This window comes from Bufo bufo, chromosome 4, assembly GCF_905171765.1.
Source record: "Bufo bufo chromosome 4, aBufBuf1.1, whole genome shotgun sequence".
NCBI classification, from domain to species: Eukaryota; Metazoa; Chordata; class Amphibia; order Anura; family Bufonidae; genus Bufo; species Bufo bufo.
Window position 1 is genome coordinate 435519912 of NC_053392.1, and position 144179 is coordinate 435664090.

General features: G+C 43.9%; 1 protein-coding gene across 2 annotated transcripts; it reads left to right on the forward strand.

Moving 5' to 3' along the window:
- Window positions 1–7898: 7898 nt before the first annotated feature.
- On the forward strand, window positions 7899–104919 carry TMEM242 (transmembrane protein 242). 2 transcript variants are annotated; one of them, XM_040429369.1, is made up of 4 exons: window positions 7899–8048; window positions 41579–41679; window positions 65136–65273; window positions 102975–104919. In XM_040429369.1, exons 1-4 carry the CDS (start codon window positions 7952–7954, stop codon window positions 103086–103088), a joined length of 450 nt encoding a protein of 149 aa, XP_040285303.1. In that variant the 5' UTR covers window positions 7899–7951; the 3' UTR covers window positions 103089–104919. The 2 variants fall into 2 exon arrangements, with proteins under 2 accessions (XP_040285303.1, XP_040285305.1); XM_040429371.1 differs by lacking the exon at window positions 65136–65273.
- Window positions 104920–144179: the final 39260 nt, after the last annotated feature.

The window sequence follows — 144179 nt, forward strand, 5'->3', positions numbered from 1 at the left end:
ACTTGGTGGTAGCTTGTGCTGGCGCACCACAAGCCACAAAATGGCCGCCGATCACCCCAGAAAAAAGTGATATAAAAACGCTCTGGGCAGCCTAAAAAAAGTGAGCAATTCGATATTAGCACTTCAATGATCCACAGCTGGAGATCGATCACTGAATTAAGTCTTTTGGAGGAGTTAATCTGCCTAATCTCGCCCTAACGTCGCAGCAGCAACCTCTCCCTATGCTTGAATCAGCAGAGTGACGTGCAGCGCTACGTGACCCAAGCTTATATAGAGGCTGGGTCACATGCTGCACTGGCCAATCACAGCCATGCCAATAGTAGGCAAGGCTGTGATGGCCTCTTGGGGCAAGTAGTATGACGCTTGTTGATTGGCTGCTTTGCAGCCTTTCAAAAAGCGCCAAGAAAGCACCGAACACCGAACCCGAACCCGGACTTTTACGAAAATGTTCGGGTTCGGGTCCGTGTCACAGACACCCCAAAATTCGGTACGAACCCGAACTATACAGTTCGGGTTCGCTCATCCCTACATGCGATATATGTTGAAATCTGCGTGGCAGGTCAATTTCTGTACGGAAAAATTTGCAAAGTGTACATGAGATTTGTGTAATCTCATACACTTTGCTGGTACTGTAATACATTGTGTTTTTTTTACACAGGAATGCACGTGGAAAAAACGCAGCTATTCCGCAACGTGTGCAGGTGGTCTATAGAAAAAAAAATTATTCATAATTATTTATTGCACTTAAAATTTACTTTGTTAAACATGTGGCACAAATAGCATGTTACAGTACAATTATAGCGATACCAAATATGTCGAGTTTTGTTCAGCATATTTTTGCACAATAACAGCACATCTCGTGAAGAAAAAAATGTATTTTTTCGCAATAAATATTCTCCATGGGGAGCAGAACTTTTAATGCACTTCATCGAATTTCACAATTTAAGCAAATTTAGGCAAACACACGGGGAAATTTATCATTCACCTACGGTGTGTTTTTGACAGACAAAAAGTTGCAAAACCTGGTTCTGCAGCTTTTTAACCCCTTAGTTACCACCCATACACCTTTTTATGGAGGGCACTAAAAGGCCTTAGGGTCCATTCACACGTCCGCAAATGGGTCCACATCCGTTCCGCAATTTTGCGGAACGGGTGCGGACCCATTCATTTTCTATGGGGACGGAATGGATGATGAGAGCACACAGTGTGCTGTCCGCGATCCGCAACACACCACGGACGTGTGAATGGAGCCTTAGGCTGGGCCGCCGCCTTTTCACGTGCAGCAGAGAGCTGGGGCTCAGCTCTCACCTAAGAGCCGTGCTCCTGCTCTAACAGCATGGGCAACGGCGCCCGCCGCATGTAAACGGTGAAAGAGGGAGTGGACTCCCTGTGTTTCCCATTGGCACCCCAGAAATGCGATCGTGGGGTGCCAATGTGTGTATAGGCTGGCTGGGACCTGGTGTAGGCCCCAAGCCTGCCTCTCTGGCGCGGTCTGCTGGTAAATTTTTTGTATAGCACTGACATTAAAATGCAATGCTCGATAGCAAGGATCAGCAACCTTCGGCACTCCAGCTGCTGTGAAACTACAACTCCCAGCATGCAAACATGGAGCAGTCTGGGAGTTGTAGTTTAATAACGCCTGGCGTGCCGCAGGTTGCTGATCTATGGACTATACCAGGGATGCTCAACCTGCGGCCCCCCAGCTGCTGCAAAACTACAACTCCGAGCATGTCTGGACAGCCTACAGCCGTTAGGGCACAGTGGGAGTTGTAGTTTTGTAACAGCTGGAGGGCCGCAGGTTGAGCATCCCTGCACTATACTATAGGGACAGCGCATTGTATTTTAAAAGTAATCAAAAGACTGCCTGTTATAGTCCCCTTTAGGGGATGAAACATCCGAAGTCAATTCGCATAAAACTTTGTTTCAATACTGTACGGAGGATTAGAATGTATTGGCTCAGATGAGCAGAAGTTATTACTTCGCAAAGTCTTGCGAGACTTTGGGTAATAACTTAAAAAATTAATTTCTACTGTTAACCGCCTCTGGACCACCTAACTCAGGATCGCGTTCCGGAGGCGGCAGCTGCAGGCACAGTCACGCATATATGCGTCATCTCGCGAGACGACGCGCTTAGCCGGCCTGCGCATGCGCATCGCGGGCCGGCAAAAGTTAGAGGGGGGCCACGTCATCAGCTTGCCAGCCAATGATCGTGGCTGGCCCCGTGTCGCTAGACCACAGGTTGCGCAGGATCCGCTTCAAGGGCAGCAGAGTGGGGCTGGCACTGTCGGATCACGTGGTGAGGCATACACCAGCAGCGCAGCCCTCCCTGGACCTAGTACCGGCACTGTCGTACAACATGGTGAAGTGGCGAGCACCAGAAGGGCAGTTGAAGCTGGTACGCTGGCACGTGCAATAGTTACCCCGTCGCAGCCACCGCACAGACAGGCCCGTAGACCCCCTAGAGTCCCTGAGGTGCTGGCAAATCCTGATTGGCAGCCCCCAACTTCAGCCGCACTATTAGTTCCCCTTTCACCGCCCAGTCTGGAGTTCGGGTTGAGACAGCTCAGATCGGTTCGGCCCTGGGATTTTTTGAGCTGTTCTTGACTGCGGAGCTCTTGGACTTAGTCGTGGCAGAAACAAATCGGTATGCCACTCAATTTATATCCGCCAACCCGGGAAGCTTTTATGCCCAGCCTTTCCGGTGGAAACCAGTCCAAGTTTCCGAATTAAAAAAATTTCTGGGCCTTCTCCTCAACATGGGTCTAACCAAAAAGCATGAATTGCGGTCATATTGGTCCACGAACCCGATTCATCACATGCCCATGTTCTCTGCTGCTATGTCCAGGGCACGATTTGAGGCCATCCTGCGTTTCCTGCACTTTAGCGACAACACCACCTCCCGTCCCAGAGGCCACCCAGCTTTTGACCAGCTCCACAAAATTCGGCCCCTCATAGACCACTTCAACCAGAAATTTGCAGGTTTGTATACCCCTGAGCAAAATATCTGCGTAGACGAGTCCCTAATACATTTTACCGGGCGCCTTGGCTTCAAACAATACATCCCAAGTAAGCGCGCCCGGTATGGGGTCAAATTGTATAAGCTCTGTGAAAGGGCCACAGGCTATACCCACAAATTTCGGATCTATGAGGGAAAAGATCAGACCCTGGAGCCGGTCGGTTGCCCTGACTACCTGGGGAGCAGTGGGAAGACAGTCTGGGACTTGGTGTCACCCTTATTTGGCAAGGGGTACCATCTTTATGTGGACAATTTCTACACAAGTGTGGCCCTCTTCAGGCATTTGTTCCTAGAACAGATTGGCTGCTGTGGCACCGCGCAAACTAGTCGCGTGGGCTTCCCCCAAAGGCTCGTTACCACCCGTCTTGCAAGGGGGGAGAGGGCTGCCTTGTGTAACGAAGAACTGCTCGCGGTGAAATGGAGAGACAAGCGTGACGTTTACATGCTCTCCTCCATTCACGCAGACACGACAATACAAATTGAGCGAGCAACCAGTGTCATTGAAAAGCCCCTCTGTGTCCACCACTATAATTTGCTCATGGGAGGGGTGGACTTCAATGACCAGATGTTGTCTCCGTATTTAGTTTCCCGACGCACCAGACTCTGGTATAAGAAGGTGTCTGTATATTTAATTCAATTGGCTGCATATAATAGTTTTGTTCTCTACAGTAAGGCTGGGAGAACACGATCCTTCCTCAAATTTCAGGAAGAGATCATCGAGAACCTCCTGTATCCAGGAGCTTCCGTGGCCCCATCCACCAGAAATCGGGTTTGCCAGGGCATACGGGCTAAGTGGGTATGGATGTTGGGCGGAGCTCCTATGTCCTGGCAGACGCCTTTCCCCTCCTTTTTTTTTTTGGGCAGAGATTTTTTCATCCACATTGATCGATGCAAATGAAGAAATCTGTGCCGTTCATTTTTTCTTTCAGCCCAGAGGCTGAACGAAAAAAAATAATCTCATTACCTGTATGCTCAATATAAGGAGAATAGCAGAAACTCCTAATGCTGGCCATACATGTAATGATTGCGGAGACCCTCAAATGCCAGGGCAGTACAAACACCCCACAAATGACCCCATTTTGGAAAGAAGACACCCCAAGGTATTCGCTGAGGGGCATATTGAGTCCATGAAAGATTTAAATTTTTGTCTCAAGTTAGCGGAAAGGGAGACTTTGTGAGAAAAAAATAAAATAATCAATTTCCGCTTACTTGTGGCAAAAGTTTTTTTTCTATGAACTCCGCATGCCCCTCATTGAATACCTTGGGGTGTCTTCTTTCCAAAATGGGGTCACATGTGGGGTATTTATACTGCCCTGGCTTTTTAGGGGCCCTAAAGCGTGAGAAGAAGTCTGGGACCCAAATGTCTAAAAATGCCCTCCTAAAAGGAATTTGGGCACCTTTGCGCATCTAGGCTGCAAAAAAGTGTCACACATGTGGTATCGCCGTACTCAGGAGAAGTTGGGGAATGTGTTTTGGGGTGTCATTTTACATATACCCATGCTGGGTAAGATAAATATCTTGGTCAAATGCCAACTTTGTATAAAAAAAATGGGAAAAGTTGTCTTTTGCCAAGATATTTCTCTCACCCAGCATGGGTATGTGTAAAATGACACCCCAAAACACATTCCCCAACTTCTCCTGAGTACGGCAATACCAGATGTGTGACACTTTTTTGCAGCCTAGGTGGGCAAATGGGCCCACATTCCAAAGAGCACCTTTAGGATTTCACCGGCCATTTTTTACAGATTTTGATTTCAAACTACTTACCACACATTAGGACCCCTAGAATGCCAGGGCAGTATAACTACCCCACAAGTGACCCCATTTTGGAAAGAAGACACCCCAAGGTATTCCGTGAGGGGCATGGCGAGTTCCTAGAATTTTTTATTTTTTGTCACAAGTTAGCGGAAAATGATGATTTTTTTTTTCTTACAAAGTCTCATATTCCACTAACTTGTGACAAAAAATAAAAACTTCCATGAACTCACTATGCCCATCACGAAATACCTTGGGATGTCTTCTTTCCAAAATGGGGTCACTTGTGGGGTAGTTATACTGCCCTGGCATACTAGGGGCCCTAATGTGTGGTAAGTAGTTTGAAATCAAAATCTGTAAAAAATGGCCGGTGAAATCCTAAAGGTGCTCTTTGGAATGTGGGCCCATTTGCCCACCTAGGCTGCAAAAAAGTGTCACACATCTGGTATTGCCATACTCAGGAGAAGTTGGGCAATGTGTTTTGGGGTGTCTTTTTACATATACCCATGCTGGGTGAGAGAAATATCTTGGCAAAAGACAACTTTTCCCATTTTTTTATACAAAGTTGGCATTTGACTGAGATATTTCTCTCACCCAGCATGGGTATATGTAAAATGACACCCCAAAACACATTGCCCAACTTCTCCTGAGTACGGCAATACCAGATGTGTGACACTTTTTTGCAGCCTAGGTGGGCAAAGGGGCCCACATTCCAAAGAGCACCTTTCGGATTTCCCCGGCCATTTTTTACAGATTTTGATTTCAAACTACTTCTCACGCATTCGGGCCCCTAAAATGCCAGGGCAGTATAACTACCCCACAAGTGACCCCATTTTGGAAAGAAGACAGCCCCAGGTATTTCGTGATGGGCATAGTGAGTTCATGGAACTTTTTATTTTTTGTCACAAGTTAGTGGAATATGAGACTTTGTAAGGAAAAAAAATAAAAAATCATCATTTTCCGCTAACTTGTGACAAAAAATAAAAAGTTCTATGAACTCACTATGCCCATCAGCGAATACCTTAGGGTGTCTACTTTCCGAAATGGGGTCATTTGTGGTGTTTTTCTACTGTCTGGGCATTGTAGAACCTCAGGAAACATGACAGGTGCTCAGAAAGTCAGAGCTGCTTCAAAAAGCAGAAATTCACATTTTTGTACCATAGTTTGTAAACGCTATAACTTTTACCCAAACATTTTTTTTTTATCAAAGACATGTAGAACAATAAATTTAGAGAAAAATTTATATATGGATGTCGTTTTTTTTAAAAAAAATTTACAACTGAAAGTGAAAAATGTCATTTTTAAAACAAAAAAATCGGTAAATTTCGATTAATAACAAAAAAAGTAAAAATGTCAGCAGCAGTGAAATACCACCAAATGAAAGCTCTATTAGTGAGAAGAAAAGGAGGTAAAATTCATTTGGGTGGTAAGTTGCATGACCGAGCAATAAACGGTGAAAGTAGTGTAGGTCAGAAGTGTAAAAAGTGGCCTGGTCATTAAGGGTGTTTAAGCAAAGGGGGCTGAGGTGGTTAAAAACCTTTTCCTGAACTCGGGTTCGGTTCCAAGGAATCACTTGGAACCGAACCTGAGTTCATGAAAAGGTTTTAAACAGTAGAAATTAATTTTTGAAGTTATTATACGAAGTCTTGCGAGACTTTGCGAAGTAATAACTTCTGCTCATCTGAGCCAATACATTCTAATACTGTACGGAGCTCCGTACACTATTCAAACTAAGTTTTATGCGAATCGACTTCGGATGTTTCATCCGAAGTCGATTCGCTCATCCCTAGCGTCGACAATAAAAAAAAGGAAGAAACAATTTTGGTCAGTAAGGCCCAAAACAGGCTGGTCACTCAGGGGTTAAACACCATTGCGACTAAATGTCGCCAGTTTCTGAAACTGCGGATTGTCGGCTGGGTCATAAGCCCTTTAGGCTGGTTTCACACGGGAACACGCGCGATTTTTCCGCACGAGTGCAAAACATTGTAATGCGTTTTGCACTCGCGTGAGAAAAATCACGCATGTTTGGTACCCAAACCCGAACTTCTTCACAGAAGTTCGGGCTTGGGATCAGTGTTCTGTAGATTGTATTATTTCCCCTTATAACATGGTTATAAGGGAAAATAATAGCATTCTGAATACAGAATGCATAGTACAATAGCGCTGGAGGGGTTAAAAAAATAATAATAATAATTAAACTCACCTTAGTCCACTTGATCGCTGAGCCGGCATCTCTTTCTGTCTTCATCTTAGCTGTGTGGAGGAACAGGACCTGTGGTGACGTCACTCCGGTCATCACATGATCTTTTACCATGGTAAAAGATCATGTGACGGACCATGTGATGACCGGAGTGACGTCACCTCAGGTCCTGTTGCTCCACACAGCTAAGATGAAGACAGAAGGAGATCCCGGCTCCGCGATCAAGTGGATTAAGGTGAGTTAAATTATATTTTTTTAACCCCTCCAGCGCTATTTTACTATGCATTCTGTATTAAGAATGCTATTATTTTCCCTTATAACCATGTTATAAGGGAAAATAATAATGATCGGGTCTCCATCCCGATCGTCTCCTAGCAACCGTGCGTGAAAATCGCACCGCATCCGCACTTGCTTGCGGATGCTTGCGATTTTCACGCAACCCCATACACATTTATGGGGCCTGCATTGCGTGAAAAACGCAGAATATAGAGCATGCTGCGATTTTCACGCAACGCACAAGTGATGCGTGAAAATCACCGCTCATGTGAACAGCCCCATAGAAATGAATGGGTCGGTATTCAGTGCGGGTGCAATGCGTTCACCTCACGCATCCCATCCGCGCGGAATACTCGCCAGTGTGAAAGGGGCCTTACACTTTTATCATTTACACCAGACCCTGGAGCAGTTCTCAGTGTGGTTAATGGACTGCCATGGGAGCCATTTTATGTACCACAAAGTGTGCCTCTCCTTATCAATTACATGCCTGTTCACTAGCTGCAGGCCCCATCAAAACTAGTATGAGGCACTATGGTGGCACCGAGGCCCGGTCTTTACATCTTCCCCAGTTCATAACATTGCATATGACAGGACACCCGCCGTACTGCGTCTCACGCTTCATGCTGTGGGGCGGGGTGCTCTCAGGAAGAGGAGGCGAAACAAGGCTGAATGTGTGCAGCACATAATACGGTCCTCCGGTTATAATGGAGGCGCCGGGAGCTGTGCTGAAAGAGAACGAGGAAGGCTCTGAGCGCCGGGCAGAGGAGGTGACGAGGGAAGAGAAGCTGCTGCTCCTGAAAGGTGCACTGTCCGGGCTCCCTGTGTATGTGGTGTGATGGGACATTGCTTCTGCAGTGGTGTGAGGGGACATTGCTCCTGCAGTCGTGTAAGGTCACAGGTGACATTGCTCCTGCAGTCGTGTAAGGTCACAGGTGACATTGCTCCTGCAGTCGTGTAAGGTCACAGGTGACATTGCTCCTGCAGTCGTGTAAGGTCACAGGTGACATTGCTCCTGCAGTCGTGTGAGGGGACATTTGCCCCTGCAGTCGTGTGAGGGAACATTTGCCCCTGCAGTCGTGTGAGGGAACATTTGCCCCTGCAGTCGTGTGAGGGGACATTTGCCCCTGCAGTCGTGTGAGGGGACATTTGCCCCTGCAGTCGTGTGAGGGGACATTTGCCCCTGCAGTCGTGTGAGGGGACATTTGCCCCTGCAGTCGTGTGAGGGGACATTTGCCCCTGCAGTCGTGTGAGGGGACATTTGCCCCTGCAGTCGTGTGAGGGGACATTTGCCCCTGCAGTCGTGTGAGGGGACATTTGCCCCTGCAGTCGTGTGAGGGGACATTTGCCGGAGATCCGTCTGCAGCATGGAAAATGTGCTGAGAGGTGGCCGTACAAATTCCGTGCAGTATTAGTGAATGGGGCCTGGCAATACGGATACTGAAGGCTGTTCCCCTGCCGTAACAGCCGGCTACTTTCACACTTGCAGTGTTAATTCCAGCATTGATATCCAGCATGCAAAAAAAAAAAAACACACACACCATGTCAGTCTTATGGCTCATGCATACAAACGTAAGGGCTCTGTGGCGTTCTGTGGACCGCAATGCATGGGCACCGGCCCATTGACTCGAATCTGTCCGCAATCCGAAAGATCACAATTCCACCAAGGTGTTTTGGGGTTTGATATGAAGGCACCCACTGTGCACTAAAATTGACATAACATACTTATGCTGTGTGTGAATACGACTATGGCTATGCCAAATTTTTACTCAACCCCTTAAGGACTCAGCCCTATTTCACCTTAAAGGGAGTCTGTCACCAGCTTTTGACCTTATAGACCGCTTACATAGCGCTCTAGCATAGCAGTCTATGATTCTAATGGTACCTTTGATGTTTTCTTGTGAAGTTCCCCCAAGGCAAAAACGGACTTTTATTCATATGTAAATTAGGGCTCACAAGTGCCCAGGGCGGCATTCACCTCGTTGGTGCCCAGGCTGTTCTGCCTCTTTTCGTCATATCCCCGCCCCAGCCTCTTCCTCTGCCCACCCCCGCTCTTCCTATGCGTCCTCCTTCTCTGCAGCGAGATCCCGCGCCTGCACTATCCATTGCTTGGCCGGGGCATGCGCACTGCGATGCCCATAGTGGGCACGGCATCGCAGTAGCTACTGCGCATGCGCCGGCCAACGGTGAGAAACAGCAAAAAAAAAACTGTGTCGAAACAAGCTATTTTTGTCACCTTGCATCACAAAAGGTGCAACACCAAGTGATCAAAAACGCGTATGTCCCACAAAATAGTACCAATAAAACCGTCACCTCATCCCGCAAAAAATGAGCCCCTACATAAGAAAATCTCTCAAAAAATAAAAAAACTATAGCTCTTAGAACATGGAGACACTAAAACTAGGGATCGACCGATATTGATTTTTTAGGGCCGATACCGATAATTTGTCAACTTTCAGGCCGATAGCCGATAATTTATACCGATATTCTGGGTATTTTTATTTTTGAGGAAAAAAAAAATTTCCTACACAAATCTGCTGAAAATTAATGTTTATTGTTAATGTGTATTATTATTTTATTTTTTTTGTAAATCTTTTTTATTTATACTTTAATATTTTTTTTTTATTTTTTTTTTTTTACTAACTTTTAGCCCCCTTAGGGACTAGAACTCTTGTCCCATTCACCCTGATAGATCTCTATCAGGGTGAATAGGAGCTCACACTGTCCCTGCTGCCCTGTGTTCTGTGCACACAGCAGCATGGAGCTGACTATGGCAGCCAGGGCTTCAATAGCGTCCTGGCTGCCATGGTAACCGATCGGAGCCCCAGGCTTACACTGCTGGGGCTCCGATCGGAGGAGCAGGGGAGAGGGGATCCTGTGGCCACTGCCACCAATGATTAGAACTGGGGGGGGGGCGCACTGCGCCACCAATGTTTTTACTATTGGGATGGGGGTGGGGGGCGCACTGCGCCACCAATGATTAATACTAGGGGGCTTGGGGGGGGGGGGGGGGCGCACTGCGCCACCAATGAAGATACCTCTCTTTCACATACAGGAGGCGGGAGCTGGCTGCAGAATCACATAGCCGGCTCCCGACCTCTATGAGCGGTAGCTGCGATCCGCGGCACCTAAGAGGTTAACTACCGCGGACCGCAGCTGCTGTTCATAGAGGTCGGGAGCTGGCTATGTGATTCTGCAGCCAGCTCCCGCCTCCTGTATTTGAATTAATGAAAGACTCATCTTCATTGGTGGCGCAGCGGCCACAGCCCCTCCCCTCCTCTTGTCTTCCGTCCTGTCATTGGAGGCAGCGGCAGCAGCATCACAGGGGGAGGAGACACTGCTTCCTTCTCCCCTGTGCTGCGGAGGGAACACAGAACGCGCTGAGAGCAGCGCGTTCTGTGTTCCCAATACGTTATCGGTATATCGGCAAAATAGATGCCGATACCGATAACGTTCAAAATCCTCAATATCGGCCGATAATATCGGCCAAACCGATAATCGGTCGATCCCTAACTAAAACATCATTTTTTTGGTTTCAAAAATGCTATTATTGTGTTAAAGTGAAACAAATAAAAAAAAGTATACATATTAGGTATTGCCGCGTCCGTAAAAACCAGCTCTATAAAAATATCACATGACCTAACCCCTCGGGGGAACACCGTAAAAAAAAAAAAAAACTGTGTCAAAACAAGCAATTTTTGTCACCTTGCATCACAAAAGGTGCAACACTAAGTGATCAAAAACGCGTATGTCCTACAAAATAGTACCAATAAAACCGTCACCTCATCCCACAAAAAATGAGCCCCTACATAAGAAAATCTCTCAAAAAATAAAAAAACTATAGCTCTCAGAACATGGACACATTAAAACATAATTTTTTTGTTTCAAAAATGCTATTATTGTGTAAAACTTTAATAAATGAGAAAAAGTATACATATTAGGTATCGCCACGTCCGTAACAATCTGCTCTATAAAAATGTCACTTGACTGAACCCCTCAGGTGAACGCTGTAAAAATAAATAAATAGAAACTGTGCTAAAACAACCAATTTTTTTGGTCACCTTGCCCCATAAAGTGTTATAATGAATGATCAAAAAATCATATGTACCCAAAAATAGTACTAATAAAACTGGCACCTTATCCCCTAGTTTTTACTGTAAGGGTGCATCAGGGGGCTTCAAATGGGACATGGCATCTAAAAACCATGTGGAGTTCCTTTTCTTCTGCGCCCTGCCGTGTGCCCATACAGCAGTTTATGACCACATGTGGGGTGTTTCTGTAAACTGCAGAATCTGGGTAATAAATATTGAGTTTTGTTTGGCTGTTAACCATCGATGTGTTAAAGAAAAAAATTGATTAAAATGGAAAATCTGCCAAAAAAGTGAAATTTAAAAATTTGATCTCCATTTTCCTTTAATTCTTGTGGAACGCCTAAAGGGTTAACAAAGTTTGTAAAATCGGTTTTGAATACCTTGAGGGGTGTAGTTTCTACAATGGGGTCTTTATGGGGGTATCCACTATGTAGGCCCCACAAAGTGACTTCAGACCTGAACTGGTCCTTAAAAAGTGGGTTTTGGCAATTTTCTTAAAAATTTGAAGAATTGCTTCTAAACTTCTAAGCCTTCTAACGTCCTAAAAAAATAAAATGACATTTCAAAAATGATGCCAACATAAAGTAGACATATGGGGAATGTTAAATGTTACAATGTGTCACGAGAAAACAATCTCTGAATGACTTGGATAAATAAAGGCGTTCCAAAGTTATTACCACATACAGTGAGATATGTCAGTTTTGCAAAATTTGGCCTGGTCAGGAAGGGGGCAAATGGCCCAGATGGCAGGTGGTTAAGGACACATGACGTACCGGTACGTCATGTGTTGTTCCGATCACTGCCGCCCGGCCGGCGGTGATCGGAACATGGTGCCTGCTGAAATCATTGAGCAGGCACCTAGGCTAAATGTGCGGGGGGGGGGGGGGGGGTCCCGTGACCCCCGTGACCCCCGTGACCCCCGTGACCCCCCCATGTCGGCGATCGTATCAAACCGCAGGTCAATTCAGACCTGCGGTTTGATGCGCTTTTTGCAGTTTCTGATCCCCGCGGTCCCTGACTGTGGGGATCAGAAACTTTATAATGCCCAAAATATATATGTTTCACCCCCCCCTGCACCCCTGAATAATTTTATGACGGCGGGAGGTGCAGGGGAAGGGTTGCGGGCGGTGCGGCAGGCGGCCCACCTCCCCTTGAATAATCGTTGGTGGTTAGTGGGTATACCAGGGTGTCAGCACATTGCTGACACCCTGGTATAAACGGCTGACATCGGTGATGCGATGTCAGCCGTTTAACCCTTTCCATACCGCGGTCCGTACGGACCTCTGTATGAAAAAGGTTAACAGCTCAGGGAGCTCCCTCCCTCTCCGATCAGGGGGCTGCTGTGCCTTTGCAGCCCCCCGATGGAAGAGGGAGAGAGCTCCCAGACAGACCCCTGACAGCCCCGTCCTTACCCTTCCTCGTCTGCGCAGTTGTGGCCACAACTGAGCAGACGGGGAAGGTTCCCATGGCAACAGGACGCCGCCTCAGGCATCCTGCTGTCCATGGTGCTGAACAGATCTGTTCAGACAAAGTGTAAGTAAAATACAGTACAATACCCTATATAGTGTATTGTACTGTATTATACAGACATCAGACCCACTGGATCTTCAAGAACCAAGTGGGTCTGGGTAAAAAAAAAAGTGAAAAAAAAAGTAAAAATCAAAAAACACATTTATCACTGATTAATTCCCTACACATGTTTGGTATCGCCGCGTCCGTAACGACCTGATCTATAAAACGGTCATGTTACTTTACCTGAACGGTGAACACCATAAAAATAAAAAATAAAAAACTATAATGAAATTGAAATTTTGATCACCTTACTTCCCAAAAAAAGGTAATAAAAGTGATCAAAAAAGTTGCATGTACGCCAAAATTGTAACAATCAAACCGTCATCTCATCCCGCAAAAATCATACCCAAAATAAAAATAAAAACTGTGTAAAAAAGCAATTTTTTGTCATCTTACGTCACAAAAAGTTTAATAGCAAGCGATCAAAAAGTCATATGCACCCCAAACCGTCATCTCATCCCGCAAAAAATGAGACCCTACTTAAGATAATCGCCCAAAAACTGAAAAAAACTATGGCTCTTAGACTATGGAGACACTAAAACATTTTTTTTGTTTACAAAATGAAATCATTGTGTAAAACTTATATAAATAAAAAAAAAAAGCATACATATTAGGTATCGCTGCGTCCGTGACAACCTGCTCTATAAAATGACCACATGATCTAACCTGTCAGATGAATGTTGTAAATAACAAAAAAAACGGTGCCAAAAAAACTATTTTTTGTTACCTTGCCTCACAAAAAGTGTAATATAGAGCAACCAAAACTAGTACCAACAATACTGCCACCCTATCCCGTAGTTTCTAAAATGGGGTCACTTTTTTGGAGTTTCTAATCTAGGGGTGCATCAGGGGGGCTTCAAATGGGACATGGTGTAAAAAAAAAAACAGTCCAGCAAAATCTTTCCTTCTGCGCCCTGCCGTGTGCCCGTACAGCAGTTTACAACCACATATGGGGTGTTTCTGTAAACTACAGAATCAGGGCCATAAATAATGAGTTTTGTTTGGCTGTTAACCCTTGCTTTGTAACTGGAAAAAAAAAATCGAAAAAGTGAAATTTTGAAATTGTATCTCTATTTTCCATTAAATCTTGTGCAACACCTAAAGGGTTAACAAAGTTTGTAAAATCAGTTTTGAATACCTTGAGGGGTGTAGTTTCTTAGATGGGGTCACTTTTATGGAGTTTATACTCTAGGGTTGCATCAGGGGGGCTTCAAATGGGACATGGTGTAAATAAACCAGTCCAGCAAAATCTGTCTTCCAAAAACCAAACGGCGCACCTTTCACTCTACGCCCCGCTGTGTGGCCATACAGTAGTTTACGGACACATATGGCGGACACATATGGGGTGTTTCTGTAAACGGCAGAGTCAGGGCAATAAAGATACAGTCTTGTTTGGCTGTTAACCCTTGCTTTGTTAGTGGAAAAAATGGGTTAAAATGGAAAATTAGGCAAAAAAATGAAATTCTCAAATTTCATCCCTATTTGCCAATAACTCTTGTGCAACACCTAAAGGGTTAACAAAGTTTGTAAAATCAGTTTTGAATACCTTAAGGGGTGTAGTTTATAGAATGGGGTCATTTTTGGGTGGTTTCTAATGGGATCCACCGATTATCGGTTTGGCCGATATTATCGGCCGATATTGAGGATTTTGAACGTTATCGGCATCTATTTTGCCGATATACCGATAACGCATTGGGAACACAGAACGCGCTGCTCTCAGCGCTCTCTGTGTTCCCTCCGCAGCACAGGGGAGAAGGAAGCAGTGTCTCCCTCCCACTGTGCTGCTGCTGCCGCCAATGAGAGGAGGGGAGGGGCTGTGGCCACCGCTCCACCAATAAAGATAAGTCTTTCATTAATTCATATACAGGAGGCGGGAGCTGGCTGCAGAATCACATAGCCGGCTCCCGACCTCTATGAGCTGTAGCTGCGGTCCGCGGTAGTTAACCCCTCAGGTGCCGCGGATCGCAGCTACCGCTCATAGAGGTCGGGAGTCGGCTATATGATTCTGCAGCCAGCTCCCGCCTCCTGTATATGAATGATTGATAGATATATCTTCATTGGTGGCGCAGTGCGCCCCCCCCCCCAAGCCCCCAAGTATTAATCATTGGTGGCGCAGTGCGCCCCCCACCCCCAAGCCCCCTAGTATTAATCATTGGTTGCGCAATGCGCCCCCCACCCCAATCCCGTTAGTAAAAACATTGGTGGCGCAGTGCCCCCCCCCCCCCCAGTATTAATCATTGGTGGCAGTGGCCACAGGATCCCCTCTCCCCTCCTCCTCCGATCGGAGCCCCAGCAGTGTAATCCTGGGGCTCCGATCGGTTACCATGGCAGCCAGGAGGCTATTGAAGCCCTGGCTGCCATGTTCAGCTCCATGCTGCTGTGTGCACAAAGCACAGAGCAGCAGGGACAGTGTGAGCTCCTATTCACCCTGATAGAGATCTATCAGGGTGAATGGGACAAGGGTTCTAGTCCCTAAGGGGGCTAAAAGTTAGTAAAAAAAACCCACAAAAATATTAAGTATAAATGAAAAAGATTTACAAAAAAAAATAAAAAATACACATTAACAATAAACATATTAATTTTCAGCAGATTTGTGTAGGAATTTTTTTTTTTCTCTCAAAAATGAAAATTCCCAGAATATCGGTATAAATTATCGGCTATCGGCCTGAAAGTTCACAAATTATCGGTATCGGCCCTAAAAAAATCAATATTGGTCGATCCCTAGTTTCTATTATGTAAGCCTTGTAAAGTGACTTCAGACCTGTAGTGGTCCCTAAAAATTGGATTTCTGAAAAATTTCAAGATTTGCTTCTAAACTTCTAAGCCTTGTAACATCCCCAAAAAATTAAATATCATTCCCAAAATAATTCAAACATGAAGTAGACATATGGGGAATGTAAAGTCATCACAATTTTTGGGGGTATTACTATGTAATACAGAAGTAGAGAAACTGAAACTTTGAAATTTGGTAATTTTTCCAAATTTTTTGTAAATTAGGTATTTTTTTATGCAAAAAATAAAATAAAATTTGACTTCATTTTTTAAGTGTCATGAAGTACAATATGTGACGAAAAAACTATCTCAAAACGGCCTGGATAAGTCAAAGCATTTTAAAGTTATCACCACTTAAAGGGTTTCTGTCACCCCACAAAACTCATTATTTTTTTTTTGGATAGTTAGATTCCTCATAGCGCGATATAGGAGAATATAATGGTCTTACTTACTTTCATGCGGCCGATTCTTTATAAAACGAAGTTTTATAATATGTAAATGAGGGCTCTACCAGCAAGTAGGGCGTCTACTTGCTGGTAGCCGCAGCAGAAAACCGCCCCCTCGCCGTGTTGATTGACAGGGCCAGCCGTGATCTCCTCCTCCGGCCGGCCCTGTCAGTAATTCAAAAATCGCGCGCCTCTGGTCATTCGGCGCAGGCGCTCTGAGATGAGGAGGCTCGTCTCCTCAGCACTCCCTCAGTGCGCCTGCGCCGATGATGTCTTCTCTTTCGATGATGTCATCGGCGCAGGCGCACTGAGGGAGTGCTGAGGAGACGAGCCTCCTCATCTCAGAGCGCCTGCGCCGAATGACCAGAGGCGCGCGATTTTTGAATTACTGACAGGGCCGGCCGGAGGAGGAGATCACGGCTGGCCCTGTCAATCAACACGGCGAGGGGGCGGTTTTCTGCTGCGGCTACCAGCAAGTAGACGCCCTACTTGCTGGTAGAGCCCTCATTTACATATTATAAAACTTCGTTTTATAAAGAATCGGCCGCATGAAAGTAAGTAAGACTATTATATTCTCCTATATCGCGCTATGAGGAATCTAACTATCAAAAAAAAAAATAATGAGTTTTGTGGGGTGACAGAAACCCTTTAAAGAGACACTGCTGATAATATTACACTTTTTGTGAGGCAAGGTAACAAGAAATAGCTGTTTTGGCACCGTTTTTATTTTTTGTTATTTACAACAATTATCTGACAGGTTAGATCATGTGATATTTTTATAGACCAGGTTGTCACGGACGCTGCGATACCTAATATGTACACTTTTTTTTTTTATTTATGTAAGTTTTACACAATGATTTCATTTTTGAAGCAAAAACAATCATGTTTTAGTGTTTCCATAATCTGAGAGCCATAATTTTTTCAGTTTTTGGGCGATTACCTTGGGTAGGGTATGATTTTTGCAGGATGAGATGACTGTTTCATTGGCACTATTTTGGGGTGCGTGTGACTTTTTGATCCCTTGCTATTACACTTTTTGTGATGTAAGGTGACAAAAAAATTGTTTATTTAGCACAGTTTATTATTTTTTTTTTTTTACGGTGTTCATCTGAGGGGTTAGGTCATGTGATATGTTTATAGAGCCTGTCGATACGGACACGGCAATACCTAATATGTATACTCTCCCCCCCCCCCCCCCCCCCTATTTTTTACAATTTTTTTTAAACTTCTGTATTGGAATGCATTGGCTGTATGAGTAATACAGTGTGTATTACTCATACAGCTCCCGGCCTGTGAGATCCAGGGGGCTGGATCTCACAGGCACGTCACAGGAAGGCAGCGGTGATGCCTCCGGAAGGCATCGCGCTGCCTTCCATTCCATCGGGTCCCCCCTACAGCCGCATGGGGACCCGATGGCTGATCGCCGATACGGGGGGACGACGACATTTCAGCGGACATCCTGTTCCTATTAACCCCCGCCGCGCCGCAAGCTAGTTTTAAAGTTATGATGTACCGGTACGTCATGGATCCTTGAGGACTCGGGAAACATGCCATACCGGTACGTCATAAGTCCTTAAGGGGTTAAAAGAATAAAAATAAAAACCTTTGAAAAAATAAATACTAGACAAATTTGGCAATGTCAAATTTGTATAGTTATGTTTTACTTTAAAAAAGGTTTGTTTGTTTTTTGCCATTTTGGGATATGTATGACTTTTCGATTCAAATTTTTTTTTTTCGGACATGGTAACCAAAAAATAGCGAAGCGTGGCATTCACCACACTGGAAAAATATTTTTTGATTTCCTTCTAACATTTTCAGATTTTTTTATTTTTTTTTTGTTTATTTTTTTATCTGTAAAATTGGGAAAGGGGGTGATATAAAATGTTAAATGTGCGTGTTTTTTTTAATTTTTTTACTGTAATCTTTAGTCCTCTTATGGGACTTGAACATGCAATCTTCTGATTTGTTTGTCCCATAAACTGAAATAGAATACTATTGTTGTCTGTGGTATTCTGACAGCCTGCCTTTTAATAGGCTCCGGGAAGGCATGGCAACCAATTGGAGCCCTGAGATTTCATCATGGGGGCTTCAATCACAGGGCATTATGCGTTAAAGGGTTAAAAGTATACACTACAGAAGTATTGCAATGCTTTGTAAAGTCCCAGAGTGGGCCAAAAAAATTAAGTTAAAGATGTAAAAAAAAAAATTGTTTAAAAATAAATAATTAAGTTTTAAGTAAAAAAAACACAAAGCGTCCTTTACCCAAATAGGGAAAAAGAGAAAAGTATACATATTACTTATCGACGCGTCCGTATCAACCGTCTCTATAAAAATATCACGTTATCCACCAGGTGAACGCTGTAACAAAAATAAAAACAGTTTCAAAACAGCCATTTTTTTTTTTTTCCCGGCACCTCCGCAGCAGCACTCACAGGAGGGTGTCCCCGCCCCCAGGACAGGAAACGACGCAGAAGCACATGATTTAAAAAGGCCTCTTCCCCTTACCTATCCAGTCATTGTTTCCTGTCCTTGTTGATACGTGGAAGCCTCTCCTGGAGTGCCAGGAATGATTTCTTGTCGTCCAGCTTTGATTCCTTTCCCCACACTTTGTGGGAGGGCTGGAGCAGAACGGGAACCCCGGGGACACACTGCCTCCCTTAACCATTCCTAGGTGTAAGCCCTGTGTACAGGCTGCTCCGGGCTTGCGATACTCCTTGGTAAGGGGAGATCGCGTGGGCTCTGATGTGCTGACATCACCAGGCGAGATTCTCCTTGCGCAAGAGAATCTCGCGCTCTAGCACCCACTTCAGGGTCCCACGGCCGGCGGGAAGTTTAAAAGGCGTGAGGAACAGTCTGTTGTATCCATCCATCACCGCCAGCAGCATGCTTGCCCGTTGGACACGGACTCAGCAAGGAAGCCTGGAGATCCTGCTACTTCTGCCCTCAGCCCGGTAAGCCTCCTCCCCAGTGGAGGTTTTGTTCTATATGCCTAATGATTTTGCACTGCGGTTGGCTTCTTCATTTCATGGTGGCAGTGGTGTATTCCCAGTATTTCACCCCTGGTGTAGGTCATGGTCCTTTTAAATTCCTGGCCCTACAGTCCCTTTTATTTTTTATTAGGGCCCAGAGACCATGGCACCTAAACCAGCTTGGGGAGATTCGGGACGCAAGAAGTGCGCCATCTGCAGGAAGACTTTTTCCTCTAAAATGAAAAAGTCTTTATGTCCGAAATGCACCGAGAAGGTGGTCACAGAAGAGTCACCATCTTTCCTTGATTCCATGAGAGCTATAATTAAGGAAGAAGTAAATGCGGCGGTGGAATCAAAGATGAAACCTTAATTCCCACACCCATCCACGTCTCATAGATCCTTTACTTCTGACTTGGGCTTGAGCTAGGTGAAGGGGGGCTTGTATCTGATCCAGACTCTGCTTCCTCAGATGACTGCTCAGGAAAACCCTTGTTTCTCCCTGAAGAGACTGTCTTAAAACCATAAGAGCCATGGACATTGAGAAGGTGAAAGAAACTCACTCCGTACAGGATCAAATGTTCCAGAGCTGGGGGAAAGAAGAAAAAGGTTCTTCCCCATCCATAACAACATAAAATCCCTGATATCCAAAGAATGGAGAGATCCTGAGAGAAGAACAACTGTGGCAAATTCTTTTAAAAGGAAATATCCCTTTGTGGACACCAAATCTAATCTGTGGGACAAAGTGCCAAAGATCGATGCCCCGGTTAAGCGCATTTAAAAAAAAAAGACCTCTTTGCTAGGGATCGACCAATTATCGGGTTTACCGATATTATCGGCCGATATTCAGTATTTTGACCGTTATCGGTATCGGCATATATATATATATATATATATATATATATATATATATATATATATATATATCTCTCTATCTTTCTTTCATCTGAACTTAATATTTTTTTTTTTTTTTTTTTTTTACTAACTGTTAGCCCCCTTAGGGACTAGAACCCTTGTCCTATTCACCCTGATAGATCTCTATCAGGGTAAATAGGAGCTCACACTGTCCCTGCTGCTCTGTGCTTTGTGCACACAGCAGCATGGAGCTTACCATGGCAGCCAGGGCTTCAATAGCCTCCTGGCTGCCATGCCATGGTAACCGATCGGAGCCCCAGGATTACACTGCTGGGGCTCCGATCGGAGGAGCAGGGGAGAGGGGATCCTGTGGCCACTGCCACCAATGATTAATACTGGGGGGGGCACACTGCGCCACCAATGTTTTTAATACTGGGATGGGGGTGGCGGTGGGGGGCGCACTGCGCCACCAATGATTAATACTTGGGGGGGCGCACTGCGCCACCAATGAAGAGAAATCTCTCATTAATTCATATGCAGGAGGCGGGAGCTGGCTGCAGAATCACATAGCCGGCTCCCGACCTCTATGAGCAATAGCTGCGATCTGCGGTAGTTAACCCCTCAGGTGCCGCGGATCGCAGCTAACGCTCATAGAGGTCGGGAGCCGGCTATGTGATTCTGCAGCCAGCTCCCGCCTCCTGCATATGAATTAATGAGAGATTTCTCTTCATTGGTGGCGCAGTGCGCCCCCCCAAGTATTAATCATTGGTGGCGCAGTGCGCCCCCCAATGCCACCCCCATCCCAGTATTAAAAACATTGGTGGCGCAGTGTGCCCCCCCCAGTATTAATCATTGGTGGCAGTGGCCACAGGATCCCCTCTCCCCTGCTCCTCCGATCGGAGCCCCAGCAGTGTAATCCTGGGGCTCCGATCGGTTACCATGCATGCTGAACCCACCATATACTTCTTGGAGTCATTGCACACCTGACCAGTTAATCTGTCCTTGAGGCTGGTTTTAAAGTCAGTATAAAACTGAGTCTGCTTGTATAGAACCTACCATTAGCCATCTGGCTCCAGGAGAAGTATATGGTGGGTTCAGCATGCATGTTGGTACTTGCATCCCTGGATCCGATGAAAGCTGTAATGGCACCGGACGGGGTTACAAGCAAAGTGTACTTGGCTTGCATGCTGACCTGCATTCCCTGGATTTTATGTGGCTGTCATGGCCCATGAACAGGTAGGAACAAGAGTTAGGGACCACTCATGAGACAACCTTGACGCGGTGAGTGGCTTACTATGCTTTGGCCAAAATATAAACCAATGTCTCATCCAGCATGGAGGGCAGAGTGCTGGATGTAGTGTGCGATCACATTTGCATTTTCCGTTTGTATATGTATTTCGCCATAGTGATGTGCACCTGCAGGCAGGTTGTGCTGACCCAACCCCTTATTTTTTTCTTTGTAATATATATATATATATATATATATATATATATATATATATATTATAAATACACGTTAACAATAAACATAATAATTTTCAGCAGATTTGTGTACGATTTTTTATTTTTTTTTCAAAAATAAAAATTACCAGAATATCAGTATAAATTATCGGCTATTGGCCTTAAAATAATCTATATCGGTCGATCCTTACTCTTTGCCGTTCGAGGACATGGGTCTCTTGCGAGATGCCATGGACAAGAAGTCTGAAAGTTTATTGAAGAAGGCCTGGGAAACAAATACTGCTATGCTGCGTCCCAGTATTGCTTCTACCTGACCCCTAAATCAGTTAGAAGACCACTTAGCAGCTGGTACCCCGGGGGAGGAAATCTTCCCCGCTTGTATTTTTTTTTTTTAGGCTGCGTTCACACGGGTGAGATTTCCGCGCGGGTGCAATGCGGTAGGTGAACGCATTGCACCCGCACTGAATCTGGACCCATTCATTTCAATGGGGCTGTTCAGATGAGCGATGATTTTCACGCATCACTTATGCGTTGCGTGAAAATCGCAGCATGCTCTATATTCTGCGTTTTTCACGCAACGCAGGCCCCATAGAAGTGAATGGGGTTGCGTGAAAATCGCATGCATCCGCAAGCAAGTGCGGATGCGGTGCGATTTTCACGCACGGTTGCTAGGTGACTGTCTATACACTGTATTATTTTCCCTTATAACATGGTTATAAGGGAAAATAATAGCATTCTGAATACAGAATGTTTAGTAGGTGATCAATTGAGGGTTAAAAAATAAAAAAAATTAACTCACCTTGTCCTCTTGTTCGCGTAGTTCTCCCGGTCTTTAGTTCTTTAAAAAGATGAACTATGGGCTAAAGGACCTTTGGTGACGTCAGATCACATGCTCCAATCACAGGGTCCATCACCGCGGTGATGTACCATGTGATTGGAGCATGTGATCTGACGTCACCAAAGGTCCTTTAGCCCATAGTTCATCTTTTTAAAGAACTAAAGACCGGGAGAACTACGCGAACAAGAGGACAAGGTGAGTTAATTTTTTTCATTTTTTAACCCTCGATTGATCACCTACTAAGCATTCTGTATTCAGAATGCTATTATTTTCCCTTATAACCATGTTATAAGGGAAAATAATAACATCTACACAACACCGAACCCAAACCTGAACTTCAGTGAAGAAGTTCGGGTCTGGGTACCACAGTCGTTTTTTTATCACGCGCGTGCAAAACACATTGCACCCGCGCGATAAAAACTGAACATCGGAACGCAATCGCAGTCAAAACTGACTGCAATTGCATTCCTACTCGCGCGGGTTTGCCGCAACACACCGGGACACATCCGGAACTAATCCGGACACGCTCGTGTGAACGCAGCCTTAAAGTCCCCTTTTTTAGCAGATGCGTCTGCAGACCTAGTTAGATTTTCTGTCAGGTCAACTGCTCTATCTAATGCGGCTCGTAGAGCAATCTGGCTTTGTACATGGTCAGGTGAAGCCGGGTCAAAAAACCGCCTTTGCTCGATCCCCTGTGAAGGAGATAGATTATTTGGCTCGGGATTAGATGATATTCTTGAAAGGGCCTCCGATAAGAAAAAAGGATTTCCCCTTGAACTGTTGCTTTCATCAAAGACCATCCTTTCAAAACAAGCATAAATCGAGGCTGGATCAGAAAAAGAAAGAAGGGTCAAGGAGGTGGCAGCCTTCTAGGGGCAGAGGAAAAGGATTCCTATTCAATCCTGAAAACTCCTCCTGTCCCACACAATGACGCCATGTCGGGGGAAGGTTAACTTTCTTCACCTTGGCCTAGGAAAAAAAAAATGGGAGCCTCCCCGTGGGTAGTATCTACTTTAAAAGATGGCTTAAAACTAGCGTTTTCTTCCCCCTTCCCCAGATCGAGTTATCATAATCAAGAAGCTACCTCAAAAAGAAAATTTGAAATCTCTTCTCTTGTAAACAAGAAGGTACTCCTTCCGATTCCGGTAGATCAGTATGGCAAAGGTTTCTATTCTCCAATATTTATGGTACAAAAGCCAAACGTAACCTTCCGTTTAACCCTTTAACGACCCATGATGTAGCTGTACGTCATGGGTCCGATCCCTAGCCGCAGGGTTTCTGCTATTTTAAATAGCAGAGACCCGCGGCACATGTATGCGATTAGCCATAAGTCGTACGCTTCTGGTCTGTTAACAGCTTTTCCCGGCTGAGATCGGGGAACCTGTTACCTTGCGCTAATTGACCGAAGCCTTAAGCAGGCTTCAGAGTCAATTAGATGTACAGTCGTGGCCAAAAGTTTTGAGATTACATAAATATTGGAAATTGGAAAAGTTGCTGCTTAAGTTTTTATAATGGCAATTTGCATATACTCCAGAATGTTATGAAGAGTGATCAGATGAATTGCATAGTCCTTCTTTGACATGAAAATTAACCACCTCAGCTCCCCTAGCTTAAACCCCCTTAACCACCTCAGCTCCCCTAGCTTAAACACCCTTAATGACCAGACCACTTTTTACAATTCTGCACTACACTACTTTCACCATTTATTGCTCGGTCATGCAACTTACCACCCAAATTAATTTTACCTCCTTTTCTTCTCACTAATAGAGCTTTCATTTGGCGATATTTCATTGCTGCTGACATTTTTACTTTTTTTGTTTATTCATCGAAATTTAACAGAGTTTTTGCAAAAAAATGACATTTTTCACTTTCAGTTGTAAAATTTTTCAAAAACAACGACATCCATGTATAAATTTTTCTCTAAATGTATTGTTCTACATGTCTTTGATTAAAAAAGAAAATGTTTGGGTAAAAAAAAATGGTTTGGGTAAAAGTTATAGAGTTTACAATCTATGGTACAAAAATGTGAATTTCCGCTTTTTGAAGCAGCTCTGACTTTCTGAGCACCTGTCATGTTTTCCTGAGGTTCTACAATGTCCAGACAGTAGAAAAACCCCACAAATAACCCTATTTCGGAAAGTAGACACCCTAAGGTATTCGCTGATGGGCATAGTGAGTTCATAGAACTTTTTATTTTTTGTCACAAGTTAGCGTTCACTAACTTGTGACAAAATATAAAAACTTCCATGAACTCACTATGCCCATCACGAAATACCTTGGGGTGTCTTCTTTCCAAAATAGGGTCACTTGTGGGGTAGTTATACTGCCCTGGCATTTTAGGGGCCCTAATGAGTGAGAAGTAGTTTGAAATCAAAATGTGTAAAAAATGCCCTGTGAAATCCTAAAGGTGCTCTTTGGAAGGAATACGATTATTCCGAAACGCGTCGGAGGTATTGTGGACCAGAGAAGCTTCCGTAGCTTTAGGTGTGACGTCACACGTTAGGTTTCCAGGACAACTACCAAACATTGCTTCCGAGAGTGCGCGTGAGTTACCGGCCGGGGCTACGCGCGTGCCACGAGGAAAGCAGAAGACACCGCCAGCAGAGATACTGAAAGAATTTAACAAACCGCAGAAGAAGTACTTTATGAAACGGAATGAATCCAGCTGTACGAATATATGTACCAACAAGCACGTTCACCAGTAAGTAACTAACTGCTGGCTTTTTTTTATATCTGCTCCTCACTTATTGGATCTTACTTTCCACATATTTCTAGGAGACACTCATACACTCATACATCGGGACTTTTACATCATATGACAATTTCAGTCAGTGCATATCTCCAACTCACGTGTGCCGATACATTTTATGCACCGCGGTGTTGGAGTTTGACACTTAGTCAGCGCGGGTTCAATTCTGTTCTTTTAATAGTTTGTTCTATCAATCGGGGTTTTCGGCAATTATCCCCACATCAGAACCCAGCAGCGACGCGTCTTACTGTAACTCATTTATAGTACAGCTGATTTTCTCCCCCCTCCCATTTAGACGGCAGCGCTAGGATCTGTACCATTATCACTTTTCTCTATATTTATTGTTCTACATGTAGTAATAGGAAAATGAGCGAGCACTCATACACTTGGCAACCAGATTGACATGTGCAGAAAATATTTATTAAATCCCCATAAAATACAAGTAATAAAATTTATAAGAACAATGTAGCAATAATATACAACATTACAGTCACATATATTGTGGTAGATATGATCGACACTATATTCATATGACTCAATAGTGTCGATAAATTCAATAATATATATCTCGCCAAAAAATTTCAAATATTGTCCAGATCTTATATATGCTGTTATCCTCTAGCGCTCTATCCCAATTTGGGAAACTGAATGTCACTGAAAATGTTGTAGGTGTATTCACTGGGAGCGCAATATGTTAATAAAGTGTCCACAGGAATCCTGATAATGTGAAAAGTCTCTTATAGCATATCCTTTTAAGGTCGATATGAGCTTTGAATTGAAGACAACTTTAAATCGATATTTGGCTTACCGTCTAGCGTCTGCTGTCTCCCTATTGCTTCAATGGAGCTTTAAATATTTGCCGACTTATTCAGTCGCTCCATACAGCAAGTTGGTTTAAATTTCGCGGGAGTTCCAAAGATCGCAGGAGTTGCCACTCTGTTCCGCAATTTCCTTTGGTGCAGCTTTCGACGATAAGAATCGTTAATCCTTTACTGTAGAAATTTTCTTCTGTATGGCCATACAGGATTATTGGAGGCTTTTCAATGCAGGTACATCACTTGTTTCACCATACGCGTTACGGGTAGATTCACTCTCCCTTCCTCAGTGGTCAAGTGTCCGCCTGCTCTGCCTCCATTTTTATCCATTCCTTTAATTGCTTCCCAAATCTCGGACACCTGTTGGCCAGGGAATCCTCCCACATAATCAGGGGATAATTCTATACAGCCTTAAAAAAAATATATATTTTTTTTTTTCTTCTTGCAGTTTCCATGCGTTTTTTGGGGGGGACACATGCGTTTTTTGGCCCAGATGTCCCAATTGGTGTGATTGTTCTACATGTCTTTGATAAAAAAAAATGCAATAAGTGTATATTTATTGGTTTGCGCAAAAGTTATAGCGTTTACAATCTATGGTACAAAAATGTGAATTTCCGCATTTTGAAGCAGCTCTGACTTTCTGAGCACCTGTCATGTTTCCTGAGGTTCTACAATGCCCAGACAGTAGAAACATCCCACAATTGACCCCATTTCGGAAAGTAGACACCCTAAGGTATTCGCTGATGGGCATAGTGAGTTCATGCAAGTTTTTATTTTTTGTCACACGTTAGCGGAAAATGATTTTTTTTATTTTATTTTTTTCTTACAAAGTCTCATATTCCACTAACTTGTGACAAAAAATAAAAACTTCCATGAACTAACTATGCCCATCACGAAATACCTTGGGGTGTCTTCTTTCTAAAATGGGGTCACTTGTGGGGTATTTATACTGCCCTGGCATTTTAGGGGACCTAAAGCGTGAGAAGAAGTCTGGAATCCAAAGCGTAAAAAAATGCCCTGTGAAATCCTAAAGGTGCTCTTTAGAATTTGGGCCCCTTTGCGCACCTAGGCTGCAAAATAGTGTCACACATGTGGTATCGCCGTACTCAGGAGAAGTAGGGCAATGTGTTTTGGGGTGTCTTTTTACATATACCCATGCTGGGTGAGAGAAATATCTCTCTAAAAGTCAACATTTATTTTATACAAAGTTTTTATTTTAGAGAGATATTTCTCTCACCCAGCATGGGTATATGTAAAAAGACACCCCAAAACACATTGCCCAACTTCTCCTGAGTACGGCGATACCACATGTGTGACACTTTTATGCAGCCTAGGTGCGCAAAGTGGCCCAAATTCCAATGAGTACCTTTTAGGAGGGCATTTTTAGACATTTGGATTCCAGACTTCTTCTCACGCTTTAGGGCCCCTAAAATGCCAGGGCAGTATAAATACCCCACATGTGACCCCATTTTGGAAAGAAGACACCCCAAGGTATTCCGTGAGGGGCATGGCGAGTTCATAGAAGGTTTTTTTTTTTTTGGCACAAGTTAGCGGAAATTGATTTAGATTTATTTTTTTTCTCACAAAATCTCCCTTTCCGCTAACTTGGGACAAAAAGTTCAATCTTTCATGGACTGAATATGCCCCTCGGCGAATACCTTGGGGTGTCTTCTTTCCAAAATGGGGTCATTTGTGGGGTGTTTGTACTGCCCTGGCATTTTGAGGGTCTCCGCAATCATTACATGTATGGCCAGCATTAGGAGTTTCTGCTATTCTCCTTATATTGAGCATACGGGTAATGAGATTTTTTTTTCTGGGCTGAAAGAACAAATGAACGGCACAGATTTCTTCATTCGCATTGATCAATGTGGATGAAAAAATCTCTGCCAAAAAATGTGCAAAAAAAAAAAGGAGGGGAAAGGCGTCTGCCAGGACATAAGAGCTCCGCCCAACATCCAAACCCACTCAGCCCGTATGCCCTGGCAAACCCGATTTCTCCATTCACATCAATCGATGTGGATGAATAAATCATTGCCGGAATTTTTTTTATAAAAAATGTTTGCCAAAGCATATGAACACCGCCCCTCAGCTCATAAGCCTCGGCAAACGTATCTTTTTTTTACTGCAGAGGAGAAATCTCGTCTTGCAGCGCCGCATACACAGACTTTTGTGTAATCTGACAGCAGCGCAATGCTACTGTCAGAATGCACATCAGTGCTGCAGCTGGTTCATCGGTTGGTTCATCGGTTGGTCCACCTAGAAGGTAAAAAGAACAAAACAAACCTCTCCTTCCGCATGGGACAATGTGCAAAGCGCAAATCGCCCAGAGATGTGGCGAAGTACATTATGCACTTTGTCCCAGGTGAAAGGAGAGGTTTGTGGCAGCTATGTGTGAAAGGGCCCTAAGACCCCTGTGTGCCTGTCCTGTGTCACACAATCCCCATACTAATAGTGTACCTGTGTGTGGTACTTCCGGAAACACTCCCCTAAGCATAGGGCAGGATGGTCAGGGCAGTCAGGACAAAAATAGCGGGTGTCACGCCTTATTCCACTCCTGCTACAGACACGACATTTTTTTCGGGGTTTGAGGTACCAGCAACGACATTGGGGAAATGTCGCTCGTGTAGACGGCTCACTACACTGGTGGTTGGGGCCACGGAACCTCCTGGATACAGGAGGTTCTCGATGATCTCTTCCTGAAATTTGAGGAAGGATCTTTTTCTCCCAGCCTTACTGTAAAGAACAAAACTATTGTACATGGCCAATTGAATTAGGTATACAGACACCTTCTTATACCAGCATCTGGTCCTGCGGGAAAGTAAATAAGGAGCCAACATCTGATCATTGAAGTCCACCCCTCCCATGAGCGAATTATAGTTGTGGACACGGAGGGGCTTTTCAATGACTCCAGTTGCTCGTTCAATTTCGATTGTCGTGTCTGCGTGAATGGAGGAGAGCATGTAAACGTCACACTTGTCTCTCCATTTCACTGCGAGCAGTTCTTCGTTACACAAGGCAGCCCTCTCCCCCCTTGCAAGACGGGTGGTAACGAGCCTTTGGGGGAAGCCCCGGCGACTAGGTCGCGCGGTGCCACAGCAGCCAATCTGTTCTAGAAACAAATGCCTGAAGAGGGGCACACTTGTGTAGAAATTGTCCACATAAAGATGGTACCCCTTGCCAAATAAGGGTGACACCAAGTCCCAGACTGTTTTCCCACTGCTCCCCAGGTAGTCAGGGCAACCGACCGGCTCCAGGGTCTGATCTTTACCCTCATAGACTCGAAATTTGTGCGTATAGCCTGTGGCGCTTTCACAGAGCTTATACAATTTGACACCATACCGGGCGTGCTTGCTTGGGATGTATTGTTTGAAACCAAGGCGCCCGGTAAAATGTATCAGGGACTCGTCTATGCTCAGGGGTATACAAATCTGCAAATTTGGTGTTAAGGTGGTCTATGAGGGGCTGAATTTTCTGGAGCCGGTCAAAAGCTGGGTGGCCTCTGGGACGAGAGGTGCTGTTGTCACTAAAGTGCAGGAAACGCAGGATGGTCTCAAATCGTGTCCTGGACATGGCAGCAGAGAACATGGGCATGTGATGAATTGGGTTCGTGGACCAATATGACTGCAATTCATGCATTTTTTTGTCAGGCCCATGTAGAGGAGAAGGCCCAGAAAAGTTTTAAATTCGGAAACTTGGACGGGTTTCCACCGGAAAGACTGGGCATAAAAGCTTCCCGGGTTGGCGGCTATAAATTGAGTGGCATACTGGTTTGTTTCTGCCACGACTAAGTCCAAGAGCTCCGCAGTCCAGACAGGCTAAAAAAAAACAGTGCCGATCCGATCTGAGCTGTCTCAACCCGAACTCCAGACTGGGCGGTGAAAGGGGGAACTACTGTTGCGGCTGAAGTTGGGGGCTGCCAATCAGGGTTTGCCAGCACCTCAGGGACTCTAGGGGCTCTACAGGCCTGTCTGTGCGGTGGCTGCGACGGGGGAACTAATGCACGTGCCACCGTACCAGCTTCAACTGCCCTGGTGCTCGCCACTTCACCATATTTTACGGCAGTGCTGGTACTAGGTCCAGGATGGGCTGCGCTGCTGGTGTATGCCTCACCACGTAACTCTACAGCGCCAGCCCCACTCTGCTGCCCTTGAAGCGGATCCTGCGCAACCTGTGGTCTAGCAACACGAGGCCGGCTACGCCTGGTGGTATCGGGGACCTCAACCTCATCGTCCGAACTTTGGTTCAGACTGCCACTGCTTTCTACAGGTTCGTATTCTGATCCGCTGGATTCGTCAGATGAGGGTTCCCATTCCTTATCTGACTGGATCAGAAGCCTGTAGGCCTCTTCAGAAGAATACCCCTTACTTGCCATTTGGTCAACTAAATTTAGGGGGTATTCACTGAGACTACCCAAGAAAAAAAGCAAGCCTGTCACAAATGGGAGGCTAGCGAAGTACAGGAAGCCGCTGCGATTGATAAAAAAATATCAAAACTGTTTTGTTTTTTTATCGCCGCAGCGCTTGTGAAGTGATTCTGCAGTGCTAAAAATTTTTTTTAATTATATTGTCACTGCGGCGGGGCGGGCGTGGGTGAACGCACGTGTGGGCGACCGATCAGGCCTGATCGGGCAAACAATGCGTTTTGGGTGGAGGGCGAGCTAAGGTGACACTAATACTATTATAGATCTGACTGTGATCAGTTCTGATCACTTACAGATACTATAAAAGTACCAATGCTGATTAGCGATACGCTAATCAGCGAATCAGTGACTGCGGTGCGGTGGGCTGGGCGCTAACCGACGCTAACTACCTACCAAAGGGGCCTAAACTAACCTAAAACCTAACAGTCAATACTGGTGGGAAAAAAATGTGACAGTTTACACTGATCACTTTTTTCCCTTTCACTAGTGATTGACAGGGGTGATCAAGGGGTTAATTGGGGGGATGGGGGGGGGGGTGATCTGAGGCTAAATGTGTTGTGTTTTGTGTACTTACAGTGATGTGTGATCTCTGCTGGAACCAACCGACGAAAAGGAAACAGCAGAGAGCACAGAAGCCATTTAACACATTATATTTATAAATATAATGTGTTATATGGCTTCTGATTCGATTTTTTTAAGTCACCAGCCTGCCAGCGATGATCATTGGCTGGCAGGCTGGTGACAAACTTCTCCTGCGCCTTTTCCCGGCCCTCACTGCGCATGTGCGGGCCGGCTATGCTCGAAGTCTCGCGAGAGGACGCATCGGTGCGTCCAGGAGGAATAACCCTGGCGCCGCCAGGACACAATCCTGCGTTCGGCGGTCCTGAGGTGGTTAACTTAATCCCAAAAAAAACTTTCCACTGCATTTCATTGCTGTCATTAAAGGACCTGCTGAGATCATTTCAGTAATCGTCTTGTTACCTCAGGTGAGAATGTTGACGAGCACAAGGCTGGAGATCATTGTCAGGCTGATTGGGTTAAAATGGCAGACTTGACATGTTAAAAGGAGGGTGATGCTTGAAATCATTGTTCTTCCATATTTAACGATGGTGACCTCCAAAGAAACGCGTGCAGCCATCATTGCGTTGCATAAAAATGGCTTCACAGGCAAGGATAGTGTGGCTACTAAGATTGCACCTCAATCAACAATTTATAGGATCATCAAGAACTTCAAGGAAAGAGGTTCAATTCTTGTTAAGAAGGCTTCAGGGTGTCCAAGAAAGTCCAGCAAGCGCCAGGATCGTCTCCTAAAGAGGATTCAGCTGCGGGATCGGAGTGCCACCAGTGCAGAGCTTGTTCAAGAATGGCAGCAGGCAGGTGTGAGCGCATCTGCACGCACAGTGAGGCAAAGACTTTTGGAAGATGGCCTGGTGTCAAGAAGGGCAGCAAAGAAGCCACTTCTCTCCAAAAAAAACATCAGGGACAGATTGATCTTCTGCAGAAAGTATGGTGAATGGACTGCTGAGGACTGGGGCAAAGTCATATTCTCCGATGAAGCCTCTTTCCGATTGTTTGGGGCATCTGGAAAAAGGCTTGTCCGGAGAAGAAAAGGTGAGCGCTACCATCAGTCCTGTGTCATGCCAACAGTAAAGCATCCTGAGACCATTCATGTGTGGGGTTGCTTCTCATCCAAGGGAGTGGGCTCACTCACAATTTTGCCCAAAAACACAGCCATGAATAAAGAATGGTACTAAAACACCCTCCAACAGCAACTTCTTCCAACAATCCAACAACAGTTTGGTGAAGAACAATGCATTTTCCAGCACGATGGAGCACCGTGCCATAAGGCAAGTGATAACTAAGTGGCTCGGGGACCAAAACGTTTACATTTTGGGTCCATGGCCTGGAATCTCCCCAGATCTTAATCCCATTGAGAACTTGTGGTCAATCCTCAAGAGGCGGGTGGACAAACAAAAACCCACTAATTCTGACAAACTCCAAGAAGTGATTATGAAAAAATGGGTTGCTATCAGTCAGGAATTGGCCCAAAAGTTGATTGAGAGCATGCCCAGTCGAATTGCAGAGGTCCTGAAAAAGAAGGGCCAACACTGCAAATACTGACTCTTTGCATAAATGTCATGTAATATGTCGATAAAAGCCTTTGAAACGTATGAAGTGCGTGTAATTATATTTCACTACATCACAGAAACATCTGAAACAAAGATCTAAAAGCAGTTTAGCAGCAAACTTTGTGAAAACTAATATTTGTGTCATTCTCAAAACTTTTGGCCACGACTGTATATATCTATACAGGCCACTAGTTGGCAGCCTTGTATTGATATAGTGCAAATGAAGTCTTCAGTGATGGCCATCACTGAATTCTATGGGCAATCGAATGATTGCCAGTTATTGTCACCCAAGGTGACTTAAAAAAAAGTTAAAACATTTTTTACAAATAAAAACAATAAAGAAACCTAAGTTGAAATCACCCCCCTTTTCTAAAAATAAAAATTCTTAACCAATAACAATATTAATGGCATACGGCAAATGGCGTAGCGGGGGAAAAAAATATAAAACAGCCAATTTGCCATTTTTGGTCACTTCAACTACCTAATAATTGTTTAATAAAAAGTGATCAAAAAGTTGCACACACTTAAACCTGATATCACTGAAAAGAACAGATTGTGGGCTTATTTTTTGCAGAACACACAGCGCCGTGCACATAGCTACAAAAAAGTTATAGGGGTCAGAATATGGTTATGAAAAAAAAAAAATTTTTTCCTCAAAGATTTTTAAAAAAATTTCAGTATTAAAACGCAAGAAAAATAAACAAGTGTGGTATTGTTGGAACCGTACTGACGTGAAGGATGAAGATAACAGTGTATAGTGTAAAAAAAAAATTTTTTTTTTATAAAAACTTTTGTCAGAATTGCGTTTTTTCTTCCCCCAATTCCCACTTGGAATTTTTTTTTCTGCTCCTTACTAAATAGTAAGCAACTGTAAATGGTGCCATTAGAAAGTACAACTTGTCCTGCAAAAAATAAGCCCTTATAAGGCTATGTGAATGAAAAAATAAAAAAAGTTAGGACTATGGGAAGGCGGGGAGTGAAAAACGAAAATGCAAAAAATGGAAAATCCCAGGGTCCTCAAGGGGTTAATAATTTAAGATCCATCATATACAAAAAATACAAGATGGAAATTATAAGATCCACCATCAATTTACTCCCTCGGGACTGTTTCATGGCGACCATGGACCTCCAGGACGCTTACTATCATGTCCCTATATGTCAGACTGATCAAAAGTATTTAAGAATTTCTGTCTTCATGGGGGACCAACTACTCCCTTTTCAGTTCGGAGCCCTCCCATTCGGAGTCTCCTCTGCTCCAAGGATTTTTTCGAAGATCATGTCAGAAGTCATGAAGTACCTACATCTAAGGCCTCATGCACACGACCGTATTTTATTTCCGTGTCCGATCCGTTTTTTTTGCGGATAGGATGCGGACCCATTCATTTCAATGGGTCCGCAAAAAATGGGGCGTGTGCTGTCCACATCAGTATGTCCGCAAAAAAAATAGTGCATGTCCTATTTTTTTCTAGTTCGCGGACAAGGATAGGCAATTTGCGGACCGCAAAACGCATACGGTCGTGTGCACGTAGCCTAAAGCAGATTCTGATTGTACCATATCTGGACGACTTCCTGATTGCTTCACCCTGAGAGGAAGTTCTACGTACCCACCTCTTTCAAGTGAAGAAGTGCTTTACCACCCTGGGGTGGATTATAAACTTAAAAAAATCAGACCTATCTCCAGACCGAAAGAAGATTTTCTTGGGAGTACTCTTAGATTCTCATCTTCTGATGTCCTTTTTACCGCTAGAAAAAAGGAACAATCTACTTCAGAAAGTCTCTCAGTTCTGCAGCCAGAGGACTTCCTCCATCAGGAACATCATGACCATCCTAGGCCTTCTGATGGCTACAATCCCGTCAGTCAGATGGGCTCAAAGTCATACGAGGATTCTTCTGGCCTTCCTCTTATCCTCCTGTGACGGAACAAATTCAGCCCTAGAAAAATGCCTTCTCATCCCAAATTCCATAAAAAGATCCTTGATGTGGTGGAGAGTGGAAAAGAACTTGCAGACAGGTGTTTATTGGCGGCAGGGAAAAATGATGGTTGTAACCACAGACGCAAGCAGTTCGGGATGGGGTGGCCATTCAGAAGGGAGATTAATTTAGTGCTGTTGGGGAAAAGATATGTTACAATCTTCCTCCAATCTAAGAGAGCTCACAGCCATCTACAAAGTCATCATCTCTCTTCACACTCCCTCGTCTCCAAAACGCATAAAGGGGTTATCAGACAACACCACAGCAGTTGCCAACCTGAACAAGCAGGGAGGGAGCAGAAGCCATTCCCTAGCCTTGGGGCAGTGTCTTAGGACTTTTTTTTTTTTTTTTTTGGGTGGGGGCAGATACCGATAATTTGGGAACTTTCAGGCCGATAGCCGATAATTTATACCGATATTCAGTGAAATTTCATTTTTGAAAAAAATATAAAATCCTACACAAATCTGCTGAAAATTTATATTTTTTATTGTTAATGTGTATTTTTATTTATTTTTTTGTAAATCTTTCTTTCTTTTTTATTTATACTTTTAATATTTTGGTGTTTTTTGTTTTTTTACTAACTTTTAGCCCCCTTAGGGACTAGAACCCTTGTCCTATTCACCCTGATAGATCTCTATCAGGGTGAATAGGATCTCACACTGTCCATGCTGCTCTGCGCTTTGTGCACACAGCATCATGGAGCTTACCATGGCAGCCAGGGCTTCAATAGCTTCCTGGCTGCCATGGTAACTGATCGGAGCCCCAGGCTTACACTGCTGGGGCTCCAATCGGAGGAGCAGGGGAGAGGGGATCCTGTGGCCACTGCCACCAATGATTAAAACTGGGGGGCTTGGGTGGGGGGGCGCACTGCGCCACCAATGTTTTTAATGTGGGGCTTGGGGGGGCACACTGCGCCACCAATGAAGATAAATCTCTAATTTATTCATATACAGGAGGCGGGAGCTGGCTGCAAAATTACATAGCCGTCTCCCGAGCTCTATGAGCGGTAGCTGCGATCCGCGGCACCTGAGGGGTTAACTACCGCAGATCGCAGCTACCGCTCATAGAGGTCGGGAGCCGGCTATGTGATTCTGCAGCCAGCTCCTGCCTCCTGTTCAATTTGAATGAATGAGTAAGTTAACATCATTGGTGGCGCAGTGGCCAAAGCCCCTCCCCTCCTCTTCCCATCTGTCTCTTCATTGGCGGCAGCAGCATCACAGGGGGGGAGGGAGGGACTGCTTCCTTCTCCCCTGTGCTGCAGAGGGAACACAGAGCGCTGAGAGCAGCGCGGTCTGTGTTCCCCATACGTTATCGGAATATCGGCAAAATAGATGCCGATACCGATAACTGTCAAAATCCTGAATATCGGCCGATAATATCGGTATAATCGGTCGATCCCTAATCCCAACTATGGCCGAAAGCTCTTTGTTTTCCCTCCCTTCAGTTTGATTCAAAGAACTCTAATGAAGGTAGAGGAGGAAGGAGCCCAGGTAATATTCACTGCTCCATTGTGGCCAAGGAGGTCTTGGTTCCCCCTGCTGCTCAGGCTGTCTGCCGGAGTATTCTGGACCCTTCCAGCTACCCCGGACCTTCTTCACCAAGGACCAGTATTTCATCCCAGGATAAATCAGCTCAACTTGGCGGCTGAATGCCTTGAAGAAAAAATGGTTGACTGATGCGGTAATCTCTACAATGATGTTGAGCCCATAACATCAAAAATTGTATTTAAGAACCTGTAAAGTCTTTATTTTATTTTTCTTTCTCAAATAATCACCTTTCTTCAGACATTCCTCAAATTCTAAATTTCTTGCAGGCGGGATTAGATAAGGGTCTCTGGCCTGCAATGCCCAAGGTGCAGGTTTCAGTTTTAAGTGCCTTTCTGGATAAAAGACTGGCAGACTCCCCACTCATCAAGCGTTTCTTAAAGGCGGCACAAGAAGTTTACCTACCTGCCGTTCCATCATTCCCCCCTGGGACCTGAGCTTGGTCCTCTCGGTTCTAACGGAATCTCCGTTTGAACCAGTTGAACGGATTTCTTTAAAGAGGACCTTTCACTACTCTAGAAACGAAAAACTAACTATATCAGTGGGCAGAGTGGCGCCCAGGGGTCCCCCTGCACTTACTAGTATGTCTGGGCGCCGCTCCGTTCGCCCGGTATAGGCTCCGGTGTCTGCGCTCCCTCTGCTGTACTGGAGTGATTTTTTTTGTATGAGGCGTGTCCCTTGCTGCAGCGCTGGCCAATCGCAGCGCACAGCTCATAGCCTGGCTATGAGCTGTGCGCTGCGATTGGCCAGCGCTGCAGCAAGGGACACGCCTCATACAAGAAATCGGTCCAGTACAGCAGAGGGAGCGCAGACACCGGAGCCTATACCGGGCGAACGGAGCGGCGCCCAGACATACTAGTAAGTGCAGGGGGACCCCTGGGCGCCGCTCTGCCCACTGATATAGTTAGTTTTTCGTTTCTAGAGTAGTGAAAGGTCCTCTTTAAGGATGCTTACCTACAAAACAGTTTTTCCTGTAGCAATAACAACTGCTAGGAGAATTGGAGAAATTCAGGCGTTCTCTCACAAGCCTCCGTATCTTACGGTGCTGGACGACCGCATAATTCTCAGACATTGCCCTGCTTTTCTTCCCAAGGTGGTTTCCAGGTTTCATTGTGAACAGGAAGTTTCGTTGCCTTCCTTCTGCCAGTCTCCAACTATGGAAAGTGATAGGAAATTCCACAACCTGGATGTGAGAAGGGCCGTGTTATCCTACCTGCATACCACCAGTAACTTCAGGCAGTCAAACCATCTCTTTCTCTAATACCAGGGTCCAAATAAGGGACAGGTGGCCTGCTTATGTCCAAAAGAATCTTCATCCCCCTCCTGGGATAAAAGCCCATTCTACCAGAGCAGTGTAATCTTCCTGGGCGGAGTCTACTTCAGTCTCATTAGACAAGATCTGCAGGGCAGCCACGTGGGTAAGCCCTATGACTTTTTTTTCAATCATTATAAATAGACATTCTTAAGAACAAAGGACCAGATTTATCATTATTCTGACAGCTCACTCCACTTTCACATATGGCTAAAGTCAGTTTTAGACAACCAAAAATATTTTTAGCTAGCAAATAGATAATGTGTGTTGATTACATAGAAAACCCATAAGTCTCACACATATATTATAACTCAATCTTTATTAGTTAAAAAGAGAATACATAAATAGTACAAAGATGTGATTACATATAGTGGTAGTGATGCAGGAGGATAATGTGACAAGTACAAAAAAGAGCCACCATCAGTCCTCAAACTGTAAAAACAGATGGTAAAACTGGGCTGAGTGAAGAAGTTGCATATCTATACTCATGTGATATGATAGTAACAATACATGTATATACCCACACAGGGGATAAGCAACTGTGTAACAAACCACATGTCAAAATACAATCGCATTCATTGCGATAATGTTGCAGGGAGGTCAGCACAGTGTGCCGGAGCACACCCCTGTGACAGAATACTGACCCACATGCAACAAACAAGTGAAGGAGACAGTGGAGCAGCCCATTTCACTCCAGCAGAGGAAATGGAGATGATGGCTCCTAGCCCGACGCGCGTTTTGCCCCCTGAAGAAGCGAGGCGAAACGCGCGTCGGGCTAGGAGCCATCATCTCCATTTCCTCTCCTGGTTAGTATGGGCTGCTCCACTGTCTCCTTCACTTGTTTGTTGCATGTGGGTCAGTATTCTGTCACAGGGGTGTGCTCCGGCACACTGTGCTGACCTCCCTGCAACATTATCGCAATGAATGCGATTGTATTGTGACAGGTGGTTTGTTACACAGTTGCTTATCCCCTGTGTGGGTATATACATGTATTGTTACTATCATATCGCATCAGTATAGATATGCAACTTCTTCACTCAACCCAGTTTTACCATCTGTTTTTACAGTTTGAGGACTGATGGTGGCTCTTTTTTGTACTTGTCACATTATCCTCCTGCATCACTACCACTATATGTAATCGCATCTTTGTACTATTTATGTATTCTCTTTTTAACTAATAAAGATTGAGTTATAATATATGTGTGAGACTTATGGGTTTTCTAAAGTCAGTTTTAGCCAAGTCAGATTTATGATCGGCCCTTTAAGACTGTAATAAATGTGGTTTGACGGTAGCAGTTTATCCGTCAGTAAGCAGCTTTACAAAAGTCGCACGTCTTTACGAAAAAGTCGCATGTTCTATTAAAAAGTCTCATAAGGTAAGCATGGTCCTCACTGGAGTGAAATTGCGCATTTTTTTTTGTGACTTTTGCGACTTTTTAAATAGTCGCAATAGTAAATCTGTCTAGAGATTAATTTACATAAGAAAACACGCCCACTTTCAGAAAACTGGCGAGCATAGTGCAGAGCAGAAAAAAGTCTAAAATTTTTGCACAGTTTTAGCGATTGAGCAAAAATTCGCAACTTTTTCACCCCATTATTCTGACTTGAGCTAATGATAAATCTGGCCCAAAGACTTGTCCTTTGGCCACAGAATCCTTTCTGCCATGGTCCCTCCCTAATATATATTACTTTGTTAATCCTCCTGTGAGTGCCGTTGTGGAGCGCCGGGAAAAGGGTTAATTACGCTTATTGGTAATTAGTTTTTCCAATAGCCCTCCACCACGGCACTGGGATTTCCCTCCTTTTTTTTTTCTTTTTGTCTCTTTGCAAATTATGTAATTTGTTAATGGTTAATACATATTTTGTTTTTTGCATCCCTTCCGTGTCCTCTCTTATTGACTGAATAGGTAAGGGGAGGAGGCCTTTTTAAATCATGTGCTTTTGCGTTGTTTCCTGTCCTGGGGGCGGGGACACCCTACTGTACGTGCCGTTGTGGAGCCTATTGGAAAAACCAATTACCGGTAAGAGTAATTAACCCTTTTGTCACCTTGCCTCACAAAAAGGGTAACACCAAGCGATCAAAATGTCTTATGTACCCTAAAATGGTACCCATCAAACAGTCATCTCATCCCGCCAAAAATGAGCCCCAACCTAAGACAATCTCCCAAAAAATTCAAATAAGTCTACTTTCACACGGATCAGTTTGCATTCTAATGCATTCTGAATGGAAAAGGATCCGCTCAGAATGCATTATTTCAGTCTCCATTCCGCTCTGGAGGCGGACACCAAAACGCTGCTTGCAGCGTTTTGGTGTCCGTCTGATGAAACTGAGCCAAACAGATCCTTTCTGACGCACAATGTAAGTCAATGGGGATGGATCCGTTTTTACTGACGCAATCTGGCACTATAGAAAATGGGTCTGTCCTCCATTGACTTTCAATAGTGTTCAAGACCAGATCCGTCTTGGCTATGTTAAAGATAATACAAATGGATCCGTTCTGAACGGATGCAGACAGCTGTATTATCTGAACGGATCCGTCCATGATGGATCCGCACAAAACGCGAGTGTGAAAGTAGCCTAATTGGGCTCTCAGAAAATGGCAACAGAAAAACAAGATTTTATTCTGTTCACAAAATGCTTTCACTGTGTAAAACGTAATAAAAATGATAGACATATTGGGTATTGCTGCGTCTGTAACAACCTGCTCTATAACAATATCGCATTATATGCCCCCTCAGGTGAATGAAAAAAAAATTATAATAATAATTTAAAAAAACTATGCCAAAACAGCCATTTTTTTTTTTCACCTTGCCTCCCAAAAAGTGTAATGCCAAGCAATCAAAAAGTCTTATGTACCCCAAAATAGTACCAATGAAAACGTCGCCTCATCCCGCAAAAAATGAGCCCCCACATAAGACAATCACTCAAAAAACCAATGGCACCCGTAAACCAATCCATCAAAATCTGCGCTGCAAAAGCCATATGGCGCTCCTTCCGTTCTGAATCCTGCCATGTGCCCTTACAGCAGTTTACCACCACATATGGGGTGTTGCCGTATTCAGGAGAAAATGGGTAACAAATTATGGGGTGCTTTTTTTCCTGTTACCCCTTGTGAAAAAGAAAAATTTGGGGCTAAAGCAACATTTAATTGGAAGAAATGAAACTACATTTTCACAGCCAAGTGTTTCCAAATTCCGTAAAATGCTTAGGGGGTCAAAGTGGTCAGTACCCCCTTAATATATACTTCAAGGGGTGTAGTTTCCAAAATGGGGTCACTTTTTGAGGGTTTCCACTGTAGGGGTACGTTAGGGTCTCTTCAAATACAAGATTGTGCCTAAAAACCATTCTAGCAAAATCTGCTTCCAAAATCCATATGGCGCTCCTTTCCTTCTGACACTGCCATGTGCCCATAGAGCAGTTTACCGCCACATATGGGGTATTTCTGTAAACTGCGGAATCGAAGTAATGCATATTGAGGTTTAGTTTGCTGTTAACCCTTGCTGTGTTGCAAAAAAAGAATTGATTTAACATACAAAATCTACCAAAAAAGTTAAATTTTACCGGTTATTCTTGAGGAACACCTCAAGGGTTAACAAAATTTGTAACCTCAGTTTTGAATAATGTGAGGGGTGCAGTTTCTAAAATGGGGTCATTTATGGGTGGTTTCCATTATGTAAGCCCCTCAAAATCATTTTGAAACTGAATTGGTGCTCAGAAAAATGGTTTTGGAAATTTTCTTGAAAATTTTAAAATGGATTTTAAACTTCTTCTAAGTCCTCTAACGTCCTAAAAAAAATAAAATGACATTTACAAAATGATGCCAACATAAAGCAGACATATGGGGAATGTTACCTGATAAAATATTTATTACTTATCACTTTCTGTTTTAAAAGCAGAGAAATAGAAATTTTAAAAATTGCTAATTTTTCTAAATGTTTGGTAAATGTAATTTTTTTTTTCATAAATAAAGATGAAATATATTGACTCAAATTTATGACTATCTTGAAGTACAATGTGTCACGAGAAAACAACCTTAGTATGGCTTGGATGAGTAAAAGCGTTCCAAAGTTATTACCACATAAAATGACACACGTCTGGGATTTAGGGTGAAAAGTGGCTTGGTACTGAAGGGGTTAAACACTGGTCACACAGACAAACGCAACTTTTTCTGGTGCTTAACACAAGCCAGAAAAAGGAGGGGGGGGGGGGGTGCTGGGGCTGACAGCAAGAGACTGGACACATTTGTTAATTCATGCATATTAGTAAATGGACTTTCTTCTATTTTAAACACCCATACAGCCATTCTTCTGGCTGAGCAACCCCTTATCGCTTCTTAGGGGGGTTATTATTTGAAAATTCAGATTCCAATCTATATATTTTTTTATCCATCAGGTGGCATTTTTCTTGGGACAGTTGCAACTGCAGGAATGCTTTCTGGTTTCGGAACGACATTGTCCCTTGCAAAGAAAAGGAGTCCTAACTGGTTTAATAAGGTGTGTGTGCTTCTACCTTTCCATATCCTCCTGTATGGACTAAAGAAAGCAGATGCAACAGTAATGCAATACAGTCGTGGGCAGGAACTCTGAGACTGACACAGGTTTTCATAAAGTTTGCTGCGCCTTTGTCGGATGTTTCTGTGATATACTTAAAGGGGTTTTCTCATCTCAAACAATGGGGGCATTTTGCTAGGATATGCCCCCATTGTCTTATAGGTGCAGGTCCCGCACCTATATCGAGAATGGAGCCCCGAAAGTGAAGGAGAGCGCACTGCGCATGCGCAGCCGCCCTCCATTAATTTCTATGGGGCCGCCAAAAAATAGCGCTGGCTCGGCTATTGCTGTCTGCCCCATAGAAATGAATTGGAGCATTGGCCTCGCACGTGCGGCACGCTCCTATTCACTTCTATGGGAGAGGCGGGGATTAGTGCTTGGTGGTGGATGTACCCCGGAAAATCTGGGGTCATCCAGCCACAGCGCTCCCCGCTCTGTTCTTGATATAGGTGTGGGACCCGCACCTATCAAACAATGGGGGCATATCCTAGCTTCTGGAGCAAATCCCGGTTGATGGCAAATTATTCTTTCCTAATCAATGCTTGGCGTTTTATTACTTTGTGATTTTGTTTGCCCACTCGCTTTTTGAGGATTGACCACAGGTTCTCAATAGGATTGAGATCTGGTGAGTTTCCTGGCTATGAAGATCTAAAACGTCAATGTTTTGTTCGCCAAGCCAGTTAATTATCGCTTTTGCAATGTCTCATAAAGGGGGGGGGGGGGGGGGGGGGGGAAGCACTGTTCATCACCAAATTGCTCCTGTATCTTTGGGAGAAGTTGCTGTTGGAGGAGGTTTTCATACCATTCTTTACCCATAGCAGTGTTTTTAGTTAAAATTGTAAGTTAGCCCACTCCCTGAGAATCAACCCCACACATGAATGGTCTCAGGATGCTTTACTGTTGGCATGATGCATGACTCTCTGCTCGCCAAGCACAGTGCCGTACACTGTATAGTGGCTGTGCTTGGTATTGCAGCTCAGACCCATTTACGGTACTTTAGTGGGGCTGAGCTGCGTCTAAGCCACGTGACCGATGAACGTGACGTCACTTGCCCTAGACAAAGCTGTGAGAAGGCTGCAGTGCTACTGTGAGCACCAAATTTGTGTCAAACTCAAAGAAAGGCCACAACTGTACCATTAAATATGTGCCGTTTTTCTTACTGGGGTCTTACCAGAACGTCATGAGTTCTGGACCTTACCATCAGTGACGAAGACTCCTAAACCCTAATAACATTTGAATAATCACAAAAAGACTCAAATATGGTTCTAAGGCTACGTTCACATTTGCATTTACAAATCGCACAGGCTGTTCTGGCAGTGGAACAGGCTGCCGGAGTTCCTCGGCTCGGACCTGTCCTAGCTAGGGCTGCACGATATATTGCAAAAATAATCGAATCGCGATAATCGGCAAATGCGATATGGCGATTCGGCCGACCTGAAAATGCTGCGATTATATATGAAGGGGCCCCTATTGATAAAATGTCCTCTGTCCTATTGATAAAATGGCCAGCCTCTGTACTTACTTTCACGATAAATGCACTGCAGCCAGCGAGGCGGCCGGCCGGCGCGTGGCTGACGTCACTTAGTCACGCTCCTGCTTCCTGAATTAAGTGGGAGGAGCGTGACAGTGACGTCAGTCACGCGCCGGCTGGCTCGCTCTCTGCAGTGCATTCATAGTGAAAGTACAGAGGCTGGCCATTTTATGAATAGGAGAGTTATGTGCGCAGTTTTGGACACATGAGGGGACACATAGGGCCATGAGGGGGACCAGCATAAGATGCTATATGTGTGTCTTATGCTGGCCCCCCTCATGGCCCCATGTGTCATAGCACACATCCCCTATAACAGTGCCATCCACAGGTCCCCTATAACAGTGTCCTCCACAGATCCCCTATAACAGTGTCCTCCACAGATCCCCTATAACAGTGTCCTCCACAGATCCCCCACATAACAGCGTCCTCCACAGATCCCCCACATAACAACAGCGTCCTCCACAGATCCCCACATAACAACAGCGTCCTCCACAGATCCCCCACATAACAACAGCGTCCTCCACAGATCTCCCACATAACAGCGTCCTCCACAGATCCCCCACATAACAGCGTCCTCCACAGATCCTCCACATAACAGCGTCCTCCACAGATCCCCCACATAACAGCATCCTCCACAGATCCCCCACATAACAGCGTCCTCCACAGATCCCCCACATAACAGCGTCCTCCACAGATCCCCCACATAACAGCGTCCTCCACAGATCCCCCACATAACAGCGTCCTCCACAGATCCCCCACATAACAGCGTCCTCCACAGATCCCCCACATAACAGCGTCCTCCACAGATCCCCCACATAACAGCGTCCTCCACAGATCCCCCACATAACAGCGTCCTCCACAGATCCCCCACATAACAGCGTCCTCCACAGATCCCCCACATAACAGCGTCCTCCACAGATCCCCCACATAACAGCGTCCTCCACAGATCCCCCACATAACAGCGTCCTCCACAGATCCCCCACATAACAGCGCCATCCACAGATCCCCCACATAACAGCGCCATCCACAGATCCCCCACATAACTATGTCATACCCAGCCGCGTCAGCGGCTCATATGGGAAAATCCAAGCAAATAGACCTCTAGCACAATTCCCTTAAAATATCGCATCGCATATCGTTATCGCAATTTTTAGGGCCCTAATCGCAATCGCACAAAATTCCCATATCGTGCAGCCCTAGTCCTAGCCATATAATGCTGTGCAAAGCCAGATCCCCATTGACTATAATGCAATTTGCCCGCTTATTTATTTATTTATTTATTTATTTTTATACTGCATGCAGTTTTTATGGTGGCTGTTTCTGGCAAAACAAATGTGTATATATGGAGTTTGTTCAGTTCTTTTACTTTCCTATAGAGAAGGGGATAAAAAAACAAAACACCTTTCTAAAATGCCAAGAGCTTCAATTAGAAAAACCCCACTAGGCAAAAAAACGCCTTTCTACCCTGCTTTTCATATTGGCCATAGACTTTCAACATCTGGAGCTGGCTTTTTTTGCCACTAAAACCACAGAACTGCAGAAAAGGCCACAAAATCCGTTTTATTTTTTTTAAAATTCAGGCTACCCAGCAATTACAGCAGCTAGAAAAAGCCCTGTATGATATATGAACACTGTTACAGATGCTTCCCCCGCTAAGCCTCACTGGCTGTATCTGTTACTTTACATTATTGAATAGTGTGACAGGTGGTGCTTTTCACTATTGGGGGGGGGGGGGGGGGGGGGAACAGTCAATGGAGAGATTTATCAAAATTGGAAACATTGAGGCGTTGGCCATAGCAACAAATCAGATTGCATTTTCCTTATTTTTTATTTTTTTTACTTTTTAAAACTCTGATGCTATATCAGTGTTCCAGATCAAAGAAAATAAACAGGAGCCATTGGCTCCTAAACTGAAGAATTTAGTAACCAAATTAAATTTTTTGCCGCCAAATTGAAAATATGACCTCTCCTGTCAAGTAGATCTTCTCTTTCCTCTTCTCCATTTGACCCAGACCTCCATGACAAAGTCTTTCAGCTGCATCTCGTCTCTACAGAGTTTGTTACAGACACGTTACATTTTTTTATTTTTCCATCAAACCAACCCCCCCCCCCCCCCATATCCTGGTGTCCCAACAATGTCATCCTGCTGCGATTCCTAATACTGTGCCCGTGCTGCTCCCCAATGCCCCAGGTACTATACTGCTGAAAAAATAGTGACCCCCACTAGAAATAATGTCCCTATAGTGTCTACAGCAATTATAAATGCCACCTAGAGAGCCCCCAGTAATAATAATAATAAAACCTTAGATTAATCCCCCCCCACACTACCCTCTCATAGTAATTCCCCCCCCCCCACGGTCTACACATAGTAATGTCTCCCCACACAGTAGTAACTTCCCCCTCACGTAATCATTTTTTCCCCACACTGTCCCATATAGTAATTTCCGCACACATAGTAATTACTCCCCCACTGCCCCCACAGTAGAAATATGCTCCACAGTAGTAATCCCCCCCCCCCCCATACTGTCCTCTAGTGCCCCCCTTATGGCTAGTAATGTCTCCCAGTGCCCCCTTTCCAGAAGTAATGTCCCCCCCCACTGCCCCCCTTACGACCAGTAATGTTAGCAATTGAAACAAAAAAAGCTAAAATCTTAAACTCACCTGTGTCCTTTCGCTGGCACTCACTAGCTGCTGGTATAGCCCTGGATGGTGCGACAGACGCGCACACCTCAAAAAAGTCTTGTCGCCATCTGCAAATTTTAAGGCGCATTGGTGACCATTTTGGTCACCATCTGGAGTGCTGTATAAGCAATTGCTCCACATTTTTGTTACTTAAAGGGGTATTCCGGATATATAATGTTATCCCCTATCCACAGGTTAGGGGATAACTATTAGATCAGTGGGGGTCCTACATCTGTGACCCCCACTGATCACAGGAACAGGGGCCTCATACCCTGTGGCGCCCGTGAAATAAACGGAGCAGTAAGCAAGCGTGACTGCTCCATCCATTTCTATGGGAATTCCAAAGATAGCCGAGTGCTGTACTCTGCAGGGTCACAGTAATACTGGATGGCATGTCCCCTTACAGACTGGCACATACAGATGCTGGATATCCTTGTGTGGTTTGTCATTCCAAGCTCTTAATATTGGACATCTTTCAGACAAGGTGGTTGTCGGCTGTTGTGCACCGTTGCTCCATCCAGACCTAGATGTTTAAAGGGTTTTCCGGTGTTTCTATGGTTCTTAACAATATGCTAAAGTAGTTGCTTACCTCATGTACATCTTCCCCATGCTTTTTTAATTTGGAGTCTCATGACCCATTTTCACCGTGTAAAGAAATCACTCTGGTTTGTTTGAATCCTGTATGTAGCACTCCCTGTATCCAACCAAACCCATGATCCACTTCTCCTTTCTCTGCCACCATTCCAGCACTGCCCCTAACAACGCCCACTAGTTTATAGCTTCTCCCACCTAGCTGGTTACATACACTCCCCTATTACTGCCTCGCCCATGGACAGAACATCACAGGAAATAAGAAAGAGCTGCCTGGACATGGTCATGTGACCACAGCCCAGAACAGAAGATAGAAGCAATAAAGATAAAACTAATACATTAAAATAATAATGTATGAAGGGCCCTTTCATTTTGTAAAGGATTTTAGCGCGAACTGGAAAAGCTCCTTTAAAGCTACATTTCCTGTGGCTGGCCATTGCTTCTCCCTGCAATAACGACTGATGCCAGGGTTGTAGAGAACCTAGTCTTTATTTAACCACCTCAGCCCCCCTAGCTTAAACACCCTTAATGACCAGGCCACTTTTTACACTTCTGACCTACCCTACTTTCACCGTTTATTGCTCGGTCATGCAACTTACCACCCAAATGAATTTTACCTCCTTTTCTTCTCACTAATAGAGCTTTCATTTGGTGGTATTTCATTGCTGCTGACATTTTTACTTTTTTTATTAATCAAAATTTACCAAAATTTTTGCCAAAAAATGACATTTTTCACTTTCAGTTGTAAAATTTTGCAAAAAAAACGACATCCATATATAAATTTTTCTCAAAATTTATTGTTCTACATGTCTTTGATAAAAAAAAAAATTGGGGTAAAAAAAAAAATGGTTTGGGTAAAAGTTATAGCGTTTACAAACTATGGTACAAAAATGTGAATTTCCGCTTTTTGAAGCAGCTCTGACTTTCTGAGCACCTGTCATGTTTCCTGAGGTTCTACAATGGCCAGACAGTACAAACACCCCACAAATGACCCCATTTCGGAAAGTAGACACCCTAAGGTATTCGCTGATGGGCATAGTGAGTTCATAGAACTTTTTTTATTTTTTGTCACAAGTTAGTGGAAAATTATGATTTTTTTAATTTTTATTACAAAGTCTCATATTCCACTAACTTGTGACAAAAAATAAAAACTTCTATGAACTCACTATGCCCATCAGCGAATACCTTGGGGTGTCTTCTTTCCAAAATGGGGTCACTTGTGGGGTAGTTATACTGCCCTGGCATTCTAGGGGCCCTAATGCGTGGTAAGTAGTTTGAAATCAGAATCTGTAAAAAATGGCCGGTTAAATCCTAAAGGTGCTCTTTGGAATGTGGCCCCCTTTGCCCACCTAGGCTGCAAAAAAGTGTCACACATGTGGTATCTCCGTACTCAGGAGAAGTTGGGCAATGTGTTTTGGGGTGTCATTTTACATATACCCATGCCATGCTGGGTGAGAGAAATATCTTGGCAAAAGACAAGTTTTCCAATTTTTTTTTTTATACAAAGTTGGCATTTGACCAAGATATTTATCTCACCCAGCATGGGTATATGTAAAATGACACCCCAAAACACATTGCCCAACTTATCCTGAGTACGGCGATACCACATGTGTGACACTTTTTTGCAGCCTAGATGCGCAAAGGTGCCCAAATTCCTTTTAGGAGGGCATTTTTAGACATTTGGATCCCAGACTTCTTCTCACGCTTTAGGGCCCCTAAAAAGTCAGGGCAGTATAAATACCCCACATGTGACCCCATTTTGGAAAGAAGACACCCCAAGGTATTCAATGAGGGGCATGGCGAGTTCATAAAAAAAAAATTTTGGGCCACAAGGTAGCGGAAATTGATTTTTTTGGGGTTTTTTTTCTCACAAAGTCTCCCTTTCCGCTAACTTGTGACAAAAATTTCAATCTTTCATGGACTCAATATACCCCTCAGCGAATACCTTGGGGTGTCTTCTTTCCAAAATGGTGTTATTTGTGGGGTGTTTGTACTGCCCTGGCATTTGAGGGTCTCCGCAATCATTACATGTATGCCCAGCATTAGGAGTTTCTGCTATTCTCCTTATATTGAGCATACGGGTAATGAGATTTTATATTTTTTTTTTCGTTCAGCCTCTGGGCTGAAAGAAAAAATGAACGGCACAGATTTCTTCATTCGCATCGATCCATGTGGATGAAAAAATCTCTGCCAAAAAAAAAAAAAAGGAGGGGAAAGGCGTCTGCCAGGACATAGGAGCTCCGCCCAACATCCATACCCACTTAGCCCGTATGCCCTGGCAAACCAGATTTATCCATTCACATCAATCGATGGATGAATAAATCATTGCCGGGATTATTTTTTTTTTTTATATATATACAAAGTGTTTGCCAAAGCATATGAACACCGCCGCCTCCTCAGCTCATATGCCTCGGCAAACGTATCTTTTACTGCAGAGGAGAAATCTCGTCTTGCAGTGCCGCATACACCGACTTGTGTGTAATCTGACAGCAGCGCAATGCTTCTGTCAGAATGCACATCAGTGCTGCAGCTAGTCGATCGGTTGGTCCACCTGGAAGGTAAAAAAAACAAAACAAAAAAGAAAAAACCAGGCCGCAACGCAATTAATTTTATTAACTTTATAATAACTTTTGAACAGAACATATAAACTTTTTTTTTACTTTTTGAACTGAACTTTTTTGCTTACTGTTTTTTTTTTTTTTTTACCTTTTATAGGACAAACCTCTCCTTCCCCATGGGACAATGTGCAAAGCGCAAATCGCCCAAAGATGTGGCGAAGTACATTATGCACTTTATCCCAGGTGAAAGGAGAGGTTTGCAGTAGCTGTGAGTGTAAGGGCCCTAATAGCCCTGTGTGCCTGTCCTGTGAGATGCAATCCCTATGCTAAGTGTACCTGTGTGTGGTACTTCTGGAAACACTCTCCAAAGCATAGGGCAGGGTGGTCAGGACAGAAATAGCGGGTGTCACGCCTTATTCCACTCCTGCTACAGACACGACATCTTTTTCGGGGTGACGGTTGGGTTGAGGTACCAGGAACGACACTGGGGAAATGTCGCTCGTGTAGATGGCTAACTACACTGGTGGATGGGGCCACGGAACCTCCTGGATACAGGAGGTTCGCGATGATCTCTTCCTGAAATTTGAGGAAGGATCCTGTTCTCCCAGCCTTACTGTAGAGAACAAAACTATTGTACATCGCCAATTGAATCAAATATACAGACACCTTATACCAGCGTCTGGTGCGTCGGGAAACTAAATAGGGAGCCAACATCTGGTCATTGAAGTCCACTCCTCCCATGAGGACTGAGAGGGGCTTTTCAATGACACGGGTTGCCCTTTCAATTTGTATTGTCGTGTCTGCGTGAATGGAGGAGAGCATGTAAACGTCATGCTTGTCTCTTCATTTCACCGCGAGCAGTTCCTCGTTACACAAGGCAGCCCTCTCCCCCCTTGCAAGACGGGTGGTAACGAGCCGTTAGGGGAAGCCCACGCGGCTAGGTCGCACAGTGCCACAGCAGCCAATCTGTTCTAGGAACAAATGCCTGAAGAGTGGCACACTTGTGTAAAAATTGTCCACATAAAGATGATACCCCTTGCCAAATAAGGGTGACACCGAGTCCCAGACTGTCTTCCTACTGCTCCCCAGGTAGTCAGGGCAACCGACCGGCTCCAGGGTCTGATCTTTTCCCTCATGGATCCGAAATTTGTGGGTATAGCCTGTGGCCCTTTCACAGAGCTTATACAATTTGACCCCATACCGGGCACGCTTGCTTGGGATGTATTGTTTGAAGCCAAGGCGCCCGGTAAAATGTATTAGGGACTCGTCTACGCAGATGTTTTGCTCGGGGGTATACAAATCTGCAAATTTCTGGTTGAAGTGGTCTATGAGGGGCCGAATTTTGTGGAGCCGGTCAAAAGCTGGGTTTCATCTGGGACGAGAGGTGCTGTTGTCGCTAAAGTGCAGGAAACGCAGGATGGTCTCAAAACGTGCCCTGGACATAGCAGCAGAGAACATGGGCATGTGATGAATCGGGTTCGTGGACCAATATGACTGCAATTCATGCTTTTTGGTTAGACCCATGTTCAGGAGAAGGCCCATAAAAATTTTAATTTTGGAAACTTGGACTGGTTTCCACCGGAAAGGCTGGGTATAATAGCTTCCCGGGTTGGCGGATATAAATTGTGTGGCATACCGATTTTGTTTCTGCCACGACTAAGTCCAAGAGCTCCGCAGTCAAGAACAGCTCAAAAAATCCCAGGGCCGAACCGATCTGAGCTGTCTCAACCCGAACTCCAGACTGGGCGGTGAAAGGGGGAACTACAGGTGCGGCTGAATTTGGTGCACCTCAGGGACTCTAGGGGCTCTACGGGCTTGTCTTTGCGGTGGCTGCGACGGGGTAACTATTGCACGTGCCACCGTACCAGCTTCAACTGCCCTTCTGGACCTCGCCACTTCACCATGTTGTACGGCAGTGCTGGTACTAGGTCCAGGGAGGGCTGCGCTGCTGGTGTATGAAAAAGGGGTGGGTTTTATCTCACACGGAGGCGCCACTCTTTACTTAATCGATGGTATTGATAAAATTCACGATTGATTATATTGAAGTATCTTAAAATATTTTTTTAAATAAAATAAAAGTTTTAAAAGTATTTTACCAGAGTCACTATATCTGACGGGCTGGAAATTGATAGTTCAGCGGATTAAAACCACATAATGATGATGAATCAGTATATTTCCAACAGAGTCATATAGAACCACATCAGTGTAGTGAAACTTGGTTTGTACTTACTTCACCCAGGAGGAGAGATGGGGGATAAACTCAATACACCCCCAAACCCTTCCTCCTGCGCCTGGTTCGCTTCTAGAATGTCAGGAAAGAACAGCAGTCCTGTGGCTGGAGCTTCTTGTCAATTCCTTTATTTGGACAGTCAGGGTGGGGTGAGAAGGAGGCCCAACGCGTTTCGGGGATATATAAATCCCCTTCATCAGGAGCATATACAATAGGCGACAAACTGGCTTCTTTAAATCAAATTTGGCGCCAAAAGCAGATTGTGAGGCGTCACTTCCGGTCCGCGTGTACCCATTCGTTCCAGCATGGAACGCAAACCGGAAGTGGAGGCCGACAGATGGATAAAGTACAAAACAAACAAATTCATGCAATAGTTACAATGATTGGCTACATTGAAATACTTAACATTGTGCCCGGATTCATGCCGTATGACTACTAAAGTCCCATATCATCTCGGCCGGCTAAGAGAGCGTACCCGGAAGTGAAATCACTTCCGGTATATAACATTCACAATCTTAGGGCTAAATCATAAAAAAATGGATAAATAAATATGTAAGCACAGTCTAACCCTAGGGAAGAAAGGGAGCTCTACAAAGACATAGATCGAGCTTCTAATCTGAAGGGGGTCTGTATGTGACGACGGAGGGGTGACGTCAAGCCCTGGTCTCCGCCCACTTCCGGTCAGTGGAACGCAAGCGGCAGGACTATAAATATTCAATCTATGTATGTATTGATATGCGCTTGGGAAAAGGGGAACAAGATTAATCTATAAAGTATTGGTATGGAAATAGATTATATAGCGATATATTAATATATTGAAATATTAGAAAAACATTAAAGGAAAATAAATATAATATATTAAAATATATAAATAAATGTTAGGTACAGATCTGGATAATGTAGACGTATGGCGTTGTGCTTAACGATATATGTTTTTTCTTTTAGGGTGTTCTATTCCCAAAAACTAACATCATGTACATATATAAAGATGTGCAAACCTATATGAAGCATATGTGGTATAGAGTAGTGACATAGTTGAATGTATATATTGGCCAAGCTTGACCTTCCTCTCGCTTCAGCGGAACAAATATATAGAAGCAAATCTATAGGAATATCCCGTCAGATATAGTGACTCTGGTAAAATACTTTTAAAACTTTTATTTTATTTAAAAAAATATTTTAAGATACTTCAATATAATCAATCGTGAATTTTATCAATACCATCGATTAAGTAAAGAGTGGCGCCTCCGTGTGAGATAAAACCCACCCCTTTTTCATTCTCTTGTTCTTATTCTAGCCTAGGTATATTTTCCTAGCTAGGTTTATCCCACTGGCAGCCTTCTTATGTTCTTATCCTTTTTACTTGTACCAACTAATCTAAATATTGTAAAAATATATTTTTAGATAGAAAGAAACTATCTAACTGTCAGATCCACACCTTTGGCGCCCTGCGAGTTAGGTATCCTGACCTTCATATTGAGAGCCAGGCGACTAACCCCCTTTCTTTTTTTCTCTCTTGTCCCTGATCTATTGTTCGACCGATGGGAGACCAACGGTCGACCAGGGGAGCAGTGGCTGACTTAGGTTGGACCTATCTCAAGACTGATATACCAAGCTTGTTTAAAAGAGTTTGGAAAGAAGTACAGAGATTACCAAATTTTCCAGAGTTTCCGATACCCAATGGAATAATAACAGACCTGCAACCAAGCAACATGAATCTGCCATCGACTATGGATGAGAGCAATCCCATAAATGGAGACACTGGAGTACTTCCTGGTAACATCTCTGAACTAATCAAGAACTTTGTTCGCAATGAAATTGATTGGTTCTTTCTGTCTATATACAAAACCATGGGGTTGGTTCCCCGCGGATTGAGACTATCTTTGAAACCAACTTTTAATAATGATATATCCTTCACTACAGATTGGTTTAGAATTAGCGACTTATGTTCTCTCCACCTGCTTGATCTCTTAATTTTAAAACGTAAAGAACTATGCAAACATATAGGTACACAGCTAGGAAAATGGTTGAAGCTGCCTTTCTCCCAGGGAGAGTCGGGTTATCCATTTCTTAATTTTTTCAGATCCTTCGAATATAACGAAGTCACAAGAAAATGCAAAAAACTGTTACGTGATTTACATGACTACAATTCCAATAAAATTCGACCTTGGGACAGAAAACGGGATATACCATACGCCGAACCATTTCATAATAGACCCAATACCAGATCGAGAATCACCAACCCCACACTTTTTTCAACTCAGTCAAAATCCTTTCAAGGCAAGACCTTTTACAATAGCAACATGGCCAAAACCAGTCACTATCCCACAACCACCAAACAGGTCCCCAGATCATCTCAGGAACCACCCCCCCGGATTAAAACTAAGCGTCTAGGTCCACCACTTCCATCCTCGGTACCCAAAGGAGGGCACCTATCATTAATGAATCAGTCTGACTTCCTGACACCAACGTCTGGGAGACCAAATCAGTCTTCCCAGAGGTCTACTATTAATCTCATTATACCTAATCCCTTACCCATTAGTACCGAAAACTCTGAACAACCTCACATTTCTCAAGACAACATTAGTTCACTTAATTTCTCCACCCACTCAGTTTCAAGCACTAATTCCGAGACTTTTTTAGCCTTACCGTCCAACCTTTCAGAAGGGTCCCCTTTATTAGGGAGTCTTTCTCCGGTCATCCACGATATTCACAATGTACCTCCCATCAGGAAAATTCTGTCCAGCACCCAACCTCTCAACACATTCTTCACCCCAGTGGGTCAACAGACACCAACACCATCCAAAAATCCCCTCACACCAAAAATTACGAATTTTTTCACCCCTTTAGGGACTTCTCGCAAAAGACCAAAAAACGAGTTAGAGGATGTAGAGGGGGAATACGGAGACACACCAAAAAACAAAAAAATAAAAACACCATTTCAACCACCACTATAACCAATAAACAAGGATGTAGTGAAGGTAACATGAACAGAACTCACACTAAAGAGGAGGAAGAAAAACTGAAGGGAATCTTTAATTTATCTAGCCACAAACTGACCTCAGATGAGATAAACTTGTTAAGCAAAGGATTATCCTTTTGCCCCTCCAATAGCCCGGACCAATTTGAATTGTTTGTAGATCTGAACCAGTTTATCAGAAGACTCACACTGAAAAGACATTTTACAATGAAACAACTACCTCTTGGTAACCACCATCCTTTGGTTCCGATAGTTGAGAACAATATCAATATCACACAAACAGACACACTTTTAGGAGGACAAGTACCTGAAACTATTACCCCTATACCCTCTGGACTGAAAATACGGTCTTCTTTTTACCCGATTGAGAGTAGAGGTCCACATCTGGAAAGTTATTTTAATATGGTTTTGGATGACCTTAAAAATCTGTCCAAAAACAAAAATTTAAATAATCCCCATAACCTAAAACCCTCAGAAAGAAAAGCTTTAAACGATATAAGAAGAAATAAGGATATTGTAATCCAAAAATGCGGACAAGGGAGGGGGGGTAGTTATAATGGACCAAAAATATTATTTGAAAGAATCACTCAAAATTTTATCTAATCGAGATTATTATAAAACGCTAGATAGTGATCCGACACCTGTTTTTAAAAAAACTCTACAGAAATTAATAGATTTCGGTTCCCAAACAGACATTTTAGATAAAAAAGAAAGACTCTTTTTATGTAACAATCATCCTACTTTAGCACGGTTTTACTTTTTACCAAAAATTCACAAAAATCTGACAAACCCGCCGGGGAGACCCATTATCTCCGGAATAGACTCACTCACATCTAATCTCTCCGCATACGTCGATAGATTTCTTCAGGGCTATGTAAAACAGCTTCCTTCTTATCTCCGCGATTCGGCGGATCTGATCAACTCTCTCAACACAGTCAGTTGGAGAGATGAGTACTACTGGGTCACCCTAGATGTTGCATCCCTTTATAGCAATATTCGTCACGATCTAGGCTTGAATTCGGTACAATTTTTTTCTCACCCAAGACCCATTACTCCCTGCTACACAAAAAGAATTTTTAATGAAGTCTATTGATTTTATTCTTAACCACAATTATTTTCTTTTTAACGACCAATTTTTTATACAGACAAAGGGTACAGCAATGGGCACAAAATTTGCCCCTGCGTACGCAAATCTGTTTGTAGGACTTTTTGAAACCCACCAGGGTCTTCTATCCCATCCCAGAATCATTTTTTACCGCAGGTATATAGATGATATTATCCTGATCTGGGATGGGGGAAAAGACGAACTTCTAGAATTTGCCAAAAACCTAAATCTTAATGATTGGGGATTAGAATTTAGCCTAGAATACGACCAAACTGAAGCTGTCTTTCTGGACCTGAAATTAGAAATCATTGCAAATACCATACACACAAGTACCCATTTCAAACAGGTAGACGCAAATAGCTACTTGGATTTCTCCAGCTGCCACCTCTCCAAATGGAAACGTAATATTCCATTTAGTCAAATGAAAAGGGTTAGAAGAAATTGCTCAGATAATGAAGTACTAAAGAAACAACTAAAGGTCCTTAAGACCCGATTTACGGAAAAAGGCTATCCCAAACGCTTAATCAAATCATCTGCTGAAAGAACACTCACTTTAGACCAAGAATCAGCCCTGAAGCCAACCTCTAAAACAATAAATAACTGTGAAAAAAACCCGTACCAATATAATTTAATCACAAGATACAACACTCAACACAATGAAATTAGAAAAATCATGAATAAACACTGGGGGATCCTTCTTAAAGATCCCATCCTTAAAGACGTGTTACCAACAAACACGTCCATCACCTTTAGGAGAGCACAGACTTTAAAAAATATGGTAGCCCCTTCATGCCCAAAACTGACCAACACCGGCATGAGTATCCTAAATTTAAGGCATAAAGAATCCAGACAAGGGATCTATAGATGCGGGATCACTAGATGTAAATGCTGCAATATGATGAACCATGGGATCACCGAACTCACAATCGCGCCAAACGATGTATGGAAGTATAGACAAGAGATCAGTTGCAACACCAGAAATGTGGTCTATTTGTTAACCTGTCCATGCAACATAAGGTATGTAGGGAGAACTACTCAAGCAGTGAGGGACAGGATGACGGAACACCGGTCGAATATCAAGCGAGGAGTCACTACACATAGTGTATCTAGACACTTCCTGGAAAAACACAATAGCAACTCTGCTTTACTAAGAGTAACCCCGTTAGAACATGTCACACATTCCTATCAATCATTGTGCAGAAAAGAAATGCATTGGATTTTTCGCCTGAACACATTATTCCCTCATGGGCTAAACGAAACACTGGAATATACCAACTATTGATAAAAAACACAAAATCATACATCTAGCAAACAACATGGTTAGATACATATATACCTGGTATCGTTACCTAGACCGAAGTATTACTACAATAAATATACACCATCTAATCGTACATGAACGAATTAGATATAAAATTGATTCACATATATCAATTAGGATCCCGTCAATAGGGAGAAGATAAAGATATTCCTATAGATTTGCTTCTATATATTTGTTCCGCTGAAGCGAGAGGAAGGTCAAGCTTGGCCAATATATACATTCAACTATGTCACTACTCTATACCACATATGCTTCATATAGGTTTGCACATCTTTATATATGTACATGATGTTAGTTTTTGGGAATAGAACACCCTAAAAGAAAAAACATATATCGTTAAGCACAACGCCATACGTCTACATTATCCAGATCTGTACCTAACATTTATTTATATATTTTAATATATTATATTTATTTTCCTTTAATGTTTTTCTAATATTTCAATATATTAATATATCGCTATATAATCTATTTCCATACCAATACTTTATAGATTAATCTTGTTCCCCTTTTCCCAAGCGCATATCAATACATACATAGATTGAATATTTATAGTCCTGCCGCTTGCGTTCCACTGACCGGAAGTGGGCGGAGACCAGGGCTTGACGTCACCCCTCCGTCGTCACATACAGACCCCCTTCAGATTAGAAGCTCGATCTATGTCTTTGTAGAGCTCCCTTTCTTCCCTAGGGTTAGACTGTGCTTACATATTTATTTATCCATTTTTTTATGATTTAGCCCTAAGATTGTGAATGTTATATACCGGAAGTGATTTCACTTCCGGGTACGCTCTCTTAGCCGGCCGAGATGATATGGGACTTTAGTAGTCATACGGCATGAATCCGGGCACAATGTTAAGTATTTCAATGTAGCCAATCATTGTAACTATTGCATGAATTTGTTTGTTTTGTACTTTATCCATCTGTCGGCCTCCACTTCCGGTTTGCGTTCCATGCTGGAACGCATGGGTACACGCGGACCGGAAGTGACGCCTCACAATCTGCTTTTGGCGCCAAATTTGATTTAAAGAAGCCAGTTTGTCGCCTATTGTATATGCTCCTGATGAAGGGGATTTATATATCCCCGAAACGCGTTGGGCCTCCTTCTCACCCCACCCTGACTTTGTCCAAATAAAGGAATTGACAAGAAGCTCCAGCCACAGGACTGCTGTTCTTTCCTGACATTCTAGAAGCGAACCAGGCGCAGGAGGAAGGGTTTGGGGGTGTATTGAGTTTATCCCCCATCTCTCCTCCTGGGTGAAGTAAGTACAAACCAAGTTTCACTACACTGATGTGGTTCTATATGACTCTGTTGGAAATATACTGATTCATCATCATTATGTGGTTTTAATCCGCTGAACTATCAATTTCCAGCCCGTCAGATATAGTGACTCTGGTAAAATACTTTTAAAACTTTTATTTTATTTAAAAAAATATTTTAAGATACTTCAATATAATCAATCGTGAATTTTATCAATACCATCGATTAAGTAAAGAGTGGCGCCTCCGTGTGAGATAAAACCCACCCCTTTTTCATTCTCTTGTTCTTATTCTAGCCTAGGTATATTTTCCTAGCTAGGTTTATCCCACTGGCAGCCTTCTTATGTTCTTATCCTTTTTACTTGTACCAACTAATCTAAATATTGTAAAAATATATTTTTAGATAGAAAGAAACTATCTTTCTTCCGTGTCAGATCCACACCTTTGGCGCCCTGCGAGTTAGGTATCCTGACCTTCATATTGAGAGCCAGGCGACTAACCCCCTTTCTTTTTTTCTCTCTTGTCCCTGCTGGTGTATGCCTCACCACGTGATCCGACAGCGCCAGCCCCACTCTGCTGCCCTTGAAACGGATCCTGCACAACCTGTGGTCTAGCGACACGGGGCCGGGTACGTCTGGTGCTATCAGGGACCTCAACCTCCTCGTCCGAACTTTGGGTCAGACTGCCACTGCTCTCTACAGGTTCATATTCTGACCCGCTAGATTCGTCAGATGAGGGTTCCCATTCCTCATCCGACTGGGTCAGAATCCTGTAGGCCTCTTCAGAAGAATACCCCCTGTTTGACATTTGGACTACTAAATTTAGGGGTATTCCCTGAGACTACCCAAGAAAAAAAGCAAGCCTGTCTTACAAAGGGGAGGCTAGCGAAGTACCGGGGGCCGCTGCGATTGATAAAAATATCAAAACTGATTTTTTGATCGCCGCAGCGCTTGGAAAGTGATTGTGCAGTGATCAAAAAATATAATATTTTTTGTCACTGCGGCGGGGCGGGCGTGGGTGAACGCACGTGTGGGCGACCGATCAGGCCTGATCGGGCAAACACTGCGTTTTGGGTGGAGGGCGAGCTAAGGTGACACTAATACAATTATAGATCTCACTGTGATCAGTTTTGATCACTTACAGATACTATAAAAGTACAAATGCTGATTAGCGATACGCTAATCAGCGAATCAGTGTGTGCGGTGGGCTGGGCGCTAACTGACGCTAAACTACCTAACCAAGGGGCCTAAACTATCCTAAAACCTATCAGTCAATACCAGTGAAAAAAAAGTGACAGTTTACACTGATCACTTTTTTCCTTTCACTAGGTGATTGACAGGGGCGATCAAGGGGTTAATTCGGGTGATGGGGGTGATCTGGGGCTAAGGTGTAGTGTTTGGTGCTACTCACTGTGATGTCTGCTCCTCTGCTGGAACCAACCGACGAAAAGGACCAGCAGAGGAGCAGACAAGCCATTTAACACATCATATTTACAAATATAATGTGTTATCTGGCTTTTTATTTGATTTTTTTTAAAAATCATCAGCTTGCCAGCGACGATCATTGGCTGGCAAGCTGATGACCCGACCCCCCTCTAACTTTTGCCGGCCCGTGATGCGCATGCGCGGGCCGGCTTTGAGCGAAATCTCGCGAGATGATGCGTATATGCGTGACTCTGCGCAGGGCTGCCGCCTCCGGAACGCGATCCTGCGTTAGGCGGTCCGGAGGCGGTTAAAGGGGTTCTGCACTTTGTTTAAACGACACCCGGGAGCCCCGCCGATCAGCTGTTTGAGAAGGCAGTTTTACAACAGCTGGAGGGCCGCAGGTTGAGCTTCCCTGCTCTAGTGCATTTCCAGCCAAATGCCAAAGTTAGTACCAGATCAGAAATGTTTCTGTTCAGTTGCAGCAGCCATTTTTACAAATGTGATAACAGGAAATGCAGCCATATTCATTTTCATCTGGCGTCTCAGGAACTGTCTGTAAATGGTCATTCTGCCAGCTTCCTCTTTAAAGGGGTTCTCCGGGCTTTGCATATTGATGACTTATACTCAGGAATAGGATAGGGCATCCATATCAGATCAGCAGGGGTCTGACACTCTGCATCCCTGCCGATCAGCTGTATGAAGGGAAGGCGCGCTTGGTGTCTCCCTTCTTTCATCTTGCTCACTGCTGCTATGTATATGGTGAGAAGGAAGAGAAAAGGGAGATGGCACCTGTGCGCGCCTTCCCTTCATACAGCTGATCTGCGGGGGTTCTGCCCCGCCGATCTGATATTGAAGACCTATCCTGAGGATAAGTCATCCATATTAAAAGCCTGGAGAACCCCTTTAAATAAAAATATTATCAAATACTGTATACCTTTCCTTTCTGAGAAGTGGATCCAAAGGCAGCAACCAATATGGTTGAGGTTTCTGTGAGCAAAAAGGTTTTGATGCAACAAAATATCTCTGAACAAATAAAGTGTAGTATGTGAGTACTCTGGTTTACTAATGTACTGCCTTTTGTTTTTGTGTTCAAATAGTTGTTTGTTATATCCTACAGACTTGTGTAAAGTCACTTAGATTTGCCATGCAGCAGCTTTTATTGCTTAGATTCTCAAAATTCATGTATTACCTCAAGGGTTTTTATTTTGGTCTAAGACCTGATGTCATAGTTTCTAATAGTTTCATGTGCAGCTTTCCTCAAAAACTTAATTGTTAAATTGTTGGACCAACTTTTGACTGCCGTGCTGTGTATCAGCTGCCTGTACCGTAGTTTCCAGTATATTATCAATGACCTCTTTCTCTGGAAATGTTTTGGATAAGTCCCCTTTGACATTATGCTTGACCCGATAGGTCCAGTATACTGATCATATGATAAAGCAGTATGCCGGATTTGAACAGAATGCCTTTTATGCTCTATGGCTTTTTTTTATTATTATTGTAGATTAGAAACTAGAATTCCAAATATTCAGCTATCCCTTTAACGTTAGTGTGTCACCATGAAACTCACTGTTAAATTAGGCACAATGCTTTTTAGGCCTCTTTCACACCAATGATATGGATTGTGTCAGGGTGCGTTCAGTGAAACTCGCACCATTTCGCAAGCAAGTTCAGTCAGTTTTGTCTACAGTTGCCTTTAGTTTGTTTTTTCCACGCGGGTGCGATCAGTTTTGATGCGTTTTTCACACGTGTGAAAAAAAACTGAAGACTTATTTACAAACAACATCTCCTAGCAACCATCAGTGAAAAACACATTGCTTCCGAATGCAATGCGTTTTTCACTGAAGCCCTATTCACTGCTATGGGGTCAGGGCTGCATGAAAAAAACACAGAATTTAGAACATGCATCTAATACAATGCAGAAAAGAGGCGTGAAAAATAATGCTCATGTGCACAGATTCAGGATTCGGTGGGGGTGCTATGCATTCACTTCACACATTGCACCCACGTGGAAAAGTTGCTTGTGTAAAAGAGTCCTTCGCGCTAGCTCAGCTGAAAGCAATGATACCTGTGTAAAAAGAAATAGATTCCCTTTAAAATTTATCACCAGAAGTTTTACTGCGCCCCCATAGAGTAGCTCAGCTGAATGCAAAATCTTTCACTTAGAGATCTACTGCTTTAGGCCTCATGCACATGACCGTTCCATTTTTTGCGGTACACAAATTGCGGATCCGCCAAACACGGAAGCCGCCCATGTGACTTCCGCAATTTGCGGAATGGAACAGGTAGCCCATTGTAGAAATGCCTATTTTTGTCTGCAAAACGGACAAGAATAGGACATGTATGTATGATAGATATATAGAGATAGATAGATAGATATAGATATATATATATTTTTTTTTTTGCAGGGCTACGTAACGGATGCGGACAGCACACGGAGTGCTGTCCGTATCTTTTGCGGCCATATTGAAGTGAATGCGGACCAGAACAACTGTCGTGTGCATGAGGCCTTATTCTGGAGAAAACATACTTTTTGAATTCACATGCAAATGAGCATAAAAGTGCACTGATGGTGGCCCAAGCCATTCTGTGCACCCTTTACTTCCTGCTTTCTCTGCAAGCCCCTCCCTGGCCTTCCTGATTGATATGGAGGGCAATGTAATTATGCAGGAATATGACTCAATCAAGATGTAGAGGCAGGGGCTGGCAGAGGAAGCAGGAACTGCAAGTGGCTTGGGCACACCCTCAGTGCTTTTTGCTCACCATTTGCATGTGGATTAAAAGTGCTTTTTCTCCGGAATGAATTACGGCCCATTCACATGCCTTTTTTTTTTTAAATCCACATCTGTTCCATAAGATTCGTATTATGGGCGAATACTAATGAGCGCTTTGATTATGGAAGCGCTTAATAATACCGGAGGACCAGGAAGCGGTGAATGCTCTGTACTCACCGCTTACTGGTCCCCGGCTGTCGGCTGTGAAGGCTGCGCACAGCGTGAGGGCGCTCTGTGACCTCACCCTGTGTGCGCCAGTTCACAGCACAGCCGATGAAGGAGAAGGAAGAAGATCAAGGGCGGTGAGGAGCGGCGGCGTCCAGGAGCAGCATGGGTAAATGCTTTATTTATTTTGTGATCTGAGGCTGGGGGCTGATATGAAGGACTAATATGAGGCATGGGGGTCTCATCTGAGATCTGGGGGTCTTCTTTTATATTTGGCTCTGATCTGAGGTCTTATTAACATTGGGGATCTGATCGGGGCTGTGAGCTGAGGTTTGATTAATATTGGGTGTCTGATTGGTGGTCTGACCTGAGGTGTAATGAAAAATATTTTTTTCTTATTTTCCTCCTCTAAAACCTAGGTGCGTCTTATGGGCCGGTGCAACTTATGGGGCGAAAAATACGGTAAAAAGAAAGTGAAATTAAGTTTTTAAAAATATATAAACATTCCATACATCCCTTCCCTAGAGTAAAAAAAAACAAAACATTATGGGTATTGCCATGTGTTACAGTTGTTACAGTTATACTCTGGCTGATACTTTGTTGCAACCATGTATTTCGGTTATTTAAGACATGAAAGCCGGGTCATTTGGTACTTTCCCGATTTGAACAGTGATACCCCAGATTGCTATGCCATGGAGCCCATTCGAAAAAACGAAAGACTATGTGAAAGTAAAGACTTTGGCTCCATGGCGATTCTACTGTATTCGTGTAGTCTGAGTGCCATTTACCTAATAATATGCACTCAGACCGGAGCTATCTGGGGATGTGTTACATGTCTATGTTTACTGTAATGGTTGTGACATTGTATGTTGGAGTAGTGATTTCTGTCCTATTGTCTCCACGTGTGTATTGGCAATCTCCCTTTGTCCTTAGAGATAATTGAATTACTCCTCGGTTGTCTCCGGGGCAGAGAGGAGAAAATCAGAATGCATTGTGGGGATGTATTGTGTCTGTGTGTCCTGAACTGTTGTTTATCTGTCCTGTGTCACAGTCTTCCATCTGGTCCCCTAGGGGAGTGTCCACCAGATGGGGACCTGCAGAAATACGGGTGGGTAGCCCTCAATAAAGAGAGATTCTTCTTCTTACCCTCAATTCGTGCTTTGACTCGTTTTGTAGAGCATCACTAATCACTAGCCCTTGTAAGAGCTCTCTGGATTTCATCTACACCTACAGGAGCATGGATGACTGCTAAAAGGAACCTAACCGCTCTCTAGAATTCTGGGACAAGGACATCTAAGCGGTCCAACCCTCAGCCAGCCTGAGGCAACCGTAACACTGTGTCCAAAAACAGCCATACTATTAAAATATAAAAATATCCCATACGTCGAATGACTAAATGGAAAAAAATCTCAAAATGGCTGCTTTGCTGTTTTTTCGTCACTGCACCTCCCCAAAGAAATGGAAAAAAGTGATCAGAAAGTCATACACTCTTCACAATGGTATCCTTTAAAGTACAGATCGCCCGCAAAAAAACAAGCCCTCGCACAGCTCCGTAGACGTTAAAAATAGAAAGTCATAGGGTTTAGAATATCGAAAAGAAAATGAGAAAAGTTTTTTTAAACTTTCACCCCATTTGGATTTTTTATCTTCCCAATAATTTTCATGCAAAAATAAATGGTGCCCTTAGAAAGTACAACTTAACACGCAAGAAACAAGCCCTCGTGCGGCTATGTGAATGAAAAGCTCTGGGAAGGCTGGGAGTAAAAAAACCGAATGAAGAATCCTGTTATTGAAGGGGTTAACTGCAGTCATAATCATCTGTACTGCAATCACCATCTGAAGTTTTAAAAAGATATTTCGGTAACAAAGTTATCCTTATTCACTTCCTGGGGCCCATGTTCCCAGTCTGAATGGACTGATGGTAGAACAGGAACACCGCTCCATGCAAAGTCTATGGGACTGCAAAGATAGCCAAGTGCAGCGCTCAGCTCCTGCAATCCCATAGAGCTTGAGCAACACTGTGTATGCTGCATTCACAGCATCCTGGTTTCTATCACTTATTATCTTCTCCTGTACTGAACATATTGCTGTCATTCTGGTATTTTCTGAAAGCTTGGAATGTCAGCTTTCAAACAAGACCAGTTGCATGTAGCAGCATCTAAAGCAGCCCTCCCCTTCCAGTTAGCTACTTTTCCCACTGCTGGAGCTGGACTGGGGCAAAACAGTTAGGGGGTTAAAGGGGTTGGTCAGTTTGTAAAAGATGTCAATCTCTGCGTCCATAGTGTGCAAGATGGCAGAAGAGATGTGATTAACCCGTCTCACTGCATCCTGTGCTGCACCTGGATGGAGCCTCTTACGTGTTTCCGCTGGACAGTTAATTTACCCCTATTAGCCCAAGTACCGTTAATATTGTGCCCATCACTAAATGGAGCTCAGCCGATGCAGCATAGCCCTGGTTTTAGACCTTCAGATATACAGCAGCCTGTCAGTATCCGCTGTTCACTCCTACTAGAATAAAAGCTTGGTCTACTGGCCAAATCATAACTTCCAGATTATACTATCAGAAAACAGGTTAGGCTTTAGCCTAATAACCATGCTTCACATATTGCTCTTTCACCATGTCTGCTCTTGGCTATATACTATTTTTTTCATATAATAAGTACTGCGATTTATTTATTTTTACAAAATCTAGTACAGAAATTCGAAAATTATTTAGTTTAGTGCACACTACATGAAAAAAATCTTGTCTGGCATTCAACTGACAAAATGTATTTTTCTTTAGGGGGCTACTGCAACAGCTGCTCTGCCAGAAAGTGGTTCATCATTTGCACTGAGGGCTTTAGGATGGGGCTCGCTGTACGCCTGGTGTGGAGTTGGGTTAATCAGTTTTGCGGTATGGAAAGCACTAGGAGTACACAGTGTGAGTATTGGGAGCTTGAAGGTTCGTTTTGATTTCATGAAATGAAATATGTAACTATAGATATTAAACAGAGCCTGTCAGCTGTGATATAGAGTATGTGTATTCCCTCTGAATAACAGCACTGAATCTTATTTTACAACTCTGCACTGTCATTTATCTGTTATTCCTGCTGGAAATGTATGCATAACTTTACAACTAATTCCTTAAAGGGGTTGTGTCACTTCTGCAAATAGCATTTATCACGTAGAGAAAGTTAATATAAGGCACTTAGTAATGTATTGTGACTGTCCATCTTGCCTCCTTTGCTGGCTGGATTCGTTTTTTCATCACATTATACACTTCTTGTTTCCATGGTTAGGACCACCCTGCAATCCAACAGCAGTGGTCATGCTTGCACCAGTCTGTGTGTGCTCCCATGGCCCCAGCCACCAGAGAAGCTGGCTCTTTTCCCTATAGTGTGCATGCACGACCACCACTGCTGGTTACAGGGTGGTTGTAACTATGGAAATGAGTAGTATATAACGTGAGGGAAAAATGAATAAAGCCGGCAAAGGAAGCAATATGGACAATCACAATACATTAGTAAGTGCCTTGTATTAATTCTGTCTACATGATTAATGCCATTTTCTGGAGTGAGACCCCCCCTTTAACCTCTTCCGGACAATGATCGGAACAAGGTGCCTGCTCAAATCGCCGCAAACCGCAGGTCAATTCAGACCTGCGGTTTGCGGCTTTTCAATGTTGCGGCTGGCGGCGGTGCCATTGGGTCCCCGTGGGGCTCTAGGGGGGACCCGATGGCATGGAAGGCAGTAGACATATTTGGTATCGCCGCGTCCGTATCGACCGGCTCTATAAACATATCACATGACCTAACCCCTCAAATGAACACCGTAAAAAATAAAAACTGTGCAAAATAAACCCTTTTTATGCCACCTTACATCACAAAAAGTACAACAGCAAGCGATCAAAAAGGCGTATGCCCACCAAAATAGTACCAATCAAATCGTCACCTCATCCCCCGAAAAATCAGCCTCTAAGGCTACTTTCACACTAGCGTTCGGGGCTCCGCTTGTGAGCTCCGTTTGAAGGGGCTCACAAGCGGCCCCGAACGCATCCGTACTGCCCTAATGCATTCTGAGTGGATGCGAATCCACTCAGAATGCATCAGTCTGGCAGCTTTCAGCCTCCGCTCAGCAAGCGGACACCTGAACGCTGCTTGCAGCGTTCGGGTGTCCGCCTGCCCGTGCGGAGGCAAACGGATCCGTCCAGACTTACAATGTAAGTCAATGGGGACGGATCCGTTTGAATTTGACACTATATGGCTCAATTTTCAAACGGATCTGTCCCCCATTGACTTTCAATGTAAAGTCTGGACGGATCCGTCTGAAGCTACAGTCGTGGCCAAAAGTTTTGAGAATTACATAAATTGTGGAAATTGGAAAAGTTGCTTCTTAAGTTTTTATAATAGCAATTTGCTTATACTCCAGAATGTTATGAAGAGTGATCAGATGAATTGCATAGTCCTTCTTTGCCATGAAAATTAACTTAATCCCAAAAAAACTTTCCACTGCATTTCATTGCTGTCATTAAAAAACCTGCTGAGATCATTTCAGTAATCGTCTTGTTAACTCAGGTGAGAATGTTGACGAGCACAAGGCTGGTGATCATTATGTCAGGCTGATTGGGTTAAAATGGCAGACTTGACATGTTAAAAGGAGGGTGATGCTTGAAATCATTGTTCTTCCATTGTTAACCATGGTGACCTGCAAAGAAACATGTGCAGCCATCATTGCGTTGCATAAAAATGGCTTCACAGGCAAGGATATTGTGGCTACTAAGATTGAACCTCAATCAACAATTTATAGGATCATCAAGAACTTCAAGGAAAGAGGTTCAATTCTTGTTAAGAAGGCTTCAGGGCGTCCAAGAAAGTCCAGCAAGCGCCAGGATCGTCTCCTAAAGAGGATTTGGCTGCGGGATCGGAGTGCCACCAGTGCAGAGCTTGCTCAGGAATGGCAGCAGGCAGGTGTGAGCGCATCTGCACGCACAGTGAGACGAAGACTTTTGGAAGATGGCCAGGTGTCAAAAAGGGCAGCAAAGAAGCCACTTCTCTCCAAAAAAAACATCAGGGACAGATTGATCTTCTGCAGAAAGTATGGGGAATGGACTGCTGAGGACTGGGGCAAAGTCATATTCTCCAATGAAGCCTCTTTCCGATTGTTTGGGGCATCTGGAAAAAGGCTTGTCCGGAGAAGAAAAGGTGAGCGCTACCATCAGTCCTGTGTCATGCCAACAGTAAAGCATCCTGAGACCATTCATGTTTGGGTTGCTTCTCATCCAAGGGAGTGGGCTCACTCACAATTTTGCCCAAAAACACAGCCATGATTAAAGAATGGTACTAAAACACCCTCCAACAGCAACTTCTTCCAACAATCCAACAACAGTTTGGTGAAGAACAATGCATTTTCCAGCACGATGGAGCACCGTGCCATAAGGCAAAAATGATAACTAAGTGGCTCGGGGACCAAAACATTGACATTTTGGGTCCATGGCCTGGAAACTCCCCAGATCTTAATCCCATTGAGAACTTGTGGTCAATCCTCAAGAGGCGGGTGGACAAACAAAAACCCACTAATTCTGACAAACTCCAAGAAGTGCTTATGAAAGAATGGGTTGCTATCAGTCAGTAATTGGCCCAGAAGTTGATTGAGAGCATGCCCAGTCGAATTGCAGAGGTCCTGAAAAAGAAGGGCCAACACTGCAAATACTGACTCTTTGCATAAATGTCATGTAATTGTCGATTTAAAGCCTTTAAAACGTATGAAGTGCGTGTAATTATATTTCACTACATCACAGAAACAACTGAAACAAAGATCTAAAAGCAGTTTAGCAGCAAACTTTGTGAAAACTAATATTTGTGTCATTCTCAAAACTTTTGGCCACGACTGTACTTTCACACTTAGAATTTTTTCTACAATATAATGCAGATGGATCCGTTCTGAACGGATCCCAAGTCTGCATTATATGAGCGGATCCGTCTGGGCAGACCCCAGACGGATCCGCTCTGAACGCTATTGTGAAAGTAGCCTAACTAAGACAATCGGTCAAAAAATAAAAAAGCTATCACAATGGAAACACTAAAATATGATTATTTTTTGCTTTAAAACTGCTATTAAGTATACATATTGGGTATTGCGACGTCCGTAACTATCTGCTCTATAAAAGTCACATGACCTAATCCCGCAGGTAAACGCTGTAAAAATAAATAAAAACTGCGCTTAAACAACCAATTTTTTTGTTACCTTGCCCCATAAAGTGTAATAAAAACGTAATCTAGAGCAATTAAAAATCATATGTACCAATAAAACTGGCACCTTATCCTCTAGTTTCCAAAATGGGGTCACTTTTTTGAGTTATTACCAGGGTGGATTTGATTTAAATTATTAGTCAGTAAGGCTTGATTTAAATCATAGTTTTCTACATAAAGACTAATTCTTGCTGGTATAACTTATAATATGCAAGTAGATGAAGTTTTTTAGAATAACAACTTTTCATATTAGTTTGATTAGGTTGATTCTGCATTCATAGGTTTGTAGAAGTTTAGGATTAAGGTACGGTATTTTTCTCCACTCTGTTCATGTTATAACATTTTTGCTGTGAAGAAGAGGCATGTGATCTCTGCTGAGTCAAATTCAGTTTTGAGAACTGCAAAAGTAAACCAAGCATCTGTGATAATATCTTGTAGGCAGAGAAACTGCCCAATAATCTTACAAAAACCTCTGGAAGAGCATGACATTGTGAATGGATTAATGGAATTTATTTACCCCAAAAATTAAACCTATACAGCCTTATTCTACATAATTAAAAAAACGAATCTTTATTTCATGATGGAATAACCTTTTGGATGGTAATATATTTTCCTCAAAAAGCATTTTCTATAAAAAAAAAAATCCGATTTTAAATCTTTTTTATTTAAAAAAATCATTGATTTTTATCCACCCTGGTTTCTACTGTAGGGGGGCTTCAAATGGACATGGCATCTAAAAACCAGTTCAGCTAAATCTGCCTTCCAAAAACCATACGCGCTCCTTTCCTTCTGCACCCTGCCGTGTGCCCGTACAGCAGTTTAAGACCACATATGGGGTGTTTCTGTAAACTACAGAATCAGGGTAATAAATATTGAGTTTTGTTTGGCTGTTAACCCTTGCTTTGTTACTGGAAAAAATGGATTAAAATGTAAAATCTGCCAAAAAATGGAAATCTGAAATTTAATCTCCATTTTCCATTAATTCTTGTGGAACACCTAAAGGGTTAAAGCTTTTAAAATCAGTTTTGAATACCTTGAGGGGTGTTGTTTCTAAAATAGGGTAATTTTTGGGTGGTTTCTATTATGTAAGCCTCACAAAGTGACATCACACCTGAACTGGTTCTGGAAATTTTCTGAAAAATTTCAAGATTTGCTTCTAAACTTCTAAGCCTTCTAACATCCCCAAAAAATAAAATGATCCAGACGTGAGGTAGACATCTGGGAAATGTAAAGTAATAAATATTATATGAGGTATCACTATCTATTATAAATGTAGGGGAAATTTAAATTTGAATTTATTTAATTTTTTTCAAAATGTTTGGTAAATTTGGGATTTTTCCATAAATAAAGATGAAATATATTGATTCAAATTTGACTATCATGCAGTACAATGTGTCACGAGAAAACAATCTCAGAATGGCCTGGATAAGTAAAAGTGTTCCAAAGTTATTACCACATAAACTGACACATGTCAGATTTGCAAAAAATGGCCTGGGCAGAAGAGCGAAAACTGGCCCGGGGTAGAAGTGGTTAATGTGAGGCACCTAGAGGTCCAAATTGATTAAACCATGTGCCTCACATTAATAGTAAGTAATCCCATCATGTACCTCACATTAACCCCATGTTATCCAGTATGCGAGAGCACGCAAAACACAAAAAATACACATTAAAAAGGGCCTTTCATCAGTTTGTACTTTTAAAAACTGTAGGCCAAGATTAGGAGATGTGGTATCGCTATTTTGTTTTTCTCATATGTTGTGCCCCACTTTTTTTGCTGCCCTGTATGCTAATCAATAGCATCAGTACAGTGAGGAGAAGACAGCTGCATTTCTCAGGTGGCGTCTCCTTCTCCCTGGCAGTGCTGCGGTTCAATCGCAGCAGACTGCATCACAGCCATTGAGAAAAAACAGCTCACCTTCTTCCTGGCTGTGACGTGGTACATTGTATAGTGGCTGTGCTTGGCCTTGGAGCTCAGCCCCCTTCATTTGAATGGGACTGAGCTCTGCCTAGGCCACATGACTGATGTATGGTGACGTTGATGGCCTAGGAAGAGGCCTATGCACTAACTGAGAGCTGGTGCCTCTTTGTACAGCTAATTGTCGGAGCCACACCATTCTGGCATTGATGACCTATCTTAACCCCTTAGGGATCCATGACGTATCAGTACGGCATGGTTCCCGAGTCCTTAAGGACCCATGACGTACCGGTACGTCATGTGTTGTTCCGATCACCGGCGGGCGGTGATCGGAACAAGGTGCCATCGGGTCCCCATGGGGCTGTGGGGGGGGAACCCGATGGCATGGAAGGCAGCGCGATGTCTAAGGAAGGCATCGCGCTGCCTTCCGGTGAAGAGCCTGTGAGATCCAGCCCCCTGGATCTCAGAGGCCGGAAGCTGTATGAGTAATACTCACTGTATTACTCATACAGCCAATGCATTCCAATACAGAAGTATTGGAATGCATTGTAAAGGAATATACCCCCCAAAGTTCAAGTCCCAATGTGGGACAAAAAAAAAGTGAAAAAAAAAGTTGAAAAAATTACGTTTTTTTCCCCCCAAAAAAAGTTTCAAGTAAAAATAAACAAAACGTAATTTTCCCCAAATAAAGTTAAAAAAAATTGTGGGGGGGGGGGGGGGGGGGGAAAGTATACATTGGGTATCGCCGCGTCCGTATCGACCGGCTCTATAAACATATCACATGACCTAACCCCTCAGATGAACACCAATAAAAAATAAAAACTGTGCTAAATAAACAATTTTTTTGTTACCTTACATCACAAAAAGTACAACAGCAAGAGATCAAAAAGGCATTTGCCCACCAACATAGTACCAATCTAACAGTCACCTCATCCCACAAAAAATGAGCCCCTACCTGAGACAATCGCCCAAAAAATAAAAAAAACTATGGCTCAGAATATGGAGACACTAAAACATCTTTTTTTTTTTGTTTTAAAAAAGCTGTTATTGTGTAAAACTTCCATAAATAAAAAAAAAAAGTATACATATTTGGTATCGCCGCATTCGTATCGACCGGCTCTATAACAATATCACATGACCTAACCCCTCAGATAAACACTGTAAATTTTTTTTATTAAAAACTGTGCTAAATAAACAATTTTTTGTCACCTTACATCACAAAAAGTGTAATAGCAAGCGATCAAAAAGTCACACGCACCCAAAAATAGTGCCAATAAAACCGTGATCTCATCCCGCAAAAATCATACCCTACCCAAGGTAATCGCCCAATAAATGAAAAAATTATGGCTCTCAGACTATGGAAACACTAAAACATGATTTTTTTTGCTTCAAAAATGAAATCATTGTGTAAAACTTACATAAATAAAAGAAAAGTATACATATTAGGTATCGCCGCATCCGTGACAACCTGGTCTATAAAAATTTCACATGATCTAAGATGAATGTTGTAAATAACAAAAAATAAAAACGGTGCCAAAACAGCTATTTCTTGTTACCTTGCCTCACAAAAAGTGTAATATAGAGCAACCAAAAATCATATGTACCTTAAACTAGTACCAACAAAACTGCCACCCTATCCCGTAGTTTCTAAAATGTGGTCCCTTTTTTGGAGTTTCTACTCTAGGGGTGCATCAGGGGGGCTTCAAATGGGACATGGTGTAAAAAAAAACAGTCCAGCAAAACCTGCCTTCCAAAAACCGTATGGCATTCCTTTCCTTCTGCGCCCTGCCGTGTGCCCGTACAGCGGTTTACGACCACATATGGGGAGTTTCTGTAAACTACAGAATCAGGGCCATAAATATAGTTTTACTTGGCTGTTAACCCTTGATTTGTTACTGGGAAAAATAAATTAAAATGGAAAATTTGACAAAAAATAGAAATTCTGAAATTTCATCTCTATTTTCCATTAATTCTTGTGGAACACCTAAAGGGTTAACGACGTTTGTAAAATCAGTTTTGAATACCTTGAGGGGTGTAGTTTATAGAATGGGGTCATTTTTGGGTGGTTTCTATTATGTAAGCCTCGCAAAGTGACTTCAGACCTGAACTGGTCCCTAAAAATTGGGTTTTTGAAAATTTCTGAAAAATTTCAAGATTTGCTTCTAAACTTCTAAGCCTTGTAACATCCCCAAAATTTTTTATACGATTCCCAAAATGATCCAAACATGAAGTAGACATATGGGAAATGTAAAGTAATAACTATTTTTGGAGGTATTACTATGTATTATAGAAGTAGAGAAATTGAAACTTGGAAATAATATTTTACAAATTTTGGGTATTTTTTTTTTTTTTTTTTTATAAATAAAAATGAATTTTTTACCAGTGTCATGAAGTACAATATGTGACGAAAAAAACAATCTCAGAATGGCCTGGATAAGTCAATCAGCACTTAAAGTGACACTGGTCAGATTTGCAAAAATTTGCCAAGTCCTTAAGGTGAAATAGGGCTTAAAGGGTTAAGGTTAGGTCCTCAATATCAAATTCCTGGATAACCCCTTTAATTATCTAAGTATTTTGTGAGCTGGGACTAGGTCTTAAAAGCAGAGAAATTCAAATGTTAGAAATAAAAAACAAATCTATTGACTGAAGTTTATGGTCAACATAAAGTACAATGTGTCACGAGAAACCAGTCTCAGAATTGCTTGGATAAGTAAAAACATTCCAAAGTTATTACCACATAAAGTGACACATTAGATTTGAAAAATGGGGCTTCATCCTTTAAGGTCAAATTAGGCTTTGTCCTTAAGTGGTTAATAACAATGAAGAATAAAAGGTTTCCACGTCTTAAAAAATGCGATGTACAGTTATCTTTATTAAGGTCATATCCAGGCTCTCAGTGTTAGGCTAAGTTCACACGAACGTGCGTGACCCGTGGCCGTATTGCGGCCCGCAAATCGCGGCCCGCAAATTGCGGCCCGCAGTTCCGTGTGAATTCCGCATCACGGATGCGGACCCATTCACTTCAATGGGTCCGCTAATCCGGAATCGCGGAACGGCCGCACGGGACGGGACCCCTCGGAAGCACTACGGAGTGCCTCCTGGGGTTACGTCCCGTTGTTCCGTTCCGCTAAAAGATAGGACTTGTTCTATCTTTTCGCGGAACGGCCGGATCGCGGACCCATTAAAGTGAATGGGTCCGCGATCCGATGCGGCTGACCTACGGCCGGCGAACAAGCATTGCGGCCCGCTATTTGCGGGCCGCTTCACAGGCACGGGTCACACACGTTCGTGTGAACCCGGCCTTAGAGGTTTTTTAAGTGATCATTTGTTAGGAATAGAGTTCAGCAACGATTGCTACTAGGCAGATGGAATGAAACAAAGGCAAACCTTCTCTCCATCCTGCGCCCCCCACCCCCCAATGCCAATAATGAAAAATATATGGCATGGGAATAGAGAATTTCCATAATGATATAATCATTTAGCTAATCTGAGACCTGAATATCTGGACTTCTTTACAGCTGCATAAACCATGATATGTCAGTCCTATATTCCCGGCACAAAGTTCAGTTTCGTCAGGTTTCAGAGGGGAAGGGGGTAAACTAAAAGAACGGTTGCCCTAGGCATAATAACAAAATAGCTATCCCTACACACCTCAATAATGATACTACTCCTGACCACCCGCTATCCAATAAAGATCTTACCTTCAGCTTCCTAGTCACGCAGCTGCTTGGAGCAAGCCAAGAAGAGGGGTTAGGTGGCATAACATCCCTCATTTTATTATGAATCTCTGAAATACATGTGTTTCCAAATACAGCTTTATCTAGTTTGTTTGCTACAGATTAATTTCACAACTCTGCTATGACATGATAGACTTCCTGATCTGGGCATATTGAACGCTTCGAAAAGGTCTCAAATTATATTTTGCCACAGTCTACTCTTTAGGCCTCAATCACACAACTGTATGTATTTTGTGGTTCCCAAAATACTAATGCCAGCTGCGTGCATTTTCTGAATAGAAGTGCCTATTCTTGTCTGCAAAATGTGCACGAATAGGACATGTTCTGTAATTTGCAGAATGTCCACATGGATGCGGACAGCACACAAATGACATCCATGTGTTGTACGCTTTTTTGCGGAGACATAGAAATAAATGGGTTCTCATACTCTGGATTCCTAGAGATCCTGAGTCGCCCTGGTAATCCCTCACCAAGGAGCCAGAAAGAGACGACCTGTTCATCCCAGTCATGGAGGAACAGGAGTCTCTATCTGAGGCCAGACTGCAAGGAGAGGGGAACACATAAAGCATATGGAGTTGGCAGGTAAGCGAAACCCATAACACACTTACCTGCCACAGACACACTGACTGGAACCCGTGCACAAGTGCTGCTGTCCACACCAACATTAAAGGACACAGCACAAACCACAACCACACAGGAACCCAGGACACCCATAGCTGCAATAAACGTGAGATAGAGGAATGTCTAGCAAACATGCTGGCAACCAAACATCACCAGCCATGTAACGCAACACAAGACATACAACACCCTGAACATAACCCACGCAAACCAAAATATAAGAAGGGAAAGAGACACCATAATAACATCAATGACCACAAGGGTGGCCCTCACTGGACAGATGGTAAAAGCCAGGAACAGTGAACCACCAGCATACACCAAGGCTGGAGGAACCACCAGCTTCAGGCATCCAGCAGAGGCTAAATAGCCCAAGCAGCCACACCCACACACATAAACCCAGTGTTCACAAAACACTAGGAAGGGAGTTAACCCTTCCAACACCAGACAGAGGAAGGAAGCCACTTAAAGGGGAAGTGCGCACACAAGCATACCAAACCACACGTTGCCACCGGCAACAGCATGCGTGGCAACCATGTCACTGCAATCACCCAGAAGGCCGAGAGACTGCCACCGCATGCTCTCACAGCAACACGTTGCTGCGGGCAACCGCAAGTGTGGCAACAGTGTCACAGCGCAAACCAAAGGCTGTGACACCATGCCTCTCATCAGCCCCCCATGCCTCTCATCAGCCCCCATATCATCCCCTATGCCTCTCATCAGCGCCCATATCAGTCCTTATGGCTCTTATTAGCACCCATTTCAGCCTTATGCCTCTCATCATCCCCATTGCCTCAGCCCCAAGCAGCCTCATGTTTTATAAAATAAAAAAAACACTTACTTCTCCTGCTCCTGGATGCCGCCGCTCCTCACCGCCTGCGATCTGCTTCCTCCTGCTGTCGGCTGTGCTGTGAACTGGCGTAAGCAGCGTGAGGTCACAGAGCGCCCTCACGCTGTGTGCAGCCACTACCCAGCCGAGGACCAGGAAGCGGTGAGTACAGAGCTTTCACCGCTTCCTGGTCCTCCGGTACTAATGAGTGCTTTAATAATGGAAGCACTTATTAGTATTCGACCTATAAGACGCAGGGGCATTTTTTCCCACACTTTTGCGTCTTGTGGGGCGAAAAATACGGTATTTTATCCAGCAGAGAAGGATAATTAAGTCAGTACAGTGATTCAGGAGAGCAACCCATTTTAATGCCAAGATATTTATCCTCATAGCTTTGAGGATACCCCACAATGTGAGCTTTTTGGGCTATAGACCTTAGTCGCCAGAAATAATATTTTACACTTAGACAAATTCAAACTAAAATTAGAAAAACATCCAAAATCACACATCAAAACTGTACCTCAGGCTGCCCCTCTCAGGTTCATTCATAAAAAAGTATATCAGCCGCAAAAGGTGATAAATGTAGTTGATGCCAAACAGTCTGTATCCCCCCCCACCCCCCCACCCCCCCAAAAGGAAATCCCTGAATCAAGCTGTCTGGACACCCCTGTTCAGTGCACTTTTGTAGACAAAATGGTGCAGAAAGAAAACGGGTATGTATGCAAACCTGCTGATTAGCATTCATGGATTTCATGTTATTGAATGCGTTTACAGCATTGATTGATCATGACAAGAACAGGCCTAAAGCCAAAATAGTCCTTTTTAACTTGCTGATGGCCAAGCAGAGTGCCTCTTACAAAGCCTACCTGGGAGGGAGAAATGAGAAGAGGCATCATTGCATGTGACATGTCGCATGCATGTGACTTTTTTTTTTGGGCAGGCAGTGTACATGGGCTTACTTAGTGGCCGATTGTTGGGAAGGAAGCGTGATTTATAGTCCTTAATTATTCCACCAAAGGCGGGTCTCCCACTATGTCCAGAGATGAGGGGGTATGGAGAGTTCGGAGGGACAAGGAGGCAGTAGTCTCCACTCATACAGCGTTGGAACCAGACCTTTTATTTTTTGGAAAGTGATAAAACATAACAAAAGCTATGTAATTTTGATATTACTATAATCGTACTGAATAAGGTTAGTGCCATTCTTACCACTCTTAATGCTGTAAATACCACCCCCCCCCTCTCCATTCCACACTTTTTAAATGTCTGCCATTAAAAATACAACTCATCTTGCATAAATGAAGCCCTCAAAATGTTGGTGAAAAATATAAAAAGTTTAAAATGCATCGTGGAACGTGGGGGTGAAAAAATTGCCCATTCAATAATTTAAAAATGACTACACATCAGATAAATGTGTGTGTGTGTGTGTGGGGGGGGGGGGGGGGCATTTATATGAAAATTAGCTCTGTAACAGTAGGCAAAATGGGATCAGATGCAGAGACAGTGATAGTTTTGTTGTACAAAATAAAGGTATAGCCTTTACATTGAGGCCCAAAAACACCACTTAAACAAAATTACAAAATAATATGTTTTACCTTACAACATGATCAAATGTCTACTTTGAAGCTAGCAGTCTCAGTAACCGTCTCTCCCCATATACCGTAGTTCTCTGGACTGTGCTGGACTGTGTTGCAAAGAAAACTTGTACAATGATGAGGCCCACCAACAACTTGCCCATCATTCTATAAAAATCCAGACCCCAAAAACAGGACTTGGTAAAGCCCTTGGCAAACTACGCTGTTCTAGGCACGAAGCCAGCGCTGCAGCTAACAGTGCATTTCTCAGAAACTACATTACGTATAAATATAAGTGTGATGCTGGAATCGGCATGCCTATCACTAGCTGACCTCAGAGAAAAGCATTAAGATGGTGACATATTCACTTTACTCTTAGTAATAATCGAAAGAACACATTTCTTTAGTGGTATAATGATCAGTCCATACTGAAGAATACAGTTTACAATATCACAAGGTGAGAATCTCGGCCTTCAGAACACAAATTATCTAGTAAATGGCCGGCATGTACAGTGTTCATGTGAGCTACATCTGGAGGCCAGAGAACATCTTTTATGCTGCAGCAGAGAGTGTTTGCCACTGCTTAGAATAACATTAAGGCTGTTCCCTCCCTGTGTCCTATTTAGCTTGGGTGTATGATATTGCAGCTGAAAATATCTCATTACAGAGTACTTGAGACATTAACACAAATGTCCTGAGAGAACTGTGTTTATGAAAGATCCCAGGCACAAGTGTTTATCTCCATGTCATAGTGACTTCTAGGAACAGAAGGAGAATAAATTACACTTTGTGAGTTATTGATCAATAAAAACACGAAACACTGGTTGCCCCGTGCTAACAATATTATACAAGATGTCTACGTAGATTCTAGGTACATAATGCACACTAAAATTGGTTACCGATCTCATCTGTGACCAAAGTTTTTCTTTAAAGAAACACATTCAGACTGGATTCACACATAAAGTAAATGAGGAGCTTGTGCTTTCCATTATACCTACTCCCGTGTATGGCCAAAAAAAACTGCATGTGATTTCAGCCATAGGAACAGTTTATAGAAATGCATCTATGGAAAATAATATAATATTTTTTTTTATTTTTTTTTGGGGGGGGGGGGGGGGGGGGTATTTTTTGCCTATTTAGGAACTTGTCAAAACCACATATAGTGATGCATATACAGCCTTCTAAGATACACTGCAGAGCTGATCTGGGTCGGCTAAGACATATCAGCTCATGCAGTTACCCTGATCTGTTCACACAGTTTTGGGGACTCCATGGAAGGTAAAAAATACTGTCTCTGCTTTCTCAGCGGCCTCCCTGCAGCTGCATGATCTCTGTGAAGTTTCTGCAAAGACAACCAAGGAATGTTCTTTCAGAGTATCGCTACGATGTATATTGTCAATGGGCGGTCTGCAAGTGGTCGACTGTGTAATGTGAGGAAAACTTTAAAGAGGACCTTTCACCTGGAAAAACATTGTGAACGAAGTATGCTGACATGGAGAGCGGCGCCCGGGGATCTCACTGCACTTACTATTATCCCTGGGCGCCGCTCCGTTCTCCCGTTATGCCCTCCGGTATCTTCTTTCAGTAAGTTATAGTAGGCGGTGTCTGCCCTTGTCCTGTGGGCGTCTCCTCCTAGGCTGTAGCGCTGGCCAATCGCAGCGCACAGCTCACAGCCTGGGAGTGCAGTGAGATCCCCGGGCGCCGCTCTCCATGTCAGCATACTTCGTTCACAATGTTTTTCCAGGTGAAAGGTCCTCTTTAAATCTTCTTTTCACAGTTGAAGGGGTGCTCGGCTATCTCTAGAACGGCCTTAGAAATGAAGTGGCTGTGCTTATATGCGACCGGCTGCTCCGCTCTTTTCAGGGGAGCTGCTGGGGGTACAGGGCACCTGTTCTCGTGATTGGTGGGGGTCCCACAATCTGATAGTAATCCCTTGCCCTGTGGATAGGGGATAACTTTAATCAACCGGAATACCCCTTTTAAGTAGCCTCTGGCCACTGTGGTAAAATACAACAGCAGCAATAAAGCACAAGGGTATGTTCACCATTTTGTATTGTGATTTTATGTTTCAGAGTTGGGATTCTCATTTTGCTCCTTTCTGACTAAAGTGGCTCCAAACAAAAAGCTCCATAGAAATGCAGTACAAGAATATACATAATTTCAGTTTCAAACATCAGAATACCACTGTAACAATATTAAACACGTTATTTAACCCCTTAAGGACACAGCCTTATTTCACCTTAAGGACCAGGCCATTTTTTGCAAATCTGACCATTGTCACTTTAAGTGGTGATAACTTTAAAACACTTTGACTTATCCAGGCCATTCTGAGATTGTTTTTTCGTCACATATTGTACTTCATGACACTGCTAAAATTGGGTCAAAAAAGTAATTTTTTTTTGCATAAAATACCTATTTTACCAAAAAAATGGAAAAAATTAGCAAATTTCAAAGTTTCAGTTTCTCTACTTCTGTAATACATAGTAATACCCCCAAAAATTGTGATGACTTTACATTCCCCATATGTCTACTTCATGTTTGAATTATTTTGGGAATTATATTTTATTTTTTGGGGATGTTACAAGGCTTAGAAGTTTAGAAGCAAATCTTGAAATTTTTCAGAAATTTACAAAAACCCAATTTTTAGGGACCACTACAGGTCTGAAGTCACTTTGCGACGCTTACATAATAGAAACCACCCAAAAATGACCCCATTCTATAAACTACACCCCTCAAGGTATTCAAAACTGATTTTACAAACTTCGTTAACCCTTTAGGTGTTGCACAAGAGTTATTGGCAAATGGGGATGAAATTAGAGAATTTTAATTTTCCATTTTAACCCATTTTTTCCACTAACAAAGCAAGGGTTAACAGCCAAACAAGACTGTATCTTTATTGCCCTGACTCTGCCGTTTACAGAAACACCCAATATGTGGCCGTAAACTACTGTACGGCCACACAGCGGGGCGTAGAGTGAAAGGTGCGCCATATGGTTTTTGGAAGGCAGATTTTGCTGGACAGTTTTTTTGACACCATGTCCCATTTGAAGCCCCCCTGATGCAACCCTAGAGTAGAAACTCCATAAAAGTGACCCCATCTAAGAAACTACACCCCTCAAGGTATTCAAAACTGATTTTACAAACTTTTGTTAACCCTTTAGGTGTTGCACAAGATTTAATGGAAAATAGAGATACAATTTCAAAATTTCACTTTTTTGGCAGATTTTCCATTTTAATATTTTTTTTTCCAGTTACAAAGCAAGGGTTAACAGCCAAACCAAACTCATTATTTATGGCCCTGATTCTGTAGTTTACAGAAACACCCCATATGTGGTCGTAAACTGCTGTACGGGCACACGGCAGGGCGCAGAAGGAAAGGAATGCCATACGGTTTTTGGAAGGCAGATTTTGCTGGACTTTTTTTTTTGACACCATGTCCCATTTGAAGCCCCCCTGATGCACCCCTAGAGTAGAAACTCCAAAAAAGTGACCCCATTTTAGATAGTACGGAATAGGGTGGCAGTATTGTTGGTACTAGTTTAGGGTACATATGATTTTTGGTTGCTCTATATTACACTTTTTGTGCAGCAAGGTAACAAGAAATAGCTTTTTTGGCACGTTTTTTTTTTTATTTACAACATTCAACTGACAGGTTAGATCAGATATTTTTATAGAGCCGGTCGATACGGACGCGGCGATACCTAATATGTATACTTTATTTTTATTTATGTAAGTTTTACACAATGATTTCATTTTTGAACCAAAAAAAAAAATGTTTTAGTGTTTCCATAGTCTAAGAGCCATAGTTTTTTCAGTTTTTGGGCGATTATCTTGAGTAGGGTCTCATTTTTTGCGGGATGAGATGACGGTTTGATTGGTACTATTTTGGCGTACATTCGACTTTTTTGATCACTTTTATTACCTTTTTTGGTAAGGTGGGCAAAATTTCAATTTTCTCATAGTTTTTTATTTTTTTATTTTTATGGCGTTCACCATGCGGGGAAAGTAACATGACCGTTTTATAGATCAGGTCGTTACGGACGTGGCGATACCTAATATGTGTAGTGTATTGTATTTTATTTTTTTAATTTTTATTCAGTGATAAATTTTTTTTTTTTTTTTTTATCAACTTTTTTCACTTTATAGGGTTCTGTACTGTATTTTATTTACACTGAACAGATCTATGCTTTTAGCATAGATCTGTTCAGCACCATGGACAGCAGGACGCCTGAGAAGGCGTCCTGTTGCCATGGGAACCTTCCCCGACTGCCACAACTTCGCAGACGGGGAAGGGTGAGGACGGGGCTTCGGGGGCTGTCGGGGGGCTCTCTCCCTCTCCATCGGGGGGCTGCAAAGGCAGCCCCCCGATGGGAGAGGGAGGGAGCCCCTTGACGCTGACAGTTAACTTTTTCCATACAGCGGTCCGTACGGACCGCGGTATGGAAAGGGTTAAACGGCTGACATCTGCACAGATGTCAGCCGTTTATACCAGGGTGTCAGCAATGTGCTGGCACCCTGGTATAACCCACTAGAAGCCAACAAATTTTCAAGGGGAGGCGGGGGGGGGGGGGGATCGCGATCCCGCCTGCCGCACCGCCCGCCCCCCGCAACGCCACCACCGCCTGCGACACCCCCCCTGCACCACCCGCCGGCATCAAATCGTGCAAGGGGGTGCAAAATCTTGATTTTAGGCACTCTAAAGTTTCTGATCCCCGCGGTCAGGGACTGTGGGGATCAGAAACTGCAAAAAGAGCAGCAAACCGCAGGTCTGATTTGACCTGCGGTTTTCTGCGATCGCCGACACGGGGGGTCACATGACCCCCCCTGGCGTTGTGACAGGATGCCGGCTGAATGATTTCAGCCGGCATCCTGTTCAGATTAACCCCTGGGGCGCCGGAATGCCTATTTAAAGTTAGGACGTACCGGTACGTCCTGTGTCCTTAAGGACTTGGGAAATAGGGCGTACCGGTACGCCCTGTGTCCTTAAGGGGTTAAAGAGGACCTTTCACTAGAATAGAAAATCTAAACGGAGTATACAGACATGGAGAGCGGCGCCCAGGGATCTCCCTGCACTTACTGTTATACCTGGGCGCCGCCCCGTTCTCCCGGTCCTCCGGTATCTTCATGTGTTCGGCTCCACCCAGTTGAGCCTGCCAGCGTCTCTTTCTCCCAGGCTGTAGCGCTGGCCAATCAGCTCATAGCCTGAGAGAAAAAAAAACTCTCAGGCTATGAGCTGAGCCCTGTGATTGGCCAGCGCTACAGCATGGGAGAAGGAGACGCCGGCAGGCTCAACTGGGTGGAGCCGAACATATGAAGATATACCGGAGGCTATACCGGGAGAACGGAGCGGTGCCCAGGTATAACAGTAAGTGCAGGGAGATCCCTGGGCGCCGCTCTCCATGTCTGTATACTTAGTTTAGATTTTCTATTGTAGTGAAAGGTCATCTTTAACCCCTTCACTACCGAGAAACTTTTCACCTTAAATCCCAGGCTGAATTTTTTGCAAATCGGACGTGTCACTTTATGTGGTAATAACTTGCTTGTACTTATTCAGGCCATTCTGAGATTGTTTTCTCGTCACATATTGTACTTCATGACAGTGGTAAAATTGAGTAAAAGAAATTCATTTTTATACCAAATTTACCCCAAATTTGCAAATTTCTAAATTTTAATTTCTCATACTTTTAACTCCAAATATAGTTATTACTTTACATTGCCCATATGTCTATTTCATGTTTGGATCATTTTGAAAATGACATTTTATTTATTGGGACGTTAGAAGGCTTAGAAGTTTAGAAGCAAATCTTCAAGAACATTTCCAAACCCCAATTTTTTCAGGACCAGTTCAGTTATGAAGTCACTTTCTGGGGCTTACATATTAGAAACCACCCATAAATCGCCCCATTTTAGAAACTACACCCCTCAAGCTATTCAAAACTGATTTTACAAACTTTGTTAACCTTTTAGGTGCCCCACGAGAATTAAATGAAAATGGGAATGAAATTTGAAAAAAAAACTTTTTTTTTTTTTTTTTGCAGATTTTACATTTAAATCTATTTTTTTTTCTGCAACACATGAAGAGTTAACAGTCAAACAAAACCCCAAATCTATTACCCTGAATCTGGAGTTTACAGAAACACCACATATGTGCTCAAAAACTGATGTATGGGCGCACAGCATGCTTCAGAGTGGAAGCACCATATGGCTTTTGGAGTGCGGATTTAGCTGGAATGGTAATTTGGAGCTATGCCACATATGAAGACACCCTGAGGTGGCCCTACAGTGGAAACCCCCCAAAAGTAACCCCATTCTGGAAACTACACCCCTCAAGGAATATTTGTAGGTGTGTAGTGAGCACTTTGACCCATCAGGCGTTTCACAGCTATGGAAAATGTAAAAAGAAATTTTTTCCAGAAAAAGTTGATTTACACCCACATTTTTCACTTTCACCAGGGGTAACAGGACAAAATGCACCCCACATTTTGTTCCCCATTTTCCCCCAAATACACCAACACCCCATATGTGCTAAAAAAATATGATGTATGGGCGCACAGCAGGGCTCTAGAGTCAAACAGCTAAATATGGATTTTGCTAACCTGAATTGGCATTATTTTAGGTGCCATGTCGCATTCAATAAATTCCTGAGGTCCCCAGAAATGAAAAACCCCAACAAGTGACCACCATTTCGGAAAGAGCACCCCCGTACGAACATTTTAAGTGGTAGAACGGGTACTTTTCAGCAAACAGGTGACTCACAGAAGGCAGAAATACTAAAGAAAGCATTTCAAAGCACACATTTGTAAAAATGAAAAATTACTAGCAGACCCTAATTTTTAACTTTCACAAGGGGTTAAACGAGAAAATGCACCCCAGCATATGTTCCCCATTTTCTTCCCTTTTTGCAAACACCCCATATGTGCTTGTAGCCTGTTATATTTGCGCACAGCAGTTCTCTAGAGACAAAGTGCAAAAAATGTTTTTTGCAGGCCTGAATTGGCAGATATGTATTTTAACTGCCATGTCGCATTAAATAAATTTCCTGAGGTCCCCAGAAATGAAAAACAAGTGACCCTGTATGGCGGCAGGGGAGCTGGTGTTACTGTGAATAGTGGTCAGTACAAGGATATCCCTCCAACACCAACATATTCTCATTGAGGAGAACAATGTTTTCTTTTCTTAGTGGTTGCCCTACCAGGGATCTAGGGAGACCCGTACTGTGCTGCACGCCACAGTACCCCTGGAACTTTCTATCTTCCTACTAACTCCTAGGACTGGGGGGCATTCTGGGGGCTCAATCCGGTTGTCCCTCCCTTCATAAACCCGGAATTTGTGAGTGTACCAAGAGCTACTCTCACAGACTTTATAAATTTTTACGCCATACCTTGCCCGCTTGCTGGACAGGTACTGGCGGAATCTTATCCTCCCTTTGAAAAGTAACAGGTATTCGTCTATGCAGACATTTTGTTCTGGGGTGTACACTTCTGAAAACTTTGCGTTGAAGTGGTCAAGGACTGGCCTAATTTTGAACAAACGGTCAAATGCGGGGTCATTCTGGGGTGGGCACTGTAATGCAAAAACTTCAATATTGATTGCAATCAATTACGGGCCATGGTATAACTGTAAATTGGAGTGTGGTACAAGACATCCGCACTCCAATACTAATTAATCTTTGTTTTTTTCACTAGGCCCATATGTAGCAAAAGCCCCCAAAAGGTCATCATCTCTGCTGAATTTAATGGGGTCCATCCTTTGGGTCTAGCGTGTGGGGTTCTGGGAAATAAATTGCTGGGCGTATCAATTTGTTTGGGTTACCATCAAATTTATAAAATCTTCAGAGAAAAAGATTTTAAAAAAAATCTATTTCAGTGAAGCCCGCACAATCTATCTGAATTCCTGAGTTGCCCACAAACTCAGGAATTTTGGGCTGATAATTCTCTGGGAGTGTGGTCCATGTGGGCTCACTCTGGGGGGGTTGCCTCCTCTGCTACACTGGGGAGCCTTCTAGAGTGTCCCTCATCAGCGGATGATGATGATGATGATGGGCTAGAGTTGTAGAGGAAAGTGGCATCCTCTTCTCCCACGCTAGCAGTCTCAGTATCTGGGGCAAGAATGGTGAATGCCTCTTCAGCTGAGTATACTCGTTGGGATGAATGGGCCATTTTTATTTTATTGGGGTGTACTGTGTGAAATGTGTAAACCTTTATTTAGTGTGAGGGGGTGTGTATGTAGTGTTTTCACACGTGAAGGGGCTTGTAATAAATTTAAAATTAAATTTAAAAGAAAAGTGGTAAAAAACTAAAAACTTACAGTGCAAACTGAGCAGATGCAATCAGTAATTGACACTAGTGATCAGTGCTCAGTAGTTGCAAAATGCAGGCACTCAGATGGTGTGTTCGTGCAAAACCTAAACTCACACTAACTAGAATGGCATCCGTAAAAAAAGGACTGCGGGGGGAGCGGTAAGGGATCGGGATGGAGGGTGGTTTAGGGATCGGGAACAGCTGCAACTGAAAAAAAATCAGTGCAGATCTTCTTCTTTCTTCTTTTGTTCTTTTCTTCTTTCAGCAGGAAAAGGTTAAATCGCAGTGGTGGTGCACCACAAGTCCCAGCAAGCCAACAGCAGCAAAGGAAGATACAGAACCTCTCTGCACGCAGTCACCAGCTAGAATGGCTGCATGCAGGGAAGTTCTGCCTCTTCCTGTGCGGCTATAGTGCTGCCATTGGCTGGAGCGTTGTTCAAGCCAATAGCAGTGTTGGCAGGGGACTCAAAACACTGGTGTCCCCTGCCTGACCTAGGAGGAGACAGGTACTTGTCACCTCCACATGACACCCCCCCCACCCCCGTAGCTCCGTATCGCAGCCGAAGCTGCGATGCGCATGTTTGCGGAATCCAGCCAATAGCAGCGATCGGGCTGCAGGGGGGTGGAAATACCTCCCTGTGCCCCTAGGAAACATGGCTGCCTGCCGTACAGAGCAGCCATTGCACCCCGGTCAGAGACCGGATGTACACAGCGCCGCTTCCTAAGGGTTAAAGGAAAGCTGTCTCTGAATGCATAGTTATACGGGGAATGCTGTCGGTCATTGAACAGAACTGGACAACTTTGCATAGGGGTAAGTTCAGTCCATAAGTTATAATGAATTTTTACCCACCAAGCTATATCTGAATCTGCACAGCTCCTCATTCTTCTATAATATTATGCTGGTAGATTGGATAGCATTTTCATAGTGGTAGGTTCCCTTTAAAGGGGTTCTGCACTTTGTTTAAACTGAAGATCTATCCTCTGGATAGATCATCAGCATCTGATCGGCGGGGGTCTGACACCCGGGACCCCTGCCAATCACCTGTTTGAGAAGGCAGCGGCGCCCCAGCAGCGCCGCGGCCTTCTCACTGTTTACCAATGGCCTAGTGACGTCACGACTAGTATCACTGGCCTGGGCGGGGCTAAGCTCTGTTCACTTGAACAGAGCTTAGCCCCGCCCAGGCCAGTGATGCTAGTCGTGACGTCACTGAGCTGGCGATAAACAGTGAGAAGGCCGCGGCGCTCCTGGAGCGCAGCTCCCTTCTCAAACAGCTGATCGGCAGGGTTCCCGGGTGTTGGACCCCCGCTGATCAGAAGCTGATGATCTATCCAGAGGATAGATCTTCAGTTTAAACAAAGTGCAGAACCCCTTTAGGCAAGGAAATAACTGCTATAAAATGTACTATAAAATAAAGGGTATAGGTATTCTAGCTGAAGCTATATAGGCGCAAGCACCCTCATATTAGCTTTGAATTGTTAATGTATCTTGTGAAATGTTTTCCTTGGTGCCTCCAAAAGCAAGGCTTGTATGAAATTTACTTGAACCATTTAAATCGCTTTCAAAACAAGCCAGAGGAAATGGGGTGTACTTTTTTTTTTTCTAAAGCTATTTCTGTCCCTAAAGAGATGTAGGAAAAAAAACGTAACCTGTCTGTCTGTGATCTCCCCATTTCACAGCTAATCTGTGTAATTCATTACCTGCGAGTCGGCATCCTATTCCCTGCAGTCTTATATGAAAGACATGGCCAAGATAGAGAGAGTCCCAATCGGCCCGCGTGACGCTGATGCCACTCAGTGTTCTACTTCAAAGGCATAATCACTAGTTCCCACATGAGCCGCGTTAAAGCATTTCCACCAGTTACAAGACTAAAATAGAAAGCTAATGGAATTTGGGTCTAGCGTGTGCTTTTTTTCCTCATGTTCTATAAAAGTCAAGCATTTAAAAAAATATTATGGCTGAATTGTGTATTCAGGGTAAAATTTATCGCTCTTTAATATTAAAAAGCATCCTATTTTTAACTTAATGGTTTCTGCATTTTTGTGGGATTCAAAGCAGAATCCTATCAGAGGCTGAGAACACTCCGTGTGCCTCTTAGTTGTATAATGTCTTGCATCACAAGGGGAAGCTGTCTTGCTGTACATGCAGTCATGTCTGCAGGCAGCATGATACAGAGAAGGAGCTGAGTTAATTAATTATATAGTTCTGTGGGAAAAGATTCAGTATAACTTGGATTGGATTTAAAGGTGTTGTCATATGACAAAAAAAAAATTTGAGATCAGATATATACCGTAACACATGACAACCTCTTTCTAACAAAGCTAGAACCAACCTTGTACTTCACATGGATCCAGAGATCTCCCCATTCATTGCTCTGCTAGATTTATATCAAGCTGGCAGCTCAGGAGGAGTGTCTTTTCTGCTGCACCTAAGGGTGTGTGTCCATGCTCTCCCTATCACAGCTCAGGAGGCAGTTGACAGATAAAACTTAGCATCTGCAGCCTTCTCCGTGAGCAGATCAAAGAAATAAGATAACGAATAAACAGCAGGTGGCGCTGTACAGATACATTTTATTGAATAACTCAGTTGTTATGCTAAATTTTTTATTGCATGCAATTTCAAAAGAATTCAGATCTAGGTGCTTGTTTGAAAACTGTAGAATGATTTTTGCGGGACAACCCCTTTAACCCCTTAACACAAAATGCTGTGCATGTACGACGGGGGATGCATTGCCAGAATGCATTCCACCGTGCATGCACGGCGGGCACCGGAGCGGTGCGGGCCCAATCACTGCAGGGGCTAGCAGTCCCTGGTAGCCGGGCCCATGCTGTAGTCACCAGCATCGCTGTAAAAGCCGATGCCGGCTGATCAACCTCTTCTATGCCGCGGTCCACGCTGACCGTGACACAGACAGGGTTTATGTCGGTTAAGGGAGTGCATTGAGTCCACGCGCTGCTGTGGCGGGGACTCGATGTGTCAGAAGGCAGCCCGATGCCGTGCAGAGGCTGCCCAATGCCTTGCATGGCATCAGGACTTGCCTTCTACGGGTGCCCAGGAGATCCAGCCTCAGACTGGGTCTCCTAGGCAACCTGTTAGTGTATTACTCTGTGTAATACACTAGGGATCGACAGATATTGATTTTTTTAGGGCCGATACCGATAATTATTATTATTTTTTTACTAACTTTTAGCCTCCTTAGGGACTAGAACCCTTGTCCTATTCACCCTGATAGATCTCTATCAGGGTGAATAGGATCTCACACTGTCCATGCTGCTCTGTGCTTTGTGCACACAGCATCATGGAGCTTACCATGGCAGCCAGGGCTTCAATAGCGTCCTGGCTGCCATGGTAACTGATCGGAGCCCCAGGCTTACACTGCTGGGGCTCCGATCGGAGGAGCAGGGGAGAGGGGATCCTGTGGCCACTGCCACCAATGATTAAAACTGGGGGGGCTTGGGTGGGGGGGCGCACTGCACCACCAATGTTTTTAATACGGCGGTGTTTTTAGCACTGCGCCACCAATGATTAATACTGGGGGGCGCACTGCGCCACCAATGATTAATACTGGGGGGCTTGGGGGGGGGGGCGCACTGCGCCACCAATGAATAATACTGGGGGGCGCACTGCTCCACCAATGAAGATAATCTCTCATTTATTCATATACAGGAGGCGGGAGCTGGCTGCAGAATCACATAGCCGGCTCCCGACCTCTATGAGCGGTAGTTGCGATCCGCGGCACCTGAGTGGTTAACTACCGCAGATCGCAGCTACCGCTCATAGAGGTCGGGAGCCGGCTATGTGATTCTGCAGCCAGCTCCTGTCTCCTGTTCAATTTGAATGAATGAGTAAGTTAACATCATTGGTGGCGCAGTGGCCAAAGCCCCTCCTCTTCCCATCTGTCTCTTCATTGGCGGCAGCGGCAGCAGCATCACAGGGGGGAGGGAGGGACTGCTTCCTTCTCCCCTGTGCTGCAGAGGGAACACTGAGAGCAGCGCGATCTCTGTCCCCCATACGTTATCGGAATATCGGCAAAATAGATGCCGATACCGATAACTCTCAAAATCCTGAATATCGGCCGATAATATCGGTCGATCCCTATAATACACTAACAGGCAATGCATTACAATACAGATGTATTGTAATGCATTGCAGAGGGGATCAGACCCCCAAAAGTCTAAGTCCCAGAGTGGGACAGAAATAAAGTTAAAAAAAAAAGTGTTTTCAATAAAAATAATAAAGTTTCAAGTTAAAGGGCTTCTGTCACCCCACTAAACAGTTTTTTTTTTTTTTTTTTTTTTGGTTACTTATAATCCCTATACTGAGATTTATGCATACATACTGTAATTAATCATTTTGGTAAAGCAGATTATGTTAAAAACGTACTTTTAAAATATGCAAATTACCTTGCTACCAGCAAGTAGGGCGGCTACTTGCTGGTAGCAGCCGCATCCTCCTATCCTAAAGACGCCCCCTCCGCATGTTGATTGACAGGGCCAACGGACGGGATCTCTCTCTACTGGCCCTGTTTGCATTCAAAATCTGGCGCCTGCGCCGTACCTGTCTTCAGTCGGCGCAGGCACACTGAGAGGCGGACGCTCGCTCGGCCGCTCCATCCTCAATGCGCCTGCGCCGATGACGTCACATCTACACCCGGCGCAGGCGCATTGAGAAGGAGGACGCTCGCTTGGCCGCTCCTTCCTCAACATGCGGAGGGGGCGTCTTTAGGATAGGAGGATGCGTCTGCTACCAGCAAGTAGCCGCCCTACTTGCTGGTAGCAAGGTAATTTGCATATTTTAAAAGTAAGTTTTTAACATAATCTGCTGAACCAAAATGATTAATTACAGTATGTATGCATAAATCGCAGTATAGGGATTATAAGTAACCAATAAAAAAAAAACTGTTTAGTGGGGGTGACAGAAGCCCATTAAATAAAAGAGAAAAAAACGCCCTTTTCCCCTGATTTTATAATTATAAATAGAAAAAAAATATGAAGAAAAACATACAGTACAGACCAAAAGTTTGGACACACCTTCTCATTCAAAGAGTTTTCTTTATTTTCATGACTAGGAAGGCATCAAAACTATGAATTAACACATGTGGAATTATATACATAACAAACAAGTGTGAAACAACTGAAAATATGTCATATTCTAGGTTCTTCAAAGTAGCCACCTTTTGCTTTGTTTACTGCTTTGCACACTCTTGGCATCATCTTGATGAGCTTCAAGAGGTAGTCCCCTGAAATGGTCTTCCAACAGTCTTGAAGGAGTTCCCAGAGATGCTTAGCACTTGTTGGCCCTTTTGCCTTCACTCTGCGGTCCAGCTCACCCCAAACCATCTCGATTGGGTTCAGGTCCGGTGACTGTGGAGGCCAGGTCATCTGGCGCAGCACCCCATCACTCTCCTTCATGGTCAAATAGCCCTTACTTTCAAAGTTTTCCCAATTTTTCGGCTGACTGACTGACCTTCATTTCTTAAAGTAATGATGGCCACTCGTTTTTCTTTACTTAGCTGCTTTTTTCTTGCCATAATACAAATTCTAACAGTCTATTCAGTAGGACTATCAGCTGTGTATCCACCTGACTTCTCCTCAACGCAACTGATGGTCCCAACCCTATTTATAAGGCAAGAAATCACACTTATTAAACCTGACAGGGCACACCTGTAAAGTGAAAACCATTTCAGGGGACTACCTCTTGAAGCTCATCAAGAGAATGCCAAGAGTGTGCAAAGCAGTAATCAAAGCAAAAGGTGGCTACTTTGAAGAACCTAGAATATGACATATTTTCAGTTGTTTCACACTTTGTTTGTTATGTATATAATTCCACATGTATTAATTCATAGTTTTGATGCCTTCAGTATGAATCTACAATTTTCATAGTCATGAAAATAAAGAAAACTCTTTGAATGTGAAGGTGTGTCCAAACTTTTGGTCTGTACTGTATATTAGGTATCGCCGCGTCCGTAACGACCAGCTCCAAAAATATATCACATGACCCACCATCGGACGATAGACACCATAAAAAATAAAAACTGTGTAAAAAAAAAGAGCCATTTTTGTCACCTTACATCACTAAAAGTACAACACCAAGCGATCAAAAAGGTGTATGCCCCCAAAAATAGTACCAATATAACCGTCACCTCATCCCGCAAAAAATGAGCCCCTACATAGGACAAAAATGATACTGTATAAAACTTGAATAAATAAAGAAGTATACATATTGGGTATCGCCGCGTCCATAACAACCTGCTCTATAAAAATACCACATGACCTAACCCTTCCGGTGAACACCGTTAAAAAAAAAAAAAAAAAAAAAGTTGCCAAAAAATACATTATTTTGGTCACCTTACATCACAAAAAGTGTAATGGCAAGCGATCAAAAAGTCATATGCACCCCAAAAATGTACTAATCAAACCGTCATCTCATCCTGCAAAAATGATATCCTACCTAAGAGAATCACCCAAAAAATAAAAACTATTGTTTTGTTTTTTGTTTTGTTTGTTTTTTGTTTAAAAAATGATGATCGTGTATAAAACTTAAAAAAAAATAAAAAAAAGTATACATATTAGGTATCGCCGCGTCCGTAACAGCCTTCTCTATAAAAATATAACATGATTTAACCCCTCAAGTGAACACCAAAAAAAAAAAAGGTGTAATAGCAAGCGATCAGTCATACGCACCCCAAAATTGTACCAATCAAACCATCATCTCATACTGAAAAAAATGAGCCCCTACAGAAGTCGCCCAAAAAATAAAAATATATGGAGACACTAAAAAGCATATTTTTTTTAAATGCCTTATGTAAAACTGAAACAAACAACCCAAAAAGTTGTCATATTGTCATGTCAGTAGCAACCTGCTCTATAAAAATAGCTCATGATCTAACCTGTCAGATGAACGTTGTAAATAACAAAAAATAAAAACAGTAACAACTTTTTTTTTTTTGTTACCTTGCCTCACAAAAAGTGTAATATAGGGCAACCAAAAATAATCTGTACCCTAAAATGGTACCAACAAAACTGCCACCCTATCCTGTAGTTTCCAAAATGGGGTCACTTTTTTGTAGTTTCTACTCTAGGGGTGCATCAGGGGGTCTTCAAATGTGACATGGCAAGTTAAAATTATCCAAATGAAATTTGCCCTCCAAAAACCATATGGCATTCCTTTCCTTCTGTGTCCTGCCGTGTGCCCATACAGCAGTTTATGTAAACTACAGAATGAGGGCAATAAATATTGGCTGTTAATCCTGGCTTTGTTACCGGAATTTTTTTTATTAAAATGGAAAATCTGCCCAAAAATTTGAAATTCTGAAATTTCATCTCTATTTTCCATTAATTCTTGTGTAACACCTAAAGGGTTAACAAAGTTTGTAAAATCAGTTTTGAATACCTTGAGGGGTGTAGTTTCTAAAATATGGTCACTTTTTTGGGAGTTTCTACTCTAGTGGTGCATCAGGGGGGCTTCAAATGGGACATGGTTTAAAAAAACCAGTCCATCAAAATCTGCCTTCCAAAAACCACATGGCGTTCCTTTCCTTCTGTGCCCTGCCGTGTGCCCGTACAGCAGTTTACGACCACATATGGGGTGTTTCTGTAAACTACAGAATACGGGCAATAAATATTGAGTTTAGTTTGGCTGTTAATCCTGGCTTTGTTGGCGGAAAAAAAAAGATTAAATGGAAAAGCTGCCAAAAAAGTGAAATTCTGAAATTTCATCTCCAATTTCCATTAGTTCTTGTGGAACACCTAAAGGGTTAACAACGTTTGTAAAATCAGTTTTTAATACCTTGAGGGGTGTAGTTTCTAAAATTGAGTCATTTTTGGGTGGTTTCTATTATGTAAGCCCCACAAAGTGACTTCAGACCTGAACTAGTCATTAAAAAGTGGGTTTTGGAAATTTTCGGATAAATTGTAAGATTTGCTTCTAAACTTATAAGCCTTCTAACGTCCCCAAAAAATAAAATGGCATTCACAAAATGATCCAAACATGCAGTAGACATATGGGAAATGTAAAGTAATAACTAATATACTATCTGTTTTAAAGGCAGCGAAATTGAAATTTGGAAAGTTGCGAATTTTTCTAAATTTTTGGTAAATTATTATTATTTTTTGGAAAAAGAGTAGACTGGGCACACCTTGGATATTGGAAACTACTATTTATTAATTAATGAGTATTTAGGGATAAGAACACCAAAATATAATAGAAGTCACTATCACACTATTGGACAACATACATATTGAGACTTCTGCGTATCAGTGATCGGGATGAAGCTGAACTGGTCACCGCCGCGATGTTGGCAGACCCGACAGCCTCACTCCAGTCCCTGCATAGGAAATTATATAAATTATATATTATTATTATATAAATATTTGGATTTTAATAAACAACAGTGTATTAACAGTATAATATGATAATAAAATGCAGTGGCAAATAAAATACGGTGTGGTATCGATACAATATAGTTCAGGTGACAATATAAGAATTTATGAATATATAAATATATAAAAAAGGAAATTCGTTGATCCTGAGGATTTCCCAATGTCCAAATGGGCCAAGATGCCCACAGGTTCGTTATGGCAATGTAAATGGACAAGGTGATGTTGTAATTAATACCAACATAAAATCACTTGATTTGTTCAGTCATTAGACCAGCGGCGTCCCGCTAGCGGTCTGAAATAAATCCGACAGTTGGACAGTAGTACAAATAGGAACGTTCTTACCGATGCTGGAGGTTTCTCGCAATGGAGAGAAACCTCTGCCGTCTGTCGAAACTTGATCCCGGTTTAACTGCAGTCGGGTAGAACTCACAGTGGGTACTATGGATCACCTGTTAGCAGTCGAATCACTGCACGAGGTCCCGCTTGTTTGAGTCCAAATGAAGTATCCCAACCTTCCGGGTAGAGGTTTCAGATCAGCTGTGTTTGGTAACTCGGCTCAGAATTGTTCCTCTATGAAGTCAATGCGGTGCACTCGCATGTAGTAGAATTGGGGGGTCTGACCGGGATCAAGTTTCGATAGACGGCAGAGGTTTCTCTCCATTGCGAGAAACCTCCAGCATCGGTAAGAACGTTCCTATTTGTACTACTGTCCAACTGTCGGATTTATTTCAGACCGCTAGCGGGACGCCGCTGGTCTAATGACTGAACAAATCAAGTGATTTTATGTTGGTATTAATTACAACATCACCTTGTCCATTTACATTGCCATAACGAACCTGTGGGCATCTTGGCCCATTTGGACATTGGGAAATCCTCAGGATCAACGAATTTCCTTTTTTATATATTTATATATTCATAAATTCTTATATTGTCACCTGAACTATATTGTATCGATACCACACCGTATTTTATTTGCCACTGCATTTTATTATCATATTATACTGTTAATACACTGTTTATTAAAATCCAAATATTTATATAATTTATACCCTCTGCCTATGCAGGGACTGGAGTGAGGCTGTCGGGTCTGCCAACATCGCGGCGGTGACCAGTTCAGCTTCATCCCGATCACTGATACGCAGAAGTCTCAATATGTATGTTGTCCAATAGTGTGATAGTGACTTCTATTATATTTTGGTGTTCTTATCCCTAAATACTCATTAATTAATAAATAGTAGTTTCCAATATCCAAGGTGTGCCCAGTCTACTCTTTTTCCATATTTCTCTTCTCCCAGCAGCGGGGTGACGCTGCTAAAACTGAGAGCACCCTGTCTGGTGCATCAACCATCCTGTGCATCTAACTAAAATATTAGTATTATTATTTTTTTTTAATAAATAAAAATTTTATATTTTGTTCAAATTTACCCCTGCCTGAAGTACAATATGTGATGAGAAAACAATCTCAGAATGGCTTGGATAAGTAAAAGTGTTTTTAAAGTTATCACCACATAAAGTGACACATGTCAGATTTGCAAAAATCAGTCTGGTCCTTAAAGGGGTATTCTCATCTTGCTACGTCATTCTCAATTGCTGCCAGCTAGCTGTTCACTTCCTGTTTTTTCTGCAGATAAGGCTGGGCAGGCTTGGGCAGCTAGAGTGAAGGCCCGGCCACACCTCCTTATGACATCACACTGAGAGCTGAGTCCTGCGTGCTAGTTCATGTGAAGAGTATGAGTCATCAGTCTGGCAGCCTGCAGTGTCTGTGAGGGGAATGGTCACTCAGAGAGCCATGTGAAGTGAGCTCAGTGCACAGTAACAATCGGCTGTTCTGCAGTTTTACACACAAAATCTCTGTCTGATATTTTACAAACCCATTCTGTGCATCAAAAACTATAATTCCATATTATACATTAGCCCAAAAGCTTGACCAACCCCAACCCACCAGCACTGATGCAGATTTGTTTCCATTATAGCTGTACTCCAGTTGTGTATAAACCTTACACTATGTATCTTTATAGATGCATATACAGCTCAGCTACATGTGTCTTCTCCAGTCCCCTAACATCACTTTGGCTGAATGGCTTCCTATACAGCCCTACTACATCTTTATTCTACTCCCCCACTAGCACTGTGTCTGAAAAGCTTCATATACAGCTCTACTACATTTGTCTGTTTATCTCTTCAACCAGCACTGTGTCAGAACAGCCGCATATTCAGCTCTGCTACATCTGTTTCTCTTTCACCAGCATTGATGCTGACCTTCTACATATACAGCTCTGCTACATCTGTTTTTATCTTCAACCAGCACTGTGTCAGAACACTCACATATTCAGCTCTGCTAAATCTGTTTCTCTTTCACCAGCATTGATGCTGACCTTCCACATATACAGCTCTGCTACATATATTTTTCTCTTCAACCAGCACTGTCAGAATAGCCGCATATTCAGCTCTGCTACATCTGTTTCTCTTTCACCAGCATTGATGCTGACCTGCCACATATACAGCTATGCTACATCTGTTTTTCTCTTCAACCAGCACTGTCAGAATAGCCGCATATTCAGCTATTTTTTTTTTTACTCAGACCAACTTGGTTCTTGAAGATCCAGTGGGTCTGATGCCTCTATAATACACTGCAGTACACTGTATAGTGTACTGCAGTGTATTTTCTATTACACTTAGCCTGGTCAGGCTCCTTTCTTCCCAGCAAGAGCCTGATCAGGCTTAGGCCGAATGCACGCGGCCGAGAGCGGTCCGTGGTATGCCGGGCTGGATTCCTGTTCAGAGCAGCTCGGCGTCATTGGTTGCTATGACGCGTGCGCTTCATGTTGCCGCTGTACTACAGTAATACACTATACCAGTGTATTACTGTAGTGCGGCAGCGGCGGCATGAAGAGCACGCGTCATAGCAACCAATGACGCCGTGCGCTCCTGCTCTGAACAGGGATCCAGCCCGGCATACCACGGACCGCTCTCGGCCGCGTGCATTCGGCCTTAGGGTACTTTTACACTACCGGCAGGACAGCCTGCCGCTATTTCGCTGTGCCGCTTCTCTGTCCCCATTGACTATAATGGGGAGGGGGCGGAGCTCCGGCGCAGTACGGCAGTGCGCTGTGAGAGGCCGCCGGATGAAAAAGTTGGACCTGCAGTACTTTTCGTCCGGCGGCCTCTCGTCGCACACTGCCGGGGCTCTGCCCTCATCCCCATTATAGTCAATACGGACAGAGCAGCGGCACGGCGAAATAGCAGGCGGAACGAATCCGTCCTGCCGCAAGTGTGAAACTACCCTTTTATGCCATGGCAAGCCGGAGCTTGACACAGCAGCGCAGCGCCCGGGAGGCAGCTCCAGCTGACATCACTTGCCAGCATGGGGTTCCACTCGAAACTGAAAGAGAGGGGGGCGGGGGGGGGGGGGGGGGGGGCAGGGAAAGTTATGCTGCCAGCATGGGGTTCCACTCGGCCAACCATGAAACTGAAAGAGAGGGAAGGGGGGGGGGGGGGGCGGGACAGTTATCCACAGCAGGGGGCGGGGGGGTCGGGACAGTTATCCACAGCAGGGGGCGGGGGGGTCGGGACAGTTATCCACAGCAGGGGGCGGGGGGGTCGGGACAGTTATCCACAGCAGGGGGCGGGGGGGTCGGGACAGTTATCCACAGCAGGGGGGGGGGGGGTCGGGACAGTTATCCACAGCAGGGGGGGGGGGGGGTCGGGACAGTTATCCACAGCAGGGGGGGGGGGTCGGGACAGTTATCAACAGCAGGGGGGGGGGGGGTCGGGACAGTTATCCACAGCAGGGGGGGGGGGTGGGGGGTCGGGACAGTTATCCACAGCAGGGGGGGGGACAGTTATCCACAGCAGGGGGGGTGGTCGGGACAGTCATCCACATCAGGGCAGCTCTCCTCACCATTCACTGATCACGGCTGCTCTGCTGAACGCTGACAGCTCCCCTCCTCCTCCTCCTGAAGGGGGGGGGGGTCGGCACAGTAACACAGAGCAGCGCAGCCCGTCCTCACCATTCACTGACCCTGGCTGCGCTGCTGAACGATGGCAGCTCCCCTCCTCCTCCACCACCTGAAAGGGGGGGTCGGCACAGTTACACACAGCAGCGCAGCCCCGTTCTCCTCACCATTCACTAATCGGGGCTACGCTGCTGAAGGCTGACAGCTCCCCTCCTCCTCCACCATTCTCTCCCTCTACGACCGCGGCTCTGTTTGTGAAGTGGCAACGGTCTGGGCATGGGGGCGGCGTGCACGCTCATGTGATAACTGAGCGGCAGGCAAGAAGAAAGAAGAGGAGCTTATGCGCAAGCGCAGCGCAGGGACTCGCTCCAGAGGAGGTGGACGTTTCTAGGGGAGACCAAATCAAACACTGGGGTACAATCCACAATATTTGATCTAGAAAGGTAGAAATTTAATAATAGTTTATATTGGCAAAAATGATCATTGGCACATACTTTATTTCATTAAGTATGATCATTAAGATGAGAATACCCCTTTAAGGTGAAAAATGACCCGGTCCTTAAGGGGTTAAATCTCATTCTAGGTTTAGTCATCTGGGCAGTTCAATTCTGATTGACAGCCATCTCTAGATACAGTTATTCAGGGAAGTCAGTTCTGCCCTCTGGATTCTTAAGCATAGAAATACCCCATGTTCAATGTGACAGGTTATCCTGTACATAAGAAGCTGGGGTTTTACATAGAGGCACAACAGGCAGTCATTTACTGCTGTATTAGGCTACATGCACACGACCGTGTTCCCCCCGTGGCCGTATTGCGGCCCGCATACAGGTCCGCAATACACTGGCTCCGGCCGTGTGCATTCCGCATCACAGATCGCGAACCCATTCACTTTAATGGGTCCGCAATCACGGAGATGCTGAATGGAGGCACGGATCGAAACCTCACGGAAGTACTACGGGCTGCTTCCGTGGTGCTTCTGGTCGTGCCTCCGCACTGCAAAAAAGTAGTGCATGCACTATTTTATTTTTGGTGTAGACAGTTGGATGCGGAGCGCAGACCCCATTCAAGTGAATGGGTCCGCGATCCGCATGCGGCTGCCCCATGGTCTGTGCCCGTGCATTGCGGACCGCAATTTGTGGTCCGCGGCACAGGCACGGAGCCCTAACGTTTGTGTGCTTGTAGCCTTATACAGCACAACACCTGCTGGCCGTCTATGGTAAACCATTGAAGTCTATGTTATAAGTGATCTAACAGAAGGGACTAAAATGAGTTAAAAAATAATAATTAGACAAATTAAATAATAATCCCCTTTCCCACTTTTTACAAATAAACATAAAATCAAATATATACACTCACCTAAAGAATTATTAGGAACACCATACTAATTTGGTGTTGGACCCCCTTTTGCCTTCAGAACTGCCTTAATTCTATGTGGCATTGATTCAACAAGGTGCTGATAGCATTCTTTAGAAATGTTGGCCCATATTGATAGGATAGCATCTTGCAGTTGATGGAGATTTGAGGGATGCACATCCAGGGCACGAAGCTCCCGTTCCACCACATCCCAAAGATGCTCTATTGGGTTGAGATCTGGTGACTGTGGGGGCCATTTTAGTACAGTGAACTCATTGTCATGTTCAAGAAACCATTTTTCCAGTCTTCAACAGTCCAATTTTGGTGAGCTCGTGCAAATTGTAGCCTCTTTTTCCTATTTGTAGTGGAGATGAGTGGTACCCGGTGGGGTCTTCTGCTGTTGTAGCCCATCCGCCTCAAGGTTGTGCGTGTTGTGGCTTCACAAATGCTTTGCTGCATACCTCGGTTGTAACGAGTGGTTATTTCAGTCGTCAACGTTGCTCTTCTATCAGCTTGAATCAGTCGGCCCATTCTCCTCTTACCTCTAGCATCCACAAGGCATTTTTGCCCACAGGACTGCCGCATACTGGATGTTTTTCCCTTTTCACACCATTCTTTGTAAACCCTAGAAATGGTTGTGCGTGAAAATCCCAGTAACTGAGCAGATTGTGAAATACTCAGACCGGCCCGTCTGGCACTAGCAACCATGCCACGCTCAAAATTGCTTAAATCACCTTTCTTTCCCATTCTGACATTCAGTTTGGAGTTCAGGAGATTGTCTTGACCAGGACTACCCCCCTAAATGCATTGAAGCAACTGCCATGCGATTGGTTGACTATATAATTGCATTAATGAGAAATAGAACAGGTGTTCCTAATAATTCTTTAGGTGAGTGTATATATATAGCATTGTTTTTTTTCAGTCAGTAAAAACAAAGTCAGAATTGCATTGCACATAAATACAGCTTAGGCTACTTTCACACTTGCGTTCGGTGCGGATCTGTCTGGTATCTGCACAGACGGATCCGCACCTATAATGCAAACGCTTGCATCCGTTCAGAACGGATCCGTCTGCATAACTGTTTTTTCAGATCAGATTTTTCACATCGTGAAAACTCAGATCCGACAGTATATTCTAACACGGTGATGGTGTTGATGACGCTTCAAGTTAGAATATGCTAAAAGAACTGTGTACATAACTACCCCCTGCTGCCTGGCAGCACCCGATCTCTTACAGGGGGCTGTGATCCGCACAATTAACCCCTCAGGTGCCGCACCTGAGGGGTTAATTGTGCGTATCATAGTCCCCTGTAACAGATCGGGTGCTGCCAGGCAGCAGGGGCCAGACCCCCCTCCCTCCCCAGTTTTAAATTCATTGGTGGCCAGTCTGGGCCCCCCCCTCCCTAGTATTATATTAATTGGTGGCCAGTGCGGCCCCCCTCCCTCCCCAGTATTATATTCATTGGTGGCCAGTGCGGCCTCCCCTCTCCCCCCCCTCCCTTCCCTAATTAAAATCACCAGGCCCCCCCCCCCATCATTGGTGACAGCGGAGAGTTCCGATCGGAGTCCCAGTTTAATCGCTGGGGCTCCGATCGGTTACCATGGCAGCCAAGACGCTACTGCAGTCCTGGCTGCCATGGTTACTTAGCAATTTTTGAAGCATTATACTTACCTGCGCTGTCTGTGACCGGCCGGGCGCTCCTCCTACTGGTAAGTGAAAGGTCTGTGCGGCGCATTGCTTATAGCACAGACCTTTCACTTACCAGTAGGAGGAGCGCCCGGCCGGTCACGGACATCGCAGGGGTGATTTTAATTGGGGGGGGGGGGGGGAGAGGGGAGGCCGCACTGGCCACCAATGAATATAATACTGGGGAGGGAGGGAGGGGGGGCCGCACTGGCCACCAATGAATATAATACTGGGGAGGGAGGGAGGGGGGCCTCACTGGCCACCAATGAATATAATACTGGGGAGGGAGGGGGGCCGCACTGGCCACCAATGAATATAATACTGGGGAGGGAGGGGGGCCGCACTGGCCACCAATGAATTTAAAACTGGGGAGGGAGGGGGGGTCTGGCCCCGGCTGCCTGGCAGCACCTGATCTCTTACAGGGGGCTATGATACGCACAATTAACCCCTCAGGTGCGGCACCTGAGGGGTTAATTGTGCGGATCACAGCCCTCTGTAAGAGATCAGGTGCTGCCAGGCAGCAGGGGGCAGTTATTACACAGTTCTCAGTACATTCTAACTTGAAGCGTCCCCATCACTATGGGAACGCCTCTGTGTTTGAATATACTGTCGGATCTGAGTTTCACGATCTAACTCAAATCCGATGGTATATTCTAACATAGAGGCGTTCCCATGGTGATGGGGACGCTTCAAGTTAAAATATACCATCGGATTGGAGAAAACTCCGATCCTATGGTATATTAATAGGGACTCCTGACTTTACATTGAAAGTCAATGGGGGAAGGATCTGTTTGCAATTGCACCATATTGTGCCAACGTCAAACGGATCCGTCCCCATTGACTTGCATTGTAAATCAGGACGGATCTGTTTGGCTCCGCACGGCCAGGCGGACACCAAAACGCTGCAAGCTGCGTTCAGGTGTCCGCCTCCTGAGCGGAATGGAGGCGGAACGGAGCCAAACTGATGCATTCTGAACGGATCCTTATCCATTTAGAATGCATTGGGGCTGTACGGATCCTTCAAGCGGAACCCCAAACGCAAGTGTGAAAGTACTCTTACTCTGCATAAAACATGCCATCATATGGTTATGTGCTGCTAATATCAGGGGGCTGACTGGGTGAAACCCCTTTAATTACCAAACTAGGCTGTATACCTAAGAGGTTAAAAAAAGTTTTTAAATTTAAACACCGTTGCTGTAATCATACTGACCTGCAGAATAAAGGTAATGTCATTTTTACTGCCGAATGAATCCTGCAAATTGCTTTCCAATTCCAAACCATTAACAATTTTGTTCCAGCTTCCCATGGAATATTAATTGGTGCAATTAAAAAGTACAGCTTGTTCCGCAAAATACAAGCCCTCATCCAACTATGTGAATGGAACCACTCTCGAGGGATCTCCACTAACTTGTGCTGACATTAGAGGAGGAGGTGTGTGGTTCCCCACCCCCCCCCCCTGCAGAGTTTGCGGCTGAACTGTAAACCCGTGCGTATGTGTTGGTCACCTAAGCGTCTGTGCGGTCTCCCATCCCTGTGCTGGCATCTGCCTCATGGAAAGAACTGCGCATGTTTGCACAGTCGCATAGCTGTGGTTCATGTGATTAAACCACTGTTTTTGTTAATCTGAGGCTCCTTTCCCAAGTCATGACATTTTTTTCTTAATATGCAAATGATGCCTTTGGTGCAATGAGGGTGTCACCATTGCTCTTGTTGCACCCACACTTTACTCCTTTCTGTGGCCAGCCCCACCCTCTCTGCTTTGATTTGACAGGGCCAGGCAGTAGCAAAACAGTGAGGGAGGGGCTGACCACAGAAAAGAGCAGGATTTTGGAGCAGCAACAACTGAAAATGCTGTATGATGCATGTGAAAGGGGTTAGAAAAGATGTCACAAGCAGTGGAAAAATTAGTGTAAATGTAAAAGCATGTTGTGAATTTTAAAGTTCTCTATTCCTTGCTGTGTTTTAAGAGGTATAATCCACTGTAAAATTCCATGTTGGATTTACTTGTTTTACACTGTTTAATTTTTGTCTTTTGTGTATATTTCTTCTTTAGCTAAAAGAATTTAGAGAAAAAATGCAGACCATATTTCCAGCTGTGCCTAAAAGTAACAAGCAAGCCTCTGATCCTAAGGCTTTTAATTGGGAAGATCTTCTGAAGTCTAAGTAATTGAGCATCAAACATCTGGAACAGGATTATTGTTTTAGGTTTATCTGGATGGCAGATGAGCTTATGCTATTGGAGGCTACACAGCACATTTGACAATAGGTGAATAGCAGCAGTGGATATATCCTAAAGAGCCTTTACGGTTTTTATATAGGTGACCCAGCAGGTGTTCTTCTGGTGCCAGTAGTCGCATCACTGATTTTGTGTAATAGGACCGCAAAAACACTGTGCTGCTGTAATATAATTTTTTTTTTACTCAATGGGGAGATTTATCATAAGCTGTACGCCAGACACATGGCCTAAAAAAATAGCAAATTTTGGCCAAGCTTCATTTGCGCAAAAATATGTGACTCTTGTCCATTTTTACTTTTCCCGTCTATTCCTAAAAATGGACCTTCGACGGCTCAGCAAATTTACGATCATTTACACGAGAAACTGAGCTTAAGTAAATTTAAATTTCTGGTGCAAGGAGTGCCAGAGATATGTCTAATTTATAAAAATGCATGCCTCTTAATTAGGAGCATCTCACTTCAGCACACAGGGAATCTAGAATCAAGTAGGAGATGCCAGTCTTGATAAATATCCCCCATTGTCTACAAAAATATTATTTATAAGACGTGATATCACTTACATAGATACAAGGAGATTCCACCTTTTCATTTTCCAAAGGAGCTGTGAAAAATAAAAGGTGGAATCTGGTTGCTATGGGCAACTAAGCCAGTTCCATTTTACACCAGTTTGATAAATCTCCCCCAAGGTACTGCCATAAATCAAAACTATTACTGAATGGCCGGAATGTAACAAATATGAAAGGGTAGGGTGCAACAACCATACCAAATAAGTACTCCAACATGGAGCACCATTCCTTAATAGACCAACCATCTCACTGACAGGGAATTCAGATAAGAGAAATGTGCTGGCCTTGGTATATTGTTACTGTGTGTTGTAGTTTACCTATTTGGGTTTTATGCATCAAAATAAAATGTATGTTTTGGTTATTCATTGATAGAAATATCTTGTTATAATCTGCAAGTTAGAGAATGTTGTTTTAGTTACACCCTTTGTAAAACCAGTCATAGCGTCACGATTTAAAGGGGTTGTTCCACCATAGGAACTGATCGAGAAGCATCTGACCAGTTGAGGTCAGACTGATGAGACCCACACTATTTCGACACAAATGGCATCCCTGAGCCCCGTAAGTTAATGAAGCAAGAGTCACGCATACGTGTTCCCAATCCACTCAACACTATACTCCTCCTGAAGAGAAGCAGAGTCCAGCGCTTGACTATCTCCAGCAGTCCCATAGAGGTGAATGGAGCAGCATTGTGCATGTGTGGACTGGAACTCGGTTCACTCCCAGGACTCTGGCTCCCCATTCTCTTGATCATGGGAGTTCATAGGTTGAGATACTTCTCACTCATGCGGTGGATAGGTGATAAATAAGGTCTTATGATGGGACAACTCCTTTAATAATGTATTGTCATTTGCTGGGGGCACTAGGATAGAGGTGGCAATTCTGGAAGTTAACAGCAGTCTTACTTTAATCCAGATGTGCACTTGAGTAAAGCTCTGACATCTTATCAGACTCGTATAAGCCTTCTTTTATTTAAATACAATATTTAGCGGAAAAAAAAGTTTGACAGGAGCTCCTGGCAATGCCCTCTTGCAGCAATGTAGATATCATTTTAAAGAAACTAGATCTTATTGAGCTAGTCACTGAACTTATTTATGTACTAATGAAAAATACATTATTGTACAGTGGTAAAAAATGTACTACAACATTTAATTATTTTTCTATATTGTTTAAATGAATAAAAAAATGCATTTGTTTTCAGATTTCTTTTTTTTTTTTTTAAGACGTGCAAGATAGACCATTATTAAAGAATAAGACAGAGGCTCTTGTGGATACCTATTTTATTTGATGTGTAATTTGTGGTTTGTCAGCCATCTTGATTCATTCTCCCCTCAGATATGGTTTTCCTAATGAATCCTACATTTCCCATCATGCCTGACTTTGCGGAGACAGAGGGGGCCGAGTCTCGCCACACTGCACTGCTCTGTGTCCTCTCAGTGCTATTCCCTGACCCTGCATGGTCTCAATGTTCTCCTGTGTGATGCAGTTTGAGCCTGTCTGCCCTCTCGGTCTTGTAATCTCTCGCTCTCCCGTCAGCTGTTACATGCAGGAGGCATGAAGTCCAATGTGAAGCTACATCTTGTAGAACTACACTGAGGAGTCAGCGCACATAGACAGTAGTACAGTGTGAGTCTGGAGGTTTATATAACTGCAGCTAATCACTGTGTACACTGTGTATATGCACTCCTGTTCCATCAGATAGGGGAGACATTATATCTTCAACAGAATACAAGGATATACAGAGGAACAGAGAGGGGAGGAGCCTGAGATATGCCAGGAGGCATTTGATTGGTGGTGTCATCCTGTAGTTCACAGGAAGTCATCTACAAGGATAGACCAAGTTCATGTTTGCATACCAGAGCAGCAGGCCGCGGCCCAGGACGGGGCACTGGAAGATTGTTTGCCGTGCCGCGGCGATCAGGGTAGTCTTTAACGCAGTACTAATGAAGCGCTTCCATTATGGAAGTGCTTCATTAGTACAGGAGGACCAGGAAGCGGTGAAGGAACTGTACTGGACGCTTCCTGGTGCTCGGCTATCGGCTGTGCAGGGCTGCGCACAGCGTGAGGTCGCTCTGAGACCTCACACTGCACCGCGATACACAGCCGACAGCAAGATGAAGAGGATCGCGATGGTGACCAGGAGCAGGAGAGGTAAGTGTTTTTTTTTATTTGCTCTGGGGGCTGACATGGGGGGCTGATGGCTGACATGGGGGCTGATAGATGGCTAAAGGTTGGGGGGTTGATCTGAGGCATTGGGGGTCTGATCTGAGGTCTGATTAACATTGGGGGTCTGATTGCTGGTCTGACCTGAGGTGTAATGAAAAATATTTTTTCTTATTGTTCTACTCTAAAACCTACGGTACAGTGCAGCAGAGACCCTAGTCAGTTTATATAGTTGTTATATATTTTAATATGCACCTTGTGTTTTGTTATGCGCGTGAATCAGTCAGCGCCGACTAGCACCCCCTAAGCCCCGGTCCCTGGGGAAAATTGTCTTGCATGAAACTGGTCCTTGGTGCAAAAAAGGTTGGGGACCACTGCACTAGAGGAAGGAGTCAGACTTGAGATCATATGACCAAGTTCCCATAACAAAAAAGTTCAAATTGTATGGATGTAACTGAGTTAGGGTGTGACAAATTACTCTGCTAGAATACTGGTGGTGAATTTGTAAAATAAAAAAACGTGCTTTTTTAAGGGTTTGGCAGTATGGCTTTACACATCACAGTTTAGGTTCTAATTATACTTACAAGATAGTCGGGATGAGAGAGTGTCGTTTAGAAGGCACCCTCTACCATCTAGAGAGGACCTTTAATACCCACTTCCTGAGTTCAACTAGCTATTTAAGTCTTGTGGGTCTTTGTATCGAGATGGTCTTTCTGTTATGTTGTTAACGTGAGACCCAAATCCCTCTCCCAATTTAGTATGTATGATTGATTTCACAGAGCACTGAGTAGGTGGTATAGCTGTAATAGAGCATGATGCAAGACTCCCATTGAGTTACAAATATATTCAAAAGCTGTTTTGTCTCTAGTGTACTCTGAAGCTTGGTTGAGTGAGAGTAGGAAATGTTGAACTTGCCAGGCTGAAAGAGACAAGGAATCCGATATGTCACTAAGGGACTGCAACAAGAGCCAGTTACCACAAGAGAGGAAGTGATGGGTTCAACATTTTATTAGGCACAACTCAACTCACAAATGGACCTTGCTACAAACCAGAGGGAAACAAAGTGTTTCCCAAAGTAGGGAACAGTGGAGAGGGGGAGATATTAGATAAAACTAAGACTACGTCATGTAATGAAGTGTTGTATCTATAGTGGGATGAGTATGGGCCGCTAATGGTGTGTGGTAACCCAACCAAGGGGTCGCAAGTAAAGGGGTAGAAAGGAAGGATTGTTCCAGTTCCACCAATTGCTTATGTGACAGGCGCCAACACCAGTCTACAACTCTTAATTTATATGAGGCACAGTGATAAGAAATGAAATTTGGTAGACCAAGGCCTCCATGATGTTTAGGTCTTAAAAGGACAGAGCACGCGATTCTCAGGGATTTCTCTGCCCAAATGAACCGGGTAAGGGTGGATAGAAGTTTATGGAAGAATAAATGCAGAAGATCCGACCAAACCATGTAAATGTTCCCTTAGTCCAACGGTCTAGGTTGCGTTTAAGATTCCGAAGAAGGGCAGGGTAGTTTGCTGGATAGAGATCTGCAAGGATCTGAGTTAGATGAATGCTCAAATATTTAAGGGAAGTTCATGACCATTTGAAAGGGAAATTGTCAGAAAGTTCCGAGACCAAGCTAGGTGGTAGGGTGACACTTCAGACTTTTGGAAGTTGATTTTGAAATTAAACAATAAAGAGTATGTTTTGAGTTGTTTCATGAGATTGGGTAGGGAGAACGTCCGCATAGGCCGCAACCTTATGGGTAGAACCGGGCATCTGAATCCTTGCTCTATCAGGATTGGCACGTATCTGTCCTAAAAAGGGTTCAAGGCAGAGGATAAAAATCATCGGGGAAAGGGTGCAGCCTTGTCACGTTCCATTCCTTATCAGTAAAGGAATAGAGCACAAACCATTCACCTTAAGCGTAGCAGAAGATGGAGGAGTATTGGTTATGAATACGAGTGGGCATCATCTAACCCTATCCAATATGATGCAAGCTCTCAAACATGAAGTCAAAATTAACTCTGTTAAAAGCTTTAGTGGCATCAGTGAAAGGGATCTTTCACCTCCTTGAGAATGACCGTGATGTCGAAGAGTGTCTTGGGGCATCGTGTGATCCGATGAAAGAGAGTTGGGAGACTTGCCCATCTGTGAGTCTTTAAGGTCCCAGGTCAATTCAGACAAGGATAGGTGGGACTCCAGGGAGGCAATGGTGTTGTCTGGTAAACAACCCATACCTGAGGAGGAAAGGGAAGTCTGGACAGAAAGGCGATGTGCTGTTGTGTCATGAGGTAAAGGAGTCTGTAAATTTGTATATAGACTGGTAATAGTCCTCAGTTATTTGCTGGGGTAGTAGTAGATGACAGCCTTGGGAACCAGAGATGTGGGGTATGAGTGAGCTCATGTTTTGCGTAGTGCCTTCACCAATGTTCTGCTGGGTTTGTTGCCAAATTCATAGTAAAGTCAATGGCATTTAACGTGTCACCTTAGCTTTAGAAAGGCAAAGAGAACAGACTTGTTCCCTGAATTGCGTCCACCTGCCTGTCCAGGGTAGTTTTATGGGTATGTTCAACATTAGACATGCGCATATTGAAACTAGATAACAGTGCCGTCTAGGGACACAAACAGCTGCAAGATGCAAATCTCCGTGCCACAGATGTGAAAGTATCCTCAAATGTGTACTCTTTTGATATAATGTGGAGGATGCACCCTATATCTACTAACTGGTGAGCATGAGGGAGGTCCCGCAGGAAGATATGAATAGCCCCTAGATGAGTCAGTGGTGGGGTCTAAACCTGCTTGTGTAGTATAATGTGGAAAGGGTGTCCCCAGTAGTATGTGGTTCCCATCTGTGCAAGTAGAGAATGAGGCGAGAGTCGTCCGAGAAGATAGTGATGTCTGCACCATTATGAGACCTTTTTTTATTATTTAATTTTCATCTTTTACATTTTTAAAATAACAAAAAAGGGAAAGGGCCTGAAGCAAAGGTTTGGGAACCCAGCATGGTTAGTAACTAGTAGCACCACCCCTTTTGGTAAGTATTATAGCTTGTACACGCTTCTTGTAGTCAGCAAAAGTCTTCCAGTTCTGTGTGATTCCTGGACCATCTTGCATGCATGTACTTATTTTCAATGATGTTCGGATCAGGGGACTGTGAGGGCCATGAGAGAGCCTTCAGCTTGCACTTTTTGAGGTAATTTGTTGTGGATTTTGAGGTGCGTTTACGATCATTATCCGTTTGCAGAAACCATCCTCTTTTCAACTTCAGCTTCTTTATTGTTGATATTTGTTTTCCTCTACCCGTGAAATGTTCCCCATGCCATTGGCTGCAACGCAACCCACAACAGGCCGATTCTCACCATTTTTGCCAGATCAGGCATCCAGATCTCCGTGCCACAGATGTGAAAGTAGCCTCAAATGTGTACTCTTTTGATATAGAGTGGAGGATGCGCCCTGTATCTACCAACTGGTGAGAATGAGGGAGGTCCAGCAGGAAGATATGAATAGCCCCTAGATGAGTCAGTGGTGGGGTCTAAACCTGCCTGTGTAGTATAATGTGGAAAGGGTGTCCCCAGTAGTATGTGGCTCCCACCGCTTATGCAGCCTCCAACAACAATCACCAAAAAAATGAAGCTGACTTTCGTGTATATGAAAATCCAAAAAGCTTTATTATAAATATATATGAACAGTACATACATATATTATAAAACAGGCAGCACAAGGCGGGACACACAAATGAGGAGCAGGACCCAAGGAGAGGCCAGGAGATCAGTGCACGAAAATACAGAGAAAAAGAATACTAGCTGAAAGAGCATACCTCAGAGCCTCATGGCAGCAACGCCCCAAACACAATGCAAAAGAGGCGATTGTAGAGACTGAGGTTAAGATAGAAGGAACACAATTAAACATACCCTGAATGGTGCAAAGATCTCTCGGCCAACTCCTGACCCAACGCCGTTTCGCCAGACCAATCTGTGCAAGTAGAGAATAAGGCGAGAGTCGTCCGAGAAGATGGTGATGTCTGCACCATTATGAGAGATCCCATGAAGCTCCTAGGCCCTGTGCAGGATGTCCTCTTTCTGCTTGTAAAAATGCACCTGTCATATAACATGTGTCACGGTTTCTGGGTCCCGCTACTCTGTGGGGTATGGCTCTTATCTAACTCCATGTCAGAGTCCAAAGGCCTTCCCAGGGTTTTGTTAAAGATGGTCATAACCGTATAGTGCAGAGCTTCAGGGAGGGGTCGACTCTGGGTTGCCACATAGTTTTAGGTTATTGTGACGTCCCCTGTTTTCAATGTCATCTAGATGCAAGGAGGAGTCTTTCATCCAGGTGATGTGAATGTCCATGGTAGTAGAAAGAGAGGACAATGCAGAGGCAGATGTAGACTGGCGCTCTAATATATTGACCCGCTCCGCTAAAGCTACTTTCACACTAGCGTTAATATTTTACGGTATTTTATATTTTTATAATATATTTTTAAGAGCCTTATCTTGAACTTTTTTCACAAGTCTCTATAGGGACTTGTATACTGTTATTTATAATAAAAAACTGGAGTAATTGTAAACATTTGCTTCTGGTGACAGTCAATAAGTGATAATGAAAAATTTTCTATGTCCGAAATAGATATTTCTCTCTAGTTATAATGCTTATTGTTATTACTGCAGCGTATATCAGGAATTGCTAGAGAAGTGGTTTGTATATTTTACTCTATAGATCGGATATGGACAGAATGTGGACAGTGTAAAAGGTAAACTTTATTGATGTTTGTGTTCTATTTTTGTGCAACATTTTTGACTTTGTGATCTGGACGTTGGTGTTAATAGACAGCCTAATTCGGTGCAGATAGGTTAAATGAGCAAATGATCATCTTCTCACTCCTTTTCTGGAAAAAAGACCCCTATATGTGACCCCTATGCATTTAATTGTTACTGGCAAAGGGTTGCTTAACCGCCTCCGGACCGCCTAATGCAGGATTGCGTTCCGGAGGCGGTCGTTTTGTTCCTCCTTGACGCACCAGCGCGTCATCTCGCGAGAAGCCGGCCCACGCATGCGCATTGCGGGCCGGCAAAAGTTAAAGCAGTATTTCGTCACCAGCCTGCCAGCCAATGATCATCGCTGGCAGGATGGTGATTTTCAAAAAATCCAATCAGAAGCCATTTAACACCTTATATTTATAAATATAAGGTATTAAATGGCTTCTGTGCTCCTCTGCTGGTCCTTTTCGTCGGTTGGTCCCAGCAGAGGAGCACACATCACTGTGAATACACACCAAACACTTCACTTAGTCCCAGATCACCCCCCATCACCCCAATTAACCCATTGATCACCCCTGTCATTCACTAGTGAAAGGGAAAAAAGTGATCAGTGTAAACTGTCACTTTTTTTTTTCAGGTTTTAGGTTAGTTTAGGCCCCTTTGTTAGGTAGTTAGCGCCCACCGCACTGCAGTCACTGATTCGCTGATTAGCGTATCGCTAATCAGCATTGGTACTTTTATAGTATCTGTAAGTGATCAGAACTGATCACAGTCAGATCTATAATAGTATTAGTGTCACCTTAGTTCACCCTCCACCCAAAACGCAGTGTTTGCCCGATCAGGCCTGATCGGTCGCCCACACGTACGTTCACCCACGCCCGCCCCGCCGCAGTGACAAAAATATATATATCTTTTGATCACTGCACAATCACTTCACAAGTGCTGCGGCGATAAAAAAAATCTGTTTTGATATTTTTTTATCAATCGCAGCGGCTTCCGGTACTTCGCTAGCCTCCCATTTGTAAGACAGGCTTGTTTTGTTTCTTGGGTAGTCTCAGGGAATACCCCCTAAATTTAGTTGACCAAATGGCAAATAAGGGGTATTCTTCTGAAGAGGCCTACAGGATTCTGACCCAGTCGGATGAGGAATGGGAACCCTCCTCTGACGAATCCAGCGGGTCAGAATACGAACCTGTAGAAAGCAGTGGCAGTCTGACCCAAAGTTCGGACGAGGAGGTTGAGGTCCCTGATACCACCAGGCGTACCCGGCCCCGTGTTGCTAGACCACAGGTTGCGTAGGATCCGCTTTAAGGGCAGCAGAGTGGGGCTGGCGCTGTCGGATTATGTGGTGAGGCATACACCAGCAGCGCAGCCCATCCTGGACCTAATACCAGCACTGCCGTAGAACATGGTGAAGTGGCGAGCACCAGAAGGGCAGTTGAAGCTGGTACGGTGGCACGTGCATTAGTTCCCCCGTCGCAGCCACTGCACAGACAGGCCCGTAGATCCCCTAGAGTCCCTGAGGTGCTGGCAAACCCTGATTGGCAGCCCCCAACTTCAGCCGCACCAGTAGTTCCCCCTTTCACCGCCCAGTCTGGAGTTCGGGTTGAGACAGCTCAGATCGGATCGGCACTGGGGTTTTTTAAGCTGTTCTTGACTGCGGAGCTCTTGGACTTAGTCGTGGCAGAAACAAATCGGTATGCCACTCAATTTATAGCCGCCAACCCGGGAAGCTTTTATGCCCAGTCTTTCCGGTGGAAACCCGTCCAAGTTTCCGAATTTAAAACTTTTCTGGGCCTTCTCCTCAACATGGGCCTGACAAAAAAGCATGAATTGCGGTCATATTGGTCCACGAACCCAATTCATCACATGCCCATGTTCTCTGCTGCGTTTCCTGCACTTTAGCGACAACAGCACCTCTCGTCCCAGAGGCCACCCAGCTTTTGACCGGCTCCACAAAATTCAGCCCCTGATAGACCACCATAACACCAAATTTGCAGATTTGTATACCCCTGTGAAAAACATCTGCATAGACGAGTCCCTGATACATTTTACCGGGCGTCTTGGCTTCAAACAATACATCCCAAGCAAGAGCGCCCGGTATGGGGTCAAATTGTATAAGCTCTGTGAAAGGGCCACAGGCTATACGCACAAATTTCGAGTCTATGAGGGTAAAGATCAGACCCTGGAGCCGGTCTGTTGCCCTGACTACCTGGGGAGCAGTGGGAAGACAGTCTGGGACTTGGTGTCACCCTTATTTGGCAAGAAGTACCATCTTTATGTGGACAATTTTTACACAAGTGTGCCCCTCTTCAGGCATTTGTTCCTAGAACAGATTGGCTGCTGTGGCACCGCGCGACCTAGTCGCCGGGGCTTCCCCCAATGGCTCGTTACCACCCGTCTTGCAAGGGGGGAGAGGGCTGCCTTGTGTAATGAAGAACTGCGGTTCCGTGGCCCCATCCACCAGTGTAGTGAGCCGTCTACACAAACGACATTTCCCCAATGTCGTTACTGGTACCTCAACCCAAGCGCCACCCCGAAAAAGATGTGTCTGTAGCAGGAGTGGAATAAGGCGTGACACCCGCTATTTCTGTCCTGACTGCCCTGACCACCCTGCCCTATGCTTAGGGGAGTGTTTCCGGAAGTACCACACACAGGTACACTTAGCATAGGGATTGCGTTACACAGGACCAGCATACAGGGCTCTTAGGGCCCTTTCACTCACAGCTGCTGCAAACCTCTCCTTTCACCTGGGACAAAGTGCATAATGTACTTCGCCACATCTCTGGGCGATTTGCGCTTTGCACATTGTCCCATGGGAAAGGAGAGGTTTGTCCTATAAAGGTAAAAAAAAAAAAATCACCGGTAAGCAAAAAAATTCATGTTTTGTTCCAAAGTTCAATAAAGTTTATAAAAGTTAATGTTCTGTTCAAATGTTATATAAAGTTAATGTTAATAAATTTATTGCGTTGCGGCCTGGTTTTATTTTTTATTTTATTTTATTTTTTACCTTCTAGGTGGACCAACCGATGAACGAGCTGCAGCACTGATGTGCATTCTGACAGAAGCATTGCGCTGCTGTCAGATTACACAAAAGTCGGTGTATGCGGTGCTGCAAGACTAGATTTCTCCTCTGCAGTAAAAAAGATACGTTTGCCGAGGCATATGAGCTGAGGGGCGGTGTTCATATGCTTTGGCAAACACTTTGTATAAAAAAAAAAAAAATCCCGGCAATGATTTATTCATCCACATCGATTGTGAATGGAGAAATCGGGTTTGCCAGGGCATACGGGCTGAGTGGGTTTGGATGTTGGGCGGAGCTCCTATGTCCTGGCAGAGATTTTTTCATCCATATTGATCGATACGAATGAAGAAATCTGTGCCGTTCATTTTTTCTTTCAGCCCAGAGGCTGAACGAAAAAAAAAAATCTCATTACCCGTATGCTCAATATAAGGAGAATAGCAGAAACTCCTAATGCTGGCCATACATGTAATGATTGCGGAGACCATGAAAGATTGAACTTTTTGTCCCAAGTTAGCGGAAAGGGAGACTTTGTGAGAAAAAAAATAAAAATAATCAATTTCCGCAAACGTGCCAAAAATAAAAAATTTGACTTTTAGAGAGATAATTCTCTCACCCAGCATGGGTATATGTAAAAATACACCCCAAAACACATTGCCCTACTTCTTCTGAGTACGGCGATACCACATGTGTGACACTTTTTTGCAGCCTAGGTGCCCAAAGGGGCCCAAATTCTAAAGAGCACCTTTAGGATTTCACAGGGCATTTTTTAGGCATTTGGATTCCAGACTTCTTCTCACGCTTTAGGTCCCCTAAAATGCCAGGGCAGTATAAATACCCCACAAGTGACCCCATTTTGGAAAGAAGACACCCCAAGGTATTTCATGATGGGCATAGTGAGTTCATGGAAGTTTTTATTTTTTGTCACAAGTTAGTTGAATATGAGACTTTGTAAGAAAAAAAAATAATAATAAATCATCAATTTCCGCTAACTTGTGACAAAAAATAAAAACTTCAATACTCACTATGCCCATCGGCGAATACCTTAGGGTGTCTACTTTCCAAAATGGGGTCATTTGTAGGGTGTTTTTTACTGTCTGGGCATTGTAGAACCTCAGGAAATATGACAGGTGCTCAGAAAGTCAGAGCTGCTTCAAAATGCGGAAATTCATATTTTTGTACCATAGTTTGTAAATGCTATAACTTTTGCGCAAACCAATAAATATACACTTATTGCATTTTTTTATCAAAGACATGTAGAACAATAAATTTTGAGAAAAATTTATATAGAAATGTAGTTTTATTTGAAAAATTTTACAACTGAAAGTGAAAAATGTCATTTTTTTGCTAAGAATTCGGTAAATTTCGATTAATAACAAAAAAAGTTAAAATGTCAGCAGCAATGAAATACCACCAAATGAAAGCTCTATTAGTTAGAAGAAAAGGAGGTAAAATTCATTTGGGTGGTAAGTTGAATGACCGAGCAATAAACCGTGAAATTAGTGTAGTGCTGAATTGTAAAAAGTGGTCTGGTCATTAAGGGTGTTTAAGCTAGGGGAGCTGAGGTGGTTAATGAGAGGCTGGGTAACTGAGTAGATTATCTTATGCAGCCTTCTACAGTATATGTGAGATACTGAGGTATTTTATGGATAGTAAATGTGTACTTCAAACACTAGATTTAATGTCCTGGCAAGGTGGATGCTGTTGGATTACATATGATATTTCCTCTCTATATTTTTATTTCCTTAGGATCAGGCGATTATGGTTTTATCAGAATTTTTTACATCAATATAGTGGTTACATCGTTGGCTCATGCCCGCTGCTGCCTCGCTACTTCGGACAGGCACGAGTGCTGCTCTATTCACGCTGTGTCTGTCACATTTGCAGTGCTCCAGTAGCAGGCTTGGGCACCTGGGTCCTGTGTGTCTGTTGGGAATATTTTTCATTGAACCTCATCTCATTCTGCAAGGGTTAAATCCTCATTTGGCTCTGTGCGAGACTGATAGGCTGCTTCTAATGTGTTAATCAGCTTCTGCCATATATGCTGTATTGTTTGTCTCAATCTCTAAGCAATAGGTTGATCTATCTTGCTAGTCCTTGTGCAAGGTGTGCTGTTCCGTTTGTCTGCCGGGGGATTAATCTCTGCTCAATTCTTCCCTCTGACTGACTGCGGTCTGACCTGTGCTTGATTTCCGTATTGACCATTCCTTGCCTGCCCTGACTTCGAACTTCTTTCATGGATTTTCACAAACTCTGCCTGCCCTGATCTTGACCTGTTATTGACTATCAGTCTTAGAGGTAGGATGTAGTGGCTTCATGGCTCCCCTGCAGCAAAGTCCAGGACCCTGTATAGGGGTTAAAGGGCGAATATCAGGGATATGCCAGGATCACGCCCTCAGGTTTAGCCCAAAGTCAAATTGGTTGGTTAACACAGAGAGTGTTGTCTTGGAATAGAGACTTGCAGAGGTTCTGAGTGGTCTTAGCTAGGCAGGCTGAGGGGCCACGAGGCTAGGTGACAGCCTGAAGTTTGGGGGACGCAGTGATGCCTGCGGAACAAGGGTCACAAGGTCAGAGTCGGGAGGACTGCTGGACCCCAATCCCCCAACAGTACTCGTATTGGCACAGCCTGGTGACTTGTGGACTGTTTGGCTGAGAAAGCCGGGCCTGATGTCAGGTATGAACTGCATCCTGTAGGTGAGTCAGGGATTCTGTTGATGTATTAGGTAGTGGCCAGATGGGCAGGCGTTTATTTTGTATCGTTTATGTTTTGCTGGTGCAAAAATAAATCACGACCTGAAAACCGGTTGTCTGTGAAGATATCTGTGAGCGTGACCCCTGAACGAGAGATACCCCTCACTATATATATATATATATATATATATATATATATATATATATATATATATATGTGAAGTAAAAAATAGATGAGCAGCACACAATATGTCAGCAGGTGCAATACCTTGAAGAGGGCCATGGACCTGGTCCAAATTAGGTATAAAAAAAGAAAGAATCCAAGGCAGCACACAAATTTCCGTAAAAAAAAAAAAGGGTGTTTATTGACCCATATGTGGACAGCAACGTTTCAGCTCTCTCAATGGAGCCTTTGTCAAGCCATAGTGTTCAGTGCAAAGTGCTTATAAAGCATACAAATTTACAACAGTCTCATTACATGATTACAAATCAATTATAACAAAAGATATAAAACGTTCCAGTGAGCATAAAATCAAAAAAGTTAAATTATATGCAGTGCATTCAAACACTGTACTTTATGCAAAATAGTGTCACAAATAGTAATTAAACACATCCATGTACATGATTGTGATACATACATATAATAAGGCGATCATCATAATCAGGTGCCCCTATTTGTGCTAATCAAAATAGTACAAACAATAAAATCATTTACTTATTTCCTAATGGATATCCCATGTGCATCGGAAGATCGCAGGACCTGTTCGGCGTCCGGAACTTGGCACTGCGCATGCGCGAGACGAGCTTCATCACGCAAGATGTTCTGGGTGAGCAGAGACTGGCAGCCCACAACCAAGATGGCCGCACGGCAACACAAGCAGACTGGGCATGCTCATTCCCCACACTGGGCGGGTTATCGGACAGCAAACACAGCAGTCATGTGAGAAGTCACATGATACTCTCACTAGGTAACGGACCTGTCAAACTTTGTTTATTAAGCTACATCACCGTAGCACAGGGGGTCCAGCGGTCTGATCCAAATCAGTGGCCACACCACTTCCACATATTGCCGCCTCGTCCCCAAATTGTGTTAACTTTCAGGTCCATATACCATCTCCATTCACACTTATGCTCTCCAAGCGCGCGACCTCAATATGAAAGATCAATCAGAGGCAGCACAATGTGGAGGGTCTGATAAACAAAGGTGTGACCATAAGGTGACTCCCTGTCCCAGAATCCTCAACAGGAGAGCCAAGCTGATGCAGTCACTCAATACATACGGTCACCGTCACCACTGTGTGTGTTGTACGGAAATTCGCTGCCACAGAACGCCTGCGTCACCAAGCCCCACCCACAGGTGCGGGCCCCCGGTATCCGCCCCTCCACAGTATAATGATCAAAAAGCTTGTGTCGATATTGAAATGCTGTTCCAGTCCTGCCGTCCTCCAGTGCTCAAACATGTAATCCATTATAAGATACAATATCACTTTCATCTAAGAAATAAATATAAAAACAATGTTAGTTATTAGCTTAAACTATAGCAATTGCACTTATATATAGCCTTATACGAGAGAGAAGAGGCTCCATTTCCCAGAACCCCACAATTAGGACAACACATGGGACACTGCACATCACTGGGACAGCCCACGTAAACGAACATACATATGGGAAAAAGAACAAACAACATAAACAGAGACATCAAACCACCCTGAAATCAACATTGAGCCCCCCTGGTTTAAGAGTCTTAAGCTCGAAAATCCAGTAGAGCTCCCTTCTTTTCAGATGAATCGTCCTGTCCCCACCCCGTCTGGGTAAGGGCACTTGTTCAAGTATCCTAAATTTTAAATCCCGTTCTTGATGACCTACTTCTGTGAAATGCTTGGGAACAGGTAAGTCCAGCCTCTTTTTCCTTATCGTATATCTATGCTGATTCAGCCTTGTTTTGACATCCCAGGTTGTTTCCCCGACATACCATAGTCCACACGGACAAGATAGCAAGTAAACCACATAGGATGAATCACATGTTAAATATTGCTTGATACGAACTGTTTTCCCAGAGGCTGGATTAATAAAAGAGTCACCCTTGATCATATAGGGGCAATTGACACAACTGCAGCACGGATAGCACCCCTTCCGTGTAGAGCCAAAATACGTGCTGCAGTCAACCTTCCTTGATCCAACATCTGTCCTAACTAATTTATCACCTAGATTTCGGCTTCTCCGAAAGGAACATAATGGAGGGATCTTGAATTCCTCTATATTATCAAAACCACTGGCCAAAATCGGCCAGTGCTTCCTGACAATAGTGGATAACCGAGGACTACTAGTACAATAGTCTGTAACCAACGGTATTGTCACGGGGTTCCGAAGGTGCACTCGGTCCCCCATCGCCCGCAGACCTGTTGCTTAGCTTTGGGAATGAGGATCTGTGTTTGACCTCATTCCCAGGGCGGCTTTACTAGCTGGGTGGCTCCCTGCTCCTAAGTCTGCCTTGAGCGCCGAGCTGATCACTCGGTGCTCGACTGGTTGGTCTGTCGGTCATGTGACGCTGGCCACGTCACATGACCCTCACTCCCCACTATAAATACAGGCAGCCTGCTGGCTACAGGTTGCCTGTTAATTTCTAGGTTCCTGGCTATTTGTTGGACTGCTGAATACTTACCTGATCCTGTTCCTTGACCATCCTTTTGCCTGATCCTCCTGTACTGCGCATCCGTCCTGGTATTGTGACCTCGGCTCCCACCTGACTACTCTCTTAGGACTCCTCTTGTACTTCTCTGCTCTCCTGGTATTTGACCCCGGCTTCTCCTGACCATTCTTTGCTTAATCCTTTGTACTTTGTAGCTTTCCTGGTATTGACTCGGTCCGTTCACGTCCTGTTGTTTGTCTGTCTGTCATCCCTGCACTTATTCCAAGTTAGGGATTGCCGTCCAGTTGTCCCCTGTCATTAGGACTCGCGAGGCAAGCAGCCAGGGCCAGGGGTAAGGGTGGAGCGCACTGGTCACTTCCCTCCCCCCCTGTGTGTGTGTGTGTACGCGACCGTTACAGATTAACAGGCCCAATAACCACTGTAATATGAATCCTCTGGTGACCCTGACTGACTATGTCTCTAATCTGACGCAGATGGTGCAGGAGTTAGGGGAACAACTCAGCTCTTTTGAGTTAGGGCAAGGTTCTTCCACTCCTCAGGCCTCCAGTCCGCATTTTGAGCCCCAGATTAAGCTCCCAGAAACCTTTTCTGGAGACCGGAAGAAGTTTCTCTCTTTTAAGGAGAGTTGCAAACTTTACTTCCGTTTGCGCCCCGTGTCCTCTGGGCCCGAGAGTCAACGCGTGGGCATTATCATTTCCCGATTACAGGGTGATCCCCAGGACTGGGCGTTCTCTTTACCTGCTGGCGCCAGTTGTTTATATTCTGTGGAGGGGTTCTTTCAGGCCCTAGGTACCCTCTATGATGAACCAGACAGGGCTCTAGTAGCCGAGACGGCTCTAAAGGCACTGGTTCAGGGCAATTTACCAGCGGAGGATTATTGCACCCAATTCAGAAGGTGGTGTGTCCCCTCAGGATGGAACGAACCAGCCCTGAAGAGTCAGTTCAGGTCAGGTCTGTCTGATAAATTAAAGGATCTTCTGGTCAGTTATCAACTTGCAGAGACCTTAGAGGAGATGATGACCCTTGTTGTCCGACTTGACCGACGGGTTAGAGAGAGACGATGGTGGTCCAGCCAGAGGCCTATCCCAGAGACAATGCTGAGGTCTCCACCGAGGAACCCATGCAGGTTGGCATGACCCGAGGGAATCTTCGCCGCAGACGTGGAGAATGCTTTTACTGTGGAGATTCTGACCATTGGATCAACCAGTGTCCTAAGAAGGTCCTCTCTGTCAAGTCTCCTAAGGCAAGGCAACCTAAAGACCAGGTACACCCTGAATTTTCTAAATGTAAGCTTTCGGTACCCATTACGATTTCTCTGGGAGTAGATAAATGGCCGGGTAAGGCCTTTATTGATTCTGGCTCAGCGGCTAGCTTTATTGACTCTGAGTATGCTGTAAGATTGGGTATTCCTATGTTTGCCTTACCAACTCCTATCCATGTCATGGCTATTGATGCTACTCCTCTTATTGGTGGTACGGTGAGCTTATGTACCTCGGAGATTTCTCTAACCGTGGGTGTGTGCCACTCAGAGAGATGTTCGCTTCTAGTCCTGGAGAACCTACCTGCTGAGGTGGTACTAGGGTTGCCTTGGCTCCGACTACATAACCCCACTATAGATTGGTCCAATGGGGAGTTAGTGAGATGGGGGCCTAAGTGTGACTCGTGCCTGTCCATGGTACAGGCTGGGGTCTCAGTAAAGTCTGATACTTTACCCTCTGTTGTTAGAGAATATTCTGATGTATTCTCATCACCAACCCCGGAGGTTCTACCCCCCCATAGACCTTATGATTGTACCATAGAGCTAGTAGAGGGGGCCAAGTTTCCTAAAGGACGAATTTATAATCTTTCTATGCCCGAACGCAAGGCCATGGAGGATTATATTAAGGAGAGCCTTGGTAAAGGGCATATTAGACCTTCTGTCTCTCCTATGGGGGCGGGGTTTTTCTTTGTTAAGAAAAAAGATGGTGGTCTTAGGCCATGTATCGATTACCGGAGATTAAATAAAATCACTGTCCAGAATAGATACTCCCTCCCATTGATTCCGGATTTATTTAACCAGGTCCTGGAGGCAACCTGGTTTTCCAAAATTGTCCTGAAAGGGGCATACAATCTAATCCGAATCAAAGACGGCGTTCAATACTCCGGTAGGACACTTTGAATATCAGGTGATGCCTTTTGGACTCAGCAATGCCCCAGCTGTGTTCCAAAACTTCATGAATGACATTCTTAGGGAGTTCTTAGGTAAATTTGTTATTGTCTATCTTGACGACATTTTGATATTCTCTCCTGACTTCGAATCCCATGTGTCTCATGTTAGACAAGTATTGGAGGTGTTGAGGGAGAATCAGCTATCCGCTAAACAAGAGAAATGTGTCTTTGGTGTGCAGGAGATTCTGTTTCTAGGGCATGTTCTTACTTCTCACGCCTTCAAGATGGATCCTGGTAAGGTACTAGCAATTAAGGAATGGGTAAGACCTTCATCCTTAAAGGCCTTACAACGGTTCTTAGGTTTCGCCAATTACTATCGTAAATTTATTATGAATTTTTCCGTAATTGCTAAACCATTGACCGACCTTACTAAGAAAGGGGCGGATTTGGAGAATTGGTCTACTGAGGCCATTTCTTCATTTGAAAAATTAAAAAAGGCATTCAGTAGCGCTCCCATTCTGATCCAGCCTGATCAGGAGAAACCTTTTATTGTGGAGGTGAATGCGTCCGAGGACGGCGCAGGAGCAGTCCTTTCACAAGGTCCTGCTAGCCTCACTAATCTGAGACCATGTGCCTTCTTCTCCAGGAAATTCTCTCCCACGGAGAGAAACTACGACATAGGGAATAGGGAGCTGCTGGCCATTAAATGGGCATTTGAGGAGTGGAGGCATTTTCTGGAGGGGGCAAGGCATTGTGTAACTGTTGTCACTGACCATAAAAACCTTATGTTTCTCGAGTCTGCTAAGAGGTTGAATCCCCGTCAAGCCAGATGGGCTCTGTTTTTTACTCGTTTTGATTTTTCCATCACGTTCAGGCCGGGAAGTAAAAATGTGAAGGCGGACGCATTATCTCGGAGCTTCCAGGCTTTTCAACCTACTGAGGTACCACCTGAATCCATCCTACCTGCAAAAATCTTCTTAGCAGCTCTTACCCAGGATATCTCGGCTCGCATTAGGTCGGAACAACATCTGGCACCGGTATCCACCCCAACAGATAAGTTGTTTGTTCCCGTACAATTTAGTCTCCAGCTGTTGGGTGAGTGTCACGATTCTGCCTTTTGTGGACATCCGGGTGTTGAGGGCACTAAGGATCTGGTTTCTAGATCTTATTGGTGGCCCACTCTAACTAGGGATGTCAAGTCCTACTTGTCAGCCTGTGAGGTTTGTGCCAGGTCCAAGACACCTAGGACTCGCCCTGCTGGTAACCTACGACCCCTACCCATTCCCAGTAGACCCTGGTCCCATATCTCGATGGACTTTATAACTGACCTACCGCCGGCGGAGGGTAAGACTGTAGTGTGGGTAGTGGTGGATAGGTTTAGCAAGATGGTCCATTTCATTCCCCTGTCTAAACTCCCGAATGCCAAAACCCTGGCGTCTATTCTTGTGAAAGAAATTGTTCGATTGCATGGTATCCCGGAAAATATTGTTTCTGACAGGGGTGTGCAGTTTGTGTCCAAATTCTGGAGGGCCTTCTGTCAAAAATGTAAAATTTCATTGTCTTTTTCCTCTGCCTACCACCCTGAGAGTAATGGGCAGACTGAACGCCTTAATCAGTCTGTCGAACAATTCTTGAGGTCGTATGTTGCTGATGACCAGCAATTATGGGTGAAATTTCTTCCATTGGCTGAATTTGCTTTGAATAACCGTGTCAATTCTTCCGCTGGGGTCTCCCCTTTCTTTTGTAACCATGGTTTTCATCCCCGTTTTCATTCTGGGTCGTCCGTCTCCTCCTCTAACCCTGAAGCGGATAAACTCTCCTCCGAACTGTGCACAGTTTGGGCCCGGGTTCAATCGAACCTAGAAAACGCTCAATGTTCTCAGAAACTCAAGGCCGATAGGAGACGTTCAAGGGGGGTAAACTTTCAGGTTGGGGATAAAGTATGGTTGTCCTCCAAGAATCTATCTCTCAAGGTAACTTCTAAAAAATTTGCTCCTCGTTTTATTGGACCATATAAGATCACGGAAGTGATTAACCCGGTATCTTTTAGGTTGGAGCTGCCCGAGTCATTCCACATTCATAATGTGTTCCATAAATCTCTGCTTAAAAAATATTTTGAACTGGTAGTACCATCAAAAGCCTCGCCTCCGCCGATTCTTGTTAATGATGCTGTCGAGTATGTGGTGTCTAAAATAGTGGATGTCAGGAAGGTGCGTAATTCCTTGCAGTACCTGATTCACTGGAAGGGGTATGGACCTGAAGAGAGATTTTGGGTACCTGCCAGGGAGGTTCATGCTCCTAGGCTTGTTCGTAAATTTCATTTAGAACACCCTGAAAAGCCATCGCCTGAAGTCTTGGGTCCGGTGGCCCCTCGTAAAAGGGGGGGTACTGTCACGGGGTTCCGAAGGTGCACTCAGTCCCCCATCGCCCGCAGACCTGTTGCTTAGCTTTGGGAATGAGGATCTGTGTTTGACCTCATTCCCAGGGCGGCTTTACTAGCTGGGTGGCTCCCTGCTCCTAAGTCTGCCTTGAGCGCCGAGCTGATCACTCGGTGCTCGACTGGTTGGTCTGTCGGTCATGTGACGCTGGCCACGTCACATGACCCTCACTCCCCACTATAAATACAGGCAGCCTGCTAGCTACAGGTTGCCTGTTAATTTCTAAGTTCCTGGCTATTTGTTGGACTGCTGAATACTTACCTGATCCTGTTCCTTGACCATCCTTTTGCCTGATCCTCCTGTACTGCGCATCCGTCCTGGTATTGTGACCTCGGCTCCCACCTGACTACTCTCTTAGGACTCCTCTTGTACTTCTCTGCTCTCCTGGTATTTGACCCCGGCTTCTCCTGACCATTCTTTGCTTAATCCTTTGTACTTTGTAGCTTTCCTGGTATTGACTCGGTCCGTTCACGTCCTGTTGTTTGTCTGTCTGTCATCCCTGCACTTATTCCAAGTTAGGGATTGCCGTCCAGTTGTCCCCTGTCATTAGGACTCGCGAGGCAAGTAGGCAGGGCCAGGGGTAAGGGTGGAGCGCACTGGTCACTTCCCTCCCCCCCTGTGTGTGTGTGTGTATACGCGACCGTTACAGGTATCCTGTGTGTGGAAATCTTAGATTTGACTGGGTCACCATCCTTCATCCTCACCTCAGTTTTGCTAATACTTTCTCTGACTAGCTTTTTGGGGTAACCCCTAGACCGAAATTTTTCGGCCATTTCCGCCAGCCGTTGGTCCCTAATCAGACCTGGCTCAACTATCCTGGCCACACGTAGCATCTGGCTGTATGGGAGAGACTTGATCATTGGCCGCGGGTGGTGGCTCTCATATCTGACAAGGGTATTTTTGTCCGTAGGTTTCACAAAGAGGTCAGTGGACAGGGTATCCACCTGAATCATCACCTCAGTGTCAAGAAATTGTAATCTCTCATGTGAATGCATCAAGGTGAACTTGACGCTAGGGTCAATCCCGTTCAGGAACGAGTGGAAAGCCATGAGGTCCTCTGTGGCGCCCACCCATTTCAAGAAAATATGATCTATGTAACGCCACCACCCCAGCACATGGCTGAAGTGGCGGCATCCATAGACGTAAGAATCCTCCAAGTGTGTCATATATATATTTGCATATGTGGGCGCCACATTGGACCCCATCGCGGTCCCCCTCAACTGTACATAGTAATCATCCTGAAATAAGAAATAATTTCTAAAGAGAATAAATCTCAATAATCCCAATAAAAATAACCTACATTCCTCTGTGTACGCCGTCTGCATAAGACATAATTCCATGGAGACCCAATTCGTGCTCGATTGACGTGTATAAGCTACACACGTCAAAGGACGCAAGAATGGCACCATCTGGGATTCTCAAATCCCTGATCTTCACCAAAAAATCACTAGTGTCCCTTATATAGGATCTGGCGGACACGGCAAACGGCCGCAAGATCCTATCAAGGAAAATCGCTGGATTACAAAACAGAGACCCCCTGCCGGACACAATGGGCCGGCCCCGGGGAGCACGCAAATTCTTGTGTATTTTTGGAAGCGTGTATAATATTGGGGTTATTGGTTTTTCACATAATAAATAACTACACAATTTCTCATCTTTGATGCCACCAGATTTGGCCTGTAATAGCATATCTCTGAGTTCCCTCAATAGATTAAACTTAGGGTCATTAGAGACCCGCTGATAAACATTTCTATCCGCCAACTGTGATAGGATCTCTTGCACGTAGAGATCCGTGTCCATTACCACAACCCCACCACCCTTATCCGCAGAATTGATGGTGAGGTTGCAGTTTGCAGACAGATCTCCAACGGCTTTGATATCCTCAGATGTCATATTGGCATGGCCCATAGGATTCGCTGTCATTTCATGCTTCAATTTGTCTATGTCTCGCCCTACTGCCAGAGTGAAAGCCTCAATAGCAGGATGGTGGGACACAGGATTGAAATCACTTTTTAAAAAAAGTCCCGTGTCATGTAGAGTTAATTCACTTGTTCTCATATTATCAATACGTGATCTATCCTGTTGCTCAGAAGCCCACACCTTCAATTTAATCATACGGTAGAATCTTTGTAGGTCTAGTTCTACATTGAACCAGTTGGTTGTGGCAACGGGGCAAAAGGATAGTCCCTTGTTTAAAACATGAATATGTTCACTGGTGAGTGTGGTTGAAGAGATGTTTACCACTGTGCTTTCTTCCTTTCTTTCACCGTCCTTGGTCTCTGGGATCTGGGTGCCCTCTCTCTTTCTCCACTTGTGCTGGCGCCGACCGCCCCGCCGGAGTCTCCTGGTCCTGTACTCTGCTCCGGAAAAGGAGGACGAGAAGCTCCACTTGCTGGGAGAAAATGAAGCACCCTTCTCCTTGGAACCTTGATGTGTATTTCTATTGTCACCCATCATAGCTGGGCTTCTCTTTTCACCAATCGGTCTCCGATTTTTTTCTCAGGTCACCTTGCCAGTTATAAACATAGCCTGTGGCATAATCGTCAATGTCCCTGGACCATTTACTTTGTTTTTTAGCCTGAAAATCACCCTTAAATTTATCAAGAAATGCAGCACTGTATATATACAGTACAGACCAAAAGTTTGGACACACCTCATTCAAAGAGTTTTCTTTATTTTCATGACTATGAAAATTGTAGATTCATACTGAAGGCATCAAAACTATGAATTAACACATGTGGAATTATATACATAACTAACAAGTGTGAAACAACTGAAAATATGTTATATTCTAGGTTCTTCAAAGTAGCCACCTTTTGCTTTGATTACTGCTTTGCACACTCTTGGCATTCTCTTGATGAGCTTCAAGAGGTAGTCCCCTGAAATGGTTTTCACTTCACAGGTGTGCCCTGTCAGGTTTAATAAGTGGGATTTCTTGCCTTATAAATGGGGTTGGGACCATCAGTTGCGTTGAGGAGAAGTCAGGTGGATACACAGCTGATAGTCCTACTGAATAGACTGTTAGCTGCTTTTTTCTTGCCATAATACAAATTCTAAGTAAAGAAAAACGAGTGGCCATCATTACTTTAAGAAATGAAGGCCAGTCAGCCAGCCGAAAAATTGGGAAAACTTTGAAAGTAAGGGCTATTGTCATGCCCCACTCTGACGATGTGCGGAGGTCAGCCAGGATTGCAGCACGAGTCTAGCATTTGTTTTGATGCTGTGCTGGATCCGCCTCGCATCAGGTGCACTGGGTAGAGTCATTAGTTTAAATGGTCTCCAGCTAAAGTGCTCTGAGCGGATTATACTGTTCATTAGTGTCTGGGAAGTTTGGAAGGAAGGTTGGCTGTTTGTTCCTGCTCTCAGCAGATAAGTGTCTTTTCTTGTTTGGTTGTTTATGTCATCTTACCCATCCAGGTTCTGTGCGAGCTGGCTGCTCCTTTCTTCCCACTTCACCATCTCAGGGAGATGAGGGTTCTGTTAGTTTAGGCTGGTGGACACAGCAAATCTACCATCAAGGTTTGTCTGTGGGCTGAGCATTGCAGGGAAAGAGGTCAGGGATAAATTAGGAGGTCAGGGATAAATTCTCTCGTCCAGAGCCTGGTTGGTGTGTTGTCTGTTTAACTGTGCACGTCCGCCGTGACATTATAATCCGCCATACTGTGACTGCCATTGCTCAGCGTTTATGTGATGGCGTCAATTGATGCACTGGTTGACCGCATGCAGGGTTTGTCCCTGGAGGTTGCGGATCTACGTAGTACGGTCACACAGTGTCAGAGGGTGTTGGCTTCAGGTACAGGTCAAATTGTTGGGGAGCCTAAAGTCGCTCTTCCAGAGAAATTTGCAGGGGGTACTGATGATTTTTTCCGTTTCAAGGAATCATGTAAGTTGTACTTTCGATTGTGCCCATTTTCATTAGGTAATGAGGATCAGAGGGTGGGTATCGTCATGTCTTTGCTGAAAGGGGACGCGCAATCCTGGACTTTTTCCCTGCCACCCGTTACCATGGCTCTCCGGTGGAGGAATTTTTTAAAGCCCTGGGATTGATTTACGATGACCCAGATCGAGTTTCGATGTCAGAGTCAAAATTACGTAACTTACTACAGGGTAAACATACTGCTGAGGTTTACTGCACAGAGTTTAGGAGGTGGGCTACTGAGTCAGGGTGGAACGACCCCGCGTTACGTAGCCAGTTTTGTCAGGGGTTATCTGAAAGGTTGAAGGATGCTCTGGCTTTTCATGAATACCCAGATACTTTGGAAAATGCAATGTCTTTGGCGATACATTTGGATAGACGCATCAGAGAGAGGTGTATGGGTTCCTCTGTGCAGGGGATTCCTCCCGCGTGTGGTTTTGTTTCACCAGCTGCCCAGGGAGATATTGCTTGTTATTCTGGAGTAGGAACCCATGCAATTAGGTCAGATATCTTTCCATTCAGATAGTAGAGACTTTCGTAAAGCGCACAATTTATGTTTCTTTTGTGGAAAGAGGGGTCATTTTGTTTTTTCTTGTCCGTATGTTGAATCACAGAGGAAAGTGATAAAGAAAAAAGAAAAAGAGAAAAAAACCTCCCTCACACTTGGTAGTATGAATGGTGTGGTAGAGCAGACTGGTATGCAAGTTCCCTGCAGTTCCCATCTTCTCCTTTCAGCTATGGTGGCGCTAGAGTCTCGAAATGTGTTTGTTGATGTTTTTCTTGATTGTGGTGCTGGGGTAAATTTAATTGACTTTCTGTTTCTTGAGGGTTTGGGACTAAGTATTTGCACGTTAGAGAACAAGATTCGTGTTTTTGCCATTGATTCTTCCCCTCTTTCTCAAGGGAGCCTTACTCACGTTGTTCATGATATTCATTTAAGGGTGGGTGATTCACATGCTGAGATTATTTCCTGTTTCGTCATGAAAGATTTGCCAGCTCCAATAGTTTTGGGGTTGCCATGGTTGTCTAAACATAACCCAATTATAGACTGGCAGGCGAGACAAATCATTGGTTAGAGCAAGTTTTGTTCGGATAATTGTCTTGTCACATCTATTTCTGAAGTGTCCGTTATGGCCTTGCCTCAGTATCTCTCAGATTTTTCGGACGTGTTTGCGGAGGGTGGGGCTCCCTCATCGTGACTATGATTGTCCTGTGAATCTCATTCCAGGGGCTAAGTTGCCCAAGTCTCGGCTCTACAACCTCTCTCAACCCGAGAGAGAGGTCATGCGAAAGTATGTCGCCGAGAGTTTGGCAAAGGGTCATATTAGACCATCTAAGTCTCCAGTGGCTGTAGGTTTGTTCTTCGTGAAGAAGAAAGATGGATCACTGAGACCGTGTTTGGATTTCCGGGAGCTGAATCGTATTACAGTCCGGGATCCATATCCCCTGCCTTTGATCTCTGATCTTTTTGATCAGATTGTTGGAGCCAAGGTGTTCTCCAAGTTGGATTTGAGAGGAGCATACAATCTGATCAGGATCAAGGAGGGGGATGAGTGGAAAACGGCCTTCAATACGCACGAGGGTCATTTTGAGAACCTGGTAATGCCTTTTGGGTTGACGAATGCGCCAGCGGTATTTCAGCGATTCGTCAATGATATTTTTCATCATTTGGTGGGGAGGTTCGTAGTAGTCTACCTTGATGACATTTTAATTTATTCTCCTGATCTGAAGACCCATCAGGATCATGTGAGACAGGTTTTGACGATCCTGCGGGAGAATATGTTATACGCCAAATTGGAGAAATGTTTGTTTGCGGTGCAAGAGCTTCCATTTTTGGGATACATGCTTTCTGATTCTGGTTTTCGTATGGACCCCGAAAAGGTCCGGGCGGTTCTGGAGTGGGATCGACCGGAGAATCAGAAAGCTTTGATGCGATTTTTGGGGTTTACGAATTATTATAGAAAATGTATTTTGAATTATTCCACGTTAGTCAAACCTCTTACTGATATGACCAAGAAGGGTGCTGATGTCTCTGTCTGGTCGGATGAGGCATTGCAGGCCTTTTCGGCTATTAAGAAGCGTTTTGCGTCTGCTCCCATTCTGGTGCAGCCGGATGTATCTCAGCCATTCGTGGTCGAGGTTGATGCATCAAAGGTGGGGGTTGGGGCAGTGATTTCGCAGGGTCCTTCTCCTGGCAAGTGGGTCCCGTGTGCCTTCTTCTCCAGGAAGCTCTCGGTCGCCTAGAGGAATTATGATGTTGGAGATAGGGAGTTGTTGGCAATCAAGTTGGCCTTTGAAGAATGGCGTCACTGGTTAGAGGGGGCTTCTCACCCCGTTACTGTGTATACAGACCATAAGAATTTGGCTTACCTGCAATCTGCCAAGCGTCTGAACCCTAGACAGGCCAGATGGTCATTGTTTTTTACCAGGTTCAATTTCGTGGTTACCTTTCGCCCAGGGGTCAAGAACGTCAAGGCAGATGCCTTGTCTCGCAGCTTCCCTGGGGGAGGTGATTCAGAAGATCCAGCGTCGATTTTGGCGGATGGAGTGGTGGTCTCCGCTCTGTACCCTGAATTGGAGATGGAGGTGTTGGGAGCTCAGGAGGGGGCTCCTGGTTCGTGTCCCCCAGGGAGGTTGTTTGTTCCTGAGGGCCTACGATACAAGGTGTTCAAGGAACATCACGATACTGTTCTCGCTGGACATCCTGGTGGTAAGTCCACCTGTGATCTGGTGTCCCGGAGGTTCTGGTGGCCAGGTTTGCGTAAGAGTATTGAGAATTACGTGGCAGCTTGTGAAACCTGCGCTCGGTCTAAGGTTGCTCCTACTCGACCGCCTGGTTCACTTCTTCCATTGTCTATTCCATCTCGTCCTTGGACACATTTGTCCATGGACTTTATTACGGACCTACCGAGTTCCTCCGGGAGAACAGTGATTTTGGTGGTAGTCGATCGTTTCAGTAAAATGGCTCACTTTATACCACTAACAAGTCTGCCTAACGCTAAGACTCTGGCGCAGATTTTTGTGGATAATATTTTTAAATTGCACGGTATTCCTTCGGATATTGTCTCTGATAGGGGCACGCAGTTTGTCTCCAGGTTTTGGAGGGTGTTCTGCTCTCGACTTGGCATTCAACTTTCTTTCTCGTCAGCTTTTCATCCACAGTCGAATGGTCAGACGGAGCGTACCAATCAAAACCTGGAGACCTACTTGAGGTGCTTTGTGGCTGAGAATCAGGAGGACTGGTCCTCATTCTTGCCCTTAGCAGAATTTGCATTGAATAACCATAGACAGGAGTCCACGGGTAAGTCGCCATTTTTTGGCGCATACGGTTTCCATCCTCAGTTTGGGACCTTTTCTGGGTCTGGTTCCTCCGGGATGCCAGAGGAGGAGAGATTCTCTTCTGCCTTATCCTCTATCTGGCGGGGGATTCAAGGGAATTTGGAGAGGATGGGTGAGAGGTATAAACGAATGCCTGACAGGAGACGTGTGACTGGTCCGGACCTGTGTGTGGGTGATTTGGTGTGGTTGTCCACTAGGAATATCAAGTTGAGAATGCCATCTTGGAAACTGGGTCCAAGATTTGTTGGTCCATATAAGATTTCTGCTGTGATCAATCCTGTGGCATTTCGACTTGATCTGCCGCAGACTTGGAGGATCCACGATGTCTTCCACAAGTCTTTACTAAAAAAATATGTTAAACCGGTGGTACCATCGCCATTGCCTCCTCCTCCTGTTCTGGTCGAGGGAAACTTGGAGTTCGAGATCTCCAGGATTCTCGACTCGAGAGTTCTGCGGGGTTCCCTCCAGTACCTGGTTCACTGGAGGGGATACGGTCCTGAGGAGAGGATGTGGGTTCCGGCGTCAGATGTCAACGCCAGCCGTCTGGTGAGGGCCTTTCATAGGTCCCATCCGGATAAGGTTGGTCCATGGTGTCCGGAGGTCACCCGTAGAAGGGGGGGTACTGTCATGCCCCACTCTGACGATGTGCGGAGGTCAGCCAGGATTGCAGCACGAGTCTAGCATTTGTTTTGATGCTGTGCTGGATCCGCCTCGCATCAAGTGCACTGGGTGGAGTCATTAGTTTAAATTGTCTTCAGCTAAAGTGCTCTGAGCGGATAAGGCTACTTTCACACTAGCGTTCGGAGCGGATCCGTCTGATGTTTCATCAGACGGATCCGCCCCGATAATGCAGACGTTCGCATCCGTTCAGAACGGATGCGTCTGCATTAAAACTTAGAAAATTTTCTAAGTGTGAAAGTTGTCTGAGCGGATCTGTTCAGACTTTACATTGAAAGTCAATGGGGAACGGATCCGCTTGAAGATTGAGCCATATTGTGTCATCTTCAAGCGGATCCGTCCCCATTGACTTACATTGTAAGTGTGGACGGATCCGCTCGCCTCCGCACGGCCAGGCGGACACCCGAACGCTGCAAGCAGCGTTCAGGTGTCCGCTCACTGAGCGGAGCGGAGGCTGAACGCTGGCAGGCGGATGCATTCTCAGTGGATCCGCCTCCACTGTGAATGCATTGGGGCCAGACGGATGCGTTCGGGGCCGCTCGTGAGCCCCTTCAAACGGTGCGCACGAGCGGACACCCGAACGCTAGTGTGAAAGTAGCCTTATACTGTTCATTAGTGTCTGGGAAGTTTGGAAGGAAGGTTGGCTGTTTGTTCCTGCTCTTAGCAGATAAGTGTCTTTTCTTGTTTGGTTGTTTATGTCATCTTACCCATCCAGGTTCTGTGCGAGCAGGCTGCTCCTTTCACCCCACTTCACCATCTCAGGGAGTTCAGGGTTCTGTTAGTTTAGGCTGGTGGACACAGCAAATCTACCATCAAGGTTTGTCTGTGGGCTGAGCATTGCAGGGAAAGAGGTCAGGGATAAATTAGGAGGTGACCCTTCCCCTGTCTCTCGTCCAGAGCCTGGTTGGTGTGTTGTCTGTTTAACTGTGCACGTCTGCCGTGACAGCTATTTGACCATGAAGGAGAGTGATGGGGTGCTGCGCCAGATGACCTGGCCTCCACAGTCACCGGACCTGAACCCAATCGAGATGGTTTGGGGTGAGCTGGACCGCAGAGTGAAGGCAAAAGGGCCAACAAGTGATAAGCATCTCTGGGAACTCCTTCAAGACTGTTGGAAGACCATTTCAGGGGACTACCTCTTGAAGCTCATAAAGAGAATGCCAAGAGTGTGCAAGCAGTAATCAAAGCAAAAGGTGGCTACTTTGAAGAACCTAGAATATGACATATTTTCAGTTGTTTCACACTTGTTTGTTATGTATATAATTCCACAAGTGTTAATTCATAGTTTTGATGCCTTCATAGTCATGAAAATAAAAAAAACTCTTTGAATGTGTAAGGTACCTGTAAAAGGTAGTGTCCGAAGTGGAAGTAGTGTGCTTGAGATCCAGGCAAAGCGTCGTCAGGCAAATAGTTCACAATCAAAATCCGGAGAAGAGTCAGGCAGGCTAAGGTCATTCACGATCTGGTGGCAAGGTACAAAATCAGCAGGCTGTAGAATAGTCGGGATATCAGGCAGGAGTTCAATACAAGGAAGATCACTGAAGTCAAAACACCCAGGGAAGAAATCCAAATAAACGGGCACTGAGTGATGTCCTCACTTCCTATTTAAAGGCTGTCCAGATTGAGAATTGTCCACAGCTGGCAGCAGGTGGAGCTAGAGAGTATGATGTAGTGTTGAACACAGTAAGGACATTCCCAAAGTCTAGATCTCTTCTGTAGCACAACAGGTAAGGCTATGGTTTAAGAGACCAGGAAGATCCCGGTTCAAATACAACCCGGGTCATGACAGAATGAGAAGGTGTGTCCAAACTTTTGGTCTGTACTGTGTGTGTGTGTGTATATATATATATATATATATATATATATATATAGTCAGGTCCATAAATATTGGGACATCAACACAATTCTAACATTTTTGGCTCTATACACCACCACAATGGATTTGAAATGAAACGAACTAGATGTGCTTTAACTGCAGACTGTCAGCTTTAATTTGAGGGTATTTACATCCAAATCAGGTGAACGGTGTAGGAATTACAACAGTTTGCATATGTGCCTCCCACTTGTTAAGGGACCAAAAGTAATGGGACAATTGGCTTCTCAGCTGTTCCATGGCCAAGTGTGTGTTATTCCCTCATTATCCCAATTACAATGAGCAGATAAAAGATCCAGAGTTCATTTCAAGTGTACTATTTTCATTTGGAATCTCTTGCTGTCAACTCTCAAGATGAGATCCAAAGAGCTGTCACTATCAGTGAAGCAAGCCATCATTAGGCTGAAAAAACAAAACAAATCCATCAGAGAGATTGCAAAAACATTAGGCATGGCCAAAACAATTGTTTGGAACTTTCTCAAAAAGAAGGAACGCACCGGTGAGCTCAGCAACTCCAAAAGACCCGGAAGACCGCGGAAAACAACTGTGGTGGATGACCGAAGAATTCTTTCCCTGGTGAAGAAAACACCCTTCACAACAGTTGGCCAGATCAAGAACACTCTCCAGGAGGTAGGTGTATGTGTGTCAAAGTCAACAATCAAGAGAAGACTTCACCAGAGGGAATACAGAGGGTTCACCACAAGATGTAAACCATTGGTGAGCCTCAGAAACAGGAAGGCCAGATTAGAGTTTGCCAAACGACATCTAAAAAAGCCTTCACAGTTCTGGAACAACATCCTATGGACAGATGAGACCAAGATCAACTTGTACCAGAGTGATGGGAAAAGAAGAGTATGGAGAAGGAAAGGAACTGCTCATGATCCTAAGCATACCACCTCATCAGTGAAGCATGGTGGTGGTAGTGTCATGGCGTGGGCATGTATGGCTGCCAATGGAACTGGTTCTCTTGTATTTATTGATGATGTGACTGTTGACAAAAGCAGCAGGATGATTTCTGAAGTGTTTCGGGCAATATTATCTGCTCATATTCAGCCAAATGCTTCAGAACTCATTGGATGACGGTTCACAGTGCAGATGGACAATGACTTAAAGCATACTGCAAAAGCAACCAAAGAGTTTTTTAAGAGAAAGTGGAATGTTATGCAATGGCCAAGTCAATCACCTGACCTGAATCCGATTGAGCATGCATTTCACTTGCTGAAGACAAAACTTGAAAAGAAATGCCCCAAGAACAAGCAGGAACTGAAGAGAGTTGCAGTAGAGGCCTGGCAGAGCATCACCAGGGATGAAACCCAGCATCTGGTGATGTCTATTCATTCCAGACTTCAGGCTGTAATTGACTGCAAAGGATTTGCAACCAAGTATTAAAAAGTGAAAGTTTGATTTATGATTATTATTCTGTCCCATTACTTTTGGTCACTTAACAAGTAGGAGGCACATATGCAAACTGTTGTAATTCCTACACCGTTCACCTGATTTGGATGTAAATACCCTCAAATTAAAGCTAACAGTCTGCAGTTAAATCACATCTTGTTCGTTTCATTTCAAATCCATTTCGGTGGTGTATAGACCCAAACAAAATCTTAGAATTGTGTCGATGTCCCAATATTTATAGACCTTACTGTGTGTGTGTGTGTATATGTGTGTGTGTATATATATGCGTCGATTTGAGGAAGATGTCGTCTATGGAAGCCACCACTTCAAGCATGCTATGGCGTGGTGGCGGTACATAGACGACATCTTCCTCATCTGGACTGGCACCATTGACCAGCTCTGCGAATTTCACGAATTCCTTAATGGGTTTGATAAAGCACTTCAGTTCACCTTAGTGCATTCCCATATTGAAATGCAGTTTCTGGATACACTTGTGTTCCTGACGGACGGCAAGTTGCACACGGCACTTTTTACAAAACCGACCGACAGGAACACACTGTTGACGTACAGTAGTAATCATCCCAAAAACATGATTAGATCTTTGCCCTATTCCCAGTACTTAAGAGCCAGACGTATAGTCTCAGATCAAGACCAGTTAGATAACACACTTGATGTATTAACCAACAAGTTCAAGCAACGAGGATATCCCTCCAAATTGCTGCATGATAAAAAAGAACTGGTCATGAAATTAGACAGGAACGATATTCTTTCCAATAAGGTACGCCAAACAAAATCGACCAGAATACCTTTTGTCTCCATGTACTCGGAACAGAGTATAGCAATAGGGAACATCATCCGACGCCATTGGGGTATATTGGGTGGTTGCCATAGTGCTGTAAAGGAATTTCATACACCACCCTTAATGTCCTACCGCAGATCTAAAAGTATCAAAGATCAGTTAGTTAAGGCTGACGTGGGGACTATAAAAAAATCGAGACAGACAACATTGACATCAAATAGCACAGGATGCTTCCCATGCTTATCATGTGTAAATTGCAAATATATCGTAAAAGGCAGAAATTTTGTACACCCACAAACTGGGGTAACATACCCGATACGATATTACTTAACTTGTGACTCCAGCTACATCATTTATGCACTCATATGTCCATGTAATTTAATCTACGTAGGCGAGACGACTACTGATTTTAAGACACGGCTTAATAATCATCGTCTAAGCATAAGAAAAAAACGGCTTGACTTGCCAGTGTCTAAACACTTTACGGACCTAAAACACACTGAAAGAGATCTTAGGTGTTGTATTATTGATTTTATTCCCATGCCCAGAAGAGGTGGCAACAGGGCTAATCTCCTCAACAGACGGGAGTTGAGGTGGATCCACACCCTTAATTCCCTCAAACCCTATGGTCTAAACGTGGACTATAGGATTGGGGTGGGTTAGGGCTTGTGGCTTGCCTCCATGCCGTACATTATGGTGTTGATCGCAATTGTGTATATTGTGAGATTCGTGTACAAGACAACAAAACTTGTTTCTTTCTAATATCTTTGATTCATTTTGTATAATCGTTATATTTATTTTTTCTTTTTCTTTCTTTCCTCTTTTTTTAGTCTGCGGTAGGTGGGCCACGGAGCATGGAGTGAGGAGATATGAGGCTGTAGGTGTGGACGGCAAGCCTTCACATGGATAGTCTCCTTTTGTCAGTACATCCTTATGCTTGTAGAGGCATTTGGGTGCCTTTGTGATGACAGTCTGTTGTGTACATAATAGGTGTACAGGAGGAGATCCCTCCCCTATGGGGTGGCTATGAGTGGGTATTGATCACGGATACAGTGTGACCCCACACTCACGTGTGGGTGCGCAACTGATCTGGGACCGCGGAAGTGGGCTGCAGCTTTGTTGTTGTGGTGTCCCGTTTCTGCACTCACTCAGCCACTAATATAGGATTTAGGAGCACTGTTATGTGCCCCCACCTTAATTTGTTATTCATCGGCTGTGACTAACAGAGGTCCCTGGCAATGCAGGCAGGATGCCCTGATCCAAGATGGCGTAAGAGACATCAGAAGGCCAATGCGCAGCTGCGGTTTTACAGGCACATCGCCACCCGGAAGTACGGCATGTACGTCACTGTGACATGCGCAGTCACACCACAGGCACGCCGCACCGCATGTATCATGACAGCCATGTATGTTTTGCATCCTCCTTCACCCTCCGTCTGCCGGACCTACGTAGTAAGCACTTAAGCACTTTATCAGCGTACACAGCTGACATCACTTACTGTATGATTGGTAATTATGAAGTTCTCTTATGTTTTTGCATAATTCACTGTATGCTATATGTATTTTTTAATTATTCACTCACTATATGATCATGCACTGTTTTTTAATCATGTGATTTATTGTAATCCTATATGCACTGTATTTTAGATTTGATTATCTCAATTATTATGTATTGAGCACACCTGTATTGCACAATGATTGTATTCACTTACTGGCATATATACTCTGTGTTTTGTCTGTACACACCGCTTGAGAAAGGCTCACACATTGAGCCGAAACGTCGCCTGTCCCATATGGGTAATTAAAGTTTTTTCTTCTTTTACTATCTGGAGTGCTGCCCTTTTTTGCAATTTTATCTATTTGGATTGGCTTTATCCACACTGGGCCAGCTGCACCCATAGCTTTTCCTCTGACGGTGCTGCCACTGAACTTTTTTGTTTTTTTATATATATATATATATATAGCAAGAAGATTTAGCCTAAAACCTTCAGGATCACAGGTTCATATCCATGAGGCAAACATAATTACAAAAAACAAGATGGCTGCACACCATTATATATACAAACAATAGAAGATGGAAGCTCTTAGCGCACATACGTGTCGGGCCCATCTACCAGGCGTCAAGGTGGCTTCCGCAGATGGAAGCCACCTTGACGCCTGGTAGATGGGCCCGACACGTACAGTACAGACCAAAAGTTTGGACACACCTTCTCATTCAAAGAGTTTTCTTTATTTTCATGACTATGAAGGCATCAAAACTATGAATTAACATGTGGAATTATATACATAACAAACTAGTGTGAAACAACTGAAAATATGTCATATTCTAGGTTCTTCAAAGTAGTCACCTTTTGCTTTGATTACTGCTTTGCACACTCTTAGCATTCTATTGATGAGCTTCAAGAGGTAGTCCCCTGAAATGGTCTTCCAACAGTCTTGAAGGAGTTCCCAGAGATGCTTAGCACTTGTTGGCCCTTTTGCCTTCACTCTGCAGTCCAGCTCACCCCAAACCATCTCGATTGGGTTCAGGTCCGGTGACTGTGGAGGCCAGGTCATCTGGCGCAGCACCCCATCACTCTCCTTCATGGTCACATAGCCCTTACTTTCAAAGTTTTCCCAATTTTTCGGCTGACTGACTGACCTTCATTTCTTAAAGTAATGATGGCCACTCGTTTTTCTTTACTTAGCTGATTTTTTCTTGCCATAATACAAATTCTAACAGTCTATTCAGTAGGAGAATCAGCTGTGTATCCACCTGACTTATCCTCAACGCCACTGATGGTCCCAACCCCATTTATAAGGCAAGAAATCCCACTTATTAAACCTGACAGGGCACACCTGTGAAGTGAAAACCATTTTCAGGGGACTACCTCTTGAAGCTCATCAAGAGAATGCCAAGAGTGCAAAGCAGTAATCAAAGCAAAAGGTGGCTACTTTGAAGAACCTAGAATATGACATATTTTCAGTTTTTTCACACTTGTTTGTTATGTATATAATTCCACGTGTTAATTCATAATTTTGATGCCTTCAGTGTGAATCTACAATTTTCATAGTCTTGAAAATAAAGAAAACTCTTTGAATGAGAAGGTGTGTCCAAACTTTTGGTCTGTACTGTATGTGCGCTAAGAGCTTACATTATTCATGTATACTCATTTATAGTCGGTATTGAACCACTTTTATCTAGAATGACCCCCATTTCTTAGCTCTATTGTTTGTATATATAATGGTGTGCAGCCATCTTTTTTTTTGTAAATATATTTATTAAAAGCTTTTGGGCAGCACCACTAGACCAAAGTACGACCGGAGTGCCAGAGGTTAAGGCGGTGATCCTACCACCCGTGCATCAATAAAAGATAAGAATACTGCGGCACATCCATTAAAGTGACATGTGCTTTATTCACCAAAGGCGTGATAACAAACAATGGTGCCAATACAAGTATATAAAGGGGTGTTACAATCAATTAATCAATACATGCAATTAGTGTAAAAACAATTCATATGTTACAAAAATATATATGCATCCATGATCTCATTACATATACATGATTCACAATTATAAACAAGTGTAATCGTGCAAAAGTGCAAAATTCATATATAAGTATAAACACGATTTTTGTGATATAAATCCATAATTGTCCCAGATTACATAATTAGTATCCATCTAAAAGTGACAGGTGCAAGTTAAAAAACATGATTACTAAATGAAAGAGATAGGAACCACAAACCAGCATGGGAGGAGGAGCGGCGTCTCACTCAAAAGAATGCGCATGTCCATGATGTAACAATCTGTTAGCTGGTATCGGAACTTCCAGCACGTGACAAGACGCAGAGTTGTGACGTGAAACTTGAGAGCCGAGAAAGGGAAGTGGGCCGCCCCAGATCACGTGACCAACCTTGATCACCTGACTGCAGTACATCTGTACTCCCAGTCGAAGCTGCCAGCCCACATCCAACACTCCGTATGACGTGTCACATGATCCCAACACATGATCAGACAGGTCAAAGAGCATGGTCATATCAAATGCCTAACATTACCAGCGCTGCAATAACAGTAATTGAAACATAATAATAATAATAATAATGTGTCGCATGTATCCCCAGTTGACTAAATAAATAATAATTAGATGAAAATTTTACATACAGAGGAGAAAGAGCATACGAGCTCACCATTATATAGAAATACCATGAGGGACGATATGACAGTCATCACAAAGTACCCCTATAGTTACAGGGATACAAATGCAAATCCACCTAGTAGTCGGTCGATATGCATAACAGTACCCCCTATTTTTTAAGTTAATACTAATGTGAGTTCATGAATTTGAACCTGACACCACTGTTCCACGTCCTTTTTGACATGGTTAGGTCAGTATGGTCAGTGTTCATACAACCGCACTAGTCCCCGTTTCCACAAGGACACTAATGCTCTCGTATAACCCACCTAAAAACGTAAAAATACAACACAATAGAATAATCACTTGAAGTACAGTCCTGATCAAAAGTTTAAGACCACTTGAAAAATGGCAAAAAATCATATTTAGCATGGCTGGATCTTAACAAGGTTCCAAGTAGAGCTTCAACATGCAACAAGAAGAAATGGGAGTGAGACAAAAAAAATTTGAGCATTCAATTTTATAAAAACAACGAATAAACTGAAACAGGCTGTTTTTCAGCTGATCAAAAGTTTAGGACCACACTTCCAAAAAAATAACTAAACCCCCAAAACAGAAATCCAACTTCCAAACATGAACTCAGTAATGAGTAGCTCAACCGTTATTGTTTATCACTTCCAAAATTCGTTTCGGCATGCTTGATGCAAGCGTTTCCATGAGGTGAGTGGGAACATTTCTCCAAGTGGTGAAGAGGGCCACACGAAGGCCATCTACTGTCTGGAATTGTTGTCCATTTTTGTAAACTTCCTTTGCCATCCATTCCCAAAGGTTCTCAATTGGATTTAGATCAGGGGAACACGCAGGATGGGCCAAAAGAGTGATGTTATTCTCCTGGAAGAAGTCCCTTGTCCTGCGGGCATTGTGTACTGTAGCGTTGTCCTGTTAAAAAAAAACAGTCATTACCAAACAGACGAGGGCCCTCAGTCATGAAGAATGCTCTCTGCAACATCTGGACATAGCCAGCGGCCGTTTGACGCCCCTGCACTTCCTGAAGCTCCATTGTTCCACTGAAGGAAAAAGCACCCCAGACCATTATGGCGCCCCCCTCCACTGTGGCACGTAGAAAACATCTCAGGTGGGATCTGCTTGTCATGCAAATAATGTTGGAAACCTTTAGGACCCTCAAGGTTACATTTTTTCTCATCAGAGAATAAAACTTTCTTCCACCTTTGAATGTCCCATGCTTGGTGCTCTCTTGCAAAGTCCAAACGAGCAGTTCTGTGGCGTTCAAGGAGACGAGGTCTTTGAAGACGTTTTTTGTTTTTGAAGCCCTTCAGTCTCAGATGCCGTCTGATGGCTATGGGGCTGCAGTCAGCCCCAATAAGCGCCTTAATTTGGGTCGAGGATTGTCCTGTGTCTTGACGGACAGCCAATTGGATTCTCCGGCTCAGTGCTGATGAAATTTTTTGGGGTCTTCTACTTGACTTTTTTTGTTCTATAAGCCTCAGGATCATTTAAGAAATTCCAAATGACTGTCTTACTGCGTCCCACCTCAGCAGCGATGGCGCGCTGTGAGAGACCCTGCTTATGCAGTTCAACAACCCGACCACGTTCAAAAAGGGAGTTTTTTTGCCTTTGCCATCACAACGTGTGACTACCTGACAGAAAATGACAATGAATCCACATCTTTGCACAGATGTGGCCTTTAAAGGCATGTGGTCCTAAAATTTGGATCAGCTGAAAAACAGCCTGTTTCAGTTTAATCGTTATTTTCAATTAATTGAATGCTCAAAAAATGTTTTGTCTCACTCTCATTTCTTCTTGTTGCATGTTGAAGCTCTACTTGGAACCTTGTTAAGCTCCAACAATGTAAAATATGATTTTTTGCCATTTTTTCAGGTGGTCTTAAACTTTTGATCAGGACTGTATCTGTAGCTTGTAATTTGTAGTGCTGGATAATTTTTGAGGCTTGCACACATTTAACCCTCTTGGTTTGAGCGTGTTGAGTTTAGAGATCCAATGGATTTCAAATTTTTTGAGGGACAGGATCCTATTGCCTCCCCTATATACACATTTTTTGTGTATATAGAACCATTTGTCCTGATTTCTTTTGAGAACCGATATCCATGTGAACAAGCCTGTCTTTTAAGTTCTTCTGTCTCCTGTATGAAATTAGGGGACGGGTTTTAAACTCATGGACATTTTCATGTTCACTGCTCCGTATGGACCAATGTTTATTAATTACTTTCATAATTTTTTGACTATCCTCTGTATATGTTGTAACCAGCGGTATCTTGTTTAGAGTTTTTTACTTGTTGATCTCCTCATTATCCCTACTACATGAATGTGTTACTGTTAATTGAGAATCTAGTATGTATTTGGGAAAGCCCCGGTTTAAAAAAAGTCTGAGACATCCTGTCCAAAGTTACATACAGTTTTGCTTCATCACTAACAATGCGTTTAACACGTAAAAACTGACTGAAAGAGAGCGATTTCACCATCTTACAGGGATGTGAACTATTGAAACTCAATAAGGTATTTTTGTCAGTGGGTTTAACATATACGTCAGTGTGTACCACACCTTCCTTTAGGCTGATCTTATTATCCAAGAAATTGAGCTCATCCCTTGAATAACATATTGTAAATTTTATATCCGCATCTATTGTATTAAAAAGCCAGTAATTGTGTTTCAGTACCTGTCCAAATCAAGAAGACGTCATCTATGTATCGCCACCACCTCAGAACATGTCTAAAGTGGCGCGACACATAGATGAACGTCTCCTCGTGGAAGTTTGCGTAGGTCGGTGTCTCTCTCTTTACTTGCAGTGCAGTTATGAATTCGATGGGATCGACAGAGCCAGCATGGACTTGTATATAATTTCCTATAACGTGCAAGCCTCAAAAATTATCCAGCGCTACAAATTACAAGCTACAGATACTTCAAGCGATTATTATATTGTGTTGTATGTTCCTCTTATCCTTTAGATGACATGGGACATTTCCAATTGTGGGGATGATAGAGTTGGGAGCCCATAATTTTTATGTTTTTAGGTGGGTTATACGAGAGCATTAGTGTCCTTGTGGAAACGGGGACTAGTGCGGTTGTATGAACACTGACTATACTGGTGCATGTAAAAAAGGATGTTTAGCAGTGGTGTCAGGTTCAAATTCACGAACTCGCATTAGTATTAACTTAAAAAATAGGGGGTACTGTTATGCATATCGACCGTATACTAGGTGGATCTGCATGTGTATCCCTGTAACTATGGGGGTACTTTGTGATGACTGTCATATCGTCCCTCATGGTATTTCTATATAATGGTGAGCTCGTATGCTCTTTCCCCTCTGTATGTAAAATTTTCATCTAATTATTTATTTAGTCAACTGGGGATACATGCGACAGATTATTATTATTATGTTTCAATTACTGTTATTGCAGTGCTGGTAATGTTAGGCATTTGATATGACCATGCCCTTTGACCTGTGTGATCATGTGTTGGGATCACGCGACACGTCAAACGGAGTGTTGGATGTGGGCTGGCAGCTTCGGCTGAAAGTACGGACCTACTGCGGTCAGGTGATCAAGGTTGGTCACGTGATCTGGGGCGGCCAGCCTCCCTTCCTCGGCTCTCATGTTTCGTGTCACAACTCTGCATCTTTTTGAGGGACAGGATCCTATTACCTCCCCTCCGAGAGACCGGGAAGTGCCGATACCAGCTAACAGATGGAGGTGTGTGTGCTGGGATCTGAGGCTTGTGCCCCACAATATATATATATATATATATATATATATATATATACAGTACAGACCAAAAGTTTGGACACACCTTCTCATTCAAAGAGTTTTCTTTATTTTCATGACTATGAAGGCATCAAAACTATGAATTAACACATGTGGAATTATATACATAACAAACAAGTGTGAAACAACTGAAAATATGTCATATTCTAGGTTCTTCAAAGTAGCCACCTTTTGCTTTGATTACTGCTTTGCACACTCTTGGCATTCTCTTGATGAGCTTCAAGAGGTAGTCCCCTGAAATGGTCTTCCAACAGTCTTGAAGGAGTTCCCAGAGATGCTTAGCACTTGTTGGCCCTTTTGCCTTCACTCTGCGGTCCAGCTCACCCCAAACCATCTCGATTGGATTCAGGTCCGGTGACTGTGGAGGCCAGGTCATCTGGCGCAGCACCCTATCACTTTCCTTCATGGTCAAATAGCCCTTACTTTCAAAGTTTTCCCAATTTTTCGGCTGACTGACTGACCTTCATTTCTTAAAGTAGTGATGGGCACTCGTTTTTCTTTACTTAGCTGCTTTTTTCTTGCCATAATACAAATTCTAACAGTCTATTCAGTAGGACTATAAGCTGTGTATCCACCTGACTTCTCCTCAACGCAACTGATGGTCCCAACCCCATTTATAAGGCAAGAAATCCCACTTATTAAACCTGACAGGGCACACCTGTGAAGTGAAAACCATTTCAGGG

What these genes read in the sequence shown, in the direction of transcription:
- TMEM242 (XM_040429369.1), top strand. Translation starts at nt 7,952, where the DNA reads ATGGAGGCGCCGGGAGCTGTGCTGAAAGAGAACGAGGAAGGCTCTGAG. An exon ending in GTCCTAACTGGTTTAATAAG is followed by an intron (nt 41,680 to 65,135) that starts GTGTGTGTGCTT and finishes ATTTTTCTTTAG; the next exon opens with GGGGCTACTGCAACAGCTGC. An exon ending in AAGCACTAGGAGTACACAGT is followed by an intron (nt 65,274 to 102,974) that starts GTGAGTATTGGG and finishes TTTCTTCTTTAG; the next exon opens with CTAAAAGAATTTAGAGAAAA.